Source organism: Urocampus carinirostris, chromosome 1 (genome assembly GCF_059441175.1).
Source record: "Urocampus carinirostris isolate Australia breed hairy pipefish chromosome 1, RoL_Ucar_1.0, whole genome shotgun sequence".
Classification (NCBI taxonomy): domain Eukaryota; kingdom Metazoa; phylum Chordata; class Actinopteri; order Syngnathiformes; family Syngnathidae; genus Urocampus; species Urocampus carinirostris.
This window is the reverse complement of record NC_142349.1, coordinates 30,372,981-30,494,594: the sequence shown is the minus strand read 5'-3', so window position 1 is coordinate 30,494,594 and position 121,614 is coordinate 30,372,981. Positions and strand designations below refer to the sequence as shown.

General features: G+C 39.7%; 5 protein-coding genes across 10 annotated transcripts; 2 read left to right on the top strand and 3 right to left on the bottom strand.

Moving 5' to 3' along the window:
- Nucleotides 1-1,104: 1,104 nt before the first annotated feature.
- LOC148374275 (unconventional myosin-VIIa-like) lies at nt 1,105-44,566 on the top strand. The gene is made up of 49 exons (XM_088354842.1): nt 1,105-1,116; nt 1,190-1,291; nt 2,327-2,479; nt 3,858-3,926; nt 4,012-4,127; nt 4,211-4,338; nt 4,442-4,584; nt 11,517-11,630; nt 11,838-11,991; nt 13,480-13,556; nt 13,639-13,758; nt 15,016-15,158; nt 15,248-15,458; nt 15,573-15,708; nt 17,327-17,493; nt 17,576-17,716; nt 17,871-18,029; nt 19,463-19,555; nt 19,772-19,866; nt 19,973-20,057; nt 20,159-20,260; nt 21,207-21,351; nt 21,476-21,693; nt 21,773-21,991; nt 22,075-22,230; nt 23,669-23,731; nt 24,135-24,259; nt 24,409-24,535; nt 24,683-24,802; nt 24,910-25,083; nt 25,201-25,428; nt 26,599-26,766; nt 27,181-27,298; nt 28,383-28,509; nt 28,595-28,746; nt 29,682-29,863; nt 29,968-30,077; nt 33,194-33,309; nt 34,477-34,630; nt 34,702-34,857; nt 36,541-36,646; nt 36,766-36,879; nt 36,957-37,044; nt 37,124-37,221; nt 39,419-39,604; nt 39,731-39,847; nt 39,930-40,013; nt 44,082-44,201; nt 44,293-44,566. The coding sequence occupies exons 1-49, from the start codon at nt 1,105-1,107 to the stop codon at nt 44,383-44,385; spliced, it is 6,384 nt and encodes a 2,127-aa protein (XP_088210968.1). The 3' UTR covers nt 44,386-44,566.
- A 5,090-nt stretch (nt 44,567-49,656) lies between these two features.
- tlk1b (tousled-like kinase 1b) lies at nt 49,657-60,761 on the top strand. The gene is made up of 22 exons (XM_088334679.1): nt 49,657-50,089; nt 52,066-52,187; nt 52,642-52,710; nt 54,017-54,055; nt 54,150-54,225; nt 54,306-54,346; nt 54,422-54,511; nt 54,578-54,652; nt 54,756-54,848; nt 54,944-55,054; nt 55,484-55,620; nt 55,809-56,000; nt 56,078-56,144; nt 57,264-57,361; nt 57,431-57,512; nt 57,598-57,689; nt 57,774-57,863; nt 58,393-58,562; nt 58,638-58,773; nt 58,850-58,961; nt 59,220-59,327; nt 59,414-60,761. Exons 1-22 carry the CDS (start codon nt 49,963-49,965, stop codon nt 59,561-59,563), a joined length of 2,277 nt encoding a protein of 758 aa, XP_088190805.1. The 5' UTR covers nt 49,657-49,962; the 3' UTR covers nt 59,564-60,761.
- Nucleotides 60,762-63,615: 2,854 nt separating this feature from the next.
- Nucleotides 63,616-72,426, bottom strand: gorasp2 (golgi reassembly stacking protein 2). Of its 2 annotated transcripts, none has more exons than XM_088334669.1 (10): nt 72,226-72,426; nt 71,596-71,676; nt 70,496-70,699; nt 70,350-70,436; nt 70,139-70,269; nt 67,665-67,797; nt 67,473-67,590; nt 66,974-67,078; nt 66,509-66,634; nt 63,616-64,272 (listed from the first exon to the last, which is right to left on the bottom strand). In XM_088334669.1, exons 1-10 carry the CDS (start codon nt 72,286-72,288, stop codon nt 64,061-64,063), a joined length of 1,260 nt encoding a protein of 419 aa, XP_088190795.1. In that variant the 5' UTR covers nt 72,289-72,426; the 3' UTR covers nt 63,616-64,060. The 2 variants fall into 2 exon arrangements, with proteins under 2 accessions (XP_088190795.1, XP_088190786.1); XM_088334660.1 differs by having other exon boundaries at nt 67,473-67,596; nt 72,226-72,424.
- A 4,973-nt stretch (nt 72,427-77,399) lies between these two features.
- Nucleotides 77,400-105,204, bottom strand: gad1b (glutamate decarboxylase 1b). Of its 2 annotated transcripts, XM_088334637.1 has the most exons (17): nt 105,041-105,204; nt 103,906-104,022; nt 101,402-101,458; nt 98,988-99,122; nt 98,218-98,460; nt 96,829-96,919; nt 89,815-89,927; nt 89,302-89,417; nt 86,441-86,520; nt 84,975-85,029; nt 84,786-84,902; nt 84,640-84,704; nt 84,492-84,570; nt 84,257-84,406; nt 83,175-83,282; nt 83,008-83,097; nt 77,400-78,914 (listed from the first exon to the last, which is right to left on the bottom strand). In XM_088334637.1, the coding sequence occupies exons 2-17, from the start codon at nt 103,979-103,981 to the stop codon at nt 78,741-78,743; spliced, it is 1,749 nt and encodes a 582-aa protein (XP_088190763.1). In that variant the 5' UTR covers nt 103,982-104,022; nt 105,041-105,204; the 3' UTR covers nt 77,400-78,740. The 2 variants fall into 2 exon arrangements, with proteins under 2 accessions (XP_088190763.1, XP_088190773.1); XM_088334647.1 differs by lacking the exon at nt 101,402-101,458.
- Nucleotides 105,205-116,257: 11,053 nt separating this feature from the next.
- erich2 (glutamate-rich 2) lies at nt 116,258-121,398 on the bottom strand. Of its 4 annotated transcripts, none has more exons than XM_088354805.1 (6): nt 121,295-121,392; nt 117,963-118,065; nt 117,769-117,881; nt 117,645-117,702; nt 117,491-117,562; nt 116,258-116,843 (listed from the first exon to the last, which is right to left on the bottom strand). In XM_088354805.1, exons 2-6 carry the CDS (start codon nt 118,003-118,005, stop codon nt 116,755-116,757), a joined length of 375 nt encoding a protein of 124 aa, XP_088210931.1. In that variant the 5' UTR covers nt 118,006-118,065; nt 121,295-121,392; the 3' UTR covers nt 116,258-116,754. The 4 variants fall into 4 exon arrangements, with proteins under 4 accessions (XP_088210931.1, XP_088210940.1, XP_088210955.1 ...); XM_088354814.1 differs by having other exon boundaries at nt 117,769-117,878; XM_088354829.1 differs by lacking the exon at nt 117,963-118,065 and having other exon boundaries at nt 117,769-117,878.
- Nucleotides 121,399-121,614: the final 216 nt, after the last annotated feature.

Genomic DNA, 121,614 nt, shown 5'->3' with positions numbered 1-121,614 from the left:
ACTGCACATGAGGTAATCCCAGGATGACCGGTCTGCAACGGATGTCACATTACATACAAAAATAAAATATCAAATGTAATATGAAGTAAAATATAAAAGGGATGACCAGGTTTTGACATGATGTACACCAGATTTTTTTTCTTTTAATGATACTGGTGAAATTAGAAAAGTTGCTTTGAAAATCCATCCATAAAATGTGCTTGAATTTGGCTGTTAAAAACATGTATGAACCTTGTATCCCTTTAACCAACAAGTTAATGGAAACTTAAACCACCAGTAAAACAACATAAACCGTTTAGTGGTTAGCAAACAAACGATGACTACCACATGGATTTTCCCGGAGAGAATCAGTGGTTCCCCCTCTGTTGATTTGGTTTATCTCTCATTTAAATCTTTATTGCTGAGGCAATCTCAAAGATGGTTGACAGTCACACCTCATATATACCGACGCCCACCACGGTCCAAAGTCTGCATATAAATTCAGGCCACTAACTTTGAACCCAGTAGACACACAATGCCGTAAGTTTGTTTAAATAGGCTGTTATGACTATTCAAACACATCGAATATGACGATACCACTGGATTTGTACTAATGATCGTTTTTTAGAGATTAAAGGATAAATACATGTAATGATATTAATATTGAAGGACATCAGGGCAGTAAAGTAATTAACTGCAGTCGATATAATCCGATAACTTGTTTTATTTAAAGAAGCAAATAGATTCCCCTTGCCTTCAGCACCACCTTATTATAAAATGCATGATATCTCCTACGTAATGTAAGCAGCCACCTTCTATCCTATTTCCGCTGTTGGTACAAAGTCAAAAGGCCATAAAGTATTTTCGCCGGAGTGTTTCTTCCCTCTCGGCTGTGTCACAGTGCACACATAGCAAGCCACTCATCATAAGGATAGAATAACTGATTTCATGAAGATTTGAAAGGTATAATCTGATTTATTTTATGTGTGGGGAATGAACTTCAAGTGATGATCAATTCATCTGTTGCTGATTTGCTTTATGTGCTTTGCCCCTAAAAACAATACCACTCGATAAACATTGCCTTTGTTTTTCATTTTGGATGCTAAGGAACATTGCGAGGCGGTGATGCTGAGAAAGGTAAGACAAGTTGTGCTATTGTTATCATTTACTACAAAAAAAAAATGACGTCATATACAAACACCAATTTCAGGGTGAGTGGGTTTGGTTGGACACCGACACAGGAGTGCCAATCGGAGCCAAAGTCAAAGTAACGCCGAGCGGTCGGCGTTTCCTGGTGGATGATGTGGGAAAGGTGAACCTTCTATAACAGTGGTTCTCAACTGGTCTGGCACGGCTACTCTCATTGCACCCTAATGACAAGCTGCAAACTAAATCAAGAAACGCATTTTACTTCTCAAACTTTTCGGATTAAAGTTTTGTGCAGTTTAAAGCAGAGATAGTAGAAAAGATTCACCTTTTTTTTTCCAGAAACAAAATTACCAGTAAAACCAAAACGACTTCAAGTACCGTATAAACTTATATAAACTCATACAAGCAACCCCCAAAAACTGCTTTAAAAGATCCAAATACTAAAAGAATTCTATAACCAATTCCATACCCAAAATGATATAAAAATCGTGCACCTAAACAACGATAATGGCTTGATTGTATAGATAATAAAGATCAATATACTGGTAGAAAAACTAGAAATATAACATTTTTAAACCCTATACTGTAACTTAAAGCAGTGCTTCAATGGCCAGGGTTGGGTAGGGTTACTTTAACTGGATTACTTTCTATTACTTTTGGATTACCCCAATACCAAATATGCTGATAAAAGACAAAATAAACTAAATATGAATGAAATTACTAAATTTTGTGCAGGCTTGGGGAGTAACGGAATACATGGAACAGCAAAAATGATGTTGGCAAGCTGTTTGGATTTATTTTCATTTTCTTTCTGTCGCATTTTATGTTAGTTTTGCCGGAGATCAGAGAGATCAAAGCCAGGAGAGAAAGCTTACCACGTGTTGTGGGTCATAATTTTATTCATATTTAGTTTCTTTTGTCTTTTATTAGCATATTTGGTATTGGAGTAATCCAAAAGTAATTGAAAGTAATCCAGTTAAAATAACCCTACCCAACCGTGTCAATGACAGACACTCGTACAATATAATCATATTTCCAAACATTTTCTTTTTCAAATCGATTGATGTTGTTAATGTTTTCCACTCAACACCCCACAAGAACCCCTCCCTCACCAGTTGAGAGAGACTGATCTTTATTGATCATTCATACCGAAACATTATTAAGCAACCTGGCTACCAAGTTCACTTTCTGGGCCCAGGAGCACAAATTGTCCCCGGAACGGGAGGCCACCCTCAAGATCATGCACCCGACATCGGTGGAGGGAGTGGACGACATGATCAAACTCGGTGACATGACAGAGGCCGGCATGCTTCGGAACCTGCTGCTGCGACACAAACAAGGAATCATTTATGTAAGTTATAAAACTAAAGGTTACGAGTCCGTTACAAGGACTTATTCAAGTGATCAAAATATAAGGCGCACCTCAAATACCCAATTTGGTCAGAAATTTGAAAGTGCGCCTCATATAATGCGGAATATTGTGGATACAATTAAAAAATGCATATAGTTATTATAGATATGGGTGACCATACAAGATTTTACTGTATATTACAGTATTTGAACAATGATTTAAACAATAAGCATCGTTAATCTAAGTTGCAAAGCGGGAATTGAACTTGGTTAGTGGCAGTGAGAGCGCAGACACTTACCCACTAGACTGCCAGTGATACAGACAACCTATGACAAGGCCTTTGAGCTTTCTCATAATCACACTGATTTGCATAGTGCATTTTGATAGGTTAAACAGTCTCTATACTTCTTCACGAGCGAATGTTAGAGAATGGTGAAAACAGAAAGTCTTTCAACAAAATACTACACAAGCTTCTTTACGTATGTATGCATATTGAACCAACACAGGTAAAGAAGTGGAGAGACTGTTTAACCTATCAGAATGCACTATGCAAATCAGTTTTGCAGGTACAGAGAATAAAAAAATGGTGATAAACGGATACTATATTGTATGTCATCCATACCATTACTACTACTGGTCTATTGGAAAAGTGTCGGCGCTCTCACCCTACACGGGTTCAATCCCTGTTGCATAAAATGTTTTGCGATTTTGGTCAGCAACATTGACTAATCAATTATTTCATAACCTTGAGTATATATCAAGCTCATGGGTTATTCACGAATACACACAATAGTTCCTTCTGTAGACTCCATTCTCCCCGTACAATCCGTTGCTCCTCATGCATGAAAAAATATGTCGAAAGACCATTTTGGGGGGCTGTGCTTTGTGATCTTGCTTACTTTTAGTGCAGAAAAAATGGTAAATCAAGATTAAAATTTGAAAGAAATAACAGTTAGGTTGGTATGAATTTTAAAACAGATTCGTCAACTTTCTCAGGTGTAAAGACTTCCTGGTAACTGAGCTCTCCTAAATCTGCTTTGTTACTTTTAGATTATTCTTTCAAGGTTTCAGGCGAATGTCATAATTTCAATCAACGCAGAACTATACATTTTGGACTACAATTTGCCTTCCCTTATCTTGCTATGTCGCAGTTTGAGCCTACCAAAAACTAGTGTTGTTTTCATCATGGAAAAGAGGCAACATCTTTGTTTAGGCTGGAAAAGTGCATCATTCTTCTTTCCCTAAAACTAACTAGCGCCATCATCCTCTGCAAAGAATGGTATTTAAGAATGTAACTCCATTGTTTGTAAGTAGTTTAATCTTATTTTACCACATGCATTTCTGCCAACTTCTGTTCTTTTATGGCATTTTTTTCCAGACTTACACAGGCTCGGTGCTGGTCGCAGTGAATCCCTACCAAGTGTTCCCCATATATTCAAAAGAGCAGGTGAGCATTCAGTTCCTTATCATTTGAAGTGATACAGATTTTTTTTTTCAATATTTTCAAACAATTTGGTCATTTTGTTCTTCAGGTAAAACTTTACCGTGGTAAGAAGCTTGGGGAACTTCCTCCACACCTTTTTGCCATTGCTGAATCCTGTCACTTCAATATGAAACGCCACCTTCGAAGCCAATGCTGCATCATCAGGTTGAATATTTTCGCCTCACTCAGATGGCCAGGATGACGAAGAACAGCCCCCCAAAATTTTAAGTTTTGTTTTTCTGTCCAAGTGGAGAATCCGGAGCAGGCAAGACTGAAAGCACCAAGTTGATATTGCAGTACCTGGCTGCAGTCAGTGGAGAGCTCTCTGAACAGCAAATTGAAAAACAAATCCTGGAATCCAACCCAATATTGGAAGGTACCACATACCATACTTCAGTTTTTCTACTAAAGGAAAAAATATATTTTTAGTTTGCTGGAATTTGAAACTGTATCCTATGCTAAAACAATTGTTTTCCAAGCCTTTGGAAATGCAAAGACCATCAGGAATGACAATTCTAGTCGTTTTGGAAAATACTTGGAGATCTTCTTCAACGACAGCGGAGTCATTGAGGGCGCTCGTGTGGAGCAATACCTGTTGGAGAAATCTCGGGTTTGCCATCAGGTGAGGCAATAATCTTTACAAAGACCCATTATCTTTCCGTGAGATATGTTTTTAGCCGACATCTTTCGATAGAGTCATAGATATCGGCTTAAAGCATACTTTCACTGTTCCCGGTTCCCTTAACCGCCTGGTCCAGTTCTTTTTCAGATTCAGATTCAGATTCAGATTCAGATCTACTTTATTGTCATTCTAGTACACGTGTATACAGAACGAAATGTCGATGCATCTGACCCCCAACAGTTTCCTTGAATGTACAGATATAAATAATGTGGTATTGTATTTTGGCTACGTGTAGTATTTTACCATAGTGCCGATAGTGCAAGAAGAGTAGCTAACCAGATGTGCAATATGGGCAGTCAGGTTAACAAGTCAGGTACACAGTAACATTAACACTGTAACAATAACGCTGTAATTACAATAGTGCAGAGAGCAATGTGCAAGGAGTGGCAAGCTATAAAAAAAACTGCCAGTAGTGCAAAAGTCAGATTAGCAGCCGTTTAGATTTAAGTTAACTATATGTTAGATTGACCATTTAACAGTCTAATGGCCAGGGGGACTAGACTATTGCGGAGCCTGGTGGTCCTGCACCGCACACTGCAGTACCTCTTCCCAGAGGCTAGCAGAGTGAACAGTCCATGATGGGGGTGAGAGGGGTCCCCGGTAATGTTTTTTGCATGGGATAGGCAGTGCTTCTGGCCAATGTCCTGAATGGAGGGAAGTGTAGTCCCGATTATTTTCTCTGCTGTCCTCGTTACCCTCCTCACACTACCCCAGTCGGTAGCGCTGCAGCCTCCACACCACACAGAGATACAGCTGGTCAGGATACTCTCTATGGTGCCCCTGTAGAATGTAATGAGGGAGGGTGGGGGCAGGTGGGCTCTCCTCATCCTCCGCAGGAAGTACAGGCGCTGCTGTGCCCTCTTAACCAGTGATGCAGTGTTTACGGACCAGGTGAGTTTGTTTGTAATGTGCACCCCTAGGAACTTGATACTGCTGACAACCTCCACAGCCTTGTTGTTGATGCAAAGTGGGGCATGGTTGGGCTGGTTTTTCCTAAAGTCGACAATGATCTCTTTAGTTTTGTCGACATTCAGGACCAGGCTGTTGTCCCTGCACCAGCCCACCAACTGCTCCACCTCCTCTCTGTAGGCCAGGTCGTTGTCATCCCTGATGAGGCCCACCACTTGTTTCTTACTCAAGCTTTGTTACTTAAACTGAAAGTGTATCTCTACTGAACTTAAATTAGGAACTAGCAGATATTGCAGACAGAGGATTGTCACCTACCAACTGGTCATTCATCTGACAAATTAGACGACTAGGAGGCCTGATGGACTGGCGGACCCTAAGACCATAACGGTCAGGTTGAGCACAATTAACCTGAGCTTGAAGGTCTGGGACAGTCAAGTCTAAACAGTCAGTATCAGGGGAGTCTGCGTCCGGATGGTCAGGGTTCAATGGGGTCTCGTCTGGGAGACCCATACCCAAAGGGATCATGTTTTCAGAGCACTGTGATGGGCTTTCCGTATTGTCACTTGAAGTATGGTCAACATCTTGTTCGGGGATGTGCTGACTTCCTCGACTGGATGTATCAACACTGCGAGAGTCGGACTGGGCATCAGATCTGCTGTCTAGTGAGTTATCCTCTACCTCTGGATGAACTTGCTCTTCACCTGCCTGTATCACCCAGTTTACTGTACGGACATCAGTGTCTTCAACCGCGTCAGGTAAATCAGGGCATACATCACTTCCATGCATAGCAGCGTCAGACTCTGAGTGTTCAGATTCGCTGGCCAGATCATCCTCTAAGGGCAAGAAGCTAACAGAGAGCAGCAAATTCCTGTGAACTACCTTTTCTTTGCCCGTCAGACAATCCTTGACTCTATAGACATTGAGATCAGGCTTGAGTGATATGACTTCATACGGGGTCGACTCCCACTTGTCTGCAACTTTGCGTTTCCCCGGGACACCTCTGTTGGCGATCAACACCCGGTCTCCCACGACGAGGGGTGATCCTTTGGCCCTACGGTTGTACAGCTTGGCATGACGAGTCTGTTCTCTGAGAGTATTCCTCTGTACGATCTGAGCAGCTTCATGTAGATCTTTCTTCAGATGGCGTACAAAGTCAGAGTAGCTGACAACAGCATCATTGGTATTAGCATGTTGAAACATGACATCGACAGGGAGACGAGGGATCCTACCAAACACTAGGTAAAACGGTGCAAACCCTGTTGTCTCATGCTCTGTGCAGTTATAGCAGAATGTGAGCTGCTGCAGCATTTGTGGCCACTTTGCTTTGGGCTGAGGGGGAAGGGTTCTGATCATATCTCCCAATGTTCGGTTGAATCGTTCTGCGATACCATTTCCCATGGGGTGGTACGGAGTCGTATGGGATTTCTGCACCCCTGCCATCTCTAGAAGCTCTTTGATCAGTTTGCTCTCAAAATTAGCTCCCTGATCAGAGTGGATACGCCGTGGGAAACCATAGACAAGGAAGAAATCCTGCCACAGACGGCGAGCAACTTGTTTGGCGGTTTGATTTCTGCAAGGGAAGGCGTGCGCCATCTTGGAGAAATGATCAGTTACGACCAGGACATCTACAGACTTGTTCTCTTGCTCAGCAGTCCAAAAGTCTATACAGACCAACTCCATAGGCTCAGAGGTGACTATGTTCTTGAGTGGTGCACGGTTGTGTGGTTCCGGTGTTTTCCCTACTACACAACGCTGACAGGATTTGACATAATTCACAACATCACGTTCCATGCCATTCCAGAAAAATCGTTGCCTCACCAGAGACAAAGTACGGTTCTGGCCTTGGTGACCTGCTGAGTCATGTAAACCTTGAAGGACTTTCTGTTTCAATGAGTCAGGCACCACAAACTGGAAGATTTTCTTGGCCATGTGAGGATCTTTCCTTATTTTGTAGAGCATGCCATTCTGTATGGTGAGTCTGCTCCAATGCTTCAGTAGTTTCATCACACTAGGCGACTCGACAGCTCTCTCACGCCTGGTAGGTCTCTTGTGTCTATGCACAAAGTACATGGTTCTGCTTATTGTGTTGTCCTGTTCTTGTAAACCAACAAGCTGACTCTGTGGGAGTGCCGTTGACTGATCTCCCTTCTGCAGAAGATTGAAGTTAGCATCTGTTCCCATCACTTGACCCACGCCACCAGTGGACTGAGCACTGAAGACAGCAGCAACTTCTTCTGATGTCACAGAACCATTGGAGCCTGATGGAATTGCCCTTTTTACTGACTCGTCTGATGTCCCAGCACTCTCGTCTACAACAGCGTGACAATTGTTGGATACTCTGAACACCTCTTGCACAGTACTGTTGTTCACCCCGTTGACTTGGTCCAAGAGCGAAGTATAGGGCTCGGTAACAAGGCGATGACTCACACATGACCGTACAAATGGCTCACGGCTCAGAGCGTCGGCTACGATGTTCTTTGGGCCGGGAATGTACTTCAGGTCAAAATTGTATGCAGCTAGCTTCGCTACCCACCGCTGTTCACACGCATCAAGTCTTGGTTTGGTCAAAATGTATGTCAGTGGGTTATTGTCGGTCCACGTGGTAAAGTGTCTTCCTTTCAACCAATGGCTGAATTTATCACATACCGCCCATTTCAAGGCAAGAAATTCGAGCCTGTGTTCAGGGTAGTTGAGCTGGGAGCGAGAGAGCGTCTTACTTGCAAAGGCGACTGGTCTGGCTACTTTTCCACCTGGTGGCAGCTGTGACAGGACTGCTCCAATCCCATCAAAGGATGCGTCGACAGCCAGTATAAACGGCGCATCAAAATCTGGGTGGGCCAGAGTGACACCTGTCACGAGGTCGTGCTTCAGTGTTTCAAAGGCGTTCTGGCATGCATCGGACCAATCTGCCGGCGTCAGCTTCACTTGACCTTTCTTGTGGGCTCTCTTGCGCTTATGCTTGTCACCAGATTCAGATGTGAGCCTGAACAGAGGTTTTGCCTTCGCAGAACACGCTTCAATGAAGCTTTGGAAATACATCACCATGCCTAGAAAAGATCTGATTTTACTAGGGCATGGCGTCTTGCCATCTGACTCCATTAGATCAGCGACTTGTACGTCATTTATTGCTCTCACCTTCTCTGGGTCAGTCCGAATTCCATCCTCACTGATGACATGCCCAAGAAATTTCACAGTCCGTCTGAGGAAAAAACACTTTTTGGGTGCTAGCTTGAGGTTGTGTTCCTTGAGGCGAGTAAACACCATCTGCAGGCGTTGGAGTGCAACTTCCTCCGTGGGGGCAAACACCATCAGATCGTCGAGGTAACATAATAGGCTCATGAAATTCTGATCACCGAATATCGACATCATCATCCTCATAAATGTTGCTGGGCTGTTGCAAAGTCCCTGAGGGAGCCGGTTGTACTCGTGAAGCCCGAAGGGTGATGAGAATGCTGTGTACTTTTTGTCATCAGGGTGCAAGGGGACATTGTAGTAGCCTGACGTCAGGTCCATTGTGGAGAAAAAGGCATTTCCCCCAAGTGCGGCCAAAGCATCAGCTTGATGCGGTAGTGGGTAGGCATCCTTTATTGTTCTTGCATTAAGCCTTCTGAAATCAGTACATACCCTTAGTTCTCCATTCCGCTTCCATATGAGAACAAGCGCCGATGCATAGTCGCTAGTTGACTTCTGAATAATTCCTTTCTAGACGTGAGCTTCGTCAGCGAAGTAGCAAAGAGCCTGTTCTCGGACGGCACCACCAACTGGGGCCGCGTGGCCAGCCTGGTGGCCTTCGGCGCCGTCGTTTCGCAGTATCTCAAGGAAAAGGGCCGAGCGCACTGCGTGGAGCCGGTGGCCCGAGAGATCTCCTCCTATTTGCTGTCGTATCAGCGCAACTGGCTGCTGAAAAACAACTCTTGGGATGGCTTTGTGGAATTCTTTCGGGAAGCGGATCCCGAGTCTACAGTGAGGAATACCTTGAGTGTCGTCAGCATACTTCACGTTTCATACTTTCATACTTCATACTTCATATTTCAACCTTCCTCTTAAACTGCTCCCTTTGGACTGTGCCCTGGAGAATAATGTTGGCTAGTCCTGATGATCTTGTGACGTGACCATAACACTGTAGTATTTGTCCGCGCACAGTTGAAAACACTGAACAAGAGAAAATATTGAATTTGTTGATAACGGTGAAAAAATATGACTCCTAAACGGGCTAGCAAATGGCCTTTTTTAATTTTGTAAATTGTCAACCGCCATAAAGTGGAGATTAACTGGTTCCCTTTAATCAATGTTAATAGTTCATGAGGGGTTAGGAGTATGGGGCAGGGGTGTTTTAGGGGGTCCCAGTAAATGTAATGCAGTGCAGTATAGTGTCGATGCAATGCGCCACCTCTTGATGCCTTCAAAGTATATCTTAAAATTGAGTTTGTTTGATATTACAAAATGTATAGTAATCACTATGTGAATTCACTCAAAATTTGGAATTACTCATTTTCGTCTTTGCAGTTTTAGGTGAAATTTATGTAGAAACCTTTTTTCCCAGTTATTAAGCATTTAAATCAAAGAACACATTTAACACATACAAGTACTGCACACTATGTTGACAAATGTTATTTTTACTTATAACTACCCTTTCAGGGACTGTTTAGCAAATCAGAATACAGGTTAAAACAAGGGGTTACTGTATACAAATTTTTAATGTAGCAATATCGGACCAAATGTGTTCAAGGGGAAATGTCCTCTGATTTTAAACTCTTCCACACTAAAGTTTTGGAAATAATACAATCACACCTTACCTCTGAGACAATGGCAATATATCTGTTCTCATAAAATGAAAGTTACTTTGTCGGAGACGAAGTTATAAGGTAGTAGTACGCCACATTCAAGAAAACAACGCAAACCCATTCTGCACTGAACTGGACTGGCAGTGCTTTGAAAGACCAGGCACACAGATAACTTTCAAACATTGCATTGCATTTTTTGAATATTCTTGTTTTTTTCCCACTTATGTTTCTAGTTGTTTGATATCTAAGTACTTCAAATGAGCCTTACTTTCACTATCACAAGCATTGCTGGGAAAACAAACTCCTAGTGAAGGGTCCCTACGGTTGTATGTACCCAGCCATTTTGATAAGGAGAGAAGGGTCGCTGGTTGAAGTGTAAAAATGTTCTGGAATTTTCATCTACTAATAATTGTGGTAAAAAACTCCACACTGACTGTGTTTTTAGTGAGGAATTGGCATTTTAAAACAGAAAAAAAGCTCCAAAATGTTGATTCCGTTGCATATATCTCTTTTAAAGTTGGAATATTTTCTCATACTGTTCCCAAGAAGTTTAAGATGATAACACAGGGTAATTAATTCTTGGAGTTTAATCCAGTATTTATTGTCCAATCAAATTGAATTCCTCCTTAAATCAGCTTGATCTGTCTTGTTAAGCGATTGTGCAAATCAGGTCTAATCCCTTTTCGGACTGAGACACATTTTGATGCGTTTTTACAATTTTGGCCCTTGATTGCCAATGTCACATGGGCGCGTGTTGAGTTTTATATGGTCTTTTGACATGTCTCCTAATCAGTTATCAAACTATCTCTGGGGTGTGGATTATAATGTGCCCCAAACAAATTACATTACATGTGCTTTGTTACTGTTCAGACTACAAATCCTGATCCAATAATAGTATCAAGCTCAAAGTTGGGACGCAGGCTCTAAAACACTTGCTCTGTATAAATGATTTAGGTTAGATAAGAACTTCCCTAATGAGCGTATGTCAGCACCCTCAAACACAATTGAGAGGTGCATGATAAAATCCTAGAAAAGGAATCTTGATGGGAATAAAAAGTGGTTCTCCAAATACCCGGTAATAAAGCAATAATGAACGAAATGAATTTCCGAGTGCCTAAACAAGACGTTTTTGCAAATACATTCAGCAATGGTAAAAATAAGTCATTTTTTCCACATCAGGCCCGGGAGGAGCGCAATTATCATATCTTCTACTGCATGCTGTCAGGAATCACAGCAGAGGAGAGGGAACGTTTGCATCTAAAGAAAGCACAAGACTACGTTTTCCTTACCAAGGTACTAGAGTGTTGTTACCTGACTTCTTTTATGAACATTGAGTAGTTTTACCTCAAAAACTACAATGTATTATTGTCCTCATTAGCACCCCGTTCATGAAATAAGGTTTCCCATTGATTTTGTCCAGTCAGAACCATTGTTACCCTCAAAGAGATTGTTCAAGGACATTTTCACTTGGTCGACCTGCAGCTTTTTTCTGTATTACAGGGGGACTGTATTACATGCGAAGGGAGGGTGGACGGGGAGGACTTCCAGCGGATTCGATCTGCCATGAAGGTTCTCACCTTCTCCGATCAGCAATGTTATGAAATTCTCAAGCTGCTTGCGGCTATACTACACATGGGAAACGTCTTCTTTGAAGGCAAGTGCTGTTTTATGGAGGAAGTTGTCTAATTCATCAACAAATACATGAACATTTCACCTATTGTGTAAAACCTGTTAGAGCTGAAATTATGAATACAGGACTGTCTCAGAAAATTAAAATACTGTATTGCAATTTTAAAAAATGAGAGAATTGTCATACACTCTGCATTCATTGCAAAATAGCTGAAAGTCTTTTATTATTTTAATATTGCTGATTATGATGAAAAATCAAATGTCCCATCTCAAAATTTTAGAATATCATGAAAAAGTGAGGCGGCACGGCAGCGCAGTGGTTAGCGCATGTGCGGCACAGTTCATGTCATGGGAACCTCCTGCGTGGGTTCAAATCCAGCTCCAGACTGCCTGTGCGGAGTTTGTATGTTCTCCCCATGCTTGCGTGGGTTTCCTCCGGGCACTCCGGTTTCTTCCCACATTCCAAAAACATGCATTTCAGGTGAATTGGCCGGTCCAAATTGTCCCTAGGTGTGAATGAGCGAGCGAGTTGTCTGTCCCTGTGTGCCCTGCGATTGGCTGGCAACCAGTTTAGGGTGTCCCCTGCCTACTGCCCGATGATTGCTGGGATGGGCTCCAGCACCCTTGTGACCCTACTGAGGATAAGCGGTGCAGCTAATGAGATGAGATGAGATGAAAAAGTGAACTAGTAAGCTGTATACTAGTTAAGCATAATCTATAATTTTAAAATGATGAGAGGCTGGCAAATTTGCAATTGATTCGTATTGAGTCCATTATGTATGACATTTCTTTTTTTCTTTTTTAAAATTTGGATTACAGAAGATGAAGAACTTTATCACAATATTCAAATGTTCTGAGAATCTCCTTTACATGTAAAGAACCGTGCAGATTTCAAATAGGATGGAATTGTCAGACAGGACGAAAGGAAGACTGAGATCACTTGCACATGTTTCTTGGTTTTATTGAAAGGAAGGAAATGACAAGGTGGGATTCTTCGATCCGTTGGTTGGCGGATTGACGGAACTTGACAGGCGGGTGAAGGCTTGGCGGGAATGTTCGCGGAGAGCCGTAATAGTAGTATTGCTGGCCGGGGCTGGAGAAGAAGGGCGTCGTAGTATTCAGAAGAGTGATCAGGAGTCAGACGGGCAGGGCAGGTCGTAGGCAAATTCAGAAACTGGTCGGCAACGGAGATCAAGCAGAAAAACAGGAGGCAGGCAAAGAGTCGGGCTACGGGCTTTCTGAGCAGATGGCAACAAATCGCATAGTACAATCAGACAAAGTGTTACCGGAAGCTGGGGATTTAAATGTACAGGGTGCACCAATCAGCTGTCCTGGCTGTTGGCGCCAAATCCTGAACACAGGTGTTACCGATCCGGGTGATTGTGACAGGAATATGTTACTATTGTAAGGAATTTAGCTTTAAATATTAAAAGTATTACAATCAAATGCTTTATTTGCTTATCCAGGACCACGACTCATTGTAAGGTGAACTAACTTTTTGTTTTTTCTAAAGGAAACACACAAAATAACTTGGAAACTAGTGACGTCAGCAAATCAGAACATTTCGGCATTGCTGCATCACTGCTCGAGGTTCGTCCTATCACCATCAGAAGCTGGGCGACAACAACATAATCCTTTTTCTGAAAAATCCTGTCATGCATGTTTTGGATAGGTCCAGAATTCTGTGCTGGCTAACAGTTTGACCCATCGGTCCTTTATGACCAACAGGGAGAGGGTGACAAAACCTCTTGATTGTGAGCAGGCCTCTGCATGTCGCGACGCCTTTGTCAAGGTCTGTTCCGGTTATTATAGTACACTAAGTTGTATTTTTAGTTTCTTCAAATACATTTCAAAGACAAACTAGATGAGGGGTTTTTTTTTTTTCGCACTCTAGTGACAATTAAAGAGATTTGCGGATGGGGGTGACTAGGTGGGGGAGTTGGCGGTTTCAGTTACTATGGAAGACCATTCCCGCCAGTTAAAAAGGGGGAAGTTCACTTTTTCATCTTGTGTAAGAATCCTGTGTCTTCATGTCAGAAAGTAGGTGGTTGTTTTTTGTTTAAAGCCTTTGAAGCATGTTTTTGCCAGTAAGGTATTTTTACCCATACTTGCCATAAGACTTTTTCTAAGACTGTAATTGTGTCTCTTGTAATGAAACCACAAATTTAATCTTTATGATACATGGTTTCAAAGTGCCAGCAGACAATGTGTTCCTAAAATCAACTTCTTGATTTAAGTAGATTGTGACTTGTTGAGACTTTTTAGATATCCGTGGAATGAAAAGCCTGATCATGCCTTGCAGAGGTCTGAAAATTAAAAAAAAAAATGCATACTGTATATCCACTGGTGGAAATGGGCTTAGGCTGGTTAATTTAAAAATAAAAAAAATCAAAGAATCCCTTCAGTCATTTGAAGTCAAACCTTTTTGACCCAACCCACAGGCATACATTGGCTTCCGACAATGTCGATTTTCGTTTCCCCTGTGACACCGCCAACAAAACAGCAACATTGTAAAAACACATCAAAATGTGTCCCGTACTTCAAGGGTCTTTAAAATAATGTTAAGAATATATATGGAGTCTTTTTTTTACTGATAAAATCCTTTATTTTGCAAATCTGGTAGGAATGGTCTTCCACAAATTACATTTTAGGCCAGTTTCCAAGCTCTATCTTGTAAATGTTTTTGTCTATTTATCCTGGCGTTCTTTTTTTTTTTTTCTCTTTAAGTCTTCTTCACATAATTATCTTGTTTATCCTGGAATGCCATGTCTAATGGTATTGCAAACAAAGTTCACTGTACTGTTATCAATGACAATTAAAAATATTCAATCCTAAATTATATATATATGTTTTTAGCATTGATTGAAACTGATAGTGACAAGTTTGAATATATTTTGGCACCATTCATTTGTAATATTCTGTTTTTTATCGACTGTTTTGGGGAAAGCGGGTGTCTGATGCAGCATCACCAATGTCCTCAGATAGGTGGTGTGTCAGAATGCCAGCATCATGTTAATACAACAATGTTGATGTCTGTGCCTCTACCCAGGCAATCTACAACAAACTTTTCATCTGGATTGTTGGGATCATCAATGGTGTTATCCACAAAAGGATCGCAAGCAACCACAACTCACCCTATCTATCAATTGGCCTGCTTGATATATTTGGCTTTGAGAACTTCCACATTAACAGGTCATCATACATACATCTCTAGCTTGTAATCACGTAAATAATTCATAAAACTCGCTTCCCGAATTGAACAAAAGACACATTTTCTCCAGCTTTGAACAGTTGTGCATAAACTTTGCAAATGAGAAGCTGCAGCAGTTCTTTGTGGGTCACATCTTCAAGCTAGAGCAGAAAGAATATCTGAAGGAAAACATTGTGTGGAATAACATCAACTTTGGTGACAATCAGAAGATTCTGGACCTTTTGGCTGGGAAACCTTGTAACCTCCTTGCTCTGATTGATGAAGAGAGCAATTTCCCTAAGGTGAGGTTGTTGTCCTGTATTAGCTAGATCATCTTGGTGTCATAACTTTTGCTCAGGTTAAATCTCTGGGCCTATTGTCATTGCAAATGATTGTAAATATTGTGATTGTGGCAGGGGTCAGATCTGACTATGCTCAGCAAGATGAACCAGCAGCATCATGGTGATAAGACCTTCATCCCATCTAAGAGAGGACATGACACTGACTTTGGAATTCATCATTTTGCCGGCGTTGTTTACTATGATTCCAAAGGTAGGTCAACTAATTGCCTGTCAATTTGCTGTGAATTAATCCAATAGTATTAATAAACTCTTGAGGTAAAACATCTTAAAAAACTAACCTTTGAATCAAACTTTTACTCGTACAGAGTTAAAGCTTTTTACTGGCAGTGTTAATATTTGTAACCTACCATTTTTGAAATATTGTAATCAATTATGTATTCTTCTTATTAGCAATAAAAATGTTCTTTAAACTCAAACATTTTAAGACTGCCGCTGTTAATGTAAATATAACAGTCTATAGTTTTTTTATAAATGATATCCTGGAACAGCAGCATGGTGACGCGGTGGTTAGCCTATGTGCGGCACAGTTCTGAGGTCATGGGTTCAAATCCAGCTACTAACCTTCCTGTGCGGAGTTTGCATGTTCTCCCCGTGCTTGCGTGGGTTTCCTCCGGGCACTCTGGTTTCTTCCCACATTCCAAAAACATGCGTGTTGGGTTTATTGGCCGGTCCAAATTGTCCCTAGGTGTGAATGAGCGAGCAAATAGTCTGTCCCTGTGTGCCCTGCGACTGGCTGGCAACCAGTTCAGGGTGTCCCCTGCCCACTGCCCGAAGATGGCCAGGATGGGCTCCAGTACCCCCACGACCCTACTGAGGATAAGAGGTGCAGTTAATGGATGGATGGATATCCAGGAACAACATGATATTGTGGCAATTTATTCAGGAAACACTGAGTAATTTGGATGGATTTAGATGGACTACAGTATCACAACAGTGTCAGATTAGTTGTATCACAATTGACTACAGATGTATATTTACCCTTTAAATGATACAGACATTCTAGTCAAAAATCAAGAATAGCCCAGTGCCGATAACTCTCATCAATAATACCAATGCTAAGGATTAGCAAGTAGTTGTAATAATAATATAATTTATTTCAAAACACCTTTCAGGACACCCAACTGAAATAAACTGAATATAAAACATCAATAAAACAAGGATAAAACCAACAAGCAATAAATACAAAAAATAAAAACAAAATACAGTTACCGTTTATCTGATACAATTCATCGGTTGTTGATGGAATTGTGGTTGATACTGGTTTTGATGTTATAAAAAAGACTGAGGAATAAGAAATAGCTGTCATTTGAAGAAATTTAAATGAAAGACATTTTGGTATTTTTTTCAAAATATCAGTCTTTTTTATACACTATTCAAATCGACATCTGGTTAAGGTATCACTGACTATACAAGCTGGGTAAAGGTATCAGTCTGAAAAGAAGCTAGCCTCTAATATCCCCAATTGATACTTTCCCTGTTTAACAAGAAGAAGAAAAAGTTCAATTGGTACCAGCCAGGTATGGATGACCTTTTTGAATCAGTATCAGTCTGAGAAAAGTAATGCTGAACATCCCTAATGGAAAAAAACACTTTATATTTTAAATCATTAAATAAATTCATTTAGATGAGAGCACAGGTAAGAACTACCTTGGCATTTCCGCTTGATGCACCTCCGCCGGTGCCAAAGGGGCACTTGACGCATCTCGTGGCATACTCATAGCACACATAGTATGGAACAGTGATCAAGTGTTATTTAGGAAATTGCCTTCGAGGATGTTTAACAAAAAAAAGATACATTATCCTTTAAGGGTTCCTTGAGAAGAACAGAGACACTGTGAGCTCCGACATTTTCAAGATGGTTGAGATGTCCACCAACAAGCTGCTTCAGCAGATTTTCATGGCCGAGCTTTCACTCAACGGAGTAAAGAAGGCAATTAATAAGAGGATCATGATGACACCTAGGAGTTCCATGAGGGTCTGAAAGCGTTCTCATTTTGGAAGAAAACGAAAACATTTTGCACCACTTCACTATCCTGTTTGCGTTATTTTCCTTGCAGTCACCTTCTGACAACCGCAAGCAAGTGGCAACCCTCAGTGGTCAGTTCCGGCAGTCTTTGGACGCCCTCATGAAGGCCCTCTCTCTCTGCCAGCCGTATTTCATTCGCTGTTTCAAACCAAATAACAACAAGCAATCTGAGGTGTGTGCTTGATCATCTTTTACACTAAAACAACATTGCTATATTGCTATGTAGGAAAACAGCAACTTAGAAAATGTATTGTAGTTTCTTGTATTGAGTATTTTGCAATGATCAAATTCCTTTTATAAAGTGGTATTTGTTCTGCCCCTTGAAGGAATTTGACCTGGAACTTTGCATGCGTCAGCTGAGATACTCTGGCATGATGGACACCATCCGCATCAGGAAACTGGGTTATCCCGTTCGCCACAACTTTGCAGAATTCTTGAATCGCTACAGAGTGCTCTTGAAGACAACCATCTGTGACCCAGAAACGGTTAATTGTCTTTCAAATCATTCCTTATTAAATTGACATTTGGATCAGCAGTATAAAACAAGGGTAACCAAACTGTGGCCGGAGGGCCGTAACAAGCCCACCAATGGATTTAATTCAACCTGTGAGACATTGCTGAGAGAAGCATAAGAGAACAAATAAGTTGAAAAATTACCTTCAGTTTTTAATATGTTCACTGAATGTCACCAAAACCATTCACTACTCAACCCACTGTACTACCTGTATGTGATCATTTATCAAAAAGAGAACATTTGTAGGATTGGCCCATCCCGATCTTATTCGATTAAAATAGAAGTCTTTGTTAAAGGAAATACGGTTGCACTCACCTGGATTCTTAGACTTTGTCCCTTTGTGTACCCTCACAAAATCTTTACTTTTTTATTGTGCACATGGCTGACATTCAAATAGCTGGCTACATTTTTCTGTATATGATTTTTACAAATGAAATTTGTTTTTTAAGATTTTACATTTAATGCAATAAAACAGTTCTGTAGCCCTATTGCATTGAGGTTTTCAATGAAATTATCAAAACGAGTGCTAAAAAGTAAAATATAACTTTGTTATTACTTTTAACTAAAGTTGTATTTGTAAATGAATAATTGTAAATTTTGTGTGTTTTTAAAACAATTGGATAAAATGGTCTCTTTATAAACAAATAGTCACTCATCCGTAAACTCAATAGACTATATCTGGCACCTCACTTCCTGTTACTACTGTACCAGAGTACTGTTTAACTTATCCTCCTGTACTGCTCTACATGTTTTCAGCATGCTCTCTGTTACAAACTCGACTAAACTGAAACATATCACATAAACAGCAGCTAAAATCATTGGCTTACCCACACCCAACCTCACAGCCTTAAAAAAACAGGTCGATTATCTGAATGGCAAACACTTTAGTCCAGGATATCACTTACCAACTACAACAATACTTCATCCCGCTACGGTCAGGGCGCAGATACAGAACATTTAAGATTCAGGAGGGCCCACCTCGGGAAAAGCCTGATGCCCTCTACCATTGCTTTCCTAAAAAACAGGCCTCACTGACCCATCCAATCAGTCTGCCCTCAATGTCCCACTTCATGTGTGTACGTCATTCTGCTTTTTTTTGTAATGTAATGCCCGCTGTTTTTGCCAGTAATGTCGGTGGAAGTGAATTCCCGTAAGTGGACCAATAAATTAGATCTAAATTGACAATGAATCTAAATTGACAATCAAACAAAACATATGCAGGTAAATGTTAAGGAAAGAAAACTAGATGGCCTTATGTTATGTTTCCCTCATGCATTGCTGAGGTATTGGATTTAAGACTGTATCGACATCTACAAAAAATTAAATACTGTACATCAATTTGCAGCGAATGAATAGAAGGGTTGGCTCCTTGTCAGCATTTATCAATTAAACGTTTTTCCGCAGAGCACTGCTGCCGCCTGTTGTGAAGCCATATGCCAGACGGCGTTTGAAAAACCTGACGAGTGGAAAATAGGAAAGACAAAGATTTTCCTGAAGGTTTGGAAAACCTTTGCATTAGTTTGTATGCCTTGATGGTATTTTCTCACACGGGTGTAAACATCTGATTTAAATATTTGAATACGGATCTGCCATTTTTAAATTTCTATTCAAATAATTTGACCCAAATTATAGATATGTTTAGAAACCTTTCAGTCTTATGCTAATATTTCCTGGGCAAATCCAGAGACTGGAAAATAATTTATTATTTTTCAGGATGCACACGATGCTGTGCTGGAACGCCTGCGGGAAGAAGAACTAAGTAGGAAAGCTATCGTGATCCAACGATTCATGCTGGGATACAAGCACAGGTACAAAATGATTTCTTCTAAGTGTATCTCATATAAAAGACAATAGGAAGTTTTTTTTTTTGCTCCTTTTTTTTTTGCAAAAAGTGATTGCTCTGCTTTTTCACAGAAAATCGTTTCTAAAGAAGCGGAGAGCAGCTGTGGTCTTGCAAAAAAACTGGAGATCTTACAGAGAAAAGAAGGCAGAGGAAAAGGTCCTATTTTCATCATAGTCTCTAACGTCTTGCTTCTATTTTGGCACCGGCTGTAAAACGGTCCGAAAAAACATTTTCCCTCCTACTCTTGCCTCTAATAGATCCTGCACGGTTTAGAACGCTTGGTGTCAAAGATCCGTGGTCAGAAGCTTCAGTCCAAGTATCAAAGGCAACGAGCGGCAGCACTCACTTTGCAGGCGCATGTATGTATCAAGTATTTATTTGGTAACGTTTTCAAATTGTTATTGCACTACTAGATATAGAAATAGACATTTTTTTTTGTTTGTTTTCAGTTTGACACTCTAGCACAATTTCATGGGACAATATATTGTTTTGAACATAGGTGGGATGTATGAAACTGCGGTGTGAAAGTAATTCACAAAAATCCGTACACTACTCAAGTATTGTTTTTTATTTTGGTGATTTTTTTCTTATAAAAATTAAATGTATTTATTCTCTCTAAATTATTTTGACAGGATGATCTACATCCACTGTACTGTGTATCTACAGTGAATATAAGACATCAAGACATCAAAACAAATAATTACACAAAAGTGCTGTTAAATCACATATCTTAAGTTTAGATAACACTGCTCTATGGGAGAAATCCCCATCTGTAAAAAATAATTTGTTTGATTAGAGCAAAATTAAAATCAGATCTTCCTAAGATCTGTTTATCAGTATTCAATTTTTAGGAAAATGGATAACATAAATACATCTTAATTCTTCTTTCATTTCATGACCTTCAAAGGCCAATTGGCATTTTATATCTGTACTCAAGTACATTTCCCAGTAGGAACTGCTATTATTAGAATTAACGAATGCACACATATCGTTTTTTTTTCTTAAATACTGAACAGTAGTACTTTTGAGATGCCTGGTGTTTACTATTCAAACAATGTAGGATGTGACTGTATGTTTAATTAAACATGAGATCAAAACATTTCGTTGAGAGTTGGGGTTTGAGTAAGACTTAGGTTTAGGGTTAAAACTCTTTGTTTGCATTATTGGGTGCACCTTTTACGATACAAATATCTAATTATTCTGCTAAACATTTGAGCCATGTGTTTTGTTCTGTTGGTAATCCGCACAAAATTTTATAAGCTCAAGTAGTATAAATTAATGATTAATCACTGACACAACGTGCAGGTACGGGGTTACCAAGCGAGGAAGATTCGGAACCAGAAGAGACAAGCAATCCTACTGCTTCAGGCTTACACCAGAGGTTTCCTGGCAAGACAATTATTTGCAGGAATTAAGACAGAGGTAAATCCTGAATCTCATGATATCCAATGTCGTTATTATATATTGTCAATTTTGCATCGACCACAAGGGTCTTCCCGACTTGCATATTCCGGATCCGGTGCATACCGTGGATGCAACTTATACACCGGACGCAGTGCATTCACCGGATAGAGTGCATACACCTGATGCGCCTGAACAGCTTGGCGGCGACGATGACATTGCCTTGGAGCTTCAGCGCAGACTTGAAGAAGTCATTTTAGAAGCTGAACAGAATAACGAAAAACCTGAGCCAATCAGAAAGTTGGATTTGGAAGAGGATAAAAAAAATGACATGATCATACCTATAGTGACCATTACAACATGTGAAGATTTGCAATCAGATGAAATTGAGGTTCGATAATTTTAACTATAAAGTTGTGGTAATTCTGCTTTAGCCAATATATACTATTTATATTTTTTTAACTACAAAGGAAATGGAGACCAGGTCTGACATAAGCAATCCAGCCTCAGACACAACAAGCCCGGCTCATTCATTTGATGAAGAGGAAGACGGTTTTGAAGATTTCACAGATGAGTTTTCTTTCCACAAGTTTAGCATTCTTCACTTCCAGGGAGATGTGAGCCACACACACATAAAGCACAGAATCAGGAAGTCTCTTCTGCAACACGACGACGAAAGTGACACATTGGTAAAGAACAACACGCAACACTTGATCATCCAGGATGTTTTGCTCTGTTTGGACACAGCATGCCATCTGCCATTCACACGCAGGCCTGTCTAACCGTATGGTGGATTGTATTACGATTCATGGGGGACCTACCAGAGCCCAGATCTCCAGATGCCACTTCTCAGACCTCTATCAGCATTTCTCGCAATGTGCCTAATCGGCAGGCCAGGAGGCTGAGCAACCTGGTGGGACTTGATCAGGTTAGTAAGCCATGGTGGAAATAATTCCATTTTCTACATCTGGACTAGGTTCAACAATAATTGTGCAATGTTCAATAAAAATTGGGCCTTAAAAAATTAGGATACAGTAATCACTTGTTTTTCACAGGGTTTGCGTTCCCCAAAAAGTCCCGCGATAGTCAAAACCTGAAAAGTAGAAAAATGTAATTAATTATTAAATAGAAGTAACATATAATATTTACGGGCAGCACAGCAGCGCAGTGGTTAGCACGTGTGCGGCACAGTTCTGAGGTCATGAGATCAAACCTCCTGTGTGGAGTTTGCATGTTTTCCCCGTGCTTGCGTGGGTTTCCTCCGGGCACTCCGGTTTCCTCCCATATTCCAAAGACATGCATGTTCGGTGAATTGGCCGGTCGGAATTATCCCTAGGTGTGAATGAGCGAACGAATTGTCTGTCCCCGTGTGCCCTGCGACTGACTGGCAACCAATTCAGGGTGTCCCCTGCCCACTGCCCGAAGATAGCTGAGATGGGCTCCAGCACCCCCGCAACCCTACTGAGGATAAGAGGTGCAGATAATGGATGAATGGATATAAAATTTACGACTGTAACAAAATAACAACTATAAATCTACAAATAAGAACACAGAATTGTAGTTGATTGGTCTTTATTGTCATTATAAAACAGTACAACAAAATTGGAGGGCTTCTCCTTTCAGTGTAAGAAACCGATGTAAAGAGCGGCCGGCTAGCTGCACGCTAGCACCAGTGATCCACGGACGAGCCAGGTTTCTGTGATGATAAAATAAAAAGAGTCAAAAATGTATATTCTCCTACAAGTTGATGCTCCGGGTCACCCGTTTCAAGAGTAATGAAGCTGGTGCTGATGAGATACAGGCTCTGCAGGGATGGCTTGTTACATAGCCGCATCAGTAGGCTGGACCTGCGGACCCGCTTTTGCTTTATTTCCCGACACTGCCTCGGTTTCTTTCCGGATACAATAACAATCCTCGGAGCACCCGGGGGAGATCAGCTAATATTTGCGCTCTTCTGACTTTCCTCAGAGTCCTATTTAATTGAGCTGCTGAAATACTAGCTGTTGCCATGCTTTGCAGTTTGTTTTGGGTTGATTTGTGCGCCTGCACGGCTTTTTACTGACAGCATATACCAGCCTATCACAGTCACACAAACAGACAGTCACCCAACACGACCCTTGCTGTGTGTGGTCTGCTGAGACTTACAATGCACGATTAAATTCAGCAAAGTATCGATATTGGGAAAAGTAAACCGCAATACAGCAAGGAATTACTGTACATGATAAAACTTCAAACTAAATGTAAAGCTTGTTCCAGCAGAAATTACTGGACACTACATTTCGCTGATGGAGAAAGTCTCAGAACATCATGACTGCTACTTTCTTTTTTGCATTAACATAGTTTGTTTATTGTCATTTGCTTCTTAGAAAATACTACGGAAGAACAAAAAAAAGCATGGAAATAGGAAACCCTCTGCAATTCTTGAGGAGGTCAGTATGCATGCTCCAACGCATTTTAGTAAAATTCAACCAAAAATAATTTTCTATCATAATCATACTTCAGATTCTTTACCAAAATTCAACTTCTTTCTCGATCTCAGCAGGCAGCCATTTTGCAATGCGCTGACGACTTCAAAGTTATACAATGCTCCGGTTACCATCAATGACATCACATCTGTTTTTTAAAGTTAAACAATGACTGGTCACCTGAGTGCTGAGCAACCAGGATGCCATTTTCAGCTGAAAGCTGAGCTGGGTGGATTTTGTTGACGAATTAGTTCAAATTCAACAAACTCAATATTAAATCCAATTTCATGTTTAGAATTAGTAGGAGATGGAAGGAAGTTATAGACTTTGTTTACGATTTATTTGTTTCTATTTTTTCACAAAACAGCCAGACAGCTTCACAGAAGATGAGGGTGTTTTGATCGGAGAAGGGCCTACATTGGACAGGCCACTTTCTCCTCTGGAAAAGCTGCACATTATTGTTGGATTTGCTTTATCTAAACAAGGAATAAGGTGAGAATATACCCAATCCAACTAATAATTCATCAGCATGATGAGTTTTAGATAATAAAATTCAATTTGCCCTTTTTAACATAATGGAGAAAAATATGTTGTGCACAAGTACAAAAGTCTTGCATTTTATTTCTCTTTGTTTCTCACAGAGATGAAATTTACTGTCAGATATGCAAGCAGTTGATAAACAACAGAAATAAATCAAGCTGTACGCAGGGATGGGTCCTACTCTCCATCTGCTTGGGAATATTTCCCCCGACAGACCTCTTTAAAAAGGTCTGCTTCTTCCATTTCAGTTCTTGGGATTGCATTACATGCTCAATTTGAAGAATGCAGCTATTTTTTTTAAACTCAATACAAAATTAGATTTCTAAGACAAGTCAAACTATTCAGATGAGTATTTCCACATTTTTCCCTTCTCAGTATTTGGAGTCCTTTATCCGAAGAGCGCCTTATGGTTATGCTGAGTATTGCAGTAAACGCTTGAATCGCATTTTGGCGAATGGAGAAAGAAAAGAACTGCCTTGCTGGATTGAATTACAGGTATGCGTTGTATATTTGAGGTTGACAAATCTTCATTCATTAAAAGTCTACAAAAAAGGAATTAAATTTTTTTTTTTATAATATTCATCATTTTTTTCCGTTGACAGGCTGTAAAAGCTTTAGAGCTCATAGACATGAATGTGACTCTGACAGATGGTAATAGTGTCAGTTTGCAGCTGGACTCAGCCTCAACCTCTGCAGAGGTCTGTCAAGCTGTAGCTGATAAGATTAATCTGCAGGACACATATGGATTCTCCCTCTACATTCGTCTCTTTGACAAAGTGAGCTTTACTTCCTCTGCTAGATACTAAAGGGAGGATTCTGTTAAATCACATATCAACTTCAAGAGGGATAGCACACTTGCTCCAACGCTAAGCATTTTGACCTTTCGACTGCAGATTTGGTCTCTGGGCTCCTGTGGGAAGCATGTGTTGGATGCCGTATCTCAGTGCGAGCAGGAGATGAGGCGGCAGGGCAAGCGCGAGAAAGACACCCCCGTGCAGTTCAGCATTCGCAAAGAGCTATTCACACCCTGGCACGACTGCTCTATAGATTCGGTCAGTACGGACCTCATCTACAAGCAGGTCATTCAGGGCATCAAGTCGGGAGAATACATATGTGAAAAGGTGAGCCACCACACGCTGAGTAATAAAACAGTACTGATTGAACTTCTGCGTGTGCGACATGACGTCACACACCACACCACTGCCGCTGGGGCATACCATTGCAAAAAGGGAGGGTGGGGGTGTTTACACTCCCTCTAACACTGGGCTACGCCTCAATGTTTGTCATTTTCAATACTTAGTTTGAGCCAAGAAAAAGTGAAACAAAATGTTACAGCGATTTGAAACAAAGTAAGGGTTGAGCGATAAGCTTGGATAATACAGTAATTTAAAATCTTGGTAGACAGACAGACAGACAGACGCACAGACACACAGACACACAGAAAAACTGACCCCGACCGAATGAACAAACAACCGAACGATTCTCCTCAAATAAAAATTATATAATATGGCTATTAGTTTTAATATGAAGCATGTTTATATTCATTTTAGGCAAATATTCAAAATGATCTCATAGAACTTGTCATGGCGATATTAATTTTATATGTACACGACCCCAAAAAAAATCATATTTTACTGTACTATGATGATTTTTTTTAATGTATTTGTGTGAACGCGTACGTATGTCATTATGTACATATGGGAACTGTATTATTAGTCTACTTATTTGTGTATTTATTTATGTTTTTATTGAAGTAATAACTTACTCCTTTACTTTTTTTTAATTATTTTTTTTAAATGTCCACAATCGCAAAATTGTTATTTAGGGATGCTTGAAGATTTAGTCTTATTTAGAATTACAAATAGAATTGTCTCTATTATGACAACTTAGTGAACATTGTTTGAAACAAAATTATACATGGCACTCCAGGATAAATGTGTAATAAACACTTAAAAGAGAAAAATAAGGTAGAAAGAATGCCTGGATTAATAGGCCAACATGTTTAGTCCTAGGAGACTGGCCTAAGTTGTAATGACTGTGCAATGAAAGAAACACTAACATATTGAATTGAATTGTCTGTATTGTCATTGAACACTGGAGCATTGTATGCAACAAGATTTAACATGGTACTCCTGGGTAAACATGTAACAAAGACTCTAAAAAGGAAAAACGATAACAGACTAAGGATATATTGCAAATATTTCCTTCGTATGTTCTTAATTCTACAACCCAAACGAAACGGAGCTTCATATACAATACAGTAATCACTAAAAAGACTTTGTTCCCCGCAGGAGGATGAATACATCCAGCTGGCGACAAAGCACTATTACATTCAATTTGGCTCAACGTACAGCAAAGAGAATGTGCAGAAGGTGGTTGAGGACTGCATTGCAATACATCTGATTGAGAACAAATCTATGGGCAAATGGATCCAGCTCATTAGTTCTGCATACTTGCAGGTAAGAAATGCCCAATGCTTCTTAAAATGTTCTCAGTATAACCTATAACTGTAAGAAATGGATGTAAATTCTTTCCTGTATATAACATTACAATTTTGTTTTTTTCTAATTCAAAACAAATGACAGTATTTTAACAGCCATCCAGCATCGTTCCGGACTCGAGAATCAAGAAAATAACTATAAATCCTCAGCATGTTACTTCACTGTATCTCCCAAACACAAGTGCAGATAGGGACAATAACAGTGGAGTTTTTACAGTTTTGGGTTTCACTGCAAAGTGAAAGAATGCGTGTGCATACATATAAATATGAATGTGAGAAATGAATCTGATTTATTCCAGGTAGATTTGAGGTCATATAAGAACATTTAAGTATACTAAGAGCTGTGTTGAACTGTTATCTCTAAACTTTACAGGGTGCTTACACGAAGGGGACCTTGAGCACAGAGACTGTCAAAGCAGATCTTGTTGACTGTGCCCGAGTGGACTGGCCAATTTATTTCTCCAAGTTTTATGAAGTAACAATGACCTCAGGTTAGACTGCGAGTGAATTTTATAGTTGCCAATCCCCAAAAAGTCTCAATCTCTCTGTCTCTTATTCTTCCTATCGATCTTTTCTTTTCCTTCTTTCCATTGCAAAGAAAATCAGGATTACACAAACATGGTAAAAAAACAATCCAAAATGAAATACCTTTTAAAATTTTCATTTGGCACAAAATAATTCATCTGCTTTAATGGAAGACTTCTTAAATATTTTTGGGAGGACCAGAAATTCAATGCATTTGGGAAAATTAAAATAATAACAAGAAAAAGATTCAACAAATTCATCCATAAAGTACACCATTCTTAAGGGGACAATGTGTAATATTGGACCACTAGATGTCGCTATATAGTATGGTGCAGGGGTCTCCTACGTGGTCCAATATGTCCCTTTAGAACAGCTGAGGGGCTCGCGGACTTGTTCTGAAAGTAGCCCCCTAATGCTGGGTCATTGTGATTATTGAATTAAATGGTTTTTTTTTTTGTGTTTGATCGAGTCTATTTAGCCCTACTTCCAAAAATGAACCTGGTAATACCATAGTAGTAACATCGTAGTAGCAAGATAAGTTGTTATTTTGGAAATGCTTGACAAACTGGGTGCCTTTTGTGCTATAAGTAAAGTAGCTCTCACCTTGAAAAGTTTGGAGACCCCTGGAAGAGTGCAACTAAAAACGAGTGCTAAAAAGCAGATGTAGGAATAAAAACTACAGATACTTACATTGACCAAAACACTCAATTTTAATATTTTTGCCTGGCCATTTATAGGTTATTTGGGCATCTGTATAATAAGATGATGGACAATTATGGCAGTTCCATATAAGTGAGGCTCATGTTATGAAAAAAAAAAAGCTAAATTCTTGACTTATAAGTATTTTGAAATTAGTTCATGTAATTTTGCTCATTATTAAAATCAATATTGTTTTTTTACGACTACTACTGGTATATACTAAATAATACTCACTGTTCCTTTAAAAAATTGCTTAAAATGTGGCAATACTTACAAATGTGCATGTTATTTGCTGAAAAAAATAACTCAAAAATAAAACATTTAAGACAAGGCATTATTCCGTGTGCACAGGACCTCAATTGAGTAAAAGCAGGTTTGTTGTGGCTGTAAACTGGAGTGGAATCTTTTTCATGGACGGAAGGGACAAGAAACTTCTGGAGCTGCCTTATGTGGAGGTCAAAGACATCAGGGCATTGAGGTGACATATTTTTAACTTTGCATCATCATTTTGGATAAATGACATATACACTTTTTCTATCTTTTCCTAATGATGACCATTTAAGCGACCAGTCAGTGAGTATAGCGACAATAAGGGGTACCTTTTTCTTCATTTGTGGCGAAGCTGAGGACATGGCTGCGCTCATTGAGCAAAACTTGAACGGGCTACGAGCCCGCTCGTTGTTTGCGCTCGCCAAGCATGATTCTAATAAATCAGGTAGGACTCCTTAACATTTAACTCAGTGCCACGACGTATTAATACGTTTTCAGAAGTATTTTTCCTGAGTGCCAAAACATAAACATAATTTTGTTGTTTTACTTTAAAAACATTTACAAAGGGTTGGGCACAGCTTATCAGTAAGTATCAAGCCTCTTGAAATTATTTCAGTATTAAAAATCCCCATTAAAAGGCAGGAGTCTCTTTGATCATGCCTTTGCCCACACATTAGGGAAGCCCACAATTCCTAGTGTCCTATGTCCAGTGGTTGAAGTGTCTCGTATCGCAAGTATAGGGGTAGTGAAGTAAGCCGTCTGATCAAAGAAACACATATTGTATATGGATAAGAACTGACAGTTAAAGCTTTCAAGATTTTATTCTTTCTAAAAAGATGACAAAGTCCCATCATCGTCTTCGTTGGGGCAGAGAGGGATGACTTTCGTTCTCGTTTGCAGGGACATGATTGTCCATGGTGACTGAAATCATGTGATCACGTCCCTGGTAACATCGAGCGCTGAAAAGTTCATGCAAAGTTCATGCCTAAGTTCATTGTTCTTGCAATAAAATGCAAGCTAAGTTCACTTGTGTTTATGGAAAACATTTCATGGAGGTATCTCAAATGCAAAAAAAAATCCTTGAGATGAATGTTCTGCTCACAAAAATCTGTTTTCCTCAGCAATGTTCAACTGTTGTTTACCAAACAAAGCAAAAGCTATAACCATACTTTTTCTTATCAATGACAGACAAATAGTTTAAGCTTTATTACTATGTGTCCTATGCCTATAGACTAAATTTTCTTTAGGCCTTCAAAAATGAGTCAAAATGTCAAATTGGCTGGCACCCGCACTTCCCATTTGAGAGGAGCGTCTAGCATTGAATGAGTTGACAGACACAAATGTGAAGAATGTTACCCTCACTCTGATCTTTCCCATCAGATGGCCCGATGTTCTTGGTCTTCAAAGAAGGTGATCTTTTGCTAGTAGAAAAGAATCAGGAATATTCCACTGACGAGAATGTGGTAAAGGCTACAAATCAAAAGACGAACATCAGCGGTGCCGTATATAAAGATGCAATGCAGTTTCTCCCCACCCTCAGCAGACCCACAGAGGACATGCTGGTAATATATAATCGATAAGCTTTTACTAGGTCCGAAAAAGTCCTGGCGATGTAAGAAGTCGTCAATAAGCCCCACCTAATTTTTTTTGTCATTGACCCCTTCAGGAACTCCTCGCACCGCGCCGGACAAAAACATCAGTCACACAAAGTGGGCCCCAAAGAGAAGAAAAAGTGGCCCCTGTTTCTTTAAGAGAGTTTGCACTTGACAATTTCAGGTGATCTTTCTATTGGAATTAGCATACAGTCAATACATTGTTTTTCAAGGGCAGTGTACCCCCTAATACTACCTTTCATAGATATGTTCGAAATAAGCCTTAGACAAGGATTTTCTGGATGAAAAATACAGGGTGTTCCAAATGGCACATTTCGGCATCTCGGAAACTATTAAGGATATAAAACCATATCTGGTAAATTCAGAATGCTTGCAATGCTAATGTTTACCTGCAAGGTTCAAAGATCTTTGGTCACCATTGGTCACAAGAAACACATCAAGCCGATAATCAAATTCTTGACAAACGCGTCTCAGCATTGTATTGTCAATGGTTGTAACAACTTCTGTCATGGATGAGTTAAAGGCATGATTCTTTCTCAAATCCCCACCAAAACAAATCGCATGGCGTGAAATCGGGAAATTAGATTGTAGTCATTACGCCCGGTTCAGAAACTGTCTAACACAGCCCTTTGAGACTCTTTGTGATTAAGGGCTATACAAATAAAAAATACTTGACTTGACCTGACTAACCCTGAGGCTCCAGTGTAGTGGCGCCCCAGCCTGTTGGGAAATTAAGTCACTAATCTTTTTCTCTCTCAATGTATCCTTTAACCATATTTTCAAGATGTCTAGGTACGTCTCACCATTAACTGTTGTTCTTTTAAAGAAGAATGGTCCATAGACAGCTTTCTATGACATAGCACAAAACAGTAATGCATCAATAACAGAAGCTATTGCAATGCATTGTGTTTGGCAAGAATTTGGCTATCACCTCAGAAGTCTAATGATGCAAACCCCGTGGCATTATCTTTCAATCTACAGTGAACTTTACCAAAAACAGAACTTTGGAGGGTTCTGTTTTTGGGGGTGTTCAAGCACCCGCAAATTCAAATTCAACCCAACCACCCCCCAAAATAAAAGCATTTTTAAAACGCTCTTTTCCTTATTAAATGTGATGAAAAACGCTACATAAAAATAAAACAAAACAAAATGTAGAATCAACGAGGTGCCAGAAATGCTCCACTGCCTTGAAATGGTTTAGTCCATTTGATCCCTAGCACTGCTTTGGAGCTAAGGTCAAGGTGAACTGGGTAAAATCATGTTTGCCCCAGAAAAACTCTGATTAAAAACGTTCCACTCTTGAAATGAAATGAAATGTTCTGCATTCATATAGCGCTTTTCAAGTCAATGACTTCTCAAAGCGCTTTACAATGTGCTCCACATTTCCCAATAGCGGCCTTGCAGCCATGTAAGGCGCTAACCTGCTTATTGGGGGTATTAGGGGTTCAGTGTCTTACCCAAGGACACTTCGACATGTAACACGGACAAGCCGGGATTCGAACTGGGATCCCTTGATCCCAAGACAAGGGCTCTACGCCCTGAGCTACTGCCGCCCTCTTCTCAAATATACTTTTTAATTTGCTCCACAAAATAAGATATATAAATGAATCCGTAATTTTCAGGAGCTTTACCTACATTAAAGGGACAGTGTGTAATATTTGACCACTAGATGTCACTGTATTGCTTAGTGCAACCAAAAACGAGTGCAGGGAAGAATAAAAACTATTGAGACTCAAAGTGTCAAAAAGGGCCAATTTTACCTCCCGTTTTCTTGCCCAGCCTTTTTGAGGTTTTTGTTTACCTGTAGAAGCAAAATGGATGACAATTAGCCCATGTTATGTAAAATCAATGACAACAAATATTTTTAAGAAATACACGTTTATATCATAGTTCTTATATTTCCCTTTTTTTTTTTTTAATCAATGTTGTTCATTTTATTGAAAGATTTTTTTTCCTGTACCACTTGGAGGCTCTACTTACTGTAATGCCATTATAGCAAACGATAAATCATATTGAAATCCATCATTCTTTTCGTTAATGATTCCTACAAATTCGTCAAATGTTGGTAAGGCTGTTATCGCATGAGAAATCAGTAAACAGTGAGGCCACTATCGCACGAAACAAAGTTTTGATTAATTATTTGTTAGTTAGAAAATGCAATGGCCCATCACTGGTGAGCTATTTTCAGAACCTGTCCGAGGGCTACTCATGTGTTCGTAAGAAGTAACCTGGTGCATGCGGGTACCATGTCTGAGACCCCTAGTTTAGCCATATAAAAACACCATAACTACTGTATAAGCCAATCAAGATGCCACAAATGAACAATGTAACTCAAATTATTTCTTATACTGCACTTTGATAAGTAATTATCCATCCTTCATCATAGTAATTATCATGTATCTTAATTTTGTTGTGTGGAAAGGGTGTCGTCCAAAACTTTGCGGTACTTGGCATACCTTTTCTAAAGATATGAGCAAGAGAGCACCAGTGAACGTATTCAAAGATCAAAACATAATAAAAAGCAACCTTAATACTTCTCCTGTCCCAGCTACCCATATCCCGCCTGATTTCGTTTCATGGTTCGATCCCCGATCCAAGCTCTGTTCTCCTGTCCCGGCTACCCATATCCTGCCTGATTCCGTTTCCTGTATAGAACCCCGATCCAAACTTCCTTCTCCTGTCCCGGCTACCCGTATCCTGCCAGATTCCGTTTCCTGTATCGATCCTCGATCAAAGCTCCATTCTCCTGTCCCGGCTACCCGTATCCTGCCTGATTCTGTTTCCTTTATCGATCCCCGATCCCTGGCTTCCCGCCTTGTCCCGGCTACCCGACTTGTTCCGATCTCCGACCACGCTCCGTCTCCCGTCCTGGCTGCCCGACTTGTTCCGATCTCCGACCACACTTCGTTCGCGAGGGTTTCCCGCTCCTCCTTCCCAGCGAGCACCAGATCGCTGTCTTCTCGCCTGTCCCTGACTTCCCCGATCCCTTAATAAAGCATTGTGTGAAACGTTACGCATTTGGTTCTACCGCTTGTTCCGGCTTGTGACAACGTTATAATTTTACTTTTAAACAACATGCCCAGAGTCCAAAATAACTGCTATTTTTTCTGTGTAATTATCTCAATCACTCATAGTGACAAAGTTTTTCCATCATCATGTTTTGGATGGAACAACTGATTATCACTCTTCTTCTAATTTGTTTCAAACTTTAGTCAACCCTAATGATGTTTGCCTGTAGAAGAAATACAAAAGTCTGACTAACCTCTCCCTGTGTTCCAGACCTCTTGGTAAAGAAAGGCTGTGGGTGCATTCAAAAGAACTGTTGAAGCAGCCCCTCATGAAAGCTCTTGTAGGCAACTCGGAGCTTAACTACCTCGCCTGCAATGCCTTCACTGATATCCTCATAACCAACTGCTTTTACATCATACTTGGTGATGCCAAAATCATTGTGAGCTATCTGCAGGGTTTGTAAAAGTGCTTGAAATCCTTGAAAATGCTTGAATTTTACTGTTGTGTTTTCAAGGATTGAAAAAAGCTTGAATTTTGGGTGAAGGCTTGTAAATGTTTGAATTGTTGCCAAATTTCTTAAAAAGTCTGGTTAAAAAGGACGCAGGTACTGATCTCTGATGGCTTAAATTTGCCATTTGTTTTATTCCTACGTGATTAACGACAGCTTGCATTAGTTTGTATGGCATTGTCCTATGAAGCGTCATCACCCCTTATAGGTTCCACCCAAGAAAACAGGTGCATGCTACACCTGAACAGGGCACTATGAAATGTTTATTAGTGCAAATTTTACATATCAATTATGGACATTTATTATGGGCCATGGAAAGAAATTAAGTTAGTGTTTACCAGTGGTAAATTATAATAGGAAGAACCTCTTCTAACTGAAAATGTAAGATGCCGTACGTATATTACCTTAATTTTACCCAACACCAATATGGGGAGGGATTTGTCTTAAAGGTATTTACACAGATCCCCCATTACATTGGCGATTTACTCAAGATCTAAAAATCATATGACTTGATAATTGGACATATGTGAATCACAAATATACTTGGAAATCTGAAAAATACATGATTCACTCTAGATTTCTTCTTTTAATGGTACTGGATACATTGAAAAATTGGCTGCAAAAGCCCTATAAAAGTATTTGAATTTAGCCATAGAGAAGGTGTTCGAACCTTGTATCTGGAGTAGGCAATGCGAATGGCCATAAATAGCCCTTTAAAGGTATTCCCAAATTCTTAAACATGCAAAATGCAAGGAAAGTAGTATCTTCTTAATACATTTTTCATCTGTGTATTCCAATTATTTTCCGGGTTAATGCATTTTTAAGACAGAATGTCTTGAAGCAGCTGTTTGTTTTTAATTCAATCTTTGTTTCTTTTTTTAAATAAACATTTGTTTTTTTTCCCGCCAAGAAATAAACCAGTGATAACTGAAGCGCAAAGTAGCGAGAAGTCTCTGTACCTTTAAAAGGATCCATAGCAGCCAACAAAGAATTATCAGAAAAAATTCCGACCACAGTACGTGTGACTCCTTGACCTAGTTCCTACCCATTTTAAAGTATATGGGTGACTACCCCATCAAGCAGGTCCGCAGTCCTTTAGAGCTGACCGACCAGATTTTTGGTGCGGCTACACAACACGAGCTTCTGCAGGATGAGATCTACTGCCAGATCATGAGACAGATGACCAATAACAGCAACAGGTAGTTGATGCTTTGAGTGCTCGCTTTGCATTGAAACTGCGTCACGAAAATCATGAATTCCTCTGACATAGGTTGAGCATGGAGCGCGGTTGGCAGCTGTTGTGGTTGTGTTCAGGATTATTTCCCCCCAGTCAGTATTTGATGGGATATGCCCTGCGCTTCCTACAGTCACGTCTCAGAGAACCATTGGCTGCAGGTTGTGTCCAGAGGATTGTGCAGATGCGCAGGTCAGGCTCCTGATTTGTATCCGTTTTCTCATGTCTTGGGCGGAAATTCCATATGTAGCACCTATGCTAGTTTGCAAAAGAAAGAAAATTCAATTCTAGGTTTGCTGAGTGTTAAAATTAATAGAGGAAATACCAGACTCAAAACTAATTTGAACAAAATCCAGCAATTCAATGTACAACAGACAACATTTAACATAAATGACAGTAAAATAACACTCATATTTGGTGTAAAGTGTTAGATGAGGACTTATAAAGTTTGGTTGATCTTGGTCTACCAACCCTGTTACAGTAGATGTATTTGAGTTTGATGACCGGTCATCTACTATAACCCTTAAGTTGTGTTAAGGTCTCCAGTGACCCGTTTAAACCCGTATTAACCGATGTGTCTCAGAGGCTATACAATTAAATTACAATGGGAATATATAGTAATGGATGCATATAATGTTTGTTAGGATGTAGTAATAACTATATAGGTGTGGTACTCCCTTTTTTGTGTGTGTAGTCAACACTGAGTCAGACCCTGGGTCAAAAATGACTCACTAACGATTAGTAGTGCAAATTATTAACACATCTTTGGGGCTAATTTCGGTTGATAACCTATGTAATATCAAAATTGACATTTATGTGCACTTATAGGGTTTTAGAATCAATTCAAATCTGTTTCCTTTCAAAGAAAGACAAGGTTTATCAAATGAGCAAAGATTTATCAATTCCGATTTTTTCCAATTGAGGAATGCCAAGTCCCTGGGTGTCACTGGTTTCTCGAAGTTCATATGTACAAAGTCAAAGAAACAATCAAATTTCTACCGCAAACTTAATGCAGAGCTATATAATGAATCTGATCCTTAGTGGATTCTTGGTCTGGGGTAGCTCACCACTCGGATCACCGAGATTTCCAATCGTCCAAAGAATCAAAATATTTTCCCGGGAGGAAAAAAAAAAACGGCTTTGAAAACTTTGGCAACATCGAGACATCTACGGCTACGTATCAAGAAACATGAAAGGAGCGACTACTACTAGCCTAGGCTACTTACAATAACTGGAACATTTTATCAAAATTTAGCCAAGTAAAGTATCAATATATACATTTAATCAACAAAGTCATCGATTATTAAAACAGAATCTTAAATCTGATGTAAATGTTATAATCTGTCTCCATGAGAAATCATTTAATACATCAAAGAGAAATGGAAACAAAACTCAACAAAACTCGTTTAGATTACTTGGAACATTGTGACTCACATCGAAGGAGTCGAAAAGGAAAGATTTGTTTTTTCCAAATGCCATTGATAATTTGGGGTCCTGTCTGTGGTCAACACTGACATGTGTGTTCTGCCCGCAGTGAGCAATGACAAGGACATTGGTTATGGCCATGATGTCTTTTTTTACAAAACTTTATCGAAACAGGGAGTAAAATGTCATTGTTATCTAATTAACATAATGTATCAAATTTGATAATACAGTAATACATTTAAATATTCACTACGATGTGTTTCCTATCGAAATTGTATCTTTTATTTAAATCTCAATGTATCTTTTTCTTTGTTTACTTCTTACTCGCTAGAGCTGCAAACTTTTATTGTCTTTACTGTGATAGTTGTCTCAAACTTGTGGCCCATTGGCATCCCATCTTAAAAATGTATTCTTTCAACATCTGTCCCTGTATGCTTTTTATTTGTTCAGTAAAGAGCCCAGGAAACGTCCTCCACCTCTAGTTGAAGTTGATGCCATCCAGCAAAACAGCATTCTCATTTACCATAAAATTCACTTCCCCAATGATACAAATGATGTAAGTTCCTGTCGATTTTGAGCTTCAGGTGATTTTTCTATGGATCAGGCAATTTAGAGAAGACATTATCTTTATGCCTTCGTCTTTAAGCTACATTCAGACGGAAATTTCTCTTCCAGATATTTGAGGTGACATCTACAACCACAATCCAAGATCTGTGCTGCAATATTTCCTCACAGCTCAAACTGAGTTCTCCGGATGGATATGGCCTCTATTTGAAAACACCATATAAGGTATGTGTTTCTTGTGTTGCACTCACGCTTGGTGCAGGAGGTACTTTCTAAAATGTTTCATAATCTCTTACCTTCAGATGCTGAGCTTGTCTGAGCAAGACTATTTCTTTGACAGTTTACGAGAGGCATCAGAAATTTCAAAGAAAGGAAAAAAATTAAGAGAAGGTAATGCATCATGAAGGACACGGCAGCTTGATGGTTTTTACCCCATTCCCTGATTCTCATTGATTTTTTTTGTCACCAGTCAACTTAGCCTATGCGTTGATTTTCAAGAGGAAGCTCTGGTTTAATGTGATGCCAGGCAAGGACTTGGTTGCAGACCTCACCTTCCATTATCCACAGGTACCAAGACTAACACTTCATTGCACTCCCAAGTAGAATTGATATTTAGAGTCTTTTCAGGACTATAAGGCCCACCCAAAACCCCCAAATTGGCCAAAAACTTGAACTTGCGACTCATAATCCTTTGCTCCTTGTATGCAGACAAAATTGGAAATGCGTGGCCATATTTGTGCAATTAATAATCATTTGATATCAAACCGGATAGCAATGGTAAGAACATTGAATTTTAACCATCAGTCTGCTAGCACGAATGGTTGTTCACAGTTGCATAACATTGGATGCAACGGGAATCAATCCCGGATTGCGTCAGGAAAGCGCCGAATCCTGTCCACTCAACCACTAGGGAATAAAATTAACGTGATTAAAAATAGTGTGATGATAACATAAAATACAATGCCTTTTCATGTGTCTGTTTCGCTAGAGGTCTACTGGATAGGATCTGCTGCTCTACCCACTGTGATTTTGGATGCAATTCCAGTTGCATCCAAAATTATGGAATTTTGATCCATGCTATATTCTGACTGCTCAATCAGTGCGAAAAATATGTTACTTTTTAATTTTTGTGTGCAACTTTACCCCTAACTGTACTGTACATGCACAGTGTAGTCCGGTTCCCTCACAAACAGTGTCCAGCGAAGGTAGTGGCCCCCCAAGAACTTATTGTCATATTGCCACATTTCAGGCTTCAACATTAAAGCTAAAAAAGTGAAAATCATCTCTAAGAATCAACTACATGTGGGGCAGCACGGCAGCGCAGTGGTTAGCGTGTGTGCGGCACAGTTCTCAGGTCATGAGATTAAAAATTTCTGTGTGGAGTTTGCATGTTCTCGCTGTGCTTGCGTGGGTTTTCTCCGGGCACTCCGGTTTCCTCCCACATTCCAAAAACATGCATGTCAGGTTAATTGGCCTGTCCAAATTGTCCCTAGGTGTGAATGAGCGAGTGAGTAGTTTGTCTCCGTGTGCCCTGCCACTGGCTGGTAACCAGTTCATCAGTTCATTGCCCCCCTGCTTTCTAAGCTTAGCTAACTAACTCCAGAGGTTCCCTGATGAATTATGAATGACCTAAATGACAATGTCAAAGTGCACATGTGTGTCGTTAAGACTCAGTTAATGTGCACCTGCTCTGTGATTTTGCAACATTTACACATCTTCCGGAGCACTGCGCGAGCAAAGATATAAAAATGGAGAGAGCAATTAACGAAACAAGGAGAATACTAATCAAAGAAGCAACCAAAAGGACCCATGATCACATTGGATGACCTGCACGCAAACACAGCTCAGGTGGGACAGTCTGTGCACAACACAACTATTAATCATACTCTTCATAAATTTGACCTTTATAGAAGAGGCGCAAATGATAGCCCTTCCTGTGAGAATACAATAAAAAGGCCTGTTTGGAGTTAGCAAGTAGCCCCATGGCAGACACAAATAACATGTGAAAGAAAGTTCTCAAAATTGAACTTGGGGCTGAATGCAAAGCATTTACTTCTGGCATCAGAGGAACATTGCACAATACCCTCAAAAGACCAAACCCACTGTCAAAAATAGAGGTGGCAGCATCATTCTCTTGAGCCAAATAAACTGCGTGTCATGCAGAGAATATGTTAAATTCTGCTAGACACCTGAGAATGGGGTGCAGTTTTACCTCTTAACAGGACACAGACCCTAAACATAAAGCAAAATCTACCATGAAATGGTTTAAAACAAGCAATATAAAGGTGTTAGAATAGCCAAGCAAAAGTCCAGACCTCAATCCAATAGAGCATTTGTGTATGGAGACATGCCTAAAAAGGCTTGTGGTTGTGATGGCAGTAAAAGCAGTTTGTACAAAGTATTAACTCAAAGGGTGTGAATATTTTTTGCAAGATCTACTTTTCAACTTTGTAATTGTCAGCGCAATAAAATGTTGGAATACATTTGGTATCTTTTCACGATTATTTTTCACATGTTTTGACTTTATTTATCCATGAATCGAAGCCTTAAATAAATAAAAAAAGTTCTTGGGGAGAACAATCCTTTTCCAATGCACTCTCTGAAAAAAACATCTCAAAAGACTATCTTTTGTGGGATGCACCTTATAATCCAGTGTGCCTTACAGAACGGAAAATACGGTAAATCAAATGTTTGCATATATAAATATGATGTAGTAAAATATTAAATTACATTTACCATTATTATCCTTAATGCTGCCACACAGGAGCTCCCAAAATATCTTCTGGGGTATCACAACTGCAGCAAAGAGGACATGATCAAGCTCGGCGGGCTGCTTTTCAGAGCCAAAGTGGATTCTGACAGGACACAGTTTGTCATGATCCCCAAAATGCTCAAAGACTTGGTCCCAGCCGACCAGATTAAAAGCGCCACCCCCGAGGAATGGAAGAAGGTAATGGAAAAAGGAAAATGAGGCATTTAAAAGAGCCTTTCCAAATGGAGGCATGCTCAAAACCGGACCGTTTCATGCAGTTTCTTATCCTGTTACAATGGCTTGTCCTTTGGGTTGGTCTTGCAGCACATCATGTCTTCCTACAACAAGCAGAGTGGCATCACGGTGGAGGAATGCAAAATTGCCTTCTTGAAAGCCATCTCGAGCTGGCCAACCTTCGGCTGTACCTTCTTTGAAGTTAAGGTAAGTTGTGAGGATGAAATGCGTAGGGATTATGCCGATTGCATTTTGACCTTTCCTATTCATGACACTACTTTTCTTGCAGCAAACTTGTGAGCCAAGCTACCCAAATCCTGTTTTGATTGCCATCAGCAAGCAAGGTGTGAGCTTAATCGACCCAAAATCCAAGGTATGCATTCCCATTACCTGCACTTTGACAATGAGGTCTGGTCATTTAATTTTAAGTTACTTTACTGACGACTTCATTTTGAAAGTTCCAAATAATAAACCAAATTATATTTTAAAGTAACTTACTTAAAGGTAGATTATAAATCAGTCCGCTGATGACAAGTCGTTTGACATGAATAAGACAGTATTATTGTGTCATGAACCGGAACAGGGGGAGGACCCAGATGCGTGACGTTTCTCACACAAGCTTTTATTTCACGGGATATGGGGCAGTCATGCACGTTAACCCAACTGCCAGTAATTCGGGGTTCATTCGGCGGAAGACAGATGCCGACGTGATCGATACCAATTGCTCGAGCAGATGTCGGACAGATTGAGCAATACCGGACAGGACGGGACAGACAGGATTGATATCAAAACGGTATATCGAAATTAAATAGGACAAAATAGATGGGAACAATACCGGACCGGAATCACAGGCAGGGAACCGTACAGAGTCAAAACCCACAACCCACGTCTTGCGGGGCAGAGGTTCCTTGACGGACTGTCAAAGGGTGAGTGAGACCACTGAGCTTAAATAGAAGGGAAGCCAATCTGTCACCACACTTATTCCAAGGGACATTGTTAAATCGCCTATTGACCTGCCACGCATGTTTTGGGTAACAGGGTTGAAATCGGAGAAAACCCATGCATACATGGTAGACTATGCAAATTCCACACAGGGAGACTGGTAGCCTGAATTTAACCAAGGACCTCTGAACTGTGATGCAGAAGTGATAACCAGTCACCCACTATGTTGGCACCCTGGAAATAAAACAAATTATGAATGAATAAATCTCGAAATAGAAAAAAAAACGTAAGGGGCCGGTCACACAGACATTTGCGGCTGAATCACAGCTAAAATTTTGCGTTTTTTTTTTTGCCCGTGGTTGCCCGCGATGGAAAATGCGCAAAATTGGCCAACCCACTGTTCATCGGTGGTATGCCCGCAAAACACGCCGGCGACTGTTCCGCTTCCTCATCGCGTCATTTCTGCGTCATTTTCTCGTGTGGACCACGGGTATAAAAGCTCCCGAGCCGGTGTTGTGCCCAAATCCAACTCCTACGCAACACCCCCACCCCCTCGCGTGAACGCGCATTCTGCTGCGATCGCGTTTTACTTTTTCATCCGCGTTAACGTATTTTGTAGAATACGATCGCACTTTATTGTTTAAATAAACGCGTTATATAGACTAGGATCTCCCAATTGTTATAATTAGCTCGCTTTATTCTTTTAATAAGCGTTTTATATAGAATACGATCGCTTTTGTTGGAAGCGCAGCAGAATGCGCGTTCACGCGAGGGGGGGAGGATTTACCGTTCGATTACGTTCACAACAAAAACAAAGACGGAATGGTTTAAGTTGTATTACATTCTCAACAAATGCAAGACGAAGTGGTTTTGGTTATATGTTCGCCATTACATTCCCTAAAAGTGAGATAAAACGAGGTAAAAGTGGTTGTAGTAGCGAGGGGGATGCAAATCTCGGCAGGGATGCATTTCTCGGATAACACCGGGCTGTAGAAATCATAACCGCTCAAGACACAGTCCCGTGAAGATCAAGATTTCAAGCTATGGCATCATTTTTATTTTATTATCTTAAAAAGAAATGTCAAGAAATAAAAATGGATTAAGACGAGGTCACTACGCTGACGGGGATCCATGTTCACCCCCTTGACGTCTCGAGCACAACTGACGTGTGCTTGGCAAATCGCGCTGTATATACGCGGAGAAAGGCGTTTGACCGTCACACGCGTAACACGCTAATTTCACGTAATAACACCGCGATACAGGCGCAGAACATGCTATTACCATGCTCCACCCACGATTACCCGCTGAAATTTCCCGTCCTACCCATGTGTAACCGCGTCATTACCTCGTGTTGACCACGTGTGCGGCACGCGGTTTAACACGTGCTCAAACTTTTGAGCAGCTCAAAATTTTTTCGCGCGGCCATCCGCGAGTAAAGCACTGCTGTATCTCGTCTATATGGCGGTCTCAAAACGTCCAACAGCGCCTAACAGCGTCTGCTTCACGGCCAGAAATTTCTGGCCGTGGTTCAGCCTCGATACGCTCGTGAAAGGCTGTGTACCCGCGCTCTAAAGAATTGAGCAGCGCAAAACTTTTTCGCGCTGCCACCCGCGCGAATTTCCGACCGCGTGTTAAGCACTGCTGTATCTCGTCTGTATGGCGATCTCAAAGCGTCCAATAGCGTCCGCCTCACAGACAGAAATTTCTGGCCGTGATTCAGCCGCAAATGTCTGTGTGACCGGCCCCTAAAAATGAAAAAAAAAAAAAACATAAAACCAACAATGACGGGTGTTTAATTAAAAAAAAAGTCAGCAAGCAAAGTTTTTTTCAGGCTCTGTCCCTCAAATCAAGTTAATCGGCCCGATCTTACCTTTAGTATGTGTTAACAATGTATAACTGAGTTTAAAGAGCCTTTATAATTCTTTTTCCACCGGACCATCTGCCTTTATCTTACTTTTAGCATTGCTGTTCCGGGATGTGCAGCACATTAGGAAGCAGGAAAAGGGGAGGGTGGAGATGGGGTGGAGAGTGACTTTATGCTTGTGCTTAAATATCCTAACTCATTTGGTTGTAATTATTTTTAAGTTTATACCAGTTCTCATTGTATTTTCTTGGATCAAGAGGTCCTAGGTTCGATTCCTGGCTCCTCCGTGTTACATGTCGAAGTGTCCTTGGGCAAGACACTGAATCCCTAATGCCCCCTGCAGGTCGGCGCCTTGCATGGCTGACGCTGCTATTTGTCAGTAAGTGTGTGTAAAAGCGAAAGTGTGAAGCACATTGTAAAGCGCTTTGAGAGGTCTTCATTTACTTGAAAAGTGCTATATAAATGCAGACCATTTATATTTATTTGAAATGGTTTTGTTAGTGTAGCATGAATATGTTAAAAGTAAGAAAAGGCCGGTTTCAAAAACAGTCCAAACGCCAACTCGAGTTTATTCGAGCGCATCTATGATTTGTATCTTTTAAAGAATGAGCTGATTGAGGTTGCGCTCAAGACTTTACACCAGGGGATGGCAGCAGAGAGTATCAATGAAATTCAAATTCCAGATGGCACCTTTAAAAAGATTAATAAAAACAATGACAGACTTATATGTCACAGTTTAGCAAATATCATTAAAATACAATAACATACAACATTGCCAGATTTAGGCTGATACAGGTTTCGCAGGGATGCTTGGCATTTTTGAAAATGCTTGAATTTTAATGTTGTTTTCAAGGATCGAAAGTTCTTTTGGATGAAGGGCTTCTAAATCCTTCACATTGTTGCCATGCTTCACACAAACTTAGCTTAAAAATGACGCCAATACTGCTCTCTGTTGGCTTCACTTTGTCATTGCATTTCTTCCCTCATGATGAACTGGCATTAGTTTGTATGGCATTGTCCTATAAGGCCTTACCTAAATAGGACTATATTATGTGTATTAATGCAAGGTGTAAAAAACAGAACAGGAGGAGGACTCAGATGCGTAACGTTTTCACACAAGCTTTATTTTATGGGAATGGGGCTGTCATGCGCGTAAACACAAACACCAGTGATTCGGCGATCGCTGGGTGGAAGTAGTAAGACAGAAGTCCGGCGTGGAAAAACAGGAAGCCAGAGGCCGACGAGATCGATACCAGATACACGAGCAGATACCGGACAGGACGGGACAGACAGGATCGATACCATCATACACGAGCAGATACCGGACACTAATATGGGGATAGATTTGTCTCAAAATTATTTATGCACTGTTAAGCCTCACTAATATATTCGGAATTGATTTAAGATCGGAAAATCATGTCTTGATAAATTTACACACAAGAATAAAAATCACAACTGTAAATTGCAGATGTATTTGTGACTAGTGGCTTGGAAAGTACTTAAAAATTGCTTGAATTCTGCCATGAAAACGGTGTACAAATGCTGATAAGATGTGAGATCCCGTTTTTTTTCCCTTCCAATCCTTAATTCTTAAATGAACTATTGATATAATTGTTTGGAATATGACTCCCACAGGAGTTGCTGGTCATGCACCCGTTCAGCCGAATCACAGAGTGCCACAGCGTAGGTGGCTATTTCCAAATGACCATCGGAACTTTGGTCCGGGGCAACGTCTTTTCTTGTGAAACATCGCAGGTGAGATCCTCGCATCACAACCAATCCTGGCATATTGCTTCCTTAACTTAAAGTTATCGTTTTCTAACGACATAAAACTGTTATTTTTTAGGGTCACACAATGGAGGACCTCCTCAGATCATATGTCAAGATGTATGAAAACCAAAGGCAGGGCTTTCAATCCAAAAACCAAATGTTTACTTGAGCTACTGTGATTCAATTACTATCATTTAACCTTCATAACAAAGGCAAGAATATTTAACATGTTATTGTTTTTAATGTAATAATTCCGATGCATGCTGTCATTTGAAAAAAAAAAGTATATGTACCTGTATAAACTAGTTAGGACCATAAATTGTATAATAAAGATATATATGTATTGCACACATTAATATTTCAGTATTGGCTTTATTTTGCAACTACTGGTGGTATTTTTTTCTCTTGTGGCTTAAAGGGACAGTGTGTAATATTTAGTCTTCTCATGGTAAAAAAAATTAATTAAACAAAAAAACAGTATTGATTGACATAATAAGCAAAAATACATGAATTATCTCATAAACATGCATTTTTAAATACTTATAGGTTGAGAAATTTGCATTGATTTTACATAACATGAGCCTCACCTAGAGGGAGCTGGCATAATTGTCGACCAGCTTGCTGCCAAAAAAAACTTGTGAACGGCTGGGAAAAAATGAGAAGAGAAATGATATAATTTGGAGATGTTGACCAAGGGTCACCAACATGGTACTCGCAGGCACAAGGGTACCTCTAAAGCAGGGGTGTCAAACTCTTTTTAACTCGGGGGCCAAACGATAGAACAAACCAGACTAGTAGACTGAGGAGCAAGTAAAAAAAAGAGAGATAGAAATAAGAGAGAGAGCAGGTGAGAGAGTGAGAACGTGAGAAACAAAAAAAGAGAAATAGAAACAGAGAAAAGAGGAAAGAAAGAGAGAAGGGGAATGCAAAAGAGAAAGAGACAAAGAGGAACAAAGAAAGAGAAAAAGGGAGAGAGAGAGAGATGCAAATTGAGAAAAAGGGAGAGAGAGAAAAAGAGAGATACAAATAGAGAAAGAGAGAGATACAAATTGAAAAAGAAAGAGAGAGAGATACAAATTGAGAAAGAGAGAGAGAGATACAAATTGAGGAAGAAAGAGAGAGAGATACAAATTGAGAAAGAGAAAGAGAGAAAAAGAGAAAGAGAATGAGAACAAGAGCGAGCGAGAGAGAGAGAAATACAACTGCAGTACAACGTCTTTGTGAGAGGCACCTGGCTTGGCAAAATCAAGTGGACATATTTCAACCTGCAGCTTGTTTCTCTTGTGCTTCCCTCGGCGTTGTCTCGCGGGCTGGGTTTCAATCCCTTAGCGGGCCTGATTTGGCCCGCGGGCCGCCTGTTCGACACCCCTGCTCTAAAGACAGCTGAGGTGCCTGCGGAATTGTTCTCAAAACAACTCACCATTATGATTTTCAAGTTTAAATAATTTACTGGGCATTGACTGAGTCTATTTAACTCTACTTTAAATAATTAACCTGGGTAATAACATAGTAATAACATGATAATAACATGATAATAACATGATAAGTTGTTATTTTAGTTATGCCTATAAAACTGGGTGCCCTTTGTGCTACTAATTAACAAAATGTTGCATTGAGCTTGAAAAAATGGGAGACCCTGCACTATACATACGATTCAGAAACATCTAGTGTTAAAATAATACAAAATGTCCCTTTAATATTACCTACTGTTCTGCTACTACAATACAAATCGATAACTCTTGAAGTGTACCTATAAATTGCACATCTTTCTTATAAGCTTTTGCATTAAAACTGATTTTTTTGTAGCTTGCTTGCGGAACATTAGACAGAATGCCCTGAAATATACTATACATATATTTTTCTTCATTTTTATGGCTAATTTACGGAAGGTCGGAGAGAATGTCCTGAAATGCACTGCCTGCAACTTGAGAGGGCGTCCAAACGCGCTCTGGATTATAGTGCAGCAGTTCTGTTCTCAGTTCAAAGAATCCTTCTCATAGCTTTAAGACTATAGTTCTGTTACCATAGAAACCCCGAGGCCCACCAAAGAAGAAATCCGGTTAGCACAGGCAGGTGCAGTATGTTTGTGCCTCTGACTTGTCTCTCACACTGAATGTCAAGTGTGAGTGTGAAATGGATCGGCACAGGTTAAAGGACTGCATTTTAATTGCTAGAATCGTGATTTGACGGTGCATTATTCAAATACTGGGTTAATAAATGCTAAGTGAGAAGAGTAATAAAAGGACATATTGCTGTCTAAATTCCAGACAGAAGCAACTTTTTTGCATGGTTGTGTACTCCACACAAAGACAACATCATTTTTGATGCAGTGCACCAAATTTGGAACAAAAGAGCTAAGGTTGCCAAGTTGGATTACTTAAGCATCCCACCTGCACACCCCTCCCCACAACTACAACCATACACTTACGCAATAAAAAATATATATTTAAAGGTCTGTGTGCATAGCTATAGAAAATTTGACCGTAAATGTAAGTGCAGGGCCAATGTCTCAAGCTCCTTTTTTTAACAGCTGTTACTCTGAAAAAATGAATACAGGATGTGCAGTTTTCAGGTTTTCACAGTCACATCATTGCTGCAGTTTTTCTTAATTGAACACACCAAGGGTGTGCGGTCGAGGGAGACGAAGCCTTACTTACAATATGAGAAGTATGGGAAATTGTTATGAAGACAAACATTTTCTTCCAAACTAAATCATTTCTGTCTATGAGATCATTGTTAACAGTGTTAAGTTTGCTTGTTGAAATAATGGGTGTTCAGGAAAGTCAGGTCATGTTTATTTTTAGAGCCCTTACTCACCAGAAGCCTTTAAGGGCTGGACAGACTACAGACCGTTAATACACCATCCCCTGATCCAAAACCTACATGAGAGCAAGGAAAACTTAAAACATCAGAATGATAAAATTAAGAAACCTTGAGAAGAGACCCGCTATACACAAACATCGTCAACATGGAATATAGGTCACTCATAAGCTTCAGAATAGAAGTGTGTTTAAGCATAAATTTAAACAATTCCACTGAGGTTGCAGATTGATTTTTAAAGGGCAGAACATTCCACGGCACTGAGGCCCGAATGGAGAATGCTCTTAAACTTGCCGATTTCTTCTTGGCTCTTGGGATCACTGGTAGACCAGCATTTTCAGCGCCACTCGCTCCAGTCTAGAACATGGGGGAAATTAAAACTGAAAGATATGAGGGAGCAAGTCCATGCATGATTTTGTATAAAAAGAACCAAAAGAACTTTAAAATCACATCTTAAGCTAACAAGGAGCCAATGCAGGTTAACTAAAATCAGGGTAATGTGATCATACTTTCTTGTCTTAGTTAAAAGCCTCACTGAAGCATTTTGTACCAGCTGCAGGCTCTTGATTTTGGACTTCAGGAGACGGGAGAGTAGTACATTCCAGTAATCGAGACCGGAGATAAAAAAACGCATGAATTATAATCTCGGCATCAGACTGGGACAGCATAGTGCGAATTTTTGCAATGTTGTGGAGATGGAAAATAAACTGTTCTAGTAATATTCCGTATAACTTGAAGGACAGATTAGGGTCAAATATAATACCTAAATTTTCATTATAGGTGGTATGACATTTGTCAAAGATCAGAGCAGTGTTTGAGAACAAGTCACAGAATTTAGAATGACCAATATTTAGCATTTCGGTCTTTTCATGGTAGGGGCGCAAGAAGTTAAGTGACGTACAACTTTTTATCTCAGTGAGAAAGGCCTCCAAATTTCCATAATTTGGTGGGGCAGATTCCCCCACTGAATAGCGATGGAAACTGATGTATGTTTTACCTGCAAATAACATCACCTAACGAAAAGAATATACATGCTAAAAAGAAGGGGACCAAGTACTGGGCCCTGCAGAACGCCACAGGTAACATAGTTGGCTCAGAGGTCATATCGCTGTATCTCACACAATGCGTCATATCTGAGAGGTAGGACCGGAACCATGAGAGGACAGTTCCTGAGACCAATCGTATTTCCTAGCCGGTCTAGTAAGGTATAATGGTCCAAAGTGTCAAAGGCAGCACAGATGTCCAGCAGCAGAAACAGTGATGAAGCGCCGGAGTCCATTGCCAGGGAAAGATAATTGGTTACCTTAATCAGGGCTGTCTCAGTAGAGTAGTTACCCCTGAATCCTGATTGCCTGGATTCAAAAAGATTGTTCTTGAATATAAAATCATTCAGCTGCTGTGCCACAACTTTTTCAAGTACTTTAGAAAGAAACGGTAGGTTTGACAACGGTCTATAATTACATAAGCTTTCTGGATCAAGGTTGGGTCCAAAAACGGAGAAGCACAAATAACAGAAGCTGTTGCAACCATTGACATGGCGGTCGTCAAGAATTTGACTAAGGGCCTGATGTGTCTCGAGTGACCAATGGTGAGCACATTGAACATTGTTGAAGATTCCATGTAAAGATTGAGATTACAAGTTTTCTGAAATATACCAGAAGTGTTTTTATATCCTTAAAAGTTTCCAAAATATTTAATGTCAAAATGGGGCTACGACGTTGGAATACCCTGTATGTGCGCAATTTGCTTTTATCTTTTTCTTGTTTCTGTTTTCCTAGCTACTTTTTGCTTTTTCTATATCTTCCTTCTTTTTTTTCCCCTGTTCTTTTGTTTCTTTTTTTCAACGTTTTTTTCCCTTCCGCTTCTCTTGACTTTTTTTCTTTCCCTTTTTCACCTTTTTTTCTTATTTTTTTTTACCTTCTTTTATTTCTATTGACCCTAGCTTATGACTTTTTTTGCTTCGTTTTGTAACAGTTTTATTGCGTTTATCTTCCATTTTCTCTCCTTTCCCCTTCTTACTTTTATTGTATTATTTCTTGTTTCCCCCATATTTTCCCTCCTTTTAACTTTTTTTTCTTATATTTTTTTCTTCCTTCTTCCTTTTTTCCTAGCTTTCAAACTCAGTTTTTCTTTTTTTTATGTACCTTTTTTATGTTTGGTCCTGTTTTTTTCTTTTTTGTTTATTTCATTTTTTTCTTTCCTGTTTTTATTTTTCCCAGATTTTTTTAATTTTTCCTATTCGTTTATTACTTTTTCTTTTATTTGTGTTTTATTTCTCTTTTGCTAGTTTGGTTTTCTTTTTTTTTTTTTTGCTTTTTACATTTGCCCCTCCTTTCCTTTTTATATATTTTTTTTATTTTTTTGTTTCTTTTTGGGGTTTTTTTTTGTTTTGTTTTTATTTTGTTTATTCACCCCCCGCCCCCTCTGAGCAAGCCATTTGGTGTGTAGCGTAAGGTAATAATGAGGAATATATGGATTAAACGAAAACAAAAACAGTTCAAAGAGCCGTTTGTGTGCCATAACAGGCGGCTCTTTTTTTTTATCCGAGCCGAAAAAGCCGGTTCTCTTAAAAAAGACGAAATAACTCTCACTATCATCTCGCCGCTAGGTGAGCTGTAACCTCGCGAGAGCCGCCTACTGGAATCCAATCCTCGTCCGAGAATTGGACGCTGACAGCCGCGCGTCTCTCTCGGTCGCTTCTCTCGGTCATCATGCAAAGGTTATTCCGCTGGATTCGCTCCATTGAGCCTCCGAGGAAGCCGCTCCTCTACGATTGCAACATTGACGACGTCTAGCGAAAAGACGACCAAAGCGGCGTTTTCTTTTCTTCCCGGGAAAAAAACTGGAGCAGGTGTGACTCGATGGACGACGGCTCGGCGTTTCTTATTCTGCTGCTGCTGGTTCCTGCGGGCGGCAAAGTGGCTTGATGAGTGTTCAAAGTAACAGTGGAAGTGGTGGTGGAAGTTTGGAGGCGACGCCATCTTGGTCGCAGCTCTCCTCCTCCCCGACCATTTCTCAACAACATATAACGGCGACCGCGAAGCTCAAGGAAGGTACACGAAGCTCGACAAGTGTTTATCTTGTCGCCTTTTTTCACTTAAATGTGTGTTTTCGGGATACTTGCGACGTCGCCTTAAGATTTAACGCGGTGAAAATGAATGTCAAGTTCATTGATGTTCCGTGTATTGGAAGTCGAACGTCAGCTGTCACTTGTGTTGACGGCTAGTGCAAGTAGCTTCGAGCTATCGTGTCTGCACAAAGGCAGCGGAATTTTCACTTTGGCCTGTCGCGTTTGACGGTCGAGCGTCATAATTATGTTTGTCGCCATTCACGGCGTTCTCGTTGACGTCTGGAACTATAAGTTGATCAGCTGTAGTTTTTAATTAATTGCGAGTAACGTGCGTACTATAATGCTCGTGACACAAACATCGATAAGAGATTTGTTGTTTTATAATGTGTTGCAATTAAATATGTGTCATTGTGTGGTTTAATGTTGCGAACTATTTACATTATGTCGTGGAAGTACTGTAATCCGAACGGTAAAATTCACCTAGCATTTCAATTAGATGTAAACTCAAACCCTGAATGGAAATAAATAATGCATATGGAATTTATTTGTGATGTGAAGTCTCCCCAATAGCACCACTGTCCATTGTCCTCAAATAACCTCGCACAGGCTTTTTGTGTTGTTTGGTGTGCTGCTTGAGGGTTTCATAATATCCATTACTGTATTCCTTTTAGGGCTTGCCCTGGTGCCAAAAGCTATGTAATGATGACAGCCAGATAATATCCAATAAGGAAGCTTGCAGCCTGCAGCATCAATAGGCAGTTGGGTGCCTTAAACCAGAGCTCCTCTCCCTGGAAAGAGGATGTCAAGGCCAAGGCCGACTGTTTATTTACTGCAGCGGCTATGTAGCCTGTTACAAATTTACCAATGGAGTCATATATTATATAATATAGATATTGCCATTTAAGATATGTTTTTTTTAATTTAGAAATTGAAGAGCTGTTTTGTAAGAAGGGTTGTCATGATATTGCCCAAACTGAATTGTACCTATTGTCATACTTGGTTGAAATAATGACATGCAGTGTGTCGTTTGATAGATAGATAGATAGATAGATAGATACTTTGTTCATCCCCGAAGGGAAATTCACATTTCCAGCAGCATCCCTGAGCTGAGAACAATCGAGAACAATCGAAAATAACACGGGAGCTGCTGGAGTGGCTGCCACTCGTGACGGCGCCGGAAGAAAAGATTCAATTTGAATCATGTACAAACAAACAAACAATTGAATCATGTACAAACAAACAAACAAACAAACAAAATATTCATGTTTCAATAAGTGGAGTGTTAATAAAATGGGAGGAAAATAATTTCTGATACTGATATAACCAGGTAAAACTAATTTTAAGTTACCTGTCCAAATGAATGTTGTGCCATCTCACCTTTCCCACTCTCTCTCCTCTCACCTTTCCCACTCTCTCTCCTGCAGTTGACTTGCTGCTGCTCGCTCCTGAAACTAATAGAGACCTAAACGCAATAGTTTGTATATGTCATTAAATAATAACATAAAATACAATAATAATCATTTGAATTATTTCGTTAGAATTAGCCTCCTCTGGCTTCTATTTCTACTCACCGGTTTATACTGGGAGGTCGCTGGTTCGCGCCTCGACCGAGACATACCTAATTGGTATAATGGCGGCGCCCTCTGGCTGCGGCTGCATCGACTCGCTACAACGGGTCAGATGTATCGACATTTCGTTCTGTGTACATTGTTACAAAGAATGACAATACAAAGGAAATTATTATTATTATTATTAAATAGCAGTTCCGCATCCCAATGCCATTGTTTGTTATTGGGTAAAAATGCATCTTTTTTGAACCACCGACTGGTGATTTTATACTGAGGTTACCCAGCCATTCCACACTCTCTTTAATTTATTCCGCCATTTCCTCCTTGACTTCCCTCTATTTGTTTTCGTTTTTACAAAGATAACTTCGCTCTGTTGTTGCCCTTGCACCAGGCCCCATGGAGGAGCTGCATAGCTTGGACCCCCGGAGACAAGAGCTTCTTGAGGCCAGGTTCACGGGGGCTGTCAGCGGCAACACAGGAGGCAGCACTGGGAGCATGAGTGGAGGCGCCAAGGTAACAGCACACTACAGAAAGTCTTGTTGTTATGTCAAAGCAAGTCAACACAGGGACAATGACGGCCAATCCTGCCATGCAACCCTTTTGTCCAACGTGTTTACATTTAAACATGAAGACTGATAAAGAAATATGCATAACCATACTTGTCAATCACTACAAGGCAGTAACACTCAAGCAAGAAGTACCAGTAACACAACACAAACTGCACATTTGCGTTATCCTAAAGCGAGTTCCACAACATCTAGGCCTTCTTCTTTTTTTTTTTCTTTTTTTTTGTACAAGGATCTTGAAAGTGACTTTATGCTGCTGACTGTATGTAACACTGCTAAGTGGTACAAATATTTTAGAGCTAATTAATTTTCTGACTTATTGAAAATAAGATTTGCTTTGCTTTTATTGACACACCAAAAGATTAGATGTTCACTGAATATTTCTTTGTGCTTGTGGGAAGGGTCTTGCCAACGAGTCCTCCAACCACAGCTATGGAAGTCTTGGCTCATCCAGCGACAAGGAGTCTGAGGTAGATAAAGTTCACTGCCTAATCTGATTATACCATTGTATTTCCAGTACAAATTAATCACACTGAACAAAAGCAACCTCAAACGTAAGCCCTCTGTTCAAGTGAAACATTTGTCAATTTTGAAAGTTGTCAGAGTGTACAGTCCCGTAGATGGGCTCTTTTATTTTGAATTTTTCATTATTCTTGTATAACTGTTTTGTTTTTTATGTTCACGGTTCTTTGATGCAGATTTTTTTGACAGCATATCCCTGTTTTAATGTTAGATAGATAGATAGATACTTTGTTTATCCCCGAAGGGAAATTCACATTTCCAGCAGCATCCCTGAGCTGAGAACAATCGAGAACAATCGAAAATAACACGTTGCAATACTGCTTAGATTGTGGCCCCACTGATTTTGTACAAAGAACCCCAATACCACTGTTATTTCTCAGTTTGCTTTTACTGGTACCTGGATATAAACGATTTTTACCTTCATTTAATCATTTACTGTAAATAGGCACAAACATGATATTTGACAGGAATGTAATATTTTGTGCATTCAAATTTGCAGTGTGTATCAAACCCATAATAAATTTGGGTGAATTGCTTTTGGTCACTCCATATGTGAGTATATTACAGTTTTTAATTAGTTATGTATATTATAAAGTTACTGCACTGCTGAGGGCAGGGTATGTTAGGCTCTCTTTAAATAGAAATAAAACCAGAATTGGGTTTATGCATGTTATACTACAATTAATATAAACTTTTTGTGACATCTATCCATTATTTGCACCACTTATCCTGAGTAGGGTGGCAGGGGTGCTGGAGCCCATCCCAGCTATCTTCGGGCAGTGGGCAGGGGAAACCCTGAACCGGTCGCCAGCCAGCCGCAGGGTACACAGAGACAGACAACTCATTCGCTCATTCATACCTGGGGACAATTCGGACCGTCCAATTAACCTGCCACGCATGTTTTTGGGATGTGGGAAGAAACTGGAGTGCCCCACGCAAGCACAGGGAGAACATGCAAACTCCACACAGGAAGGTTCGATCTCATGACTTCTGAACTGTGCCGCACACGCGCTAACCACTGCGCTGCTGTGCTTCTTTTTGGGACAGGTCTTCCATATATAACAGATGCAAATAGTCACATTAAAACAAATCCATCAACTCTCCTACCTGAGACAATTACTCTGATAAAAACAAAAAAAATAGTTGAACTAAACATGGGCAACTAGGTGGTCTTTTTTCAGTTTTTTCTGAACTCAATATACTTTTTTCTGTCTCTCCCCACTACCTGCACATTTCCTTCTCTTCTCTGCACAGAACTCTGATATGAAAAGAGGGAGCTCCCCCGCCTACTCGGTATGTACTAAATCTTGCTTTTGAAAGCAGTAACAGGACTTGTCTTAGGTAAATGTTGTCCTGAGCATTATCTCTGCTCCATGTTCACTTACAGACCCCAGAGAAGAAGCACTCCGAATCATCCAGAGGGAGGAAAAGAAAAGCTGACACCTATTCCGAAAGCAGTCAAGGTGAGGAAGGACGCACAAGTCAGTGTATCTTTAAACTTTTTTAGTGTGTCACTATATGAGGGTCTTAATTCACCACACAGGAAAATCTACACGCGGACCCAAGATCAGCGACTACTTCGATGTGAGCTTAAGATCACTATATAATATTCTATCGGTCTAAAACTTTAATCGGACTTCCTTTTTTATGTGTCCAAAGTTCCAGGGTGGGAATGGCTCAAGTCCGATTAGAGGCCTGCCATCAGCTCGACGGTCTCCACAGAGCTCACAATCGGCTCCTGGTTCAATTGTGCGTGTTTAAACCGAGTCTGGATTTCATAGCACTATTTAATAACAACAAGTGACCTTCTCTCAGATCCGCCAGAACAGCTCCTCTCCCACCAGTTTGTGTTTTGCAGAATACAATCCCAGATCCAGTAAATTTATCCAGGTATTCTGAAATGTCGTTTTGTAAAACCATATTTTTCCCTCTCATGCTTTTTATAAATTCCGTGTAGTCATTATTCCAAATGGTTCTTTTTTTGCAATGTAAGACTGAGTTAACTGGACTGAAACTTGCTGCTCTTGAGAGTAACAAGAGCTTGGATCTGGAGAAAAAGGAGGGACGAATCGATGATCTGCTCAGGGTGGGTTACCATATGATTTTATTTGGCCTTTTTGAATCTTACACTATGATCGATCATGCAGATAACTTTCATGTTTTGTTTCTCCATCATGACAGGCTAACTGTGACCTGCGGAGGCAGATTGATGAACAACAGAAACTCCTGGAAAAATACAAGGAGAGGCTCAACAAGTGTATCACTATGAGCAAGAAGCTTCTTATAGAGAAGGTATTTATATTTGCATACATGTACATCAATTTTCTATGCTTTTCCTTTCCGTTTATCTAGAGATTTGTACTAAAATCGCACAAACAAGATATTTGATTAGATTTAGTGCATGGGCAGACACGGATAATTTCATTAAGCCTGATAACTTATTCGGCAAGGTCTTATAAATCTACGAATTGTCAGCTTTTTTTTATTTTATAAGAAGTAGCCCCGAGTCGCGTATTTTCTATAGGTCCTCTTTTGTCTTCAGTATAAATGCTCATACATTCAAGCTGCATGTCATTACAAAACAAATATGCACTGTATGTGAGCAGGGGGAGGCACTGTGCTGGATAGGCAACATACTATTGTTAGTGATTCTGCTAAGAATCTTAAAGTAACCAGGTTAACCTTAGACATTTATGATAATCACACCTGTTTTTTGGACAGAGCACCCAAGAGAAACAGTCATGTCGTGAAAAGAGCATGCAAGACCGCCTGCGTCTCGGACACTTCACCACCGTAAGACACGGCGCATCCTACACAGAGCAGTGGACTGACGGCTATGCATTCCAAAACCTCATCAAGTAAGACATTTTTAATGATTTGCTAGTTTTGGGCAAGTACCGATTCCAGGTAGTACTCGATATTAGGCTATTTCTGACTTTTTATGGTGCTCCGTCCTCAATCTGTATAAGCACCCGAGAACACCCCTTTCTATTACATTGTTACTGTTGCATTTGGGAGCACAGAATGAACAACCCGCTGTATACAGGCAGCAAGAAGGTATCAACCAGCAGCGAGAGGACATTGAGCGCCAGCGAAAGCTGCTCGCCAAGAGGAAGCCTCCAAACCCGGCGTCACCCTCCCTGTCCTTGGCGTCAACCTCTGAACCCAAGCAAAGAAAAACTAAAGTGGTGAATGGAAACGATTCCGACCCCTTCCTCAAGCCGTCCCTGCCACAACTGTGAGTTGGAAGCGGGAGCAGACTTGGAAGCAACATGTTGCGCCATACTGTTTAGGTACATTTTTTTTCTGCTTAAGCTTGACCCTTGCGGAGTATCATGAGCAGGAAGAGATATTCAAGCTTCGCCTTGGACACCTGAAGAAGGTTGGTAGCAGTTAGTTTAGTGATACATCTTCCTATAAACCTAATATGTCCTAGGATCATGCTTTTCGCTTCAATTGCCCGTGTAACGAGTGAGTTTTCCCCTTATTTGAAAAAGAATTGGTCGGCTCCCGCCCTCCCAAAAGCATAGAAGTGAACCCAAAAAGAGCCATGATACAAATCTTCCTGATCACTAAAATACATTCAAATAGTAATTAAATATAAAAGAATACAGCAATAAGATGACGTCAACAACATATAACGCAAGTTTATTATTGAAGTTTGTTATAAGCGATGTAACGAGCTGTGCGCGCTGCGGAGGAAGGAGTGGTGTGCAAGGAGGAGTCACGGAGATCGCATACTTTTCAAATTATACGTTTTTTGATCATTTTACATTGTGTAAGCCGTATAACATTTTTTTATACAGGGATAAAAAGTAAACAAAAAAAGACTGACCTCATCTTGCCCAATTAATAGATAAACCAGGTCGTCTCTCCTATTGGTTGCAGATGGCAACGTCATCGTAGATTGCTAATATTGTCTGTCTTACTCTGAGTACAATAGGTGCCATGTTGTGTTTTTAAGGCTTTTTATCACTTAATAAGGAGGATTTGTAATCATTAATAACGGGAGAAATTGGCGGAGGTTGACAGGTATGAGATGAAGGAACTGTCGATAATATGCAATCATTTCCTGTACACTTAAAATTAAAGTTATTGCAACTTAAAATGAACTTGCACACAAAAGAAAATTACAGAACAATTGGTATTTTTTCCTTGGGGTAGTTTGCTTGCGCAAACTGTGCAAGCTGATGTTGGCAGAAAGCAGTCACGAGCGGTCTCTTGTTGTCGCCACTGGGACTGTTCGTGATCTGGATATTCCTTTGTATTGTCTATTTGATTTTTGTCCCAAAAATCATATAAAATGTATACCATGCGCTTATGAAGCGGTACCATTGTACACACATTTTCAGAGTTATTTCAAGACTAGACAAAAAAATGTAACCATTGCCCACTGCCCGGAGATGGCTGGGATGGGCTCCAGCCCCCCCGCGACCCTACTGAGGATAAGCGGTGTAGCTAATGAGATAATGAGACATTGAAATCAGTGTTTGTTGTGTAGGAGGAGGCTGAGATCCAAGCGGAGCTTGAGCGGTTGGAACGTGTGAGGAACCTTCATATCAGAGAGCTGAAGAGGATAAACAACGAGGACAGCTCTGCGTAAGAAGTTGACGTACTTTACAGGAAAGCACAAGTTTGTTTACAAAGTTTGGCACCCCCTTCACGCAGGTTTAAAGACCATCCCACATTGAACGAACGGTACCTGTTACTGCACTTGCTGGGAAGGGGCGGCTTCAGCGAAGTCTACAAGGTCAAGTTTTTGTGAAGTATCCTTTGCGGTGTCTCGCTAAGCACATGGCTAATGATGCGCTCGTGTTTGTCTCCTTACCCAACAGGCTTTTGACTTGTTTGAGCAGCGCTACGCAGCGGTTAAAATACATCAGCTCAACAAGAACTGGAGGGAGGAGAAAAAGGAAAACTACCACAAGTAGGCCCGGTCTCCTGTTTGATGCAAAGTCACATACATGCCTGTATACAAACAAAACGCTGTTTGTCCTGTTTCTCCTCCCAGGCATGCATGCAGAGAGTACCGGATACACAAGCAGCTGGACCATCCCAGAATAGTCAAACTGTATGACTATTTCTCCCTGGATACTGACACGTGAGTCAACTTTAAACTCTGGTGCCCCACTTCATTTTTTTGTAATTCTTACAATATATACATTTGTAGGAGCTAAAACGGTTGTGTGTCATTGTTATTAATGTTTTATTCATGGGGTGGTGCATGTTAATTTGGGGCTGTATAAAGCTGGTAATTCTGGTGTTGTCTGGCAGGTATCCGACCTGGAAAGGCAAAGGATTTTGATCTCTATGCCAACCTGGAAGCTGGCTTGTTCTTGTCCCTTTGGCTTGTGTGTCTTTTCGTAATCTGCTTATTTTAAGGGAATTTATTTAGAATAAATATGATTGTTTTAGTTAACCTGAAGATGTTTTTAGTGTCGTCACTTCAGGTCGTATTCAATCAATAATAAATACTTCCAGTCACTTCAAGCAACAACTAACGTGTCTGCCTAGCTCCACCGGCCATACGGATAACTCAGTAGTTAACTAATAACGTTAATTTTATCACCATAAGCATGTAGTGTTTTTAAGCATCAACCTAAATTGTTGCTCCTACCTCTTCCTATCAGGTTCTGTACAGTTCTGGAGTTCTGCGAGGGCAACGACTTGGACTTCTACCTGAAACAAAACAAGCTGATGTCCGAGAAGGAGGCCCGCTCCATCGTCATGCAGATTGTCAGCGCCCTGCGCTACCTCAACGAGATCAAACCTCCCATCATTCATTATGACCTTAAGCCGGGTGAATGACATTTCATGCATAGAGGAATTTAAAATAAACATTGTTTTTTTTTAACACAGCCAATATCTTCTTCAGGTAACATACTGCTTGTAGATGGAACCGCATGTGGAGAAATCAAAATCACAGACTTTGGTTTGTCAAAGATAATGGATGATGACAATTACGGTGTGGACGGAATGGACCTCACGTCTCAGGGAGCAGGCACCTACTGGTAACACTTAACCTTTTTAACACGATTGTATCAGCTCAGTTCCATCATGGACTTTAGCAATAGACTGCGTGTGCAGGTACCTTCCCCCGGAATGTTTTGTGGTGGGAAAAGAGCCGCCCAAAATTTCCAACAAAGTCGATGTCTGGTCCGTGGGAGTTATCTTCTTCCAGTGCCTCTATGGCCGCAAGGTAAAGATGGCTTCCATGCAAGTACACGTTTCCATGTTTGCACATGAAACTGGACAGTTTGAGGCTGACACAAAACAACTTAACAAATTAATGATATTAAATGAAACAGACATTTAAAAGTGTTGGTTCACAATCTTCTCCATATATTTTTTTTGTGCCAAACACAATAGAGGAAAGGTTTTGTCAGGTCTTATTAGAACACCTCTATATGCTCTGATTTATGCTCATCATCCCGTTTTTTTTTTTTTTTTTAACCAGCCTTTTGGTCACAACCAGTCGCAGCAGGACATTCTTCAGGAAAACACTATACTCAAAGCCACTGAGGTCCAGTTCCCTGCTAAACCACAAGCCAGCACAGAAGCCAAGGTTTTGTAGCACTCACTATTTGAATGACTTTTCATTTGCCGTTTGATGTAAATAAAACAATGGCTGGTCCCTCATGTCCTGGACAGGCATTTATCCGCCGCTGTCTGGCCTACCGCAAGGAGGACCGCTTCGACGTGCACCAGCTGTGCTCCGATTCCTACCTTCTCCCACACATGAGACGCTCCAACTCGTCAGGCTCGCTGCAACCCACCACCTCGTCACTTGCCATCTATTGATGGCCCTTTTTTTTTTGGGACTGACGACACCATTTCGCCACTTCTGGAGCAAAATTGATGGCAATAGATCGTTGTTAGTGGACTTTTTTTTGTTTTTTTTAAACCTGAGAGCTTCTGGAATGGATCCTTTAGCATCAGAAGCTAATTAAAGGGAAGTAATGGCAAGAAGATAAGGGCATGTTGTGATGATTTGCTCTGGATCTAACACCAAAAGGGGGAAATCCCTGCAGACAGACCCAAGTAAAGTGATTAAGAGTGATCAGATGGGGCTTTGGCGGACTATTTTCAGGCTCGACACGGCTGCGTGTAGCTTCATCTGAAAGACCGATTGCCTCCAAGGACGATGGAGACTTTTGTCTGTTGACACAAAAAAAGGATGTACCTAATTGTCAGGGGAGGAAAAAAATCCAGATCACACACAACAAAGTCTGCCTATTTGCACTTCCCATCCAGACTCTGATCTTCTGATGCGACATTCTTGAACCAGCCTGGGGTTAGCTGGATAAAAGTAGAACTGAGAACTGGCGCAGACTAGTGAGTTTCCGCAGTACAGAAGGCAACTGGGGCCGCTTCCCATCGTCCTTCAGGAAACTTAACTCTTTGCTGCTAGTTACGCGTGAATGGCTTTGGCCTCAGTTAAGTACAAGTTTGAATCACTTTTCTCTTTGTTCGCGTGAGATAATGTTTATCTTCCATGTAGAGTCTGAAATGGTCAGAAGTGTCCCATTTTCAAGCCAAAACACGTGATTGGCGATGAATAGACTTTAAGATGTAACTGTCATTAGGGGGTGGTAACAACTTGTCAATTAGTCGGTTCAACCCACATAACATATATGTTGTGACTGTTCTTTAACCATGACTACTCAAAGCTGCCAAGGCCAGAAAAAGTCTTATTTAAAAAAAAAAAAAAAAAACAGTATGTTTGACTGAAACAACCCCAGAGTGAAAGAAATCCATGTAATCTGTGCCCTTCACCCGTTTTCATCTTTTAAGTAGTCCCCTATGGATTGGGGAGAAAAACTCCATAAATCCCGCTTGTTCAATTAGGCATGACGTGCATAGTGCATACCTTGTTTAATGGCATTTATTGTGTGTAAACACATGTCGAAAGCAGCTGTAACATGTTGGACCACATTAGCAGGAAAGGGTCGCCGCTTGGCCATGCCATTCAAATGCAATAAAAATTGCCTTCAATGTCTTTGTTTTTGCAGTCTTTGCTCTGATACAACACTTACTTAAACGTGAACGATTGTTTATTTGCCATGTCGGCAGTGTGTTTAGGGTCAGTGGGAAACACGGCAGCTCAGCTGCGACCACGATGTGGGTTAATTTTGAAAACTTTTTGTTGAAATATTGAGGATTCATTACCCACATTAAATGTCCAAAGGCGCAAAGGACGCAACCTATCACATCTAAACTAGAAACTTACAGTGCAAAATAAGATGAAAGTTTGAAATCAACCCTTCACTGACAAGATGCTGTGTAGGAGTGACTTTGTGTAAATGAAATGATCATTTTTTTCAAATAGATTCAACACTTCGTTGGGCAGAGATTGCCATATATTTCCCACCTTACTTGAAAGCTACATGAGCCCTGAACAACAGTATTGAAAATGATGGTCAAGTTGTGACCAAAAAAGCATCTCCGAAGGTAGATTAAAAATGGCTTCTGGTCAATAAACCAGTAAATAGTAGTTGTTCTGAATGCTTGAACAGTTTTTCTTTAAAAGCAACAATGAGTTACATATTGTACACGTTTTCGGTGAATGCACATGAGTAATTATGGATTCAAGGCCCAAGAGTCAACCAGCTACTTCGACAGCATCACTGTAAAGCTTTCCCGTACAACACTTGTGAAATTTCCATAAGAATGCGCTTGTAAAATGGTTTTGGCTTGATTTTTTTTTTTGCTAAAACTAAAAGGACATAAAAAAGGAGAGTCGGAATTCAGTTACTATTAATCGTCAGATGAGCTTTTTGTATTTGTGTCGGGACTTCTAAGCCTGCATACGTCGCATTACTTTCCACTTGGTTAAGGAGTGGGGGTCATTAACTTATTGAGCTCACCTATTTTTTAATATATCACAGCAGTATATATGCAGCAGTTCTTTTCAAAAGTCAAGCTTACATTCCGTTACGTACATTCACTAAAACCAGAAGTGTATTTTAAAGAAAAGGAAATACCCGTCTTTTTAAATTTGTAAAAAATGTATTCTGTCCCAAAGCATGTTTTAGACCAGTGGTCCCAAACCTTTCCTGAACCACGGACCAGTTTGTCTTACAGTAGTTTCACAGGCCGGCCCGATAATAGTAAAAAAAAAAGCCAAAATAAACTAATCACGAGACCACTAGGGATGTAGATGACGTAGGAAAAGAAAAGGTAAGTTCCAATGCCTTTTCCTGCATCAACATTCACGAAGGTCTAGTGGTTAGGATTCAGTGTTTTCCATTTCAATCTATGTTTGACCCCCTTTTACATCCAACATTGTGAAAATATCTGGAAATTTGATGACTGATTAATCAATGCTCCCATACAGTAATACTACCACCAAACCTTGTGTATGATGCACATCCAAACTAAGTTCTTTTGTAGGTAAAACAAAAGTGAGTTATATACAGCATAAGCAAAAATAACTTTTTTGGTTCAGCCCAGTACCAGTCCGCTACCTTCTCCATTTTAACTGAACGGCAGATCTACTGCTGCCTTTGACACTGTGGACCATATTTTAGTAGACCGGTTGAAAAAAATGGAATGGTCTCTCAGGAACCTTCCTCTTATGGTTCAAATCGTACCTCAGATAGGACGCTCTGTGTTAAAAATGGGGAATTTACATCTGAGCCCTTTAGTGTTACCTGTGGTGTCCCGCAGGGTTCAGTACTTGGCCCCCTTTTCTGCATTTAGGTGACATTATTCACAAATATATCAGTTTCCATTGCTACGCAAATGACACTCAACTATATTTTCCAATGGAGGAATCTGCCACACTAAACTGGAAATTTGGAGTCGTGCCTCACTGAGGTAAATGAATGTCACGCAACTGTTTGCTCTGAAAAGACAGAAATGTTAGTCGTTGGTCCATCTAAATGCTGTGACTTGTTCTCAAAAACTGCTCAGAACATTGACAAATGTATTATCACCCAGATTGACTCAGTCAAAAATTTAGGTGTCACATTTGACCCCAATTTGTCCTTTCAAACACACGTTAAGAATATTACTAGAACAGCTTTTTTTCCATCTTCGCAACATTGCTGAAATTCGCCTTATGCCGTGTCAGTCAGATGCGGTGATTATAATTCATGCGTTTGTTACCTCCCGTCTCGATTACTGTAATGCACTGCTTTCCGGTCTCCCGAAGTCCAAAATCACGAGCCTTCAGCTGGTGCAGCGTGGCTTTTAGCGAAAACAAGAAAGTTTGATCACATTACCCTGATTTTAGCTAACCTGCATTGGCTCCCTGTTAGCTTAAGATGTGATTTTAAGGTTCTGTTGGTATTTTACCATATCATGCACAAACTTGCTCCCTCATATCTTTCAGATTTAATTCACCCCCTATGCTCCGGTCTGGAGCCTTTGCTCTGAAAATGCTGTCTACTAGTGATCCCAAGTGCCAGGAAGAGTTCCGCAGGTTCGAGAGCGTTCTCCATTCTGGCCCCGGTGCTGCGAAATGCTCTTCCCCCTGAGATTTGATCTGCATCCTCAGTGGAACCGTTTTAATCTCGGTTTATAACACACTTATATTTTAGAGCTTACGAATGACCTGTATTTCATGTTGACAATATCTGTGTATTATTTGTTATTGCAACATCCATTGCAGCCTGGTCATCCTGGATGGGGAATTACTTCATGTGCAGTCCCTTCTTAAGGTTTCTTCATTTTCCTCATGTTGAAGTTTTTTGTTTTTTCCTCGCCCTCATGTAGGTTTTAGATCAGGGGATGGTGTCATAATAGTCTGGTGTTTGCAAAAATCTGTGGTCTGTGCAGCACTTTCATTATGGGCTATACAAATAAACATGACTATAATGATGCACTGCTAAATGATAGAACTACAGGGCTAGGCGGAGTGTTTTAATTATTGAGTATTTTATATATCGAATGTACAATGTACAAACCAAAATTAGTATAACGGCGCATAATGTTGTTTACATGATTGCAGAAAATGAAAGGCTTAATTTCAACCAACATAATATAAAAAAGATTGAATGACTGTTAGTCATTCGAATACATGGCTATTCCTCAAAAGAATGATACAGCAGGAGAGCGATGAAAGGACCACGCAGGAGTAAACCGCAAAGAGTTATTGGCAAGCTGCAGTGCGACCTGCTCCACTGCAATCGAACCACTCCTTTGTAGTCTTCGAACGAGTCACTCGCGCTTGGAAACCCGGTCCCTCTCGGCTAAATAAATAGAAAACTAAAGGGCGAAAGGCAGACAGGAGAGAAAAGAGTAACCGCCTCGTGTGTATTTTGGTCGGACGGTCGGGGGCCATCCGTTCGCAGGTTACGAGGACGTTAACGTCGTCTCCGGCTGCGGTTCCGTGGTGTTTGCGAGGTCGGCCGCGGGCATGGTCTCGACCCCCGGGACACTGGAAGTGGGTAGCAGGGGGGCCACGCTTTGAGGCAGGAGCGGAGTCAACTGGGAGGGCAGCATCGCAGGCAAAGGAGGCAGAGGGGCCAGGCCGGGAATGTTTAACGGAGCCGCCAGAGGGGGAACTACGATTCAAGAGGAGGGGATATTGAATCACTTGTTACAAAAAAATTACAATTTAAATCATTTTGTCTTGTTGAGTTTATGAGCGTCATGATGCTAAAGCTGCACAGATTCCTATCCTGAAGATTTGCACTACTGCCTCAGATGCAGTACCTCGTTTTTACCGTTAGAGGGTATTAAGAGACTGCAATATATAGGCAAATGCTGGCATAAAAGGACATCTTGTATTGTTTAAAGGGACAGTGTGTAATATCTAGTTCCTCCTAGTGGTCCAAAAAAACGAATTCAGTATGAAAACAACAAAACGTTGATTTAAATATTACGCAAAAAACATAAGGTTTCATACCAATATTTGTATGACTATTTACCCGTATCTATTTGTCTGGCATCTTGCTACGCTGTTCTTGGGACTGTTTTTTGTTGCATTAGAGAACACAGTGCCATCTGGTGGTTAAATATTACACACTGGGGCTTTAACACAGGGGCCTCCCGCTTATTTAAGTCTTGTGCTACTTTTGGTCACTAATTAGTGCAAAGGGCTACCTGTTTGATATGCATTTCTATTGTTACTACATTCTTACCAGGATAATTATTGGAAGTAGGGTAAATAAAACTCAGTCAACCATTAAAAAAAAAAAAAAAAAAAAAAAAAAGCATTTTACTGATGAATCACAATGACCCAGCACTAGTGAACTATATTCGGAACAAGCTCGCGAGCACCTCAGCTGTGCTCTTTTGAGACCCCCGATTTAGCGAATCTTAGTGGTAAAGAACTTCATAAGAAAAACAAAAGAACACTGATTTGAATAATGAGCAAAAATACTTTCATATAAATGTGCATTTATTAAAACTCCTTATAGATCAAGAAATGTGTATTAGTTTTGCATGAATTGACGCTCACCTAGAAGGAGCAGACATTAATGTCCGTTATTTTTCTGATAAGGGTAATAAAAAATAAAAATAAAAAAAACTTTGTGAAAGGCTGAGTAAAGAATTGAGACCAAAAACGGTAGAATTTGGTCACTCATAGTTTGTAATCTTCATTGTGCTCTATAGCACTCATTTTAGGTGGCACTACACGATACAGCGACATCTAGTGGTCAAATATTACACAGTGTCCACTTAAACATGCAAATTATACTCTAAAGTTAGATGATATTGAAAGAAAAAGCATCAGCTCAACCGTAAATGATAAACACATTGTAAAAAGTACAGTTAGAAAAATGCAGTAATTGAAAGTAAAATGTCCCTTTTCCATACTAGTTTTTCAAAAAAATGGAATGCGTATTTTATATTTTTTTCAAAAAATGTATGTTGAGTATTACTTTGCTAAATCATATTTAAATATAATACCAATATATGCAATTTTGGTATACAAATGCTTTGAAAAGGCATGTGTAACCTAAAAGACATTGCAAAATGAATGATTTAGTGCCTCCTAGTAAAAAACAAAAATCATTCATGAAAAACAATATTGATTTAGATAAGGAAGAATACATGAACTATATAAACGTGCATTTTCTAAATATAATCGTAGTTGTATACATTTGCATTAATTTTACATAACATGAGCCTCATCAATCTGCCATAATTGTCTCTCCATCTGCTGTCATGGGTACCCAAAAACCTAATGGGTTGCCTTTTGGTTACTTTAAGTCTCCGTAGTTTGTATTCTCCCTTGTGTTTTTTAGCACTCGTTTTTCGTTGCACTGCACTCTACAGCGACAGAGTCCCTTTAAGAAGATACAGAAACAAAATTTGAGGAAAACCTCAATCTGTTTAATTTAAGAATTACGCAATGAACTTGTATCGTTTCATTAAGCTAGTGTTAAAATACATTAGTAACACAAATTTGAAAAGGAAATACAAAAAGGAAATTTAAGCCACTTGACCAAACAGCCTACTGAGAGATTTTATTTATTTGTTTTGAAAACTAATTGTTGTCTTTTGTGAGGAAGATGTTGTGAATGTATTTTCTCTACTAAAACTTTGTAGTTGAGTTACAAAGAGAAGATAAGAAGACCTTTATTGCTACTCCTTTCCATTCACTTTCACTGATGTCGATTTTTGTTTTAATTTATTAATCGTGGCAAAAGTATGTACATTTTTAAAAAGGGTAACATTATCTGCCATTGGAAGTAAATCAAATGTTGTGATGAAGAAAGTCAAAGTAACACAACTAGGGTGCAATTGACCAACTCTGATTGAGTCAGGATGCCGAAAAGATAACTGGTGTACCTGAGCTTGCTGAGGGCAGTAATGGGCCGGTGCCTGCTATGGAGATGGCGCCTAGGTCCGGTAACGGAAGATTGAGATTGGGAAGGTTGGGGAGAGGCGGTAAACCACCTGGGAGGGGCATCAAACCTAAAAAAAAAAATTATAATGGATATGAAAGTCAAATCTGAATTTATATAGCACTTTTCAAGTCAATGAAGACCTCCCAAAGTGCTTTACAATGTGCTTCACACCTTTCCCATTTACACACTAACTAACCAATAGCAGCGTCAGCCATGCAAGCCAACTACCTGCTTATCAGGAGCATTAGGGATTCAGCGTCTTGCCCAAGGACACTTCGACATATAACACAGAGGAGCCGGGAATCGAACCTGCGACCTCTTGATTCCAAGACGAGTGCTTTACCTCCCGAGTTACTACCGTTCCTTCGACTTCATATTAGAGACAATGCACAATGAAAGGACTCACCTGGTAGCGTGGTGGCAGGGTTGAAGTTGGCTGCGGCGGGATTCAGGGCGGGGAGCGGCACGAGGGACGGATTGGAAGAAGGAAGAAGGGGGACCGTAGGCAAACCTAGTGAGGGAGAGGCAAGCCAGAGTAAGTACTGTATTTTCCAAACTATGAATCGCACCCGATTATAAGGCACACCCCCAAAATAATCTTTTGTGATACTTTGTCATATATAAGGTGCACCGGATTATAAGGCACAAAACTACTGTAAGGGTTGCAAAAATGATAAAAAGTATGCTTATTCGTGCATGGATTTTCAATTTGGAATATAATAATCCCTCGCTGTATTGCGGTTTACTTTTTGCAGTATTGATACGTTACGGATTGTTACGCATTCTGTTCAGCAGCAAAAAACACACAGCCAATGCTATCATGGAGGCAGGTATGTAGAAAGATGGTATGTATTTACTAAAAAAGGACAGAACAATCGAAATCCGCGAAACAGACAAGAGCTTACCCGTCTGCAATTCGGTAGGCATGGTGGGGGGAGCTGTGCTGATGGACAGGCCTGACAGCGAGTTCTCTAACCCGGTAGGGATTGCGGGAGTGGCGTGAGGCGGAGTCACGGCCGACAACTGCACCTGAGCACCGTGAGGATTTTTGCAGCAGCCACAACAATTCTTGTAAAAGTTGAAAACGAATGATTCACCTCTGTGAAGCCATCCTTCAGGGGACCCACAGCTTCACCAGAAGCGTTCCCAGGGAAGCTGATCTTCTTACCCTCCTCGAAAGGCCGAGTGGGAATCCTGTGGAGGTATCCGTAGCCAATCCCGCAGCCAAGGCTGTAATCAAGCAAAATCGAACATCATTGATGTCCGTCTTCATTATTCTCATCGTGATTTTCACAACAGCCAACACATTTTTTTCGCCCTCCATAGACCAACGTTGTTTGATTTTAGTCATGTTTTCTTCAACAAATGTTACAATCGAATTTGAATTTTATGATGCAACAGTACCTTTAAAACTAAAAGAACAAATGTAATTTGCTGCTTTAACTAAATGATTGTGAAGAGGGTTACCTTAAGTTCAACTTGATTTACCTGAAAGTTCAAATCTCCAAAGCACAAGACTATGAGATATTGCATATTTTTAAGGAAAAGCCACATTTACTAACAATATTAGCTATACACAGAACAATTCGTCCCTTCGGTTTGTTTATGACCAGCCTCGTCCGAAATGTTTCTTCTGATTGGAAACCATCTTTTCTTATTATCCTGAACTGCTTAAAAGAGGGTCTAATTTGGAACTTTTTTTCACTTGCAGCCGCCATCTTCTGGCTTGTGTCATCATTGCCGCCTGTCAAGCTCCTCATGTTGCAAGTACATGCATCTTTCAGACACTCTTCTTTTTTCATCTTTCTTGGGGTTTGAGGTTGGCATTTGGACTGTACCTATAAAAGGCCTTTTTGTACTACACTAACAAATGCAAAGAAGGAAAAAAAAATGGGGGAAAAGCCTCAAAAACTATCCAACCAAGTTGGAGACCCCAGGCCCTATATTTAGGGCTATACGTTCCTTTATTGATTATTATTTCTAATATTAACAATTAGGGACACTGAAACAGTTATTTATTTTGATGATTATTACAACAGAATTTCACATACCCATGCCTGATGCAAACACATTGAGAAGATGCAAACTCCACACAGAAAGGCTGAAGCAGATTCAAAGTTTAAATTTAAGGACAGTGAAGCAGTCACATTACACCAAATTTAAAATATATGAATAATTGAAATGAAATGAAAATGTTACACTGCACTGCCAAAAGGGGTCATAGCTCCAATATCCCTCTGTGGAAAAGAAAACCTCCCAGGTGGACAACAAGCACTGGCTTGCGTGGTAGAGAGGCCAGAGGGAAGACTTTTTTTTAGAAAAGGGAAATGCATCCAGCCTTGATGTTTTCCTAAAGGCATCTGAAGGAATCTTGGACCATGAAGAACATAATTCTCTTGTCTGATGAGATAAAGTTTGAACAGTTTGGTGGTTGTTATTTGGTTACATCAACTGGCAGACTACTCAACCAATAAGGAAAGATGAATGCAGCCATGTAAAGAGACATCCTGAATAGAAACCTGACCCTGAGCACTGGTTGACCACAGACTGGAACAACAGATCCTCTTTCAGTAGGACAAACCATTTTTTCTAACAGCCGCCAGCGGCGCTCGAATTCAAGGCACACGACGCAGCTTACAAGCTAAACGCAATCGAGCAGTTCGATAAAGAAGGAAACAGAGCTACTGCTCGCAAACTTTACCTTGCGAGCGTGTTGCTAGGGTGTTTTTGATTAAGGGAGCGTGGAACGTCGTCTATATGACAAAGTCTCTTACCCATACTGGGGAAGACAACTTTGATGACGTCAATTATAAGGAGGTAGATAAGGACGGTTTACCGTGGTTTCTGCAAGAATGGATTGTTTTTTTTAACAGATCAATTCACTGTGTTGCGAGCGTGTTTCTAGTAGCATTTTGCTACCCTTCACAGGCACGGTTTGGGATGAAAGTTATAATATCATTATTAAAGCTTTGAAATCTCTCTCGGTGTACCGTCTTTCTTTGTAAATATGTGTAACCATGTATAATATGTATTTGCAACTGTATATTTTTGTAATGTATTTAATTTGGACACTTATTCTGATAAGTCTTGCAGTGACCAATTAAAAAGAAGGGGCATAACAGACGCGGGGGATGACAGGAAGTGGGGACTGGTAACGGTGAGTGTTTGTGCACACGGCAGACAATAGTGAATATATTTTTCCCACCCTTACCTTTGGAACTATACACTTTTTTTCCTTGGATTACTTTTAACGGGACCCGGACTCTGCAGGTCTGCAACCAATGTTAACTACCGGTATCGTTTTCCGTTATTTTGCCGGCTGTGGTTTTTGAACTGTGAACTTCGTGTTCAGTTAAAATCGCGGGACTCAAAGTTGGGGTGGGGTCAATTTTATGATTACGTTACATATTTTAATTTGGGCGCATGCGGCTCATATACAGGTGCGGCTTGTGTAAGTACAAAAGCGACAATCTCTCAAAATGTGGTGGGTGCGGCTTATAACCAGGTGCGCTCTATAGTCCGGAATTTACGGTAAGTATGAAGGCAGCCTGTCGGACACATGTATTATTACCTTCCGTCTCCTCCCCAGGCACTGTTGGGTGTGATTACCACCTCTCTGCAGTTGTCAGTATCTGTGTTGTACACATAGAGCTTCAGGCCTTTCCCTTCGTGGCTTTCGATCAGCGAGAACAGGTCTTCGGACTAGACCGGATCAAAAACACATCATGACCAGGAGAAAATAAGAATATTTACGCTAGAACTCGAATGTTGCGATAGCCCACCTCATTCATTACAGTATCCGCGCCAATGATGTAGTCTGTGTGTGGTCTCAAACCAGCGAGGGCAGCAGGTGAGTTCGGTTCCACCTCCTATCGAGCACAAGAGAGCGTAGGCCGACATGACAGACACAACAGTAATGATTACGTACCAGAACATGCCAAACATTCTCATTGGCTCCTTCGAAGCTGCAGAAGCGAATGGAAACCCCGAGTAAACCCTGGCCCCCCCACAGGTTGCTGGGGGTGACTGTGGATTCTCTCAGTTCCAGCGTCTTTGAGGAGTACACCAACATCTTGACCGGTTTCTCTACACTGGCTTTCAAAAGGTCCTTCAAGGTGTCATTGTCCTTGTTCTGTAGAATTAAGAGACAAGAGTTACCAAATCTATTAGTTATTTGGTTTTCTAAATTATATTAAAAAAGTCTAATTTATGACTTATGTCTTTACCAAGAAAAGTCCTATGTATTGCCTAATTTTTACATAAATGCATACCATAATATTTTAGTTTATTGCAGGCCTGATAAACATAACAAAGTAAAAATACTCATACAAAACAGCACTACTACACCAACCACAAGGTTAAGCAAGAGGAAAGTAAAGGAACAAAGAAATTATATCAATATATCAAAATTGTTTGTCCCCATGTTGAGGTTTGAGTTTTTCCTTACTCTCATTTAGGTTTTAGATCAGGGCATGGTGTAATAATAGCCTGTGGTTTGCAGTTATCTGTGATCTGTGCAGCCCTTTGAGACTCCTTGTGATTGAGGGGTGTACAGATAATCACGACGTGACTTGAATTATTGTGAAGTGTTTAGACTGTCAAGGGCACGGGACCGAGATAAGCTACAGCTTTTTCCCTGTCAACCCTTTTTTCTTTCTGTTTTTTCAATTGTTTCATAATATCATTGATTTTTGGTTGATTGTAACCTATTATTTGGGTGAATGGGGTGTAAAAAAACAAAATGTCAATCAACCAAAGGTGCAATTACTGCTAAAATAGACAACTTCTATTCCGCACGACTTTTCCTTTATTGAGAGGTAAACTGTTTGGATGGCAGCCAGAGAATAATTTTAAAGACAATGTTTTAAACGTGTTCAAAATAAGTGTGATAGGTAAAACATAACCGGTGTTATTAGCTTCAAACTCACACATTTGAGACGAACACAAAGCATTCACTATGCTCACAGGTGATTTTTTTTTTTTTTTGCAGCTTGCATTTTACCCTGACGTGCTTGAATGTTGACTTACAAGTCGGGTGTTATTGATGGACACAATGAAGTCAAAAAAAGGTTCCAGTCCTGCTCGGTGACCTGGAGAGTTCTCCTGAACCTACAAGACAAAAAAATAGAGGGCAACGGATAGGTCTAATCAGGTTTTTGCACATTTCTGCATGAAAACAATCGAAAAATAAGATCATAATTTTACTGAGAGTGTTCTTTTTGAGGGAGATTGGTGTTCCTGGGCTTTGATCTTTTCTCATAACATCAACAAAGCATTACTATTTAATACATCAATCATTTCCAGCAAATTATAAAAGTGTTTTCAATACACGGTGAGTAGAGTCACACGCCATTTGAATCCAGCATTCTGCAAACCAGCCTGGCAGGTGTCAGTCATGGTAGCTTCGTAGCGTGTAGCTTTTAGCAACAGTAATGTTTCAAACAAGTTGGTTTAACAAGCTTTAATGTGGGAGTCTCAATGTGACAGCAAATGCATGACAGAAGCACGACTGCAACATTGAAATTGGTGTTTCTTTGTCGCATAGGCCCAATTTGACAGCCACCTTCCTAGTTAACACAGTGCTGGCAAATTCGCATTGCTAGGCTAAAGGCTAAGAGCGGAATACCACTCATGATGTGCAGGAAAAAATAAACGCACCCGGAGGACATGGTAGCCTTCTGAACCACCGCCCGGTATCTCGACACTCTGCGAGCCTCCCATGATGTCGCTGCCTTTTAGGCGTTTTTGAAGATTTTGGGGGCAAGCTGAGTCCGAGGAACGAGGAGGTATCCGACTACTTGGACTCACCGGGTACACGTCGTCAAATGTGTTGTCACCTGCTGCGCATGCGCTGTGACGTGGCAGGAAGTGCAGAAATCACAGTGGAATCTTTTCATCGATCCTTCGCTCACGGACATCTAAAATGGATTTTCTGCAATAGTTTTGAGTTGGGCAAACAGTGTGTACATGTTTGTCGGTTTTTGTTTTTGTTTTTAAATGAAACAAATATTTTCCATTGAAAAGCTCATCTAAAATTGTTCAAAGCTTATGTTTAAAACATACGGCCCGCGGGATGATTTAACAACCCCCCCGCCCTACCCTGGGCCCGTTAATTTCCGAGTATGTCAAAATAATTAAGCTTATTTCTATCGAAAGTTAGGTTATTTTCAGTCATGTTGCAATGAACATCACATCACAGAATGAACCAATCACCTGAAAAGAAAAAAAGGGATGACTGGTTGTAGCCAAAGACTAATAAGAGACCCGTCCCAAAAATAACTGGATGCTTCTTCAATGAATCATATAAACAAATTATCGTATCGTACATCATTATAAAAATCATTTGATAATCCATTAAAACCATAGCTCATTATTGAATCGCAATATATACAGCATTTTTTGGTTTCTGAGAAGTTATTCTTTTTACATCTCTCTCCTACTCAGTCTCTAACAACAACATGATGTGAGGAAACCTGTGACAAACATGAATTTTCTTGTGAAAATGTTACAGATTAAAGTGCGATTGGACGTTCACCGAGAGTCAAGTCAAGTCACATTTATTTATATAGCCCTTAATCACAAAAATGTCTCAAAGGACTGCACAGGATTACAATGACACAATTACCTGATTTTAAACCTACATGCGGGCAAGGAACAACTCAAAACCTCAGCATGAGGAAAAAGAGAAACCTTGAGAAGGGGCCTCACAAGTGGTAATCCCCCTTCCAGGACGACCAGGGTGAAATAGATCTATCATTACAGTACACAAACATAGTAAACACTAGGTAACATGTTGAAAATTTGTCCGGAAAGTGCAGGACAGCAACGACGCCCACAGCCTGTAAACTAATCCAGAAAGTCTATGACAGCCACGACAAGCGTGAACTACAAGAACCCGACCACCCCAGGTGAGTGCTCGTGCCCAGCCTGACTTCCATTGCTTTTTGCAGCTCAGATGATCAAGGGTGTCCTCTAGTGTCGTCTATTCGGTAAGGACCAAGATGGCACTTGGCTTTACTCTCACCGAATGCCATCTCGCCGTTGCTCACACCGTTGTTGCTCCGATGAGCATACTATATTTACAGGTCAAGGTCAAGCTGGACATCAGTATTGTATTTTCTTGGGAGGCCCGTTCACACTCAGCACAAAACCCGTCAGAGCCCCTGCACCTACACCTGGTGTCACATTCCGATCCTACCCCAAGAACAACAAGCTTTTTTAACATCGTCCTCAATTTGGTCTACATACTTCTGTACAGCTTTTGTCCGTGTTTATAAAGAAGCTATCTTCTTGACGTCTTTGAAACAAATGAGGTTCATTAGGACTTGGATATCAAGCGATATTTACCTTCTTGTCCTCTTAATCAGGTGCTATGCTATTTAATCATTTCTTAAGAAAGGGGGATAATCCAAAAGCCCATCTTGTAAAAGAGTAAAAAAGAAAAGTAAGAAAAGGTGGAAAGAAAGCAAAAGAGAGATATTCCAACATGACGTGTGTTCAGTTTTTGGCAAGTTCGTCCAGGTTCTTGAACTTCTTGGTCAGCCGTGTTTTAATCTGATCCAGGAGAATTATTTTTCTTTAAAGAAAAAAAATTTACAATTTGCCTACCAGATGCTCCCTTTCAGTCTGTTTCGTTTTGTTTTTGTGTTTTCATTTGATGTGCTATTCGGATTATTTAAGCGTTGATTTTAGAGAGATTTTTCTTGTCGTAGACAATTTTGGCTCTTTAGTATAAGAGCTTCAAAATAGCAAGCTTTTTTCAATGGACCGGAAACCCGTAGCAAAACCGATGATGGACTATTTATTCCCGATGGAAACTGATAGCAGAGGTCAACAAGGACACAATTTATTGTTATGTTGAAATTTCTGAAATCCCCTGTTGAGCCACAGTCTCCATTTTTTTTCTAGGATTTCTTGCCCGAGGCTGAACTGATGATTCAATCATTGAGACAAGGACATTGTTCAAAATCATCTTCCTTATGTTGTAGAATTTAATATTTTCTTCCATTTATTTGTGTCGTTGTTGATTTTCTTATATCTATCTATAAGAAGACATACTGGTACTGACGCGTATGAGACAGCCACTCCGAATACTGACTGTTTAGACTTGACTGTCCCAGACCCTCAAGCTCAGGTTATTTGTGCTCAACCTAGCCGTTATGATCTTAGGGTCCGCCAGTCCATCATGCCTCCCAGTCGTCTTATTTGTCAGATGAATGACCAGTTGGTAGGTGACAATTCTGTGTCCGCAATATCTGCTATTTCATTGTTTAAGTTCTTTAGAGATGCACTTTCAGTTGGAGTAACAAAGCTTGACCAAGAAACCTGAATTGTGCCTATGTGGGTACTTGAAACTACAGGAACATTGTTTGATATTTCAGAGATGTAACAGGCATCTTTGAGTCTGTGCTTAGTTAGGAGTTTGATCGCCTCCTTTCTTTTCACATTCCTTTTTGGGAGAGTTTTAGAACTGACATGCACTAAGTACTAAGACCAGTACATATCTTATCTATCTATCTATCTATCTATCTATCTATCTATCTATCTATCTATCTATCTATCTATCTATCTATCTATCTATCTATCTATCTATCTATCTATCTATCTATCTATCTATCTATCTATCTATCTATCTATCTATCTATCTATCTATCTATCTATCTATCTATCTATCTATCTATCTATCTATCTATCTATCTATCTATCTATCTATCTATCTATCTATCTATCTATCTATCTATCTATCTATCTATCTATCTATCTATCTATCTATCTATCTATCTATCTATCTATCTATCTATCTATCTATCTATCTATCTATCTATCTATCTATCTATCTATCTATCTATCTATCTATCTATCTATCTAGGTCATATCCCTCAAGAGGGGTGACCGACAGCAAGCATTTTCTCATATGCTCTGTTGATATGGCTCGATTATCTCTTGGGTTTTATTGAATTCGTTCTGTATTTCCCCGCCTCGTTCTTAAGTCCCATTAAGTTTTTCTTGATTTCTACCATTTCTTTCCGCACATCCTACAGCTCCTTTTATTTTCCATCTGTTCGTTAAGCAATTTCTCCATTTTGTCATCCTTCGTATCAAAACAGTCTTGGCTCTTTTCAAATCGCTCTTGTGTAGCTGATTTTATCAACTCCATGTAATTATTTTATATATTTTTGGAGGAGGGAATGGGGGCCCATAGTTTTGAGCGCAGAATCTGATGGTCAAAACAAAACCAAAAAACAAAAAGCGATAAAAAAGGGAGTGAAGAGGGAAAAAATCGAGAGAAGTCAGAGAGACTAAATGAATAACCCAAATACTGTCCAAACGCCAACCCAAACCCTAAAAAGATGAAAAAGAAAGAGTTTATTTGAGTGTGTGTAAGAATTTCATATACTTGTATGCGCAAGAAAAGAGCTGCAATGGTTCTTTCAGCCAGAGGATGGCATTAGCAAACAGGGTTGGGTAGGGTTACTTTAACTGGATTACTTTCAATTACTTTTGGACTACTCCAATACCAAATATGCTAATAAAAGACAAAAGAAACTAAATATGAATAAAATTACTACATTTTGTGCAGGCTTGGGGAGTAACGGAATACATGGAACGGCAAAAATGATGTTGGCAAGCTGTTTGGATTGATTTTCATTTTGTTTCTGTCGCATTTTATGTTATTTATCTGGTTTCATGTAAAAGGGACTATTAAGGAGTACTTTCCAAGCCTTAGTAGGCCCAGCAAAGTGGTTGTATTTTATTGTATTGGCTGTTTTCTGCTGAAACTCCTATTGTGTATTTATTTTTTGAAAAGTACATTGTTCTTTAAAAGAGAAGGGGAGAAAGAGAGGGAGAGAGAGAGAGAGAGTATGAGCGAGAGAGAGAAACAAATAATTGAACTTGACTCATCCTTTACATATGTTTCGTGTTATATTTCATTTCGAATATCTCTATACATTTTGATACATCTGATCCACGTCTGAACTACTCCATTTGAATCGGATTAAGTTTACTGGCTGCAAACCGTTTCCCTTTTACTTCGCAGTATTAAGTATTGGTTTTGTTTCTTTCATTGTGTAATCGTTATCTCGAATAACCCATGAACACTTTTACAGGACTTAACCGCTACTTTAAGCTCTAAGATATTTGTAATAGGGCACAAATGTGAACAAAAGTATATACCGGTACATTCAAACGTGTCAAGTTTGTTTATGTTTTAGGGGAGAGTTAAAGAGTTTTGAATGGCATTGTTGTATATTAGGATAGGATTATATAGCTATTTACGAAAACGAAACGTTTTGTTGATAGAGTGACTTTTTTGTGCAGTTTACAATCGGGTTTGGGCAAAAGGAATAATCTCAACAACGAAAAACATTTCATAATGTTGTGCTAGTGACCTCAAACATAAAATAATGTCTTGTTAAAAAATATGTTGAACGCATAGGGCCTGCTGGTATGATTTCCTATATGTTGTAGTGGAAAAGACACCACAGGGTGACGCTAGCGGTGCGTCCTAATTCGATATTTTTATTTTCAACGTTGTGAAACGGCAACCTTTCTCTCTCTTTAGAACGGACTGAGAAGATGGACCGAATTATTGTTTACTGTAACTGGACGGTATACACTCATATTGGCAACAATTGATTTGGAATAAAATGAAATAAACAAGGACGAATAAAACCTCTTCAAGCTCCATCTGATCACAAATTCATTGATGTGAAGACGACGATGATGATCATGAACATTATTCGAAGACGTGAATGTCATCCGTAATTGAATAGAACGAAAAATGTAACCAGTGTTCATGTTGCAAAAGAAATGAAGAGAGATATCAAAGATTGGCCAACTTATACTTTTAATAAACTTTATTAAACATTATATAGAGAGTCAGAGACGCTGTGTTTTTTCGTTTTGTTAAAGTGCCTCCAGATAACCTCCTGGTAACATTCCTCCATTTCAAAGCCACACTTCACAATCAACTAATTCAATCATGGTCCCTGGTTACCATCAACGTTGAATTATATATTTCATAATACTGCAATTTTACGTCCATTTACAATGGGGGAAAGAAAGGTGAACCTAAGGTGCAAAGACATCAAAGATCTTTTGAAACACAATATTCTTTTCAGCTCTCGTGATACTGTACTGTAAGTAAATTTAACAAGTACTACAATAAATATACTATATTACAGTAAATGCCTTGGAATTCCGACAAATACTACAATTCTTTCGACTCGAGATACATTCTCGCATCCTTTCCCCTCTCGCTCAAACAGACAAGCGGATGCTGCAGTTTTCTTTCTCCGTCACTTCAGACATTCGAAGACTCACAATCACAAAAAGTAGCACACCATAGAAATTGCATCGCGGTTGAGGGTCACATGTTACAAACATCTAGAAGATATATAAGGAATAATGAATTGCAACTATATCCGCTATTTTCCTTCTTTGGCCCACTCATTTATCGTTATTTCAATGATCACGATGTACTGCACATGAAGATACATTTACAATAAAATACCTGAATCTGTATACAATGAAAATGCAGTATTCGCTATATAATTAAATATTAATAGATACTGTTTTAAAGAACAAATACACAAATCACATGATCGCTTGGAACAGACAGCGAGTTGACAATTTGCGAATTGTAAATGGAAGGCAAGATAACTACAACTGTCTCGTTGTCTTGACCCGTCCAACATAGCAGATTCAAGGTTCCTCTCAGCATAGTAAATCTTTAACGCTGTTGGAAACATATATCCATTAGCCTTAATTCATTTCCTGCCAGCCCTGTAAAATTTGATTTTGACGTCTACAACCGTCAATGGCAGTGGATGAGTCAATGAATAGCTCTGAAATGCTTTTACACACACGGCGTACCACCCGCACTCTTGTATACACAAGAATAAATATGAATGCTTTTCTGATTTTGAGCTGTGCTTTTTCTGCTTTTTGCTCACACACAAAAACACACGCTGCGCACTAATGGACATAAAATGACACTAGATTGAACACACGCAATACAAGACTTCCCACTGGCACACATCCATCAGTTACCTGAAACTATGTTCTGACGTAAGTAGGACAAATGTATGTGTGCTTTTGTGGGGAGGAAGGAAAGAAGGTTTAGTCTTTTAGCCATGAGCCATAAAACGACAAGACAGACTCGGGACGTTCTAAAGGTCGTGACCCAGCCTCTCGATCTCGTCGATGAGGAAGTCAATGTCGGACTGCGTCGCGGCGTGGTTGGAGACCACCATGCGGAAGAAGTTGACTTTATTGCCTTGAGGCTGGTAGCCCACCATGGTCGTCCCTGACTCCATCATCATGGCCTTTATCTTTGGTGCAACCTGGATAGGAAAAAATAGAAAAGGTTTGTTCCACCCCAAAAAGGCCCGATAAAAGTGAAATAAAAGCAGATAAGCGCATTGGAAAATAAAGCATAAGGGTTCTTTGAACTGCGGACCCTGTACCGGTACGTCGTGGTGAAGAGGGTGCTGAGCCGAAAGGCAAAGCTCTCAATTTACTGGTCGATCTACGTTCCTACCCTCACCTATGGTCATGAACTGTGGGTTATGACCATAAGAACACGATCCCGGATACAAGTGGCTGAAATGACTTTTCTCCGCAGGGTGGCTGGGCTCCTCTCCCTTAGAGATGAGGTGAGAAGCTCAGTCATCCGGGAGGGACTCTATGTAGAGCCACTGCTCCCACACATTGAGAGGAGCCAGTTGAGGTGGCTCGGGCATCTGATAAGGATGCCTCCTGGACGCCTCCCTTGGGAGGTGTTCAGGGCATGTACCACCGGCAGGAGGCCCCGGAGGCGACCCAGGACACGCTGGAGAGACTATGTCTCTAGGCTGGCCTGGGAACGCATCAGGATCCCATTGGATGAGCTGAAGGAAGTAGATGGGGATGGGGACGTCTGGGCTTCCCTGTTAAGGCTGCTGCCCCACCGACCCCGGATAAACGGAAGATAAAGGGTGGATGGCTGGATGGATGGGTTCTTTGAACTCAGTTGGTCATTGTTTACACGTACTTATTTCACTTTCAACTTTTTAATGACACCTCAAACAACGCACCCTACCTTTAATTAGAACTTGAACTCTGATAGAACTGTTTAGTGCCATTATTGCACTATAAGCCTGTTCTTGTACAAAACAGTCTTTTTGAAAATGGAGAAAACTGTGCAGCACAGTTGCCTAAAGGTGGACTTAGAAAGCTCCAGTCTTCTCCCTTTGTAACTTGGAACTTTGTTCAGGTTTAACGGGCGAGCCACACACTTTGAGGAAGAACCCTTTCAACCTATCATAACCAGCAGTCTTGAGGTAGACCAATCAGAGTTTTTTTTTTGCCGTACAGAAAAACTTTTCTAGATAAACTTGCCTTTTGATTGACTTTGACCAGGCATCAGCAACCCGCGGCTCAGGAGCCACATACGGCTTTTTAGTAAAACAGAGTGTCTCCCTAGCGCTTTTCCGAAAATGTTTACGAATTGAAAAGATGGGAGAGGAAAGACATTTTTATTTTATTGTGGTTTCTGTAGTAGGACACAAATGACACAAAAACGTTAACATTTTTGAACGTTGTAAACGTATGTAGAATCAATATTACACTTTAACTACTTTGCCACATTTCTCCTCTGCTTGTTTTTTACTCTCCCATGTTGCCTGTGTTGGAGCGGAATTTAGCGCAAGCTCCGCCCCTTTTAAAGGAGCGGCATCACAATATAACTCAGCCTCTTGCTACAGCCCCAATTTCAACACACATGTCACATTAAACGGGTACGGATACAATATTGAAATAGGCGCTTTTGAGTAACAAAGTAGTAATTTCAAATTTTTGTCAGTATGTATTTTAAATGTCACTCACAGGTACTATTTGTGTTTTGTTGCTCAGGCCCAAGGATGGTGCGTTGGTTTGGTATCAAAAGGGAAAGAAGAGAATGCTGCTGCGCTTTACCCGTGCGCTGACTTGTGACATTTGGAACATTTGGTTTGACTCTTTTGACTTTTGCTCTGTAACAGTTCTTGTAGTAGTATTTTATTTTTGATACTGTTAAAGGTTTTTAGATTGTATTGTTTACACCTTTCACACTTTATTTCTTTTTAAAACAGTGTACAATGGAAGGTACAGTTGACTTGTTTGGTCCTGAAACAGTTGTAATAGAAATATTTCGATTTTTTTCTATAGCTTCAAAGTTTGAAACATTTCTAGTGCCTAAAATCATTGTGTTGTGTTTCTAGTAAATATAAATTAACTAAATGGGGAGGGTTCAATTAATCAATGATCATGACATTTCCAAGCAAAAGTATCGGATCGGTATTGATTGAAACTACCATGAATTTACCAAGATCGTTATTAGAATTCCAAGTAGGCGACTGGGGTAGAGGTGTTCATACCCTGAAGTGGGTTGGACATGTTTCAGACCTCATTTTTTAGGTAATCTGGTTGACAGAGGCCAGATAGGTGCCGCTCTAAAACATCTTACATAAGGTAATTGCTCGACATTTTAAACGATAAGCTGTTGCCCAAATATACATGGTGCAAAGTCAGACATGATTACATGCTCTTTGAAGGGATTATACAGTTTCAGAAACGATACTGGATCACAGACTTATTCACTATTGCATTTATTTTTTTCAAACGTAACCGAAACACTTTATATATAAAATCATGCCTGTTTAAATAATAGAGACCTACATCAAGTCAAATTACTTTTATTTTGACATGATGTAAAATCTTGATACCTAAACAACTGCTCAAGAAGTTAGTAAAATATAAAGTAAAAGGTAATGTGCTTCCAAAAATGAGCAGAGATGTCCTTTGACTAAAAATGTCCCGGTTGTGAGAATGAATAAGTCCCATTCATATTACATTGGTGTCAACACACACTAGCACAATTTAACTAAATCTGATTAACACCTCATTTATCATAAAATAAATTAGCACTTTAATTAATTGGGTGGATTAATTGTTTAATTGTATTTGTTTTTTGTTGATACTACGATCAATTAATTTTTTATTTGGTTCTGTGAATGTGTGTTAATTTTGTATTTGATTACTGTTACTGTTTGTGAATTTAGGTTTTTAGCTGATGTTAAATGTAATACACAGAAAAATATCATCACTCACACACCAGAACAATTGAAACTCAATCCGATTAATCCAAAACAGATCAGTTATCAAATAAATTGCCAATTCAATTAAATGGTTGGAATAATTGTTGGACTTCTTGTGTTTTGTCGTTGTATTTTCATTTTTTTGTTGACAGAGGAAATTAGTTTATTGTCTTTCTGTGTGTGTGCACGTGTCTTACATCTGATTACTGGTATTTGTGATTACATTTATTTCTTGAAGTCAGATACAGAAAATATAACAAACTTTTTATAATTAATTGCTTAAATACCTTTATGTTAGACATTTTTCAAATCATGAGAATTTAATCTTTAATCTTCCCAACAGTAAATGTTTGCTGATGTTTTGGGGGGGTTCATTTTCTTTAGGTTGAATAGTAATCACACTTTCACTGAATTTAAAACTTAACAACACAGTTAATAAGTTGATACATTTTATCTTTTTTTTTCAAATGTCAATCATGTGTTGTTGTTGTTTTTAGGTTATTTTATATTGGAGGTAGAACATTTCAGCATGAAGCCAGCAATATCATCGATTTTAGAAAAATGGTCAACATATTCTGAAATGGCATGAGGCAAACCAGAAACTCAATTATGAGTAATGTGTACAAATTTTGGGTTTTTCAAAACCGATTCAGATGAAAACATTATGAAATTTTTAGATTTCCTAAGTACAGTGAAACCTTGCTATAATCTGGATTACTTTACACAGTTGGGCTACTTCACAGATTTGCATTGTGTTGCGCATTCAAATTTGCTAAACTATCTCCCCACCTATTATTTTATGCTACAGGAATATTTGTAAAAACAAAATTAATTCTGAAAATGTTAATACAGTACTTTCATTTGTTAACCAAATACTTGTTAAAAAGGTTTGCTCTTTGGTTTAAGTCTAAAGAAGATTATTGGATTGTAAATTAATTGTAATACAAATAAAGATCACTACTGCCGGATTTTGCCAAACACGGGTTCTTTTTGAAACGTAATGACAGCGATAAATGAAGGATAACTGTAATCGACTAAATAATCAATGCTTTGTCTAACAATAATGATTAATTGCAGGCTCATTTTTCTGATAGACTCTTTCTTGCACTTTCCTTTCTATTGGAAGCTTCATTGATTTCGATCTGCTCATCTTTCTTCCTGTTTTAGCTGAGGCTCTGTCTTTACTTAGAATAAAAGCGTGAAGCTACAACTGTGTATTTTCCAAACACATCTTTTGAAATATCATTGTCAATTTAAATGTTATTAGACCCTTTCTTTACAATCATATGCTTTTCTTTTTCAGTATTTATGAGCGTCTCACCCTATGGAGCTTTTCCCGCCTCTCCTCGCTGTCTGGCATTCCTCTCAGACTGGGTGGGATGTACCAGAAGCATACATTTGTGTGCTGGGGCTGTGGACAGAAATATCCCAATGAATGAAAAAGATGGAGAAGCATTGCTCAAATAAAACCAAGTTAGAATTTCTTACCACGCCATCAAATACCATCTCATATCCTTCTCGGTTCTTGATCTTGTTATACAGGTACTGAGACAGGTCCAAGCACTTGTCGATGTGCTGCTCAAATCCAATGGTTCCCTTTGAGTTGAACAGCATAGAAAAAAGGTGATCAATTAAACTCCACAAGGGGAAGCTGCGCCAGTTGGAATTGGACCCTGAACCTCCGCACTGTAAACCACCCAGGCGCTGTGCCGCCCCACAGCAGCATTTAACAATAACGAATACAATCAATGTACAGTCATACCACACAGTTCCGGCTCAAAAGAAAAAAATAGCTCACAATTGCCATATATAATAGATTACTTTATCTTAGTTTTTATATGATACAAACATTAACCTAAATGTGTTTTGCTTATATTTTTGGTTAGAAAAAATTTAAAAAAAACCGTCTTATTTTGCTGAAAGTTGAACTTGCTTATGCACTTGCTTATTTAAAAAAAAAAAAAACAACAGAAATTATTTTGAATATCATTGTTTTCTATTTAAGTTAAAAATATGTTCAATGTGCAATTTGATCAGTAACGGCTTAATATAAATACAAAAGTATCAACTCAAAATAATTCATTTATTTTTACATATTATGATTGATTTATTTTAAAGAATATATTTATGTGAAATAAATATTCAATATGAAGGATTTTTATTGTAATGGAATGTGTTGTCAAGTTATTTGTTGTTGTTTTTAAATATGGCTTTCATAATTATAAGTCAAAATTTCAAATGAATATAAATGCTTTGAAATGAAAAGTAAATTTGAAAAAAAGCGATGAATATTCCCTAAGACAGTAGGTATTGGTAAAAAAAAAATAAGAACATGTGTACAGTACTTTTATTTGTCAAATAAAGTTGGTTCTATTAAAGGGTTTGTTCTTTGGTTTCAATGTGTAATTGAGTATTAAAATATATAATGATTGAAAAAAATGAAAAGTTTCTATATCACAGATTTTGGATTGACTGAATGGTAAAATAAGAAAACTATACCAAGAAAAATGATCTGCCAAAATTCAGTATTTTTTCAGTATATGTGGTTGTTAACCGATTTAAAAATTTACCTTGGCCTTCCACATAAGCCAGAACTTAAATATGTCAACATGCCGGCCACATTGAATGGCTTTGTCCCCAGTGTCATATGTGACGTCGTATTGCTTGTCTTGTTGGAACAGATAACCAGCGCACATGGAGTTACATCCTCCCATAAGGCCCTGCAAACACACATTTATATAACTGTGCATGACTTGATGATATCAACGACGAACATTAGCGCACAGAAGAAGTTCGACTTCGTACCTTCTCTCTAACAAGGATGGCCGAACATTGCAGGGGTACACCCATCATCTTGTGAGGGTTCCACGTGACAGAGTTGGCTCTGCAAAATGTCACCAGGACATCCCGGTGAAATGATTTTAGGTGACACACGGCGGCTTCTGGAAATTACCTCTCAATTCCATTGAGCTTATGGCGGTGCTTCCTGGACATCAGCAGGCCACCGCCCCATGCTCCCTACCGGAACGACACGACACGGTTACCAACAGGAATGTTGACGCGGAGGTGACCGACAGCCAAATAAGATTTGAGGCTTACGTCAACGTGCAGCCACAGGTTGTATTTCTCGCAGATGTCAGCAATTTCGTTGATGGGGTCAAAGGCACCATAGACAGTGGAACCTCCCGTGGCATTGACGAACATTGGCACATAACCCTGAAAAAAAAGAAAAGTTTTAACATCTCAGGGTTTTAGCCTGAAGCAGACAAGAAGAAATAAAGAACATACCTTCTGTTTGGCATCAAGGATCTTAGCCTCTAGGTCAGCAGGAAGTACCCTTCCCCTGTAAGGGACGGAACACCACAGAAGACAATTAAACTGAAAAGAAGCATTAGCTTCTAAGAGTTATTAATGATTCATGTACTATATTTTAAGAACTATAAGGCGAACTTAAAACCCGAAAATTGGCCCAAAACTTTAACATTCGCATAGGATGGTGCCTTATATTTGGATAAAATAAGCAATGCATACCGGTAAATTACTGTGGATATGCAGTTATTGATCAGTCAAAAAATACCCCTGACCACAATTGCATAAAAATGGTGGCAAAAGAAATTGAACCCGGATAAAGACCACGATAGTGCCAAATCCTAACTACCAGGGCACTAGGGACATAGATGGTGTATAAAAAGGAATTTCTCATAAATCTTATTATCACACTGTTTCTTATAACGCTTCCAGATACGAATGTTAGAGAATGGAGAAAACAAAGTGATTAAAAATCAATATATTTTGTTTCACTTTTTCTCAGCTCGAACTAAGCATCGTAAATGGCAGACGTTATTGAACAGGTGCGGCCATAATTCATTTGGTTGATTAACAATGTAAACTATGAACCCAATACCAACATAAAATCTCATCTCATCTCATTATCTACACCGCTTATCCTCAGTAGGGTCGCGGGGGTGCTGGAGCCCATCCCAGCAATCATCGGGCAGTGGGCAGGGGACACCCTGAACTGGTTGCCAGCCAATCGCAGGGCACACGGGGACAGACAACTCACTCGCTCATTTACACCTAGGGACAATTTGGACCGACCAATTCACCTGAAATGCATGTTTTTGGAATGTGGGAGGAAACCGGAGTGCCCGGAGGAAACCCACGCAAGCACGGGGAGAACATACAAACTCCGCACAGGAAGTCTGGAGCTGGATTTGAACCCACGCAGGAGGTTCCCAAGACATGAACTGTGCCGCACATGCGCTAACCACTGCGCTGCCGTGCTGCCCACCAACATAAAATTTACAATGTATTTATTTACTGTCCTTCAAAATCATCATCATCAGATCCACCAATGAGCTTTTTCTTCTGCGTGTTTTTGCGTTTTATATATATATATATATATATATATATATATATATTTATAGAGAGAGAGAGAGAGAGAGAGAGAGAGAGAGAGAGAGAGAGAGAGAGAGAGAGAGAGAGAGAGAGAGAGGGGTGTAGTGGACAGGATGTGGTGCTCTCTGGCAAACGATTTGGGTTTAAAATTCACTGCATCCATTGTTTTGCAACTGTGATCAGCAATATATATTTCCACTGATGGCCCTTACTGCAGTTTAAATTCGCTGTGCCTTATGGTCCAGTGCGCCTTGTGTAGAAAACAAAGTTCCAAAAGACAGTTCTTGGAGGGTGCATTTTATAATCCGGTGCACCCTATACTGTAGAAAATGCGGTATTTGGAATATATGCTTTACCTCTCATCTGTGCTGAGCAGAATCACGTTCTCCGTGCCAAAGCCCAGAGCAGCCCCCGCCTTCTTTACAGAGTAGTGGCTCTGTAGGAACAAAGAACATCAGGTAAACAATGGCTCGCTTATTGATGCAATTGCTCAATAAGCCATCAAGGGTAATGGAGCTTTGGTGGTTGATCACTTCTTTGCAGTACACAAAGTTGGGGGTGGGGGGTTAGGTATTTCAACTTGCTGTGTCCGTCATCCTGCATCAATATTGCCCTAAAGCAAAGGCCTAGACTGCTTTATTTCAAGGTGTTGTTTGTTGTTATTACTTGGCTTGACTTGACTAAAGTTGAAAGTAGAATATTTTCTCTATTAAGTATGTGTTAACAATGCCCGACTGAGTGCAAAGAGGCCTTACCCTTTTTTCCCCACCATGCTTATCTGCTTTCATCTTTCTTTAAGCAAAGCTGTTCGGGGTAGAAGACGTTGGGTAGGAGGAATGAGGGTTGAAAGTGGGGTAGAGAGTGCCTTTATGCCCCACATTTTTTTTCTACTTGTTAGTGTAGCATTATAATGGTGAAAGTAAGGAGGGGCCTTTTTTGAGTCCAAACGCCAACCCAAACCCCAAGATGGGTAAAAAAAAAGGTGTTTATTGAATGTGTCTTAGAAATGTACGTACATGCACGCAGATTACGAGAAGCTCAAAAGAGGCTGCAAGGATGATACAAACAAGGAGATGGCAGCCGCGAGTGAAAAAGTTTGAAATTCTGTAAGGCTTCTTCACGAGGATTGACTTAAATCATACATCAATTTAATTTTTGAACAATAAAAAAACAGAAAATTCATTCACAAAATGGTCACAATAATTCTTTTTTTTGTATTGTTAAGAAACAGAGCAACAAGCTGTTTTAAACGAATGGACGGGAAAAACTTCAAATGGAATGTTCCAGTGAGTTTGGGCAAGCCAATGTTTTAAAAATGAAACCTGAATCCAATTTAAATGCACAACTGCTGTTATATGTTTTCTTCTTGTGTCTAGCTTCAAAGCTATTTCCTGCCGAGATGCTTGAAAGATGCTTAGGAAACAGTAAAATTACATTGGTTTGTTCCGAGCTTGCTGTAAGGCACGGGTTTTCAAGCTGCCTGGCCAGGGCCCAGTTGTGGCCCCCAGGATGATTGAATAAGACCTTTCCTTAATGTGAAAGTTTAATGTAAGTCTACGTCACTCAAAGTATGGATTAATGTATTACTGATTCATTTCTTCTGATTGGAATATGATTAGAACTTGAATTAAAAACATGGGTAATGCACAATGAAACTAAAAAGTGCCATCCTGAAGTGCAAGATAAGATACATTAAGATAAACTACAGCTTAGATTCGTAATGTTTTGTTTCATATTTAAAATCTTATTTTGTGTCAAGAATATTTGATAATAAATTTGAAAAAAGTAGAATGTTGTTATCAGAGCTTTTCTTATGGAAAAGCCTGTTTTGGCCCAACCTCACCCAGACCTTTGGTCAGGCAGCCCCCGAGTCATTTGAGTCTGAGACCTCTGCTGTAAGTGAAAGTGCATTCGAAGCTGTAGAGAATTTGTTAACCATTTCCCAAATTTTTTCATTTCAACAATCAATACATGTTAAAATTAAATTAGATCGTGAGGATAGAGTGTCACTAAAAAGATAATTTTATTTTATTTGAATGACTATTGTCTTTTTTGAAATATCACGTACAGATAAGCGACCTCTTTAGCAAATTGCACTCTAGGCAGTCCAAAATATTTAAATGGTTTATTGGGGAGCGTTTTTATACTATTGACTGGTCTTTGATTCAAAGTTGTGCTCTTCTGCCCCAAACTGGTGAGCTAGCACGTAAATGCTTTTAAATGAAGGGAAGGTATGAACTGATAGAAACTGCGCCTATCTGCTTTTATTTTACTTTAACCCTCTGTGTTCCTGTCACGGAGCGCATTACGCTGGAGGTGAGGCAGAGTGGGGTGGGGTGGAGGAGAGTGATTTTACGTGCGTGGTCGCGGTTTTCTTTTATTCCAGGATAAAAATAGGGAAAGTAAGAAAAGGACTGTTTCAAATACAGTCTAAATGTCAACCCAAACCCCAAAAAAGATGAAAAAGGAAGAGTTTATTCAAGTGCATCTAAGAATTTCACATACTTGCACACGTAACAAACGGGGCTTGACAAACGTTGCAATGATGATTTTGTTTTGAAGTTATGGACACCACCTTTAAATAACCACTGGCCTTGTGTTCTTTGTGTTTAATCCATTGATCTGTAGAACCTGATGTGGAAACATATACATATATTTTATCCTATGTGATTTATTAATTATATCTTAAAGGTGCCGTATGCCCTTTTCTGGTTTGTGTCATCATTGCAGGCTGTGTCAAGCTCTTTTTTTGTGCGAGCGAGTACGTACATTTCTTTCAAAAAAGCTAATGTTTTTTCATTTTCTGGGGGGATGGGATGGCGATTGAACTGTAAACTGAAACAGGTCTTCTCTTATTTTAACCATTTTTATCTTAAAAACTGCAATGACGAGCATAATATCAGCCCCCCAATTACGACCCCCCCCCTCGACCCGAACAGTCTTCCTAAAAGTAAGCTCAAAGCATATAGGCGTTCAGTTAAACATTGTTTACATATAAGAGAAACTGTTCAATTTTTAGCCTATAAATGTCACCTCAAACGACATATACCACCTATTAATAACAAACTATTGGTTTTTAAGTTAACAAATTATCTGGCAATGATGTGACCATTTTTTGTGGTACGTATTGTAAAGCGTTGGCTCAATTGAAATGGAACTTTGTGAATTTGTCTGTTAGCTCATATTTGTGTGTAATAGTGGGATTGATCCAACATACATGTTCCGAAGTGAACAAAACAAGACGCGGTGCCGAAGACATGCCCTTTGTCTTGACTTCCGGGAAATACTTGTAACGAGCGATCATCACGCTGTACATGTTGGAAATAGCTCCCCCTGTGGATGGGAAAAAAATCAAGGTTTAAAACAAATATTTATCACAAACGATACTTAGCTCAATAAATACCTTGATTTGGAATATTTATTAATATTTCAAATGAAATTCTTTAGAGTAAAGTTGCTTCAATTGGTCGGGAACGAGTGAAGTTTTCTTATTTGTATTGTTAAAAAAGATAAAAACTAGTGCTAGCAAGCTTTGTACATATGAGAATACTGGCTTGGCTTGGCAAAATCTTCATTAAAGGGTTATAGTGTGTAGATTGCACAAACGCGAGCTCATAAAATCTAAAATACAGTTATTAAAAAGGAATTTATGGCAATATTGAAAGTTAAAGTCTATCTAAATGATCAGCCAACTTTTTTTTCCCCATAAATATATTTTATCTTTGCCAACCTGGTGAGAAGAGTCCGTCCCCCTCGCCACCAGGCCAGCCAATCATCTCCCTCATCTTCTTCAGGGTGAGCTGCTCCATCAAAACGAAGACTGGCGCAATCTCGTAGGTGAACCTGTCAAAGTATACAGTACAACGCATGCGTCGGTTCAACAATTGCATAGCAGCTCTCCAATAAAATGAATCAAAATAAATGGTATAATAATTGACTGATCCATCTTTCAAATCAATTTTGCCTTACCTCGTTCTTTGGTTTGTTAAAAATGACCAAATGTCTTGAGTTCCAATGGAAAAGACATAGTTTTTTTCTTTGTTTATTGTAAGATAAAAACCTTTGGTAAGGCTGTTATGATCGAACAAACTACTTTGGGGATTTCAAAATGAAATGACACATTTTGAGCAGGTTGTTTCAACCATATTTGTAAAGCTGTTATCTTACTCACAAACATCTAGATTTGGGGAACTTTCTGCAGTATGTTTTTGTCCAAATTACCCCCCAAAAATTGATGGGGGCTTAAAAACTCTTAAGCTCTTAAAAAAAAAAAGAAACAACCCGGTTTCTAAAGCGTGCATTTTTAGATCGTCCCCAAACAGTAGTGTCCAGACTAGGGACCCGTGAGCCGTTGGTGGCCCGCCTACTATTTTTCAGTGGCCCTCTAAAGACACCTAAATGAATATTTGCCAGTGAAAATATGATTTATACACTTCCCCAAGCATTTGATAAATCATTGAAAGGAATTATTAAGATATAATCAGTATTTATCTTCATAATACTACACATTCTGACAACATAATTTAAAAAAATTTTATCGACATCCATCGCAATGTAGTGAACATTTTTTTGATGAGATTAGACGTGGTACTCTAGGATAAATGTAATAAAGACTGAAAAGGAAAAAAAATGATACAAAAAGAACTTTAGGATAAATTTTAGTTAGTGTGTTAGTGTTAAGTTTAAACTTTGGTGGACACTCAAAATAATGTGAAAAGACATCAATGGATTTTAAAACTGCAAGGAGGACTGGGATGGAAGCTTTCAGGTAAGAAAATTCCCTTCCTTCCACAAGCTCACCTCCGAGCCCCCCAATTAAATAAATCTTGTAGTTTACGAAAACAGATTAGCCCTAAAAGGTGTGGAAATATAACAAAAACAGCAACATGATTGGTCGAGAACGACAATGATGTAATAGTAAAAACAAGGACTGTAGTGAGTCCAAATAAGGAAATGGCAACCTATGAAATCTCCTTCAATTTTGTCCAATCCTAAAAACAGAATAAACTTATCAAGGAAGTTATTCATAATGTCAAAGTTTCAATTCTGAATGATTCTGAAATAGAGTCTATTGTTTAAATCAAGCAAGTGTTAAAAAATTAATGTATTTTCGATTCTGAAGGTAGGGCTGAGATTTTGATGCTTTTTAATTCAGGGTTTAAGATTCTTTAGCATCTTGGGAAATGTTTACGTATCTTATAGTAAGCTGATGTGTCCTGTTTATTGCAAGAAATAAGGTGGAGGACAGTTTTCACAATCAAATCATGCCAAAATATCCTTCTCATCCATCAATTATTTGTGTACAAAATAACCCATCAGATAGATAGATAGATAGATAGATAGATAGATAGATAGATAGATAGATAGATAGATAGATAGATAGATAGATAGATAGATAGATAGATAGATAGATAGATAGATAGATAGATAGATAGATACAGTGCATCCGGAAAGTATTCACAGCGCTTCACTTTTTCCACATTATGTTATGTTACAGCCTCATTCCAAATTGTATTAATTTAATCTCTTATCTCAAAATTCTACACAAATACTCCATTATGACAATGTGAAAAAGTTTTTTTTTTACTTTTACTTTTTTTGAATTGATTAAAAATAGAAGACTAAGAAATCGCATTTATATAAGTATTCACAGCCTTTGCTTAATACTTTGTTGATCCACCTTTGGCAGCAAATACAGCCTCAAGTATTTTTGAATATGATCCCACAAGTTTAGCACACCTATCTTTTTGCAGTTTTGCCCATTCTTCTTTGCAATAAGTCTCAAGCTCAATCAAGTTGGATGGGAGACGTTTGTGCACAGCCATTTTCAGATCTCTCCAGAGATGTTCGATCGGATTCAAGTCTGGACTCTGGCTGGGCCACTCCAGGACATTCACGGAGTGGCTCTGAAGCCAATCTTTTGAGATCTTGGCTGTGTGCTTTGGGTCGTTGTCCTGCTGAAAAATGAACCTTCGCCCCAGCTTGAGGCCAAGAGTGCTCTGGAGCAGGTTTTCATCCAGGATATCTCTATATATTGCTGCATTCATTTTTCCTTCTATCCTGACTAGTCTGCCAGTTCCTGCTGCTGAGAAAGATCCCCACAGCATGATGCTGCCACCATGCTTCACTGTAGGGATGGTATTGGCCTGGTGATGAGCGGTGCCTGATTTCCTCCAAACATGGCGCCTGGCATTCACACCAAAGAGTTCAATCTTTGTCTCATCAGACCAGAGAATTTCGGTTCTCATGGTCTGAGAGTCATTCAGGTGCTTTTTGGCAAATTCCAGACGGGCTTCCATGTTCCTTTTACTAAGGAGTGGCTTTCGTCTGGCCACTCTACCATACAGGCCTGATTGGTGGATTGCTGCAGAGATGGTTGTCCTTCTGGAAGGCTCTCCTCTCTCCACAGAGGAACGCTGGAGCTCTGACAGAGTGACCATCGGGTTCTTGGTCACTTCCCTGACTGAGTCCTGGTGGTTCCAAATGTCTTCCATTTACGAATAATGGAGGCCACTGTGCTCATTGGGACCTTTAAAGCAGCATATTTTTTTCTGTATCCTTCCCCAGATTTGTGCCTCAAGACAATCTTGTCTCGCAGGTCAACAGACAGTTCTTTTGACTTGATGCTTGGTGTTTGTGCTCTGACATGCACACTCAACTTTGGGACCATATATAGACAGGTGTGTGCCTTTCCAAATCATGTCCAATCAACTGAATTTACTGCAGGTGGACTCCAATTAAGATGTAGAAAGATCTCAAGGGTGATCAGTGGAAAAAAGATGCACCTGAGCTCAATTTTGAGCTTCATGGCAAAGGCTGTGAATACTTATGTAAATGTGATTTCTTAGTTTTCTATTATTAATAAATTAAAAAAAAGTAAAAAAAAACTTTTTCACATTGTCATAATGGAGTATTTTGTGTAGAATTTTGAGATAAGAGATTAAATTAATAGAATTTGGAATGAGGCGGTAACATAACAAAATGTGGAAAAAGTGAAGCGCTGTGAATACTTTCCGGATGCACTGTATCTATCTATCTATCTGATGGGTTATTTTGTACACAAATAATTGACGGATGAGAAGGATATTTTGGCATGATTTGATTGTGAAAACTGTCAGCTTTTTGGGTTAAATTACCCAGGTAATGAACAGTTCCATTTAAAAAAAATGTAATGCACTCTTTTAAGAGTGAAAAGTGACAATTTTGTATGCTTGCACACACAAAAGGATTGCTTTCATGAGCTCAATCCACAGAATTCTGATTGGTGCCCGCATTGACAGAGCTAATTAAATGCGTGATACGGGTCCTACAGGCAGCAAACATTCATATTGAAATGAATTGCGAAATCCCTCAGTAGTTTAATTAAAGCTGACAATGCAGCGATGGCTATCTGTCAATCCAGCTTACCTCAGTCATAATTCTGAATGGCTGAATTGACAACTGAGAGGGCTTTAGTGTGTGTTTGGGGGAGATAACCAGATGTGTGTATTGACCAGAACGATAACAAAAAAGGTTTTAAATTAATGGCTCGAAGGTGTGACAAAATAAAAGGTGAAAAAAGTTAAGTCACATAGGTATTGTCACGATTTTTACGAGGTAATGACCTAAATCAGGGTGTCAAACATACAGACTGCAGGCCTGTTCAGGCTCATCAACAGATTCAATCCGGTCCGCAAGATAATGCTGAGAGAAGCACGAGAGAAAAAAAGAGCTGGATCACGACCAACAATGACCGGCAGTTTTAAAAATGTCACTGGATCTTAAAAGACAGGTCCCACACCCAAAGCAAACCACCTTTTTTGACGAACATTTATCAACCAAAGAGCATTTGAGGACACACACATCCCGATGTTATTTTACCAAAAATAGAGTAAATACGATGGCACTCATGTGGCACTTTTTTCTTCCTCCTTTGTTTAGTGTGCAAAAGGAATCGAGATAAGAAGAAAACAGAGGGAGGCAATCTGAGAACAGTGAAAGGACATTGCACACTCCCAGCACAAAAACTCACTTTTGTGATTCCAAAAGGGAACCTTTTTACTGTCTGACTCTTTTCTCGAAGCCAAAGGATAACGGTAATCGTAATAGTAATAATAATTAGCACTAATCCACTGTGTAATCACTAGACCAATAGGGCTCTAGATGACATGGCAAAAGGCATTATATTTGATCTCATCATCAAACTATGTGTACTCATGAAACCCCGTACAATGTTGTTTTAGTTGAACTCTTTTTTCATAATGCCCCATTACAACACTGTACATACAATAAAAACATTGGAAAGTGAGATAGAATGCCTTTTCCTTTGTCTTCTATCATTTTCTAGCCTAGTGTTTAGGATTTGGCGCTCTCACCGTCGCAATCTGGGTTTGATTCCCTTTGTATCCGATGTTGAGCAAATGGTCCTGCATTGTACGACGCTGTTCTGGCTGAGCTCTTTCCCATAGTGCTCCATGACAACAATGTACAACATGGCATCATGAGTAAAAGTAGTGCGATTAAGGGAAAAAATGCAATGCCTTTTCCTCTGTCATATACCATCCTAGTAGCCTAAAGGGTTAGGGTTTGGCACTCTCACCGCCATGATCTGGGTTACATTCTGTTGCATCCAATACTTAGCCAATGGTACGACATTGTACAACATTGTTTTGTCTGAACCCTTTCCCATTATGCTCCATGACAACGTTCTACAACGTGGCACTGTGATTAAAAATAGTGTGATGATGAGATAAAATGCAATGCCTTTTACTTTTTTCATTTACAATCCTAGTAGCCTACAGGTTAGAGTTTGGCACTCTCAATCTGTGTTCTATTTCCGTTGCATCCCAAGCTAAACAAGTGAAGTCATGAGTATGTCGACTGATCAGTCATTGCTGAGTTGCGAAGTTATATAGCTGTAAAACCTTGGTATAATACACACCCGAACTTTAATCATGTTGTTATAAGGCAATTTTTTTTCTGTGCGGCCCAGTGCCGAATGACACATGGCTGGGTACTGGTCCACGGCTCGGTGATTGCAGACCACCTTTCCAAAGTACAAAAGGAACAATACTTCTTTTAAAAAAATCTATTCCCTGTGAGTCATTTCACGTCAAAATGACAATAATGGCGATGATTATCACAATCAGAGCCAATCATTGGTCTTTGGAGGGTGAAAATTACCCCTCAGTCACCTGCCCGTCTCCAGGGAGAGTTCCTAAATGCCCTTATTACCATCATCAAGGGCGCCCCTTGTGTGTGCGTACAAGCCTATCTCAATGCCCGTCTTTTATGTGACTAACCCTTGACATGAGCTCCCCCTTTCTCTTTGCGCCGTGCGTCAGAGCGGTTGGGCGAGGGGACAATGCGATGAGCCCTCGACGGGGGAGCCCCGGCAAGCACTTTCCGTAGTGTGGCTGGCTTTTGCACCGTGCCCGAGGATATTGTGTGACAGTGTGGGGGCCCAACTCTGATATTGTGTGACAGTGTGGGGGCCCAGCTGGCCTATCTGCTAAAACCAGCTCACAATGAGCCTGAAGTCAATGGACTGGAAAGCTTTGCTGCTGCCATATCTGGGACAGCCAGAGCGGGTGTGATTTTGTGTGATTGTCAAAACTGGTGTCATTATGAAAGTGTGTGCAAGCACATGTGTGTGAGTGTGTGGTCCTCAAAGTGGGATGTGCTGATATAGATGAGGGGGAGGTGTCGTGACTAATGTTTTGAGAAATTGGATGTATTAAGGGCCTCAATCAGTTTTGATGATCTCTACATTGACCTTTTATTCAGCTGAGATATTCCCCATAATAATACAGCAGGGGTTGGGAACGTATGGCTCGTGAGCCAGTATAACTGGCTCAAAGATAATATATAGAGATGCTGTATCATTCCAATTGTAATATATAGTCCTAGATTGAAGCGTGAATTGGATGGAGGTCAACAGACAATATAGTACTGCATTCCTCAATTGCAGCAATTGCTCTGAACGGTAAGAGCTATAAAAATGACCCCAACAACTTTCCAATACTCAAGACAGCCGGATACAAGAAACAAGGTGAATGGTTCTGTGGCCTGTTTGGAAAAGAGATTGATTGGCAAAGCTAGCCGGACTGCTAGCTAGCACTGGTTAACACTAGCAACACTTGTTATGTAATGAAAAGCAAAGGCTTTTAGTGGAGGGGTTTTAGAACGGGTCTGTATTTCTTATCCATAGTGCGGGCTTTCCCTGGTTTCTTTGCAAGTTCCATATCCATTGATGTCTCTTCTCCTTATTTTGAGTGTCTTCTAATCTATAGAGTTAACAGTGGTTCTGCACTTTCTAAATGATGAGACAAATTAAAATTAAAGTGTTATTGGGGAGTTTTTGGGAGGTGGGGGAATGTTACATAACACCACGATTGCTTTTATTGGGACATCAGTGATGTTTGGGTGCATGTATTGCATAAATGTGTGAAGCTGTCTGATGTGGTTCATGCCCTCCATCATACTCGGCCCCAATATAACTGCGACCCAAAAATCAATATGCAATCTAACCAACCCTGGGGCGGGCCAGACTGTGATACTCGGAGCAGCTCGATGACTGCCAACACTCTATCAACTCAAAAGTCTTTGTAGGAAGGAAACGGTGGGGGAAACATTTTAAATGATTAGCGGTGCAGCAGAAAACCAAGTGGTCTACAAAAGGCAAATTCTGTCGTGCCAGGCAAATGGGCTTTTCCAATCATATCAAAGATACTCAAGCCAATGACGACAGGCATGTGTGACTTACATGTTGGTGTTAGCGGTCGATGTAAGCCACTCCCCTGCAAGGCCAATGATGTCCAAACCTGAGGACAACTGGTTGAAGAAGCGTGGGTGACCTGAGAGAAAAGCATTCACAAAACATAATTTCGTTGCACAGCATCTATCACGCACATTTGAATTGTCTCTGAGGTATTTGTCTGTGTGCCTTTTGTGAGGCAACTCAACTTAATAGGTTGTTGCACGGCTCCGGTAACAAGGTTCCTAATGTGACAGCCATTTAGACTCAAAGTGCCTGCACGCACAGTCAGCCTCAAAAATGCCTGCAGCCTAAATGCAGTCATGGAGATAAATAGTATGTAAATGCATTTTTGTTGGCCCTCATTGTACGTATGTTATATAGTTAAACTACACTGGGTCACAGCAATCTGTCCAACACCGTTTTGAAGGACATGCAAGAAATACAAACTCTTAAATTAGGCAATTGTCTTAAATTAACTATTTTATCCCCCCAAAAGATTATTTCTTAATCAAATAAACTGCAATGGGTTTCAAAGAATGCACTATTTCTTTTTTTAATTAGGTATTTTAAAATCATCGTTAATATTGGTTTTATGAACAGCAAGGGTGAAATTAAATTTAATGACTCTGTTTTGGTATTTTCTCCAACTCAATCGGCATAACGTTTGTCCTTGGACCACCTGGGACCACTTATCCAAACAAGTTCTTAATTTTTTTTCTGTTAAGCTGAATGTTTGCTTTACCCAATAACCCGTTTAAATTGCATTTATAACTATAAAAACAATGCAAATGGTTTTCATGGTTTTAAAACACGTTACACATTATATGTTTAACTTTTAGCCTGCAACATGCACAATGAATACCAATCTAAACTAATGAAATGAACAATGAGGCAGGAATCTATGGATTAATGGAGGTGAGGTGTTTAGTGATAAACCTTTTCTATTTGAGGACGTCGGTGGCCTCAATAAGCGGTAGCTGGATGCACAGAATAATAGCATTGTTTTAAAGACCTGTATCGGTGCTTCTACGGGAACGCCAAATAGTTCAGTACCAGGGCCAGCTCCCAAACTGCCCTGCCAGTATTCCTTCCCAAATCAATCACGGATCCCCACGCGGAGATGAAAGTAGACACGAAATGATGTAGCGCATGAAACCCAGGGGACAGTTTGAACGCTGCGTTTCAACAGCTGCCAACAGACCACGTCAGGACGCCCTGGAGCGACACTTGCTTTAATAAGTCCGACGGGAGAGCGCATGAGCCAGACAGCATGAGGACGATAAATAAGCTAGTGGGCTGTATGCCAGCAAATTATTTTTAAATGACTGGGACGATCGTCAACGTACTTTCTCTTCCGTTATATTTGTTAAGAGTGATGTGGTTTTTTTCTCATACCTGTCCGCACCCCGTATTTGAGTGTGTCCCTGCAGTCAACCAGTATCTGCTCCAGAGACTCAGGTTGGTCAGACAACTCCAGGTTAAAGCCCTCCATTCCCTCCAGGAGTTGGTGAGGGTGGTGAAAGTCCAACACTTTGGTAGAGCGGTCAAATGTTTTCTTCACATAGTTGGTCAGGATGTCCACCACCTCCAATAAAAACTGCATGGTGGGTTCTTCTCCATTCTTGGCAGGCAGCAAGTCTAGTAGAGGAAAAGGGGCATGGGGAGTGAAAAAAAATTGAATGTGTTTGGAGAAAATGTAGTTTAGTAATCCATCGCTACAAGATGGTTCACCTTTCACAATCTGGCTGCATCATGGATCTTGATAATGCATTGAGTTCTACATTCTGATTGGCTAAACAGTCCCAAGGAGATGGAGTATTTTTAAACAAATAAAGTTAACACGTACTTTATACAGCACTTTTATTTTTTAATGCATGGGCCTGTAAAAGGTTTCGTTCTTCTATATCTTTGTTTGATAGAGTATTTAATTATGTATAACAATTGTGAAAAAATAAAGGTTACAAATTCTCGGGTCATTTTTGGGATGTAATCCTTGCAATGAATGAGAGTTTGCTGTATATATGCATTCAAAACACTTCGATTTTGTTTATATTACTTGGGTTAGTTGCATGGAATTAATAGTATAATCGACAAATCCCCATATCTTTTAGTCATGGAATTTCATACACAAATTCATTTTTTTCGGGGGTTGAGCTCCGTCTCACCTCTGGCAAAAAGATTCGAGAAGTCAGTTTCTGTGCGCCGGAACCGCGCATCCCTGTCACTGTTGTCACAGGATAGTAGGTTTTTCTGACCCGGCCTGCCTTTCTCCTCCAAGCTGTTGTTCTTCTGCAGGAACCCTAGTGTGTTGCACGGGGAAGTGCACGAGTTATTACCAAACATCTCCATTATGCGTTTAAAAAAACAATTTGTCTGTATTCCTCTAGTCGTGCTTCAGCATCAAACAAAAACAAAACGAGTCTATATGTAGAATAAACCCCACCCCTGCACACTTGCGCGCGCACACATACAAGCTGATCGACTCAGTGATGCAAACCCTTTTTGGGTATATTCGCTATCCTCCCTCCTACTCGTACACCAACCCATCCCATTCACCTCCTACCCAGGCCCACCACCCATAAAGAGGGTTAATGAAGGATGCCGTAGCTGGAGCGTGTCTGCTTTTACTATACGGCCCTGCACGGTGATTGATTCGCTCCTCGTGAAGGCCCATAAGGCCCGCTAATTGTGCGGAAAAAATAAGCAATGATGGAAGGGAAGTGTGGAGTGGGGATTTGGGGGACACCTGAATTTAATTTCAAATTTTACAGTATGTTTTCTTTTTTATAAAACAGTTCATGGATTTTTACATTTGGAACATTTACTATGCGACCATTTCAAAGTCGTTCAAAATAAATCTCGCTAAAGAGCACAGGATTGATTGAACAGTAAAAAGAATTATTGTCTAGTGTACTTTTTCAACTTCCAAGTCGTTTCTTTCCCACAATGAAAAGGTTGGTAGATTAATTGGGCTTTCAACAAATCCTGTTTGAAAGGATAAAGGTTTCAATGCTCTCGATGAATTTCGACCCTAAATTTAATCGTAAAATGCTCAAAAGATGCGTGCAATTTAGCTGACCATAGGCCTATGATAATTGCCCTGTGCTGTCCGAAGTAGGTTCATTCCCCTGTTTATAAAACGGAAAAGACATTGCGAGGATCCGGGGGCGGTCAGAGTGGGCGAGAGGAGCACTCATCTTCAGCCCCCACAAGCTAATGTCCACTGACCTTTCCAAGATGCTAACGCAGTCTGACAGTTTTGTTCTCGTCCTGGCCTATTTTGCAAGGCGGGGAAATGGCTCGATGGAGGAATAATATCAGAGCCTCTGCTGAATCGCGGGGGAGTATTTACGGACACTCACCGTACACCTCTAACTATTAAGAGATCCATCAAGAGGCCTATTTTAAAACATAAAACTGAAGTAGATATTATAGAAATGTTCTTTACATTTCACTCTAGTGTAAGACCAAGTGTTCTAAATTTCTAACACGTTTGTTTTTACAAAAAGTGGCGAAAATTACTTTTTTCTTGGTCGACTTTCTTCACATTAGTATTGAGGGCTGCTGATCAGATTTACAATGATTCTGGGTGGAGCATTTGTACATTAGCCCAGCCCATAGGTCTAGAACTTTCACTATATGCAAAAAAAATGGTCGAGCAACAACACTTTCGGAATTGTTAGTTTTGTTATACAGTATCAAGCAGTCAATCTCGCAAATGAAGTAAAGACATTTAAGACACTGAATCCCTAATGCCCCCAATAAGCAAGTAGGCACCTTGCATGGCTTACTCCCTATTGGTGTGTGTGTGTGAATGGGTAAGTGTGAAGCACAATGTAAAGCGCTTTGGGAGGTCTTCATTGACTTGAAAAGCGCTATATAAATGCAGACCAATTACCATTTACCATTTCACTATCTGTTCTGACTATGAATATAACCACTCGACAGGAAATGCTGCTACCCCATCGACCCTGCTCTGTTGTATTATTACAACGTTCTCATAAATCTTTACAAATTATATATATATATATATATATATATATATATATATATATATATATATATATATATATATATATATATATATATATATATATATATATATATATATATATATATATATATATATATATATATATATATATATATATATATATATATATATTTTTTTTTTTTTTTTTTTTGCAAACATTTAATTTTGATCTCCAAAGGGGTATGACACCATCTAAGTGGTTAAAATTAGTGTTTAATGTTTTTTTTTTTTATATTACAGGGTTAACATTGTTGGATTCTTTAGTGTATCATGATAATGAAAACGTCTAATTTTTCGATCGATACAGATTAATCATTTATTGATTTTTCATTCATTTATTTTTGAATCTAAAATGTTATATGCACATCTGACTTTATCTTTATTGCTCACTCGGTTTGTTCATTTTTTATTTCTTCCTGGCGTATGTAATGCAGTGTGATCGTTTTTGCACAAAGGCAAGTGTCCGCACCCCCACGTTGAAGGTGCAATTCCGCCGCAACCGAAAAGGCCCCGTGCAACGCTTTCAGGACGCTGGAGACGACTTACCACAAATCCTCATGCCCAGCTTCCGTGTACAGCCATGCATCCACGCATATTCGTAGGCTAAAACAGAATAAACCTTTAAGTGTGTGCGGGCACGGCGGCGGTAGATTGATGCAAATGCAGCCAATGTGGATGCGTGAAGCGGGCGGCTATTGGCTGGGTGTGTGACAACCATGTGGATATTTCAAAAACTACGCCCCTATTCAGATTTTGCCCCTTCGTTTTTAGAGCTTATTTCGTTAAAGAGACAGCGTTTGAAATAGTTGACCGCTAGATGTTGCTGTATTGTGTGGTGAAACAAAAACAAGTGTTAAAAAACTTGAGGAAAAATATAAATATAAATACCGAGACACAAAGATACCAAAATTCACTGTTTTTCCTTCTTATCTTTGGTCAGCATTTCGATAATTAAAGAGAAAAAAAGAAAAACGTAAAAAGTGAACAATAGAAAGCAAAAATAAAACACGAAATTAGAAAAAAAAATAGGGAAACAGAAAGGAGAAAGAACAAGGGAAATAAAGGAGAAACGGGGAGGAAATGGAAAACAGAAAGAAAAAGAGGGAAGAACGAAAAAGAAAATAAAAGTTAAAAGAAAGAAAGATAAAAAACGGAAAATGAAGGAAAAAATGGGAAATCAAAAATAGAAGAGAAGAACCAACGATAAACAAAAAAAGAGAAGAAGAAAGAGAAACAAAGGAATACAGAGGCAAAGGGAAAAATGGGGGTAAAAAGAATAAAAGATGAGAAATAGAAAAAAATCTGAAAGAATAGAACCAAAACGAAAGAGTAAAAACGAAAGAGAACAGAAAAACGACAAAGAAAAGAGCAACAAAGAAGGAATAGAAGAAGGAAAAAAAGACATTGTTATGTTTTTCCAGAGGGTACACTTACAGCAATGTGGCTATCAAACTCCCTGTTGGTGTCAAATAAATCCAAATTTCTTCATCTATTAGTCTCTTAAAAAACTCATTTATATGATAGCTTTTTTGTGATTATGATTCAAATCATCATTGTTTTATTTTAAATAACCACTACAAGGCGCCAAACAATAGACACTGTCCCTTTAAAGATTTCCGTCTAGGGGGGATAAATCACAAAGCATTTCCAACCTATAAGGCCAAAACAATTGGGACACACCGGCTCACACACACTCGAAAAAACCCATGCAGCCAAAAAAGGGGGCCGGGTGGGAATTAACACCCGTGAAATGAGCTCACGGAGGAAGGGGGCGTGAGTGGGGGGGCACTAATTGAGTAAAACAGCGTGTGGGACTGCAGCGAGCTGGTGACGGTCGAGGAAAAGGACTACACAAGACACTTTTTAGAGACAGTCGGAGCCTCGCTAACAAAAACACAATAGCGTGGACATGCGAAAGCTGCGGAGACCAATACAAAGCGGAGCCACGGAGCATATATTGCCAAAACCCAGCAAACTTCCACAAAAATATACAACACCAATTCAAGCCCACGCACAGGTACATCCCATGAAATGAGATGAAGCATATAGATGCGAATTGCTTGAAAATGTTAAGACGTAAGCGCACTCACGTCAGCTCTATTTTTTTAAATAAAATGAAATGAAATACCCGCCAACTTCAGCCTATTGCTTATTTATAATTGCTATTTCCCTCATTGATTGATAATAAACCTTGCACTCACAACGCAGCACCTATTTACTCACAACAAGACTATGTAAAATAATAATAAATATAACATGTGTAAACACATGCATTTTAATCGACAAAATACACGCTTGATCAATGATTACACTTCATAGTGTACTGCGACAATTTTAGCGTTGTCATCTGCTATTAGTGACCGAGACGATCTGGATGAAAGCCAGAATGGGCAAGACGAGATCAGTCTTTTTAAAATCCGTTTAAAAAATACGTACAACTGGTATACAGCGTACACGATTCGAAATAATAAACTAAAAAAAAAAATACGACAAAAAGGTACAAGTTGACACGTAAGTAAACAAAACTGGTGGAAAGATTTGATAACTGTTATTAGTATAGAATATACCTTTATTGTCATTGTTACAAAATGGGTTGAACATATTGTGACAACAAAATTGGACGGGGCACTCCAGGTTCACATTTTAAATTGAGGATAAAAGCAAACAAAGAAGAGTAATCGGGGGATTTTTATATTAGGGACAATATTATATATTTGTCATAAAATGTTTATATATCTATAAATACCTTTTGAATCGTATGTATTTTTCTTAGAAATCAATTGTTTCTTGGTCGAATCTTTGTACAGCCAGACAGGCAGACACACAACCTGTGATGGCTCTGTTTTTAACCGCAGTGATTAACGACACAGCCCACACAGCAAATGACCCGGGCAGGAGTCGAACCCCTCCCCTGCCTCCAGACAGAAAAGGGGGGGTGAAGAGCCAGACTAAGGCGTGGGTGATGTGCGCACTTGAGCAAGGCACAGTGTCATGCACAGCCGCTCGGTGAAGGACGAGTGACCTTTGGCGGTTTGAAAATATTCACATACTTGTGGATGAGGGTCTTAAATTGGCGGTGTTGGGGTCCTGTTCCCCGCTGGTGGCGCTCGGCTCTGACGTGGCCATCACTCTTTTTTCTTATGATCTCCAAGAAGGCTTTTAATGAACTGCAAATAAAGCATGGATGGGATAAATTGGACATTATGGCGCATATCCGCCAAACTAAATGAGATTGAACAGATTGAATTTGGGATATGGCGTTGCAGAGATGATATCATGCACAATGCACAATTTGGAAGCACGATTGCACTCTGACAGAACTGACACAATAAGGATAAGGGCCTGCGGAGATAAGACGTGTAGGTTACAACACGGCCATATTTCTTCAACTCAATTAGCCATTAAAGCCTGTCCGAGTCGCAGTAAATTGAAGGAAAAGACAAGGATGATTCTGTGATGTATATGTAAGGTGCGGCTGAGTTGGAGAATGCGTAATTTGTTCTCGTGAAAAAAAAAATCCAAACAAATGTGTAAAACGATTAATAATTAGCCAAAAAAAAAAACAATTCGTTATCATCATCCCAAATTCTTTTTACTTGTTGAAACTGTTGCCCTCAGGTAGACGATCTAGGACCATCAAGTCTCGGACTAACAGATCGAAAAACAGCTTCTACCCTAAGGCAATAATCACCTTCGATGCTGCAAAATGCTTGGACGGGAATGTCTAATGATGATAGGGGATGATTCCGTTCTTAATGTTTTACAGTTTTTTATACTTAATAAAGCCCATTTATATACGAATACCCTAAACTCGGTATTTAAACTGTGGTGTTTTATCTTGTCAAGGTTCTTCCCCCATCAGGACGGCACTTTTTAATTTCGTTGTGCATTTCACTTGTTAACAATGACGGTAAATGTCCATTCTATTCTATTCTATTCTATTCTATTCTATTCTATTCTATTCTATTCTATTCTATTCTATTCTATTCTATTCTATTCTATTCTATTCTATTCTATTTTACTTTACTTTATTTTATTCTATTCTATTCTATTCTATTCTACAGGCACGTCCCCAGTTCCACGCCATTTACCTAAAGTCCCTTTTCGTAATAAAGCGCCAAAATGGATATGGTTGATGTTGTGTGAGGGGTGGAAGTGCAAATGGAAGCAAGCCAGACGTCTTACCCGCCTCACCGGAGCGTCCACAGGTAGCGCAGTCTGCAAAAGTCGCTGCAGAAAAAGCTCAGAGGTGCAAATGTCGCGAGACTGTTGCACGGCGCGTCAATAACATCCTATCCAGCGGTGCACGAGCGTGAGCACTGTCTCCCTCAAGAACATTTTGATGCCTTATTTATATGAGGATCTGAGGATGCCCATTGGTCTGTTCTCGCACACAGGCACACGCAAGCAGTCGTGAGTCACCCCCACCCCAAATGACTCAGAAGGCTTAGGACGCGCACAATCGATCAAGGAGACAAAAAGTCAAAGTTAATGGAAATAAATACAATTGCATATTTTCCTCACTCCAAATTTGGGAAATCTGTCCTCAGCAGTGGCAGTGGGACCTGAGTGAAGGTGTTTGACCTTCGGGAGGGCAAGGACAAGCATGTCTTTGATGTCTCAGCTCCATTTTGGAAATTTGATTTTGAGTTCCGCAGGATATTCATTGATGATTCCAAGGGTCGGGAACCGTTTTGACCCAAAGTGCCGTGATAGCAAAATGTTTCTATATTTCATTTGAGAGAGAGACACACTATAAATTCTTAGACAAACTTGACTTGAACGGCTGATTCTTTAGGGCATTTTGTTTCAGAGTTTGACGTTTGATGACTTGATCAAATCTATGAAATAATAGTAATAATGCCACAGCCTGTGTCCAATATCTATTACTCAAAATTTGTCATCCTCCTGCAATTACTTCATTTTGACTGTCATTTCCCCCTGTAATTAAGGTTTTCAAAACAAGGTGTGAGCAGAGTTGTTTTGAAAAAAAAAAAAGTCACAGAATACTGCAAACGAGAAAGATACGGATGTTTTTAACTTCGGTTACTGCATGTATGTGATCGCCTACACGAACCGCTCACCCAATCAAATCGCTCTGGGTGCTTGGCTGGCGTTATCGGATGCTTAGAGTTTGTTCTGCGGGTTTTCATCATGTCTCAACGGTGAAAATTCATTGTTCAATGAACAACTGTATAAAGGATTCCATAGAGACCTTCACCCAAAATGAGGTCTGTTGGTGTAACACCACGGCTGTAAAGTGTAGTTTGTACTTTTGGATATTATAAATCTAACCATAGGCTTACAGCGTTTAAAGAGACAGTGTTTTATATTTGTCCATTGGATGTAGCTGTAATGTGAGGTGCAACCAAAAATGGGTCCAGGGAGGACTACAAACAACAGACACTGAAAGTAAGCAAAAAGCACTCCTTTTCTTCCATTTTTTACCCCAGTCTTTCTCAAAGAAAGACAAAAAGAATGGAAAAAGATTGTGTTTAAAAAAGGAATACAAATGAGGAAGAAGAAATAAGAAAAATAGAACAAAAAGGAAAATGGAATATAAAGAAAAGCTGGGGAAAAGAAAGCAAAAAAGGAAAATACAGAAAAAGAAAGAAAGAAGGAAATAAGAGAAAGGAAATAAAAAGAAGAAAAGGCAAACAACCAAAAATATTTTTTTTGTCTTTTCATTTTTAAATGTTTCTCTTATTTTTTCAATTGTCTTTTCATTTTTTTTCCCTCCGGTTTTAGTTTTAGTTTTATTTCTTTTTTTATTGTTCTTTTATTTTTTTCACTTTTCTTTTCCTTTTTTTTCTCCAGTTTTAGTTTTGGTTGTATTTCTTTTTTTTATTGTTCTCTTCTTTTTTGTGCTTTCAAGGGGGACTAGTACACTCAAGAGGAAGAGAGCGAGAAGAAGAGAACAAAGGAGAGAGAACAAAAGAGAAAAAAATCTACATTTTGCCACAAATTTCAATGAAATATAGGTACAGAACTCATATCTTTTTGATTAACTTATTTGGGAATTTATGCTGTAAAATGCTATACTACTTTTTATTACACTTGTAAATATTTTTGTCTATTTATCCTGATATTGGTCTTATGTTTTCTCTTATAGGACTTTATTACGTGCTTATCCTGGAGTGTTATGTCTAATCTCAATGCAAACAATATTCACTATGTTGTTATCATTGACAATAAAGACAATCCAAATTCTAAAACATCGTACTGTATATGGTATCATATAATATCGAAGCCACTCTACCGTAACACATCGTATCATTCCACACCATTCCGTAATGTATAATATTATATTGTACCTATAATATTATTTCTCTTTCTATTTTAAAATTTTCTTAGACAAGTAAACATTTTTGCTGTTTTGTCTTTACAAGTATACCAAGAAGCCTTTTGCCTGCAGAGAAACTGCGTTTTACGAATTCGGGTGTGCTGTTCTTAGACTTTCACAAAGCTTTTGATTCAGCGGAACTTAGCTCATTTGGTTTTAAGTTCAAGAAAATTATTAAAGGTTCCCATCATCTAGAACAGTGGTGTCAAACAGGCGGCCCGCGGGCCGGATCTGGCCCGCTAAGGGATTGAATCTGGCCCGCGAGACAACGCTCAGAGAAGCGCAAGACAAAAATGAGCTGCAGGTTGCAATATGTCCACTTAATGTTGCCAAAGCCAGGTGCCTCTCACAATGACACTGTACTTGTATTTCTCTCTCTCTCTCTCTCTCTCTCTCTCTCTCTCTCTCTCTCTCTCTCTCTCTCTCTCTCTCTCTCTCTCTCTCTCTCTCTCTCTCTCTCTCTCTTTCTCTCTTTCTCTCTCTCTCTCTCTCTCTCTCTCTCTCTCTTCCTCCCTTTTCTCTCAGTGTCAGTCTCTCTCTTTCCTCTCTTTTTCTCAAGTCAAGTCATGTTTATTTGTATAGCCCTTAATCACAAAGAGTCTCAAAGGGCTGCACAGATAAAATACTATTGCCAACTACTATACTATGATACCATCCCCTCATCTTTCTCTTTCACTCTCAGTCTCTCTTTTTCTCTTCTTTTTTCCTCTTTGTCTTCTTTGTCTCTTTCTTCTGTGTTTTTACCTTCTTTTTATCTCTCTTTTCCTTCTTTATCTCTCTCTCTAGCTATTTCATTCTCTTTCTCTCTCTCTCCTGCTTTTCCCTTTTCTTTTTCTTCCCTTCTCTCTTTCTACCCATCTCTATTCTCCCCTTCTCTCCTTCTCTCTTTCCATTTCACTTTGGATTTCTTTCTTTCTCTCTCTTTTTGTCCCTCTCTCACTATTTCTCTTTTTATCTTTTCCGCTTCTCACACCCTCTCTCTCTCTCTCTTTCTCTTTTTCTTCCTTTCTCTCTTTCTTTGTTCCACCCTCTCTACCTCTCTCTCCCTCTCTTTTTTTATTTCTCTCTAATCTACTAGTCTGACCCTCGAGAGAATGTTTGTTCTATTGTGTGGCCCCCGATTTAAAATGAGTTTGACACCCCTGATCTAGAACTTTCTACATCCGTCCAGATTTGGAGACTGGAAGTTTGTCGTTTATGAAAGAGTGCTCAAGACGGGAACTGATAGCAAAGAAGAATTGGACCTGATTCTAAAACGAGATGTTTGCATGGGACAAAAGGAAATGGATTTCCTAAAACGGCAGAGTGGTCTAGAGTCTTTCTCCTAAAACTAGAGATGAGAGAGTATTGGTCTCAACATCGTTTTGAAGGGATCAAAAGCAGCAATCCTCCGGTATTACTACCATAGACTCAAGGTTTAACAAAATATGTCAATTTTTTATTCAATTATGAGACAAAGTATTATATTGGCCCATGTAAGTATTTGCCTTAAATTTGAGATCATTTTTGGGGAAAGGGGAAATTAATTTTATCTAATGGTGGTATCAGTTACAGTATCCTTCTAATACAGTTACTTTTCACGGTTTCGCTACTTCACGGAATTTCACCATGTATTGCGTTCTGCATTCTGATTGGCTAAACAGTCTCCCAGCTCATCATTATTTGACAGTAAAGTAGTCATTTTACAATACCGTAAATTCCGGACTATAAGCCGCTACTTTTTTCCCTAACTTTCAACCCTGCGGCTTATTCAGTGATGCGGCCAATTTATGTAATTTTTCGAACGGCCGCTAGCGGCGCTCGAGTGTTGCTACCATTAACTACCCTGTCAAAGCTATATTGTTATTATTAAAGCTTTGAAAACTCTCTCGGTGTACCATCTTTCTTTGTAAATATGTGTAACCCATGTAGAGTATGTATTTGCAACTGTATATTTTTGTAATGTATTTATTTGTATTTGTTTTAGACACGTATTCTGATTTGCACAGGTGAACGAAAAATGAGGAGTGGACCAAACGCGGGGTGCCGAGTTTAAGTGGGGGCCGCTAAAGGTGAGGGACGGACAAGGAAAGAAGAGGGGGTAAAAAGTTGGTTAAAGAAAAAGGAGTTGCGTGAGTAAATGTGTTCATCTGATATTATTTTCCCCTTATCTTTGGAAGTATACACTTTTTTCCTTGGATTAATTTCAACGGGACCTGGACTCTGCAGATCTGCATCAAACCTTAAGTACCGGTATCATTTTCCGTTTATTTTGCCGGCTGTGATTTTTGGACTGTGGACTTTGATGAAGGACATTTAGTTTCAATCGCGAGACTCGGGTTTGGGTTAATTTTGCGTTTGTGTTACATGTTTAAATGTGGGCGCATGCGGCTTATATACAGGTGCGACTTGTGTATGTAGAAAATCGTTTTTCCTCTCAAAATGTGGTGGGTGCGGCTTATAATCAGGTGCGCTCTATAGTCCGAAATTTACGGTACTTTGATTTGTTAAACTAATAGTTAAACCTGTAAAAAAGGTATGTTCTTTGGATTCAGTGTATAATCGATTTTGTTTGTGTATTTGATTGTGTAATATTCGTTAAAAAAAGATGTCCTTTTCACAAATTGTGCCCATCACAGGATCTTTATGGAACAAACCCCCCCCTCCCCGCAATAATCGAGGAGTCTCTGTATTTGATTTTGATGAATGCTTAGGAGTTGAACATGGGAATCAGTCTAAAAAAGTGGAATCATACGTCCCTTACTTGTTTCATGGAACATGAAAATATAGTTACAATTGTTGAACTTGACATGAATATAGAAAAACGATCAGCAGAGTGACAAGAGCTTTTGCAAAAGCCAGTGTCTATCTATGTATGTCACTGTATTCATCTTAATAAGAATGTATAAAAACTATAGTGCTTTGTGACAAGATCCAAATATGGTTTTAAATGGACAGTGAGTAATATTTGACCACTAGATGTCACTATATTGTGTTGTACCACTGAAAAGGAGTACTACAAAGCACAAGGAATAATACAAACTACGGCGACTGGAAGCGATCAAAAGTGCACCATTTTTCTTCCTGTTTCTTTGCCAAAAGGTTTTGGGGGTTTTAGGATAAACTTAGCAGCACAATGGCAGACAACCATGTTAGCCCCCAGTAGGCGAGACCCACATTATGTAAAATAAATACACATTTCTCTACCTAGTATTTATGAAAAATGCACGTTTATATGTAGTTTTGCTTATTATTCAAATGAATAGAGGCTGATAGCTCTATTCTGTTTTTAATGTTTGCAAAGGAGGATGCATAGGATGCCAGTTTGTTATTTTGAGTATTATTGCATACTGATGTCCGTTGTTTTGATAAACATCATTGTCACTATCGGGCAATCATGTTTCTGGTCTTTGATTTTTACACCCTGCTTTTGTAAAGTATGAGATCTGAATAACAAGAAAAGGCTCAGGGGAGATCCATTTAAACAGTATGGGATCCCTTATCTGAGGTTCAGCTTCTTTCCAAATTCAAAATCCACTGATGTCTTCTGTCCTTATTCTGAGTGACATATCAGAGGCACTAAATAATACACAATGTCCTTTTTAAAAAGAGTTTTCCGCTTGTGAATGTGTTTGTTTACATGGGCCTTGCCCCTGGCTGTCCACCAATCATGTGTACCCGTCACTGCTTCTGGCTGAAATTCAGCTGGGACACTCTACCTCACCCGTGACCCAAATAAACGCATGCAGTGTCGAAAAATGAAAGGGCCGCTATTACGCAGGAGTCAAATGCAAGGCAATTTTCTTGCAAATCAGCATCAGAGCATATTCTGAACACGCTCACATTTCTCTCGACTGTGTTTTGACAGCAATGCCATCGCATTATGTCAGCACAAATACACGCGCTCAAAAAGGGCAAACAACACTCTCCGTCAGGTTTCTAGAAATTGGATTTTCTTTGTCACTGTTTTCCTAGTCAGACGTTTTTATGATGAGCAAATGCACCCTTGAAGATTTGTGTTGCTTACAGACTCACAAACTGGCTTCTCACCCTGCAACTCATATCTTCACATCTCTGAGGTCACATTGTTTGTTCACCTGACCCTCATGCAACATTGGCTACATTTTTTGTAGCTTTGGAAAATGTAAAATTTAACCCATTAACATTCCAGTAAATTTCACCTAAAATCCCAGTCCAAAATAAATTAAACGCGGATCTTCAACCACTTAGTTCATACGGACGGTTTTGGTTTCTTTTGCAAGCCTAGCCTCTGAAGTTTAGCCCCAAAGTGAAATAATCACTGCAAGTGCTACTAACATTGAGTAATTTGAGTTGGAACACACAGAAATAGATTTTTATTCTCGCCGGAAATGTTTTTTCTCCATTTCATGCCTGCAGATTAATATAGCAGGGGTATCTTAGCAGAAAAAGAGGTGAAACAATAGCTTAAAGTCTTACCTGGTGCCTTGTCAAATTTGATCAAAATCTGAAAAAATTGGACATTGTGTTTTACTCATTTTTCCAACAGTAGGTTTACAACCACTTTCCAACACTAAAACCTTTGCAAATGTGTATTTTTCTCTGAGCAATTTTGCAGACATTGTGAAATAGTTGTAATTGTTTCACCCCTCTTTCCAGAAGTCAATCATTGACTGTGCACACTTGTGCGTAATAATAGTGCTTTAAAAAATATCCAGAATTGCGCTGCGCACGTTTACTTTTCGGTTCCGATTATACACACCCAGAAAATGGCCTACAACTTTGTCTGGAGTTTTATTGGCTAATCCATGTGTCAATCATCATTCAAATCGGTTACTACTGGATTAAGATATTTGGAGCAAAATTTTCAGTGACTGGTAATATTTTACAGACAGTTATTTGTTTATCAACAGCCCGGCAGCCCACGGAATTTTCTAAATCTAGGCAATAAGCATGCATCTGAGCATATTCCGTTTAAACAGATGTTCTGCATAGAGACTGGCTCAGATTTCAAAACATGAATGTGTTGCATTTTTGAATCTCAACTGTGATTGGTCTACTTCATGTTTGAAATCGAATTTTGATTTATTAGCCCGTGATTGGTCAAGGCGGGGGTGCAGTGCTACTTGAGGTATTCGAGCAAGCACCAAAGTGAGTTAGAGAATGTAAAAAAGTTTTCACCAAAAGAAGAAGCCCTTCGAGCAATTTTGGCAACTGACACCGAGCACGATTCCGGTTCTGAAACGTCAGAACATGAGACGCCCAATTATCAGCCTGATGCTGACAACAACACAGAGTAGAACAGCTCCAATTGGGAAGAAGAGGAAGGAGGCTCAGATGATGTGGTCGGGCAGGACCAGGATCCATCCGGAAACACTGATCATACAGTATGGAGCTCGAAAAATAAAAAAGGGACGAGGCATCCAACCATTTATGTGGCTGGAAATTACGTCCATGCACGAGTTCCCACGCTTGGCCCTACGTTTTATGAAGTAGCCAGGATCAGCAGCCCAGAGACGGCGTTTGCGTTGTTGATGAGGAGCTTTTTACCAAAATAGTCGAAATGACCAACCTCTATGAACTCCGAATGATAAAAAAACTGTTTTTCTCTCACGCCCAAAGAGCTCTGGGTGCATAACAGGCTGCTGATTCTGGCCAGAATATACTAGTCTAAGCATGGAGTGATAAGTAGCTTGTGGGGCATCAAGAGTGGTCGTCTGATGTTCCCCGACGCAATGACTCGATGGAGCTTTATGGAGATCATTGAATTCTCTGTTTCAACAATAAGATGCACCACGAAAACAAAGTGTTCCTGATATCAGATTTGTGGAGTGACTGGAATTTCCGGGTGAAGAAAATGTTCCACATGGAACGTGACGTGCGTGTGGATGAGCAGTAACTTTGAACAGTATATACTGTTAAAGCCCCCAAAGAATGTCATAAAAATTTGGGCCCTCCTTGACGCTTGAACTTCCAAGGCACTGAAGCAGTGAGCTTTGAGGTGGCACACGTGAATGAAATATAGGAATGAGTGTGGTGCTGGGACTCACTGACGCGCTGGAAAATCACACAATAAAAGTGGACACATTTTCACATCGATCAAATAACTAAGAAAAAAAAAAAAATAGATGTCCATCAATAGTTCTGAGGCCACAATTTGAGTGGTTGAAAGTTGAAAAAAATATATTGAAATGAGGATATAGGGCTTTTCAAGTCAATGAAGTCTTCCCAAAGCACTTTACAATGTGCTTCACATTTACCTATTCACATACACTCACACACCAATAGCGGCCGCGCAGCCATGCAAGGCACCAACCTGCTTATTGGGGGCATTAGGTGTCATTCAGTGTCTTACCCAAGGACAGTTCGACATGTAGCACGGAGGAGCCGGGATTTGAACCTGTGATCTCTTGATCCCAAGACGAGCGCTCTACCTCCTGAGCTAATGCCGCCCCATATTAAAAAAAATAATACCAACACTTCAAACAATTCTACAATTTTTGTAAAATGTGTGTGATGTGTTAGAAATATTATGATATGACAAGAGCAAAACCTGTGATAGGTACTTTTCATGCTTGATCAACTCACGCCGCCATATTGTTTCTTTTCAAAGCTTTTCATTCTGTCCACCATAACAGTACAATAATAATCACATTCATGGGCCGACAACACCGCATTAATCTTGTTCTGTTTTCCGTCTGTGACCTAAACACTTCTTCACAACCTTGACATGAACAATAACACTGAGCTATTGCGGAGGAGCGCGGCTAGCAAGGGTTGACTAGTGTCCTTACCCTGCCAGCCTCATGCCTACTAAATGCCCTTATGTTCATTCAGCCGTCGCAAATGATACGGGCTATACTAGGTTGCAGTTGTTTTACGTTTTACCACACTTTGCATCAGTGGACAACTTGGAAGATAATCTTTTAGCAGTTAAAATAACTCAAAACAGCTGATGGCGTTCCACATCCTGCAAATTGTGTCACAGACCAGAAACGGACACAGGACCCAATAGCGCTCGTTTTCTCAGTTTTTATTAATAAAGAGGGAGACCAGGGCTTGCATCCACGATCCGATGGCTGACGGACATGGGGAGTGGGCGATGCGGAAGTGGAACTTCCATGTCTAGCGAGGAGGATCGGAGACAGGCTGGAATTACAAGTCGTTGGCTGGGACTGGAGAGCAAAGGCGGTGTCAAGTTCGGAAACGATGTCGGTAACAGGAGGCAGGCTGGTAACGGGGCAAAACAGGTCAGGTAACAGGCAGGCAGAACGGGGCGAAGTCAGGTCCGGAAACAGGTTGGCAATGAAGATCAGGCAGAGAAAGGCAGGGCAGGAACAGAGTCGGACGAAAAGGCTTACTGAGCTGGTGGCAACAGTTCGCATAACTATCTGACGGCTTCTTGGAAGCCAGGGGTTTAAAAAGAGAGCATCAGCCTATCAGCTGCCAATTAGGCAGTCGCATGTGCTCTGAATCGGTAATCATGACAAATTGACCAGCCACACTTTTAGGAATGCTCCCTAATTCATCTTGATCTATTCCATTGGTAGCACTGGTTTTATTTCCAGCATTTTCTTACCGTCTTGCATGCTTTATTCAAGAGTGCAATGAGCCCTGACTTTTTAACTACAACCTTTCCAAGGTTTCTTGGAGATTGAGTGGGGTAGAACGGCGCAATACATGGATTGCAGGTTTGCCTGAGTCCAGAGGTGGCGGTCATGAGTAAAAAAGTAAGAAATTCACTTTCGGACTCTACTCATTTTGAAAAGGAACTTGATCTTAGTGTCTGGTTCTCTATAAGTATTAGCAAGGTGCAGTTTGTAGAAAAAAGAGGCCATCTTGTTACACCTTTTACGCTGAATGCATGCGATGCTGGTTCATATAGCTAACTTCCTTGTGGCTGATGTTGGATGATTTGCTCCATTGCATTTCGTAGAAAACTCCAAAAGTAAAATAGACATAAAGGGATTGTGGTTATTTTTCAAATCACATTGTTTTATAATAAATAAATAAAACAACTTTAAAAAAAAATACATACCAACTAGCTATTATTATTAACACACAGATGTCCAGGTCAGTTTCCAAACTTTTAATATTTACAAAATTTAATTCTAAATGCCGTGAAAATAAATTCAAGTGCCCAAAAATTAAAGTCATTGACTCTACAAAAACAAATAACTGCTCCGTTGGATAAACATGTTTGTAAAAGAAATGTAAACAATACATTTTTAAAATAATGTTTAAATATACACATTTTTATTAGAACAATTGATTAAAATATTTAAAATGAGTAAAATATGCCATGCCAGAAGATTGCCTCTGAGGAGCTATTATTCTATCCATCCACCCATCCATCCATTTTCTGCACCGCTTATCTTCATTAGAGTTGCGGGGGTACTAGAGCCCATCCCAGCCATCTTCGGGCAGTGGGCAGGGGACACCCTGAACTGGTTGCCAGCCAGTCGTAGTGCACAAAGGGACAGACAATTCACGCGCTCATTCACACATAGGGACAATTTGGACCGGCCAATTAACCTGACATGCATGTTTTTGGAATGTGGGAGGAAACGGGAGTGCCCGGAGGAAACCCACGCAAGCACGGGGAGAACATTCAAACTCCACACAGGAGGTTCGATATCATGAACTCAGAACTGTGCCGCACACGCGCTAACCACTGCGCCGCCGTGCTGCCCAGCTATTATTCCATTTCACATAAAAAAATCAATACTTAAAATTTTGGGACTGTTTATCTTATTTTCTACATTTTAGAACATTAATTAAAATGACTTGAATTTTTAAGTATTCATTTTATTTTACTTGAACAGGTTAAAATAGAATATATACTAAGAACACATAGATAAAGTGAAAACACTTTTAACAAAGGAAAATTTCCTTTTAATGTGATAAGAGTGGACAGCACGGTTCTGAGGTCATGGGTTCAAAACCAGCTAGCAGCCTTCTTGTGCAGCGTTTGCAAGTTCTCACCGTGCTTGCGTAGTTTTACTAACATTAATTGGCCGGACAAAATCGTCCCTAAGTGTGAATGAGCAAATGAGTTGTCTGTCTTTGTGAGCCCTGCGACTGGGTGGCAACCAGTTTAGGGTGTCCCCTGCCCACTGCCCTTAGGATATTTGGGATGGGCTCCAGCACCTCTGCGACCCTAGTAAAGAAAAGCAGTGCAGGTAATGGATGGATAGATTTGGTAAGAGTTGTTCTTTTGGTGTGAGTACTCGTTATGTCTTATTCAGTCAAAAGGAAATAACACACCGTTACCCTCAGACACAATAAAAATCAGAATACCGAAGTTCAAATAGTTGGGCTACATAGGATATATTATTCATTCGTTCATTTTTTTTTTTTGCCGAATTGAACTTCTAAACTCTGAGGTAGACGTGCTAACCAGTCATACACTGTGATATATATATTTATTGTTTCGATGGGAGATATCTGGGCTGACTTTCACATTTATTGATATTTTCTATCCAAGCCCTATTTTTCAATCTTGAATTTTAATTACCAACTCGATATTGTGTATTTCAGTTTATTTTCTTCTCCCCTCATTACCCGTTGGCTTTTTTGAAGGCAAAGAAAAACATCATCAATTCTGAGATGTTTCTTCATCACTTCCAGAATGATTGTCTCCCTCATCGCTGTCACTCTCATCGCTGTCCTGGTCAGATGGTTTCCCTAAAATACAGAGACAGCTTGTTAATTTGTGCTTCAATTGAACGTCTAATTGTCATTGATATCAGTGTATCTTGCATTGAGTCTGGAGAAGACAGCACACAGCAAATGCTTTCACAGGGGCAGGTTAGACTATGATATATTGATGTATGCTGTCGGTGAAACAGCAACTCGGTCTCACAGTTCAATGTGTCCACTCAAAACAAACTATGACGACAGCTAATTTTAGTGGCTATTTACAATGAAAAGAAATGTCATCAATTTATTTAAAATCTGGGGAAAGTCAGAAGAGCACAAAGGAATGGTGATCACCAGCGGGTGCTCTGTGGAAATTTTATTGGGTCCTGGAAGTGACTGAGGGTCGGGGGGAAGAGAATACCAAGGTTCCATGTACGGCCCACTGCTACGACTAGGATAACGACGCTCTTAAGCCACCACTTCATCAATGACTCTTGTATTTTGTTACAGTCGTATATTCTCAGCCGGTAGTAAGTCCAACGAGGTAAGTTGGACCGTTGGGAGCTTTTGTGAAGATGAGAGGCTACTTAGTGGTTTTCGTCTTTTACCGCTGGGGTTCTTGTCCCTTTTCCCAGTGATAACCAAGCGATTATTGTGAGCATACACTTTGGGTTTCATGTTCGGCAAGTTACCTTCTCGAAGCTTGCTCTGGATCAAGGGGAGGAACGCAGAAGCTTCTGGATGATTTGGGTCAAAGATTAGAACTGAAATCACAAATCAAGTCTTCAAGCATGTCAGCATCTGCAGATGGTGTTGCACAGTCTGATGCAGGTTTGAGGTGCCTACTCATGTTGCATAATCTTTGGGCCTGCTGAAGGTCTCGGTCCATCAAAGCTCTGAGAAACTGATTGTGGAGTCTTTTCAATATTCAGCTTCAAAGTTCACCACAAAAACAAGCATCTTATTTTACCTGAATCTTAAGTTCCAGTGGAACGTCTCGGAGCTTCTCATCATCATTCTCTGGATTTTTTCCTCTATCTTCTGCAGGTGCCAGAGGCGCATCTGTTGGCGGGGTCGGGTCTTCTAGAAAGAAGCATTAGAATGGTTGTTATCGTTCTGCTTTACCTGCTTGCGACAGATTTGATTTATATGCTTGATTGGGACCTGCTGCTGAGCCTGTGGCATGTGAACACGTCACGTTTTCCATTTCAAGATACCTTCTCGGCTGTCTGCTACCGCATTTTCACTCTTCAACACTTCAGGCAGACTAACGTTGCAAATGAGTTCAAACATTTGTGATTATTCAAAGCCAATGTTTCTCAAATGGTCTGACTTGAGGGCTCAGCATCCCAACCTAATTACTAGCTGATGAAGAATCCAAATCCCAAATAAATAACAAAGTTCCACTTAACTATTGGTCCATCTGAATGCCGTGAGTTGTTCTCAAAAACGGCTTTGAACATCGACAAGTGTAATATCACCCAGAGTAACTCAGTCAAAAATGAAGGTATCATATTTGACCCCAATCTGTCCTTCCAAACACAAGTTAAGAATATTAGAAGAACAGCTTTTTTCCATCTTTGCAACATTGCTAAAATTCGTCCTATGCTGTCCCGGTCCAATATAGAGATTATAATTCATGCGTTTGTTACCTCCCGTCCCGATTACTGTAATGCACTACTCTCCGGTCTCCCGAAGTCCAAAATCAAGAGCCTTCAGCTGGTACAAAATGCTGCAGCAAAGCATTTAACTTAGACAAGAAAGTTTGATTACATTACCCCGATTTTAGCTAACCTGCATTAGCTCCCTGTTAGCTTAAGATGTGATTTTAAGGTTCTTTTGGTATTATACAAAATCATGCATGGACCTGCCCCCTCATATCTTTCAGATTTAATTTCCCCCTTTTTGTTCCGGTCAGGAGCCTTCGCTCTGAAAATGATGGTCTACTAGTGATCCCAAGAGCCAAGAAGAGATCCGCAGGTTCGAGAGTGTTCTCCTTTCGGGCCGTGGTGCTGTGGTATGCTCTTCCCCCCGAGATTCGATCTGCAACCTCAGTAGAACTGTTTAAATCTAGGCTTAAAACATATAAAGAATATGAATGACCTATATTTCATGTTGACAATATCTGTGTGTTATTTGCTATTTCAACATCCATTGCAGCCTGGTCATCCTGGAAGGGGGATGACCTCATGTTCTCAAGGTTTCTTCATTTTCCTCATGTTGAGGTTTTTGAGTTTTTCCTTGCCCTCATGTAGGTTTTAGATCAGGGGATGGTGTAATAATAGTCTGCGGTTTGCAATAATCTGTGATCCTTGCAGCCCTTTGAGACTTCTTGTGATTAAGCGCTATACAAATAAACATGACTTGACTTCTCAAATGTATTGAATAATAGTTCAAACAAGAGATTGAATATATTCACATTTTTAAAAATAAAATTGCCAGCAAAACCAAAACAACTTATAATTACTTCAATGCTCAATTAGCTGCATTTCAAATGAAGTCCAAAATGCTTGAATTGCACTGAAAAAGCATGAAATTAAGAATTTCCAAATGTCTGTATTTGTAAACTGCATTTTTGCAGCCACAGTCCATTATCTTCGATCGCATATTGCCGTGAGCATAAACTGCGGAAGTGCACCTTTTCTGGAAAGTGTGTTGTTTTGGCCCTCCTAAATTGAAATGCAAGGTCATGGCCATGATCCATTATCCCCAATCGACTATAGCTGACAGCGGCTGCTAAGAGAGCTAATCTGTGTTATGTATGGCAATTTTTCCCCTTTTTTCCCATGATTTGAACAGCACCTGTGCAACCGCGATTCATTATCTCCTGTTGACTATACCTGAGAGTGGATGGTGAGACAAAATTTCTGTCATGCGTGGAAGCTCTTTTTTCTGTTCTTTCTACCTGAAAGGAACAGCACCCTTGGGGGGCTGGGTTCCTTTAACTCCAGTGTAGCACTGCTGCTTGCGGAGGCCAGCAGAGCGCATGTTAAAATAAGGGGGTATTTTGGGATTTTAGGATATTGCAGGGAGTTCTGGTCCCTACAGTATTTGGACTGTGTCATGCTCAACGTGTGTAAAAATATTTACTGGCCTTTTTCTGTGGTGTGGAATAGCAAGTGGCCATTCACATTCACAGGGTGTTATCAAGTCAAGTCAACTCATGTTTATTTTTATAGCCCTTACTTACTGTTAAGAAGTTAACTGAGTTCAATTAGTTTTCTTAGAATTCTTTTTGTCAAGGCAAAGGCCGCGACCCACTGAGAACAGGCTCGTGACCCACTTTTGGGTCTCGACCCACCAGTTGAGAAACACTGTTTTAAGCCATTCAGATGTCTGAAGCCGTCAGTGACGGTAAGGAAATTATTCGTACGAGGAGTCTACAAGAAAACTGCATATATGCAGCATATATGCATTCATTTCCCACACTAATTTTCCCATGCTATGAAAACTCAAGAGCACCCTGCAAGCATCAATGATTGCGATCGGCCCTGGCAAAAGGGTCCTCATATGATGGAAAATGAGAAAAAAATTCATTCAATTCATTCACTTTAAGGGACAGCGTGTAATACTTAGTGTCTCCTAGTAGTAAAAAAGAAAATTCATTAAATGGACAGTGTCTATAATTCGATCACTAGATGTCATTGAATGGTGTAGTGCAACCCAAAACAACTGCTAAACGGCACAAGGAAAAATACAAACTACAAAGCCTGAAAAACACATTTTTTTTGCTCAGCCATCTTGAGGTTTTTGGGTACTCGTAGCAGCAAGATGGCAGACAATTATATCAGCTCCTTTTGTTATGTAAAATATATGCTAATTTATTGACCTGTAAGTTTTTTTAAAAATGCATTTTTATAAAAAAGTTCACTTTGCTTGCTGTTAAAATCAATCCTTTTTTAATTTTTTGTTTTCAATGATTTTTATTTTTTTTTACCAATTGCCGGCGCTAAATAATACACACTGTCCCTTTATTTCCTTCAAAATAACCAATATAACGTGGAGGTGTGTCTAAAATTCACAGAGTTATAAAAAAATAATGTCATGAATCCTTAGTTTTAGACGAAAGAATGTAAATTGAGCATTTTTGGTTCTGGTACATAATAGTTGCCAATGGCGGTTAGTTTACAAACAACTCGTTTTTATCCACCTAAAGAACAATTTAATGCCTAAGCTGCTTGGAAACAAAACAGGGATATTAAAGAGTAGTGTATTGTATTTCGTTTAAAAAGCACTAGTATGTTATTTTCATAAAAACGATAGGCCTACAAGGAAAAATAAATATTAAAATGATACGTATTTACAAATAATCCATGGTTATTATGTTTTCTTTGCTATGGTTTAAGACAAACTTTGGTACAAGGTGATCAGTAAACATTTGATTTGAGTATTTAAGTACTTTATTACTGACAGTTGTTTGCATGATGTCTTTAAAAGATATAATTATTATTACACTTAATAGTAATAGTAAATAATGCAAATACTATTTTGCTTACCAGTTAATGGAGTAAAAGACATCCAATTTCAGATGTTAGTCTACAAAATGCACAAAAGGATTGTTTGTTCACACGAGACAAGGTTATGATGCCAGGTGTTACCATGACAACAGAACAACACTGCCTCAATACTGCCTCCTCCTTTGGAGATGAAATACTGCACTGCAACAGAAATCCATGATTATTTTGAATGCAGGTAAGGTTTGACACCACCATTTTGCCTGATAAATGTTAAATGAGGATAATACTGTAAAAAACAAAGCTGCTAGTTGATAAAGGAAAATATTTACTTCCAATGCTTAACTATTTTCATTTATTGA

Excerpts from the sequence above, each read along its gene's own strand:
- LOC148374275 (XM_088354842.1), top strand. Across the intron at positions 4,128-4,210 it reads AGCCAATGCTGCATCATCAG|TGGAGAATCCGGAGCAGGCA; the intron begins GTTGAATATTTT and ends TTTCTGTCCAAG. Across the intron at positions 36,647-36,765 it reads TCCCCAATGATACAAATGAT|ATATTTGAGGTGACATCTAC; the intron begins GTAAGTTCCTGT and ends TTTCTCTTCCAG.
- tlk1b (XM_088334679.1), top strand. The coding sequence starts at position 49,963 with ATGAGTGTTCAAAGTAACAGTGGAAGTGGTGGTGGAAGTTTGGAGGCG. Across the intron at positions 56,001-56,077 it reads AAGCCGTCCCTGCCACAACT|CTTGACCCTTGCGGAGTATC; the intron begins GTGAGTTGGAAG and ends TTTCTGCTTAAG. Across the intron at positions 58,962-59,219 it reads AGTGCCTCTATGGCCGCAAG|CCTTTTGGTCACAACCAGTC; the intron begins GTAAAGATGGCT and ends TTTTTTAACCAG.
- gorasp2 (XM_088334660.1), bottom strand. The coding sequence starts at position 72,288 with ATGGGAGGCTCGCAGAGTGTCGAGATACCGGGCGGTGGTTCAGAAGGC. Across the intron at positions 70,437-70,495 it reads AGAATGTTTGGCATGTTCTG|GAGGTGGAACCGAACTCACC; the intron begins GTACGTAATCAT and ends TGTGCTCGATAG. Across the intron at positions 67,798-70,138 it reads GCCTGGGGAGGAGACGGAAG|CCTTGGCTGCGGGATTGGCT; the intron begins GTAATAATACAT and ends GCTTGATTACAG.
- gad1b (XM_088334637.1), bottom strand. The coding sequence starts at position 103,981 with ATGGCCACGTCAGAGCCGAGCGCCACCAGCGGGGAACAGGACCCCAAC. Across the intron at positions 89,418-89,814 it reads GGACGGACTCTTCTCACCAG|GGGGAGCTATTTCCAACATG; the intron begins GTTGGCAAAGAT and ends TCCCATCCACAG. Across the intron at positions 78,915-83,007 it reads GGCGGGAAAAGCTCCATAGG|GTTGCACCAAAGATAAAGGC; the intron begins GTGAGACGCTCA and ends TTTCCTATCCAG.
- erich2 (XM_088354805.1), bottom strand. The coding sequence starts at position 118,005 with ATGGAAAACGTGACGTGTTCACATGCCACAGGCTCAGCAGCAG. Across the intron at positions 117,882-117,962 it reads TGCCACAGGCTCAGCAGCAG|AAGACCCGACCCCGCCAACA; the intron begins GTCCCAATCAAG and ends GCTTCTTTCTAG. Across the intron at positions 117,703-117,768 it reads CACTGGAACTTAAGATTCAG|TTTCTCAGAGCTTTGATGGA; the intron begins GTAAAATAAGAT and ends CTCCACAATCAG.